The sequence below is a fragment of the Cnephaeus nilssonii genome (genome assembly GCF_951640355.1).
Source record: "Cnephaeus nilssonii genome assembly, chromosome: 4".
Lineage (NCBI taxonomy): Eukaryota > Metazoa > Chordata > Mammalia > Chiroptera > Vespertilionidae > Cnephaeus > Cnephaeus nilssonii.
In genome coordinates this window covers 56,146,028-56,290,206 of record NC_137075.1, presented here as the reverse complement: position 1 = coordinate 56,290,206, position 144,179 = coordinate 56,146,028, and the positions used below count along the sequence as shown (strand labels likewise).

Genomic DNA, 144,179 nt, shown 5'->3' with positions numbered 1-144,179 from the left:
AATAAAAATAGTTCACAAACGTTGCTATCCTTTGGGATTCAAATTTATTGTTTGGGTTTGTAAAAATAGAGTAGTTAGAGCACTCACCTTTTAATCTGACTTCACTTTTAGAATCTAAACCTGTTCTCCATTTTGCTGTTTCCCTGCCATAGGCCTTTATGGTATAAATTGAACAAAAGGTAGTCAGATTAGATACTGCTCTCTTTGGAGTATAGCAGCATTGGGACTTTAAATAATGGGTGCATCTACTTGTTTTCAAAACCAGCTTTGATGAGCTGATAGGCAAATAACTGATTTTCACTTTTCCCTAGGGGTCTGATATAGAGATGGTGACTTCTGAACATGGGACAGCCAGTGACAGCTCTGAGCTCATCCCAGAGTATTCATCTTTAGAGCAAGAGGAGCTACAAGTATTGCAGTTAGAACAAGGCGGTAAGATGTTTAATAAGTCTGATATATTTTTTAATTTTTGGGACATTACGAATTTTGCCTTCTTTCTAGGTGGACAGCTAAGTGATTAGGCCATTGAAGGACTAATGTGTTAGTATGGACTAGGTGGGCAACCCTGCAGAGTCTGGTGGTACCAACCTTCCCAGGGCCTTGTTTATTTGCAGCTGTAGTATGTGTTTGAGCCTCCAGATAACTCTTTGATATTGCGCATGGAACATGGAGTCCTTCAGTGACTTAATATTATCAATCTTGATTATGACTAGTGATGTACAAACTTATTAAATTATCACAAGAGATTTACCAGACTTTTCCAGTTATTGTCACACTTCAGGGTACTTTGGTTAGAAGTGGTAAATGGCATTTAACAACTGTCCACTTGTTATGGGATTTGATATTCACATTAATTATATGAAGAAATACGATGCCCAAATAATGAATGTATACTCTAATCTTTGTATTTAAATTACTTCTAAACTTCTTCAAAAAATTACTAAAAATGTAAACAGAACATTTTCCCCCTGGAGAATCAAGTGGAGGTATCCAGGCTAGAAATACAACAGATTGATTATACCTGTTAATCTTGTTTTTACTGTACTTGTTGATTACTAATCTCTTTTGAACAGTGATTGTCATCTTTCATGGGTCAGAGATCTCTTTGAGAAACTGAAAGCTAGGGACAGTCCCTCCCAAAAAATGCATATACTCAATGTATCTAAAAAAATTTCCGTACTTCCTTAGGAGTTCTTGGACACAAGTCCACCTTTGTTGAGGAGTCTTACCTTCAAATTAATATTCTGTTAGGGACTATAACATACAAAAGCAGTGGGTATTTTTTCCCTTTTTTTGGTATGGATTAAATTATAAGTGAAATACATGTTAAAGAAAAAATGATGAGCAAAAAAAAAAAAAATTTAAACTACCCATAATTTTTTGGTCTGGACATAATTGCTGTAAACATTTGGTATGGGGGGGCAGAAGTAGGTTTACAGTTTTGAGTATGTGAAACACAGAGTTTATTCTTGTATTATCATTTATTATTGTACTAGAGCAGTGGTCGGCAAACCGTGGCTCACGAGCCACATGCAGCTCTTTGGCCCCTTGAGTGTGGCTCTTCCACAAAATACCACGGCCTGGACGAGTCTATTTTGAAGAAGTGGTGTTAGAAGAAGTTTAAGTTTAAAAAATTTCGCTCTCAAAAGAAATTTCAATCGTTGTACTATTGATATTTGGCTCGTTGACTAATGAGTTTGCCAACCACTGTACTAGAGGCCCGATGCACGAAATTCATGCAAGAGGCTTGGCCCTCGCAGTCCCTTGCAGCCCTGGCTTCGTGCAGAAGGTTGTCCAGATGGTCGTTTGCTGTTCGGTCTAATTAGCAGATTAGCTCTTTATTACATAGGATTATTTCCCATACTAGTGGCTCCGTGTATGGATTCGTGCACATTGAAAGGAAATTAATTAAAAGAAACCTCTCTGTTTCTGGGGTGTGTCACCTGATAACTGCCGCTGCCAAGTCACCGCAGCTCGGCGGCTCCTGCATTGAGCGTCTGCCCCCTGGTGATCAATGTGTGTCATATGTACCAGCTGGTAGGATAGTCGGACGGTCGGACAGTCACTTAGCCTTTTATATATATAGATGAACAACTATAAACCTACTTTTGCCCCACCCTGTATGTTTTTTGCTATGCATAAATTTACATTTATTATTATACTAGAGGCCCAGTGCACGGATTCGTGCACATTGAAAGGAAATTAATTAGAAGGTGTCCGGCGGAGCGTGACTGGGCAAGACAGGCTGGACATGCCCTGGAGCCAACTTCCCACAGTCCCTCCCCAGCCGGCTGCACCTGAGGTGGCTCTGGGGCTCGAAGGGCATCTGTGGAGTGAGTGGGGTCCTTCCGGCAGATGGGGTCCCTTGGCCTGGCCTGCGGGGATCAGGCCGAAACCAGCAGACTGACATCCCCCGAGGGGTCCCAGAGTGCAAAATGTCACTGCAAAGTTGCTGTCGCTCGGCAGCTCCTGCATTGAGCGTCTGCCCCCTGGTGGTCAGTGCACATCATACCTACCAGCTGGTCAGCCAGTCACTTAGCCTTTTATATATATAGATTATTTTAATACTTTCAAATTTTGTTAATATTGTATAGCCTTTCTAATATGAACTCTTATACATTTTTTCCAAGTCTTTTTAAAAATATGTTTTTATTTATATTTCAGAGAGGGGGGGGGGAGAAAGAGAGAAACATCAACATGAGAGAGAAACAATCCATTGGTTGCCTCTAGTATAGCAACCTGACCATGGACTTCAACCAGCAACTTGGGCATGTGCCCTGATTGGGAATCAAACAGATGACCTTTTCGGTACAGGGATGACGCTCAACTAACTGAGCCACTCTGGCCAGGGCTCAAGTTCGTGTTTTTTTACAGTCTATTTTTTATTATATTTTATAATTCAGAGCCATAGTTTTGATTCTTGTGTTGCCAGACATTGATAGTCATTAGAGTAGTGGTACCTTTAATTTGAATAAACTTTAACAATGCAGGATATGTTCCATCAGATATCTGAGAATTGGTTTTCCATATTAACAGATTTTTATAAACACCTTGCTTTAAAGTAAGTACTTTGGTATTGTAAGGTAGAGACTGTTTACTTAGAGATTATATTGCTTTAGTTGCTCTTAACTGAATTCAGTTCAGTGTCTAAAATTATCCCCTGACAATTTCAAATATTGAAATAATTATATTTGAAATACAGATCTTTTTAGCAATACAAGAATGACTTATGTCATTTGATTAAATCCACTTTAAGAAATTGGGAATACATTTTTTTTTACCTAAATCAGTATATATGAAGACTGCCAAAGTGATAAAATGTAATTGAATTGATTTTTGCTTTATATCAGAGAGCAGCCAAACTGTCACAATGGTAGTGGAAGAAACTTCTTATCCAGCTTTGGAGGAAACGAAGTTAGCACTTGTGGTAAGCTTGTGTTCTACTCTGTGGAAATATGGTAAACATAGAGAATGCTAATTAAAGCTTCCATTTCTAGTTGTGCATTCTGTTCCTATTTGAATTAAAAACAAATTTCATTGAAGATTTTGAGATTCCCCAGATTGATCAATTAAGGTTAAAGTTGTTAGCTTTTATATAAACTCCTGATTTAGATGTGTTTTAATTTAGAAAAGTAATTTATTGGTAATGTGTTAAAGACTTATTCATTTAACCGCTAATATAATTTTCTTTCAAAAAAGGTTGTATTTTTTTTGGTAGATAATTTTTATAAGAGTTTGAGCCAAACCCCTGACATGCTGGGAGCAAGATCTCAAATGCTCCCCAGAATAAGTTTTGCATTTTCTTTTACACATTTGAAATTAAGGAAGATTATGTGGGGGCCAGAAAAAGTAAGGTAATGATTGGATTACATGATAGTTAACGAGATTATGTACTATCTTGGGTGGTTACAGTTTATTTCATAGGTGCGTTGACCTAGATGTACAGATATAATGGACAGGGCTTGTTTATATGCCATGACTACCTACCATGACCTGCCCAGTTAGGAATTTATGATCAGATCATTCTGTGAGGTTATTTTCTGTAGAACCCCTTTTTTTCATCCACATTTCCCCCATTTGATCATAAATCTGAAGGTCGAATAGTGTGGTCTCTCAGTTCTAGGAAGGCTCATTCCTAGGAAATCTCAGTATGGATGCCATCTTGACTGTTGGTGATGGGGAAACACTAACCAGAGGGTCTGAGTTGCGGCTGCATTTTCCCAAACCAGGAAAGGCAGGTAAATGGAAGGCAGTCAGGTTTTATGGCCTTCATTTTAAAAAAACACTCTGGACCATTTCTATCCTGAGAACTATAATGATTCGAGTCCTGCCTTCTGTCTCTCATCTTTCTGTATTTGGTATCTAGTATAACACTTACGTAAGCCATAAAAAGAGTATTAACAGTTACACATGTTCAGCCATCATAAACAGTTGAACTATGTAGAAAAACCCAAAGAACAAGTACAGGTATTATTATGACTAATACCATTAGGAGACAGGAAAAGACAGACAAAATGGATTCAGAGTTCAACATCAATCCATAGGTATACAGGCCTTGTCGATGTATTGGTGTATAGTTTGTCTAATTAGATTACATTCTTGAATTATATTGAGAAATTAAGCTAAAATCAAGGTCAGTTTTTAATTTGAGGACAAACTAAATCTTATCCTTTAGCATTTACCTGACTTCTAGATAAAACTAGATAGCTAAATGATCTTTACATGGCATAACTGTTAAAGTTTATTACATACATAACCAGGAAAATATCATCAGTCTTTTAATGGGCTCCCTGACTACAGGGTTACACATAAATAACCCCATGGAACCAGTAAGAAATTCTGTCCTTTCTATGTTCATTTGGGTCATAAAGGTGGGCTTCTTAGCTTTTGCAGCCTACAAGGAGTAGTCAGTAGTTAGAGTCCCCAGGGATTTGAAGGGGTTTTTATACTAAAAGATGAACCTACTATTGAGTAATCCTTTCCTATTAGACAGGATTCATATCTTTTATTTCAAGCCCAAATTATCATACTACTTAAGTACCATTTTACACTTTGAACTATGTTGAAAATATAAGGCCCTTAAATAATTGTTGAATTTACTATCTCTCAAATTATGATTCCTTAGGGAGAGGAAGAAAAGTCACTTGAAGACAATGTTTCTTTTGGAACTGTCAGTGACGATTCTGATATTGTGACCCTTGAGCCACCTAAGTTAGAAGAAATTGGAAGTCAAGAAGAAGCCATAAGTGTTAAAGAAGCACAGAGTCCAGAAGACTTTAACATGGGCTCTTCCTCTAGCAGCCAGTATACATTCTGTCCACCAGAAACTGGTAAGAACTATGCAAAGAATACACTGATAACAGACTTACAGACTCCCGTGACCATATTGTGTACAATGACTTGCTTTATAATCCTAAATCTCAAGTTTTGAAATATTTGAATTAAACTCAAGAAACGTTTTTATAAAATTTACTGTTATATTTAATTTTTTCTTAGACTCTAGGGCCTAGAGCATAGTCTTTTGCTATAACAATAAATGCCATCTCTTATTAAGTAAAAGACCAAAAAAAAAAAAAAAAAAGCTTCAAGGAGAAGGAGGTTTGTTAATGTCTCAAACACTCCCTTTGACATGTTTTAGATCTTAAGAGAGTGGAGATTGAGCCATTATGCCTAAAAGCAGGAGAATGTTAAGATTTCTACCTACAATGATAAAAATTTTATATTGTAAAAATAGTGAAACTTCTTTCTCTTCAGTTATTAGTCATTTAACAAACAGTTACTGAGTGCTACTATGTGCAAAACAGGGCTCAAGTAGCTGGCAGTACAGCAGCATCCCCAAACCCTGACCATTCATTTTAGATTGAGTTATGAAAATGTGCCTATTGTAAGTCACGTTGTTAATGCAGTTAATGTCTGCTGTTCAGACAGAATCATTTGGAGGTTAAAATGTGAGTTACTGAACTAATTCCCTTCTAGAATATTTTGGCTCAATTTTAGGGACATATAACATCTTTCAATGTGGTATAACTATTTAGACACAGTTACTAGAAAATATAAGAAACAAACCTGTAATTTACCAACAGTTATTAACCCACAATTATAACTTAAGAGTGAATTATGTGAGAGACACCTTGGAATACTGCCAGTGATTCCAGTAATTTCTTAATTTGATGCAGAAACAGGAACATGTAGTATCTATTTTAGATCATTTCTTTAGATTTTACCATTCTTTAATATTTACATTTGCCAAAATCAGACAATGGAATTTTTATTCAGTTTAAGTTAATAAAATGTCTGCAAGTAGAGATTTTTTAGTTAACTCATTTAATATTTGAGTTATTTTCAACTAGAGTTTCAGTAGTTTGACTATAAACAAGAGCTTGAAAACACTTTATTCAAAATGTTTAAATACTTATCAGGTGTTCTTAGTCATCAGAGAGAAACTTCGGTGTTGGCTAGAATAGGACAAACATAATTGATTTTAAAATCTATTTTTGTCATCAAATTTCATTTTATTTATTAAAATATAGGATTTAAACTATATACTAGTATTCAGTTACTTCTTTTAAAGGCTGTGAAGATTAGTAGGCCAGAAAAGGTAGTTGAATGAAGTAGGAGTAGTGGAGAAGGGTCCAAGCAGACATTTAGGAAATTGACGCTATACATGCTGTTATTTTTTTTCAGATACTTGGACACTTCAGAGCACATTATTCTAGTTTTAATCTACTTTCTAAATTTGGACTTGGGAATTTTATAGATTCAGTTAAGAGGTATATTTTATTAGGTATTTTTTTTTTATCAATTGCTATCCCTCCCAAAGGAATTACTTCAATAAAGAACATGTTAAAAATAATAAAAAGTTACATCGGACTGTGTTGAAATACTACATACACTAGTATATATCAGTTGCCCAGAGTTTTTGTTCTCTTTCTCTTATCCCATATTTTTCTCAGTTTAATTTCCTGCTACCCATTACTTATTTTGTTTTTTTCCTTTCTTCATCTGTGTTGGATTTCAACTTCAGTTTTTTTCTTCTTCTAAATTAAATTCTTGTGACAGTTATCTTTTGTTGATGTAAGAACACTCCCCTTCCTCTTCATATGAATCTTTCCTCCCCTAAGAGAGCAAAGTTGGTAGTTTTAGAAAAGTTTGTATTGTATATGTTTTTTAAAAAGGCATAATTGTTAGATTTTGATGGAGCACAAATAATAATGTTAAATGATAATTAAAATGAGTATTTTCAGTTCTCTTTTCCCGTTATTCTTTATAATAAAGCTTTATACATCTTTTTTCCTGTTTATTCACAAAAGAAAGGTGGTGGGAGAAGCTGTGGAAGATTCCTGAATGCATAAGGGGATGGGCTGATCAGCTGAAACACCATGTTCCTAGCCAACTCGCTTTCCAAGGTGGTGTGACTAAATCTGTCAGCTTTTCTAGAGCTGAGTGTGCCTAGTCACATTTACTACTTACTTAGTGCTTTAAAGATATCTATTGTCAGCTATGATACTCTAAGTAGGTGTTCAAATTTATTTTGTGATAAAGCTGGCTAAGCTTATTGCATGCTTTTGCATTGCTTGCATCTTGGACTGTGGGCCAAATTAAGCTTTAAAAGACTTATAAAAATAAAAATATTTCAGCTATCATATGTATGGGTTAAAAAGATGGAAGCATTAGATAAGGATGTAAATTTATTAATACCGGTTAGGCTGGTTTACTTGGAATATATAATGAAGTCAATATGTTAATGTAGAATTGAAAGTTTATTAAAGGAATTTTGACTAAAGGTTTGTTTTTACATTGACCCATCTTAATACTGTCAGAAAGTCTGACTTAAAATACTCCATCCCTGAATGCCTTTGTATTATGTAATGCTTTATTTAAGTCTTCCTTTCTTTCTTTTTGTCCAAGAAATGTAACCTCACACCTGAGGCGGCGGCATCTTGGAAAAACTAGTGGTCAAGAATAACCAGATAAACATGATGGGCATAAGGGTCATGAACAAAAGATCTCTCAGTAGCTTCTGTATCACTAAATATTAGGAATATTCATTCAGTAGTGCCTTCTCTCTTTGTGTATTTCGCTGTAAATGTGAAAGTTAACTGAACCCTCCATGATCCTTCTTTAAAAAGTATTGCCTAACTTAAGTCACCAGCTTTCCTGTGGCATGGATAACCTGCCTTCTGAAGAACTGTTTTGCTTTTTTAAAGCATGAATGTTTGTTGTTTTGGAGCTCTGTGTATCAAGTTCAAGCTCACATTTTATCCTTACTTTTAATGCTCTTTTTCTTTCTAACTGGCCAGGGGGAATTATTTCTAAGTCATGTAATTTTCTGTCAACATACAATTTTTTGATAATATGAAACTGTGTTAATAAATTATACATATGAAAAAACTGAAGATAATTTTTCTGGTGTATACTAGTATGTTTCCAGGACTTGAGATTTCTTGTGAATTTTAAACAGAAGTTACGGTTTACTATTTTTTTCATAAAGGAGCTGCACCAGATTATTCCTTAATATCGGAGATAGCTGTTGTGTCACTTCCTCATGCTGACATATTTACTAGAGGGTGAAATTAATAGCCTTCTAGTAAGAGTGGCAGTTGAAGGGAAGGGCTCATCTGACTTCTGGAAGTCTGTGTTTAACTAGAGTGCTCTGAACCTTGATTATGGACTCAGAATGGAAGTGAAACTAGAAAACCACCCAAGGAACTGCTTGTATATGTCCCTGTGTTCCTTAAACAGCTGAGCTTAAATTGAAATTGAAGAGATACAGGGTTTTTTTCTTTTATTCTAGAAATAGTATTTGTTTATAGCTCTACTATCAAATTTAATAGACTATGAGAATGATTGTTCTGATGGTATAAACTATAAGAGAGGTTTAACAATAAAACAGCTAGACCTTCAAAGGCACAGAATATGATTAACAGATTCTTGTATATCACAGTTGAAATATTTTATGTTTTGGCATTATGTTGATAAACTTGAAAACTTGAGTTCATGTTGTGTTGTTTTTGGCTGTCTTATGTAAAAAAAAAAGCATGTAGGGGTGGCATTGATTATTCTAAATCATGTATACTAGGGAACCTTTTATAAAATTTTTAATATTTATCTACTTTTTTTAAATAGTATTTTCATCTCAGCCAAGTGACGACAAATCAAGTAGTGATGAAACCAGCCATCAGCCCAGTCCAGCCTTTAGACGCCGCCGTGCTAGGAAGAAAACTATTTCTAGTTCAGAATCTGAAGAACGACTGCTCGCTGACCAAGAAACTGAACCCTCTAAGGAGCTGGGTAAACGCCATTTCAGTAGTGGCCTCAATAAGTGTGTTATACTTGCTCTGGTGATTGCAATCAGCATGGGATTTGGACATTTCTATGGTAAGCAATTGAAAATTTGTTAAACATAAACTGATGGCTTAGGGTAGAGGCACTTACTAAGAGTGAAGAATTTTAGGTGTTTTAGTGTCATTAAATATATGACCTTGGAAAGCTCATATATTTAATGACAAAGCTATTTTCACTTAAAGGAAGCAGTATTTATTTAAGAAATGTAAGGATATTTGCATGTATTTTTTTAATAAGGGAAAGATTAGAAGATTAAAAATCTGAAATGCTTACAATGAGGTAAATAGTTTATTTTAGAACCACAATTAAAGTAGTTTGAACTCTGACTTTATTAGGAGGATTATCTAAATCCCAGTTGAAATAGTTACAATTGAAATGTCACAATAATTGGTGCTCATTATTTCTGCCTTCAGGTTTTTTTTTGTTTTTTGCCTTCAGGTTTCACTCAAGCTTTATATATTGTTCTTTTTAAATTTTTTTTTCTTTATTGTTTAAGGTATTACATATGTGTCCTTATCCCCCCATTGCCCTTTACCCCCCCTCTACTCTTGTCCTCCCCCTCCCCCTGGTGTCTGTGTCCATTGGTTAGGCTTATATGCATGCTTACAAGTCCTTTGGTTGATCTCTCCCCGTTACTCCCACCCTCCCCTACCTTGTTAACATTTGTTGTTTTGTAGTTTAGCATTATACTCTGCTCACTGTTAATCTTGTTAGTGTTTGTGTACATTGATTATCTTAATGAAAAGCCTGTGAAAGTCTCTTGGGTAAAAAGAGGAAGGACTTCCATGTGGTGTTATTTTTCATTTGGGAGCCCAACCATTGAATCTTTTTTTTTCTCAATATTTTAATATGTAATTTATTGATTTCAGAGAGAGGAAGGGAGAGGGAGAGAGAGAAACATCAGTGATGAGAGAGAATCACTGATCAGCTGCCTCCTGCATGCCCCCTACTGGCGATCTAGCCCACAACCCAGGCATGTGCCCTACCTGGAATCCAATCATGACCTCTTGGTTCATGGGTCAGTGCTCAACCACTGAGTAACATTGGTCAGGCCAAACATGAAATCTTATTTAAGGTTCTACAGGCCCAGTGCAAGAATTCATGCATGGGTGGGGTCTGGACGGCCCGGCCCCAATTGGGGCAGTTCAGGCTGGGCCTGTTGGGAGGAGGAGAAGGCGGGAGGTTGGCTGGCTGGCCCACCCAGATCGGGGCCCTATCAGGGCTGGGCTGGCTGGGGGGAGGGGCCGTGGGCAATTGGCCAGTGGGCCCTGCCCCCGATTGGGGTGGTCGGGGGCCCATCTGGGGTGGGGCCGGCCGGGGGGAGGGACCACAGGCAGTTGGCCAGCTGGCCCTGCCCCTGATCAGGGTTTGGGGGGCTGATTTGGGATGGGGCCGGGCAGGGGGAGGGGCTGCAGGAGGTTGGCTGGCTGGCCCTGTCCCCTATCAGGCCGGTTTGCTGGCCACTGTGGGCATCATAGTGACAGGTCATTCCGGTCGTTAACAGTGTTCTGGTCAGTGGCTTTTTATATATGTAGATATACGTATATGCACAAAGTTGAGAGTGAGAACTGAACAGTCACACTGCTATATTAGAATCAAAACAAATGTCTTGGATCTTGTCAACAAATTTCAGTTTGCCTTCAATTAACTACTTTTAGGATTTTTTTTACTACATAATCCACACTTTAACTTTCTGAAGTATTTCTGTTTTGTTAGTTCCTTCTACCAATGTGTTCCTTATATAAAGTTTGAAGAAATACTCCATGTTGATTTGTGGGAAAAATACATTATTCAACATAGTAGAAAGTGAGGTAACTTACTGAAGATAGTCACTACTTGTTTTAAGTCAGAGTCAGTAAAATGTGTTTCTTCTTGTATTTAACTTTATATAATAAAAATAAGTAATTACACTCCTGCTTGAATTTATTACTGAAATACTATAATTTGTATCCTTCCTTGAAATTTGTTGTGATGGGATTTGACTTAACTTTTTTATTATCTAGCTGGAGCAAATGTGTGAATATATTTTATTTTTTGAGCATGATTTTTTCCCCCCACAGGTAAACCTGGAGGTAACGAAGGAGAAGGTCTTATCTTAATCTTTTTTCCTACTAAAAATAAAATTAGTAATTTAATATTAATCCAGATTCCATTAAAACCTCACCAATTGCATGAACTTTTAAGTATTTTGTAGAAAGACCAATTTAGAGAGGAGTGCTTTCAAAATTGAGAAATTATTGCCATTATTTAGGATTTTAGTCATTTGTAAAATTTACTTTGATAATTATATTTACTAAAACATTTTCCTGTACTTCTTGAAATTAACTTTTCAGAATATGAAAAGACTGAGTAACATAATATGAAGAAGGTTTATATAGTAATAAGACTGGTTCAATGAACATACAAAAACTTACCTGAATAATTATTACTTTTTTAAGATCACTATTTGAAGTACATCACATTTTTTAAAAATTCTGTCACTGATCTCAACACTTTGAGCTCTTTAGAGTTGACTTTAGAGCCAGTTTGAATTTCTCATGCACCATGAAGTCAGTCATTGTACACCATAATCATTTTCTTTATAATCATTTTTTAAAAATATATTTTTATTGATATCCCAGAGAGGAAGATAGATAGATAGATAGATAGATAGATAGATAGATAGATAGATAGAAACATCAATAATGAGAGAGAATTATTAATCGGCTGCCTCCTGCACGCCCCCTACTGGGTATCGAGCACATAACCTAGGCATGTGCCCTGCCTGGAAGGAACAATGACCTCCTGGTTCATAGATTGATGCTCAACCACTGAGCCACACCAGCTGGGGTTCTTTATAATCATTTAATAAAAACATACTACTAAGAGCCACTCAAAACATGTACCAACTTTGGCTCTATATAATTTTGGAGTTTCAGACCTATCCTGGAAGGAAGAGAAAAGTAGTTTGAGGATAGTAAAGTAATGTACTTACAGGTATTTGCAACTGCTAAAGGTTCTGAAACTGCTTACAGAAGTTTAAAGAAAAATCTTCATGTATGATGCACCTATCTTCCTTACTTTTCTTTGTTCATAAACTATCCATATTCTAAATCATTAGTGAAGGTCAGTTGATTCAGTTTTCTCATGAAGTTGCTTTAAGTATTGGTAGGCTGCCCAGCTCTTGGACAACAACGTAACAGAATATAAGTAGATGCCAGATTATGTAGAACAGATGTAATTTCTAGCTCAAAGGCTACACTTAACAGTCATCCTAGAGATGGTAGGATTTGAGGTGTGTTTGGTCTTATTATGCTTATGGAGGTGGAAGGAAAGTGGAACGAACATTCCTGCAATGGAGAGTCTGATAACTTGAAAGTAAACTTGCGGGTTTGGGAGCAGTGAGAAGACTGCCTGGACTAGAGCAGAATTGATATTTAGAAATAATGGAGTGTAAGGTTGGACTTTGTGGGATGCTGTTATATTGTAAAACATCTTGGAATTTGGTAGGAGAGTTTGATTTATATAGTGACCTGATGGCAATAATTTTAGAGAAAAAGAAAAATGGTATGGGGAAAATTAGAACAGTCATTCAGGAAGTTTTGTAATTTAGATATTCAGTGACCAGGGCCTTAATTGTAATGATAGTGCATATGGAGAAAAGGTTGGTGAAATAAGGGAGATTGAACTAATAATGGAAGAGAGAACTTTGAGCTGGGGTAAGGGAAATATTGGTGGTTTGTTTTTTAAATTCCAATAAGTATGCTAGCTGCTTTACTTTTGGAGGTGGGGGTGTTAATGGGGAACAGTTTTATTAGATGATAAATAAGTAGATGGTGAGCCACTTTGGTTTGTTTTTACCCAACTTTAGAATGGTTTAGGGCATCAGTTAAAGTTTTATTTTATTTTATTTTTATGAAGTTGTCCCCAAAATTGTGCCCAACAGGCAGCTGTGATATGTTGGCTGGAAGCTCTGTTGAGATTGGTAGAGAAGTCTTAACAGCAGTGACAGCAAAAACTGACATTGGGCTAATAAGATTAAGATAAATAGGCTTCTACCAGAAGGACAAGATTATACTTTGAGCAGTAACATTTCATAGTTAGGCAGCTGAAGATGTGTATATATGGTGGGGAGGACCAAAACTTCAGGGAGTGTCTGACACCTCACTTTTGGAAAAAAAACAAAAACCTAATAGGTTGAAAAAGGCCACATAAAGACAGTCATCAGACATATGCTATGTAATAGTACTGCCAAATCAGGTATCAGTACACAGTTTTAGGTTATTTTCCAGTGATCAAAGGAATTCTTCCTATTAGAAGTTTGAAAAGAAAGATTTTTCAGTCACTCTGGGAATTACAGATGTATTTATTTCAACAATTTAAAAAATCAGATTTTTTTGAGTAATACTTAAACAAATTTGCCATGCTTTTATAAATTAGAAAATTTAAAGGATGTGAATCTTAACAGAGTATCAGCTGTTAATTGGTAACAGTTGTCTAATTTGGCAAAAGTTTTTAGCGTTTTTCAAGATGTATTGAAGAAACTAAAAATTAATTTTTTTAGCAGTAGGAGAAGAAATACTAAACTGTCATTACATCCTTTCATTACGAGACTCTGTGATATCTTTACATAATGCTATGCCACTCAGTAGACGTAATATTGTCAAACACGTTTTGTCTTATTTTTCATTTCCTGGTGTTTCTTTCTCATGCATGAAGCATGTAGCAGCATGTGAAAAGGCATGTCTTGGCAAATAAACATTTTATATTTTAAGGTAAAAATAGATAGCATCCTAGTTGGTTTAAGATCCTCGTATGACTGCTGGAATAGGGACGGTGGTACTTCAGTACAGACCTAACCAATGCAGTCTGAAAAGATTTGGGCTTTGAGAATGGTGGATAATCAAAGCCAATTATTTTCCTTGTTATACCTTTTGGGTTTGTGTTATATTATTTAGGTAAAATATAGAATTTTTTGTTTTTCCTTACAACTTGTGAATAGACTTCATGCTTTCTTTCTCTTTATGGGGGAATGCAATAATTGATGTACTTCAGAGATCCCTCAAAACCAACAGGCCTGAGTGCTCACTTTGGCAGCATATATACTAAAATTGGAACAATACAGAGGAGATTAGCATGGCCCTGTGCAAGGATGACACTCAAATTCATGAAGCGTTCCATATTTTGTGCAGTACCCCAGTGGGCATCTTCACACACTTTCATTAGCTCGGAAGAAATATGAGTCAAAGCACAACATGTGACACTCAGTAGCAAAATTGTGACTTTTCATTATAAAAAAAAAAATCCCCAAAACCAGACCTGAGTGCCTCTATAGAGTAAGATAAAAACATTACATAAGTTGTTTTCTTTGTTAGGGTAATGTGGGCTGCTTGTTTTAATCAAAAGGATTGTGAACCACTTAAATGTCCCTGGTATAATAAAACAAAAAAATATATTAACCTATTTGTCTTGATCTGTTATATTAACATTAATCTACCACCATTCAATGAATGACAGCATGAGATTTTACTTATTCATTCTTTGTTTATTATATATTGAAAATGTTTATAGAAGTGAAATGCTGTTATTTTGAAGGAAATGATCCAATCTTGATTAGTTAAACATATGCAAATCAAATGTTCTATTATGTTTCAAAATATTGGCAATCATAACATGTTATAAATCTCTAATAAAAATGTTCATTTTTAGGCACATTTCAGATTCAGAAACGTCAACAGTTAGTCAGAAAGATACATGAAGATGAATTGATTGATATGAAGGACTATCTTTCCCAATGTGACCAGAAACAAGTCTCTGTTACAGATTATAAGGTGTGTACTACTAATCCTATATAATAAAAGGGTAATATGCAAGGACTGACCAGAATGCCTGCAGCCCCACCTCCCAGCGGGTACCCCCAGAGCCGCCCCTGATCGGTCCCCTGTCCCCCATGGCCTCCATCTGGAGCAGGCCGGCTGGACCCCACCAGTGCATGAATTTGTGCACCGGGCCTCTTAATACATTTTATAAAAATTGTTAGCCCATAATTAATATGCTATTCAGATATAGATATGATATAGATTGGAAAATCAACAATAATATTAATAATTGTCGATTGAATACTTTTTGTGTCCTTGTCACTTTTGTGAGTACCTCACATACAGTATTTCTCATTTCTCATCACTACCCTGTGAATTAAACAAGTGTTAGCTTCATTTCAAAGACTGGAAAGAGATTAAAAAAAGCTAAGTAATTTTCCCAAGGCTGGCAACTGGCAGAGCTTAATTTAATTCTGACTTCAAAGATGTTAGTCCTAATCACTTATAATTAACCTATTTTAAATTGATATTATATATAAAACATTATTATTAACTTTATTTTTACAGAGCTGAGCAAAACATTTTCATTTAATGAGAAAGAGGAGTGTTTGTATCTTAAGCCCTTCCCTTGATCAAGGAAAATAATCAGCCAGTTTTCTTTTCCTCTAAGATTTCTTGTTAGTTCTGATGGAAGAGATAGCATGTTATATTTTCCTAAAACTCACCTAACTCCAGCAGGACTGTGCTGTTCATTTTGTCCAGTTACCTAACACATTTGTGGGTTTATGAGGACCAGCAGAATAGCGGGTCTCCTGTTTAGTTCTTCCCTGGGAAGGGTGTAGGGATTATAGATAAAATCAGGTTAGGAAAATAAACTGTTCTTTTTTTTTTTTTTTTCTTTTCAGTTTCCCCAAATTTCCTTTATACTTAATTTATGTAGGAATCCCATAAAAGGTTCTGATTATATTTCTTTGGAATCCCACCTGACATCTGAATTATATATTTCAGGGAAGGACTACTAAAGTTAATTGTAAATAGTGTAGTTTTCCCTACCTTGGTCAGAGGATATTTTCACGAGGAGCCATTTTCTTCACTATCATGGTTTTTGGTTCCCTAGGCCACTGGCTTTTAGACCTGCCCTGCATAAATCTTTACTGAGTTAGTTCTTGTAGAGCTTTTGTCTCCAGCTGTTAAATGTGGTTTGAATTTTTGAAGATCTTCATGGAGGACCTGCTGAGGATCTGCTTCCCAGGCACTTAATTCAAGAATATAGTTTACTGGATAAGGAATGTTGTGCCCTCCAGTCATTCTGTGGCTGCCTCTGCCTGTGCATTTAAAGATATGACTGTAATGAAACTTTAAATTTTAATTTGTTCTCTGAAGATTCATAAGCCAGACAGTGAAATATCCATTTCAGGTAGTTATTTTTCAAGTAAAAAATACTGTCATTCTCTTAAAGGATATATATATATATTTTTATTTCAGAGAGGGAGAGGGAGAGAGATAGAAACATCAATGATGAGAGAGAACCATTGATTGGCTGCCTCCTGCATGCCCCACACTGGGGATCGAACCATGGCCTCCTGGTTCCCAGGTTGACACTGAACCACTGACCTACGCTGGCTGGGTGAACATGAATTTTTTTAAATCAAGGGTGCTGACCTTGGAATTATATAGTTAACCTGATCAGTTTTTGTGTTTTTTTTTTTCAGATTATTTGAATTTTGGAGAATTAGTTATAAATGTTAGCAAGATTCATTCTGTACTTTTAAGGGTAAGAGAAATTATCTGATTTATCAGAACTTAGAGATGTTAATTTGCATAGGACTAGGGTGTTTCAAATAGGATAAAGATTATTGAAATTTTTTTCCTTCTGAGAGTGCAGTATATATAAAGAGAATTTTTTGAAGCATGAAGTCATCTCTCGTTTTAACTTTTTTATAAAAAATAATCTCCCTCACACAAGGATCACAGAAGCCTTTAGTCCTGCCTACACTCTCCAGGAGTCTTCTCATGAAAGATTAGAATCCTGTAGTCAACAGATTCCTTTTCTCCAGTAAGGATTTCAGATGACTATGGGAAACACATGGACACAGACAATAGGGTGGTGAAGGTCTGGGGTGGGGTGGGATCTAGGTGGAGGGGGGCAAATGGGGGAACAGAGGGGGCATCTGTAATACTCTCAACAATAAAGATTTTAAAAATTATATGTCTTAAAGATTTAAATTCAGCTTTTAAAGCACTTGCCATTTTTCTTTCTTCTCTTTCACAAAAATTTAGTCATTGAAGGAGAACCTTGCAAAGTGTTGGACCCTTACTGAAGCAGAGAAGATGTCTTTTGAAACTCAAAAAAAGAGCCTTGATACAGAAAACCAGTATTTAAGAATATCTCTGGAGAAGGAAGAAAAAGCATTGTCTTCATTACAAGAAGAGTTAAGGAAACTAAGAGAACAGATTAGGATATTGGAAGATAAAGGGACAAGTACTGAATTAGGTACTGAAAACCAGAAACTTAAGCAGTCTTTGAAAGAAGAAAAGCAGAAAACACGCAGCATCCTTAATCAAAGGGAGACTCTATTGGCAGAAGCAAAGATGCTAAGGAGAGAACTGGAGAGAGAACGACTAAAAACCATGGCTTTAAGGGTGGAACTTCAGCAGTTAAGCTCTAGGCAGTCAGATGGCAACCCAGATTCTCCCAATGTATTGACAGAAAAAAAGGAAGTAGAAATCTTACGGGAAAGACTCACTGAGCTGGAACGGAAGCTAACCTTTGAACAGCAGCGTTCTGATTTGTGGGAAAGACTGTATGTTGAGGCAAAAGATCAAAATGGAAAACAAGAAACTGATGGAAAAAAGAAAGGGGGCAGAGGAAACTACAGGGCCAAAAATAAGTCAAAAGATACATTATTGGGTTCAGTTAAGGAAACATTTGATGCCATGAAGAATTCTACCAAAGAGTTTGTGAGGCACCATAAAGAAAAAATTAAGCAGGCTAAAGAAGCTGTAAAAGAAAATCTGAAAAAGTTCTCAGATTCAGTTAAATCCACTTTCCGACATTTCAAAGATACCACCAAGAATATCTTTGATGAAAAGGGCAATAAAAGATTTGGTGGTACAAAAGAAGGAGCAGCTAAAAAACCAACAGTTTTTAGTGAATACTTACATCCACAGTATAAGGCACGTACACAAAACCAGAATAGAGGCCCTGCCATGCAAAGAGAGGGAAGGAAAGAAAAGCCAATTCACTTTGAAGAATTTGGGAAAAATACAAATTCACAGAAATGCAGTGCTGAACATGGCTGTAGTGAAAATTACAATTCTTTCAGAAAGTCTTGTTCTGGTGTATTTGAATGTGCTCAACAGGAATCCATTAACCTTTTTAATATGAAAGTGTCCAATCCTGTAAGGATAGATGAATTTAGACAGTTAATTGAAAGGTACTTATTAGAAAAACTGGATAGTTTTCATCACTGGAAAGAACTTGATCAATTCATCGATAAGTTTTTCATGCATGGTATCTTTATACATGATCAGAAGCTCTTCACTGACTTTGTTAATGATGTTAAAGATTATCTTAAAGACATGAAGGAATATCAAGTAGATAATGATGGAGTGTTTGAGAAGTTGGATGGATATATATATAGACACTTCTTTGGTCACACTTTTTCCCCTCCATATGGACCCAGGTCGGTTTACATAGCACCATGTTATTATAATAGTTTTTAACATTTGTAGATTGGATAGCATTTTATTTGATAAGTTTCTTGGATGTTATTATTTATAAAGTACTTCAAAAAATAGTGCTATTTGTAAAAGTACTTTATTGTCAGAATTTAGAATAAATTAAATGGAAAGATATAATTTCAAGTTATAGCTATTATAGACTGAAAATTTCATATAATCAGTTTGACTTAAGCAAATAGTTTCATTAGCTTATTTTGTTTTCATTTTAGTCTATATGAAAAGGTAATCACCTTAAGTGAAATTTTCCTTTAATCTTTTATTTACTCACTTTTGGGGAGCTAGGAGTGAAGAATTCAAATTAAATTCTGAAGTCAGAAGAGCTCACATATAATGATTTGGATGTCCCACTTATTTGTCTATTCCATTCGTCAACTAAATTACAATATTTAATTCACTTATTACAGAATTATTGTAGTGATATGATTAAAGAGGCAAACTTGACAAGCCACAAGTTCTAATGTGTGTGCTTTGTACATAACTTCTAAAAATAACTATCTTTGCTTATCACCTTTATATTCAATAATAATGAGACTTGACTAATCTTCAAATGTTAGCTTTATTTTTTACATTTGAGATAGTTATACAGAGTGTCCCAAAAACATGTATACATACTTTAACAGCTGATAGCTCAGTTGATGTTTCTTTCATTTTAAGCAGACTAAGCTTTGAACAAAGAAAATTAATCCATACATAAAAGATGAAGTTTACGGCACAAGACAGATGAATTGAGGGCACACAAATAGTGAACAAAATGATTCTTGATGTTTGCTTTTCCATTGCTTCGAGTTACCAGCAGTGCCTGGACCTGAATGGTCATCAGTTTGAAAACAGGCACTGACAAAAACCATTATTCATTTAATTTTTAAAAATGAACTGTATATTAATAAGCACCGCCTTTATAATCATTCAAAGTGTGTATACATTTTTGGGGGACACCCTATATATCTGAATAAAAGTAATGTGTCTATAAAATAATGAGACTGACTCGTGTCATTAGTCATTCAATGAATATTTAGTGCTTATAATGAGTAAAGCACTGTGAGGCTGCATTGAGGAAACATGAAAAATTCTTGCTGTGAAGGAGCTCACAAGCTTTTGAGAGTTAGGAACTCAACTTTTTAAAACTGGCTTTGAAGGAGAAATGAATTTGCCAAGCAGATAGGTATTTGGAGATGTGAAGACATGCTACTTTAGGGAGGAAAGATAGTGCTGGGGTATGAACAGAAGACAATATTTAGCTTACATTGAGAGCCACATTTTATGCTCAAGTATGTGCTTTATGGCATTTTGGATCACTGACAGTAGCCTGTGGGATTTATTGGAAAGGATGAAGCTAAGGTGGTTTTTAAAACAATACAGGCATGAACAGAAAGGAGAGATATTTGAGTAATACATAGTAAAATTGGTGGTTTTTGTGAAAGAAGTAGAAAGCAACAATTTCCAGATTTCTGTGTTAAGGTTTTGGGTAAGGGGATTTGGAAATGAGTTGTGCTCGGAGGAAGCTATTGACATCCAAAGGAGAGGATTAGTTGGCCATTAGTTTAGCCCAGACTCTGTGTGTGTAGTCTAGGCTGGAAGTATTTATCAGACTCCTGGGGAACACCAACATATGAGGGGTTGTAGGAAAAGAAGGCTGAGAATGACAAGACAGAGAGTGGCATCATGAACATCCAAAGATGATCTCAAGTAAAAAGAATATGTGTGTGTGAAACGCTTTAAAAAAAGGATTAGATTTCTTGGGTGGGGAATTGGGTAGCCATGGATGGCATTATGGACTGTTTCCAGGGAAGGAGTGGCAGAAGCCTGGTGGCATTATGGACTGGTTGAGTGACACTGTGACAGAAGCCTGATGATAGAGATAAAGGAAACCAATAAATGTAGCCATGGGTTAACTTGAGCTGTAAGAGAGAAAAATAGGGACTTGGTTTTGTAAGTGGTATATAAACATATTTCTGCTGAGGGATGAAGCCAATGGGGAGGGATTGATTTTTTTCAGGAAAGGAAGAAAAATAGTGGAAACATCTCATTATTTTATTGTCACATTTCTGGGGTGTTTTGTGTGGTTTTTTGTTTTGTTTTTGTTTTTTGTCTTTTTTTCTATAGGATAAAAGTAGACTGAATCTTTCTGGCTTGGTTATACTATGATTATACTTCAGTTTAATTTAACATCCTTTCTCAGAGTGTTCAGATAATAGATTAATGGAGAAAAACATTTAAATTGTTTTTTGTTTAAATAAATTTAACTCTAACATAGATGAAAAAATGTGTTTACTGCTTTCAGTCGACCAGATAAAAAGAAACGTACGGTAAATATTGAAAACTCCAGGCATCGAAAACAAGAGCAGAAGCACCCTCAGCCACAACCTTATAAGAGGGAAGGTAAATGGCATAAATATGATCGCACTAATGGAAGACACATGGCAAATGTCGAAATAGAATTGGGGCAATTACCCTTTGATCCTAAATATTGATCATCAGGATTAAGTTAAATTAGAAAACCAGCAAATATGGATGCTTTCTACAATGTTTGTGTTGAAACTAGGATGAAAGGATCAAGATAATGTCTTTTTATCATTTCTAAGTATCTATTTAATGACTTTATATTATTACTCAGAAGCATCAAGCAAAAGCTTACTAACCTGCATTTTCCTGTTTAGCTTTGCTGCATATTTTTGGCACCGGAAATGTTCCACTATAGTTCTGTTAAGGAAGCCAGGCATGCAACAGGTTTTGTGCATGAAATGAGACTTCCTTTCAGTGTATGAGCTTAAAGCAAGCTCAAGTCATACATGACAAAGTGTAATTAACACTGATATTTGTGTGAAATTTGTAGTTGAGCTTGAAAAAAGTACATTGTGATGGAATTTCTTCTTTAACATTTTATAATCTTACTCTTCTTGTCTTTTTGTGGGTTCAAGAGCCCGTTGACTTGTGAAGAATTTGCTGCCTTCTTATGAGCTTGCTGACTTGTTCTCTTGTGAAATTTCTTGCACATCTGAATATTGTGGAAGAAACAATAAAACTACAACATGAGGAAAACTAAAGGTCTTTATTTAAAATCTGGGCATTGTATTAATATACAATTTTATACTTTGTGATAATTTTCATACATTTCCTCAGTAGTAATATTTGATAAAGCAGTTCAGAGGTGTGTTTTGCTAGTTCCATGAATCTTACCCAGTGTTTACTAGTGTATTTAAGCAGCATCTGAATATTTTTACCCAGGAGTGTCTTTTTCTTTGGGAAAGATCTAAAAACAGTTCAGAATTTCATCTTCTATAGAGTTTCCCTTTTAACTTCCGTTCATAGATGTATATGTGACTTCCAGTTCGACCCTCTGGCAAGTGAGTGTGGAAGAAAATAGCAGTTCTCTCATAGTTTCTTGAAATTAGGAAAGCACTGATTTCCTAGAAATAAATGTTTAAGTAAATAAAGGCTACATTTTGCTCAGTACTGTTTCAAGAATTTTAGAATGACTTATTCTGATTTGCGCCTCTACAACTTAATAAAATAATGCAGTTTCTTAAATCATGGTAAGTAATATATATGCCTTGATAGAACTGGAGCTGATTTTGTCTAGGGAAAAGACCAATTACAAAATTATAGGGGTTAAAAAGGACCATAAAAATTATGTTGTCTAATTCCCTGAGCGTTTACTTAACTTCAGGTGAAATAAAAGTACTGTTTTTCCCTTTTTTCATGTTTCCTTACCTCTTCCAAAACGTTGAAAATGATCAAGTAAGTAGGCAATGTTGAATTGTTGTGAAACTCTTTATACAACCAGCTTAAGGGATTTTGATAGAATACATCAGCTTCATCAAGATACTGATTTTTTCCAGTCAGGTCTGGAGGACACTGGAGAAATCTCATCGGAAGTGGGTGGTGGACATGGCTATGAAAAGAAAGTTATTGTGGAAGTTTTCAAATTGCTCTTAAGATATATCATGTTTACATAACAAAATGTGAAATCTGAATCTGTATTGGGTTCCAATTTAGGTGAAGAAGCAGGCCTTTAATGCAGTTTCTCAAAGTTGGAGAATATGGTTTTCACACCATGTACCTGTGCAATGGCACCTTTATAAGTAAGAGTTTGTATTAGAGAGCAATGTATGTTCACTGATTAACATACAAATAAGTAATGGTTTTACTGTGGCCTAGAAAGACTAGAGAATGTATAAAAAAGATGGATTGATGAATCATGACAAGTTAATGCCTAATGCCAATTACTTGAATCATGCAAAAAGCATGTTTATAACTTTGCCTTAGGAAAAATAAATATATGATTGAGGTTTATTTTATCTATGAAATGCATACAAAGTAAATTCACACAAGACCTAATACTTCATGACTCTTATAATTTTGGAGATAATGGGCAAAGCAGAAACAGCTGGTAGCCTTATATTCCAAAATAGACATCCGAGTTTTTTGGGTTTTTTTTACTGTATTGTATACTTTGAAAAAGCCTATGATGAGAACTTGATGACATCAAACACAGCAACCATGTATGGAAAGCAACTTGGTATCTTTAGAACATGTGTTCTCTGCAGTGTTGCCACTAATATGAGCAGGGAGGGGGTGAATGTTCCTCTTTCACCTTTAGTCTTCTTTATATAGTAGGGGAAGCTGAAGTTGAAGGGATATTTGGGTCTTAACATCTAAAATGTGGACTTTTGCTAGGTAATCCTAATTTTCCAAATTGTCTATAATTATTGACATAAGTAGAGTATTAAAAGATGCTAAACTACCTTAAGAAGAACATTGATAAGTTGACTGTGCACATGGAAAATTAACTTCAGATTGTTTAAAGCCAGATTAAGTTAAATAGGTATAGAATTTCCTGCAGAAAAGCTGTTTGCCCTTGTACTATTAGGCAATTAGTAACTAGTACACCTTCCTGAAATAACATGCATTGGGCTCATGGATGGCTTTAAATGTCCTGCAGAGTTAAGACAATTTTATTGTTATATTCCCAGAAACACTAATTCAAGTATTAGGATATCATCTAATCAAATTCTCTAACTTTTACAGGTGAGACAACGGATATCCAGAGTTTAAAAAAACTGGTTTAAGACTAGGACAGTCGTCCAGCAGTAAATCTGGACTAGAAGCCAGTGTTTTGAGATTAAAATTGTATACATACAAGATGTATCACAAAGATTTGTGATAAAGTCAGTGATAACTCTTAATTTCTTTACTAAGAATACCAGCAAATAACCTATATAAAATTTATATTATATTTTAATCTGATCACTTAAATCTAAATTGTTTAAATTTTTTAAAAAGGATATTGAAGTTAAAAATGGTATATGATTTTCAATGATATAACTTAAATGCTTTTTAAAATTTGGTGAATAAATATGGAGTTTCAAATTTTTTATATTCATTTGATCAGTGATCAATTAATTTAAACTCCTAATTCTGGAACCTGAAAGGAATTTTAAAGTAGTTTCATTTTCTTAATGATTGCATATAGTGGAACAACTTTTATTACCTATAAAAAGGAGTAGAGTGGCAAGGCATCATTACAAATACTGAAGCTGCAGATTTATTGAGATTGTTGTAACCGAGTTCTTGAATATGAGTCATGACATCAAGAGTACCTCGTTGATGAACTAAACCAGTATAGAGGGCAAGGAGCATATTTGATAAAAACAGGAAACTTAGAGCTGGTTTCTTCCACATTTTCAGGTGGTTTAGTGAATACCCTGTATGAAGATAGATATGACATGTTTTATAATCTTTTGTAGAAGTAGCACAGCTGTAAGACTGTCATGGACAAACAAGGTGTATACTAGTATAACCAGTAGGTCACCTTTATAATTGACAATTCACTATTATTGTCTGTTGTGATCTCGGTCTTAACCTTCTTGTAGAAAAAGGAATTGAAATATATTGGAAAGATTATGGCCAGAGAGTCCAACAGACCCAGATTTGAATTCTTACTCTGGCAAAAATTGCTTTACATTGCTGAGCATTAGTTTCTCCATCTGCAAATGGGAGAATGGTGCCTTATTCAAGTATTAGTAAAAAAGGTATGTCCAGTGCCTGTCCTGGTACATAGTAGTTGCTAAATAAATTAAATAATTGATCAGCTGCCTCCTGCATGCCCTTTACTGGGGATGTGCCCTGACCGGAAACCACAACCGTCTGGTTCATAGGTCTACCCCAAACCACTGAGCCACACTGGGTGGGCCAATTTCCCCCCCTTTTTTAAATGTGGCAAAAAAAAACAACAAAAAAAACAACCCATAAAAAAACCTGGTAGAACAAACAAGGATAAATTAAAAGTCCCTGTCTCCCTCCCACAGTCCTCTCTAGCAACAGCCACTGATAATGAGCATATTAGAATCTGTTGAAAATAGAATCAAAGAACAGGCCTTTACACTAGAAAAGAATAATTTTTTTTTTGTAATTATTTTTATTGATTTCAGAGAGGGAGGGAGGGATAGAAACATCAATGATTAGAGAGAATCATTGGTTGCCTCCTGCATGCCCCCTACTGGGTGTGCCCTTGACCTGAATCAAACCTGGGACCCTTCAGTCTGCAGGCCGATGCTCTATCCACTGAGCAAAACCAGCTAGAGCCAAAAGAATAATCTTAAGTTCCTTGACATTAGGTTTCATACTCTACATACATTGTCTTCACAGAATAGATATAGTTCTTTTGGACTTTGGGTATCCAGGACCCAATCTATGGCCTGCCTGAAATTTTAGCACGAATTCCCACTGGGGCCAAGGCACTGTTTTCAGTGACCATTACCTAGCTGACTGCTATCAGCTATCTTATCCTGAACGTGAATAATAATTTAGAGCTGTTTACATTTAACTACAACTAACAAAGTTGGCCCAGGAAGGACTGATGAAATAAAATTTGAGTAGGAAATCTTCAGTGCTCAATTTTGTTCTTCTGTGAATATTCTAGATAACATTACCTCTGGTTCATTCCATTCAGTAATTGGACTATCACATCCATTCACCTAGTACTGTTCGAAATAACTCCGATTATCCAAAGAACATTGTGAAGAATGGTGATAAAAAACATAGCCAGGCGAAGAACCCCAAACCTTCATTTAAAACTAACATTTGTAAGATGTTTGAAATGGTAAAATGAGGAACCTCCCAAAAAGGATGAGAATTAGAACTATCTTTATTACAATGTAAACAGGATTCCAAAAGTTCTGCCATCTGTAATTCCAGCCACAGATAGAGCAGACTAGTGAATACAACTTGAAAGTGAAGTGCTTTCTACCTACTGGGCTCAAATTTCAAAAAGGTACATTAGAGTGTACAGCCTAACTTGCTCTCAGGAATGTTCAAATAAGTATACCATGGGCTTCTAATGTGGTTCACTCAGTAACAATTTGTTCACTATGATCATTAAAAATGTTCTAAAAAATTATGGCCTTGGGATACAGTAGCTTGGGCAACTAGTACAAAGTAGAATACAAGGTGGTAAAAATGGCATTCTGCGCGAATGCAGGAAGATAATGTGCTTGCTTAAGTATTGAAGGGCGTCTTCTAAGTTAGGTAATGCTTACATGGTGGCGATTTTCACTTCCTGAGGCTAGCTCACTTTAGAATGATGGATTCTTTCAGTGAGAAATGTATTTCCATATTTGGAGAAATAATAAAGCATTGGGAAGAGAAGGAATAGTCTAATATGACTGAGGGTCTTCAAACCATCCCCATGTTGCTAAAGGAAGAGTAGGAAAGATACCAGCTTGAATGCTAGACTGAGTCACAAGAGCTCAGAATTCATGGTTTTCTTATAGGGACGCAGTATGGCTTCTTTAATATTTAAAAGAGGTAATTAACAAGATCCTAATAGCTACCATCAGTAAGTCTACTTAATTGTACATACATGTAAGGAGGAGATGCAGTTGTCACTAAAAGGATCCACCCTAAAATGAGCTAGCTTCACAAAGTTCAAGTCATCACTCTGTAATGTAAGCATTACCTAAAACTTGAAATATAAGTCCCTGCTCCCAATACCTGAAGATTCTGGGAACACACGTTTTCTTTCTGTCCTATAAAGCCAGTTACAGAAATCTTCCAGCTTCATGTAATTTCCAGGAGAACAAGGACATAGTATGAACGCTGTGAATTACCTGTCAAAATATAGGCCTCTTCATTTCACATAGTGGCTAACTCAGTGCTAAATAGCATCCCAGAATACTTAATTTTCTCCTGTTATCTGAGCCTACAAAAATATTTAAAAGTAGGTACTATGTAGAAAATTTCTGGAAGGGTTTATAAGAAATTGATAGTTATCTCTGGGGAATGGGGCCAGATAATGATGATGACCCTGATGGTTTATCATTTTTTATACCATGAGTATTTTTTGTAATTAAAAATACACAGGGTTCTTATCAAATCACTCTCATCAGACTACTGTTTAAAAAGTGTTCTAAATCTTTCATGTTCCAGTTGATTGTCCTCCAAGGAAAAAAATCTAAAATCAAGTCTATGAGAAGGTGCCTCATGAATTGGTTCCTTCTTAACTCAGCCATATTTCCTAATTGCCAATTATAATTTATCTTGATATTCACAATCACATTTTAAGTTTTGGATATTTAGTGTGTTAATCTGCATTCTTCAGTAATGACTGAGGAGGTTCATTGTAATGAAGAGGATGGGAAAGTTTGGGGCTGTATATTACTGATTTCATCAAACTGAAGGATAGCAAGGATGCATCCATGTTTTGGCAAGAATTACTATAAAACTCAATGTTTAGAAAAATATCTCTACCAAGTTCTACCAATTACAGATATTTCTGAGTTAATGCTTTCATTTTTAAATACTCCTTGGGAAAGCTGTAAGTCAACTTGATTTCAGTGTTCAGATGAGAAAAACAAAGGGTAGTTTAATTCTGAAAAGGAATCTATAAGAGAATGGGCTTCGAACCATCAAAAACATGAGAGTGCTGGGCACCGTCAGGGAGGCATAAAACATTTTAAGTTATACTTTGCTAAGGAAATACGCTATATTTTCATCCATAGTGAGAAGTCAAGAGGTAAAGTCAAAACCAAAGACTTTTAAGGGTGTTATGAGCATTTTATTTAGAGATAAATGACAAAATAACCACCTAAAAGTGATTGCCTCAGGTGAGGGGAAATGGGAGAGGGCAGTAGAAGCATTTTTAAAAACGCTTTGTTATGGCTTTGGAACAACGCACTGATGTAATTTAGACAGAAACAGTTAGCACGTGGGAAAAGGAAGAGGCCTAATAAGAGACAAGCAAGTCTGCACTGGCCACGCTGGTGAAAACGTGGAACAGGGACCCAACCCAGCGTGGACAGCAGGTGCTGGAAACACAGCACAGATGACATGTTCAGTCTAAGAATTTCAGTGCTGTTAGACTAGTGGCAACTTTATTTTAAGGAAAGGAAACTGAGGCACAAGGTTATACAGGTCAGTAAGGGTCAGAGGCAATCACAGAAGATATGTTTTCTAGACGAGTCATTTTTGGATAGGACTGAGGGAAACTCAAACGAGAGAAGAAAAGTTATTGCAGATTGGAAAAAAAAATGGCTCCAATTATTCCTCTTCCTGTGTCCAGTCCCTACACAAGCCTGAAGTTTATTTCTCATCTCGAGAATCTGCCCTGGCTTTGGGAATGTGGTGGAAGCAACAGCAGTTCCATGCTTGCACCTCAAGGGCCTTGTACACTTTTGTTCCTTTCCCTGGAGCCCTGCCTACCCCAAGTGAACAAGTCCTAGGTACCTGCTGGAGAGCGAGTGCACACAGAAGAGCTGAGGTGCCTTAGCTTACAGTCTGCTGAGCCCCAAACGTGAGAGCCCACCTAGGTCAATAGAGCTGTGTGTACCCCATTTGCAGCCGATTACATTTGTATATGTGAACTCAGTGGAGATGAGAACTGCCCAGCTGAACTATAGTAAGTAAAAATAAATGGAGCTTTAAGCCACTAATTTTCCCCCCCAGATTTTTTTAGAGAAAGGGAGGGAGAGAAACCATGATGTGAGAGTGAAACATTGATCAGCTGCCTCCTGCACGCCCTCTACTGGGGTCAAGCCTGCAACCCAGGCATGTGCCCTGACCAGGAATCAACTGACAACCTTTTGGTGATAGAATCATTGATCAGCTGCCTTTTGCACTCACCTTACTGGGGATCAAGCCCACAATGTGGACATGTGCCCTGACTGGGAATCGAACTGTGACCTCCTGGTTCATGGATTGACCCTAAACCACTGAGCCACACCAGTCGGGCTAAGCCACTAAATTTTAAGGTGGCTTGTTATACAGCAATTGCCAATAGAGGTGTCATGTTTATATATATCAGGTTAAAGTCGCACAGGCTCTAGCCAGTTTGGCTCAGTGGATAGAGCATCAGACTGAGGACTAAAGGGTCCTGGGTTCGAACTGGTCAAGGACATGTACCTTGTTACAGGCTCGATCCCTGGTCCTGGTCACATAGATGTTTCTCTCTCTGTCTCTTCCCCTCCCTTCCACTCTCTCTAAACAATCAGTGGAAAAATATCTTAAGGTAAGGATTAACGACATAAAAAAAAAAAAAAGTCACACGAGAATAGAATAAAACTGATATTTGAAGTACAGTAAAACTCTATAAAGATTTCAGGTAGTTTCAAAAGACTCAAACATTAAGAACTCCAAAGAACTGTTGTCTGACATCATTCCAAAAACCAAGCTGAGGTGAGTTCACTACTTCATTGGTCCTATTGTTGGGACCTGTTAGCATTAAAGAGTTTTAACTCTTAATGGAAGTATGAGTCTTCTAAGAATCAGAATCTTTTGGCTCACTCAGAAGCCTTAGGTACGTGTCTGCAGGAAAAGATCACATCCTGTGAGGAGGTCAGGGGTTTTGGTGGGTCTCAGTCCTTTAGGGATCCTTCTGAGTGGACACAGTATGGAAGAAAGTCTCATTCTTGTCCATTACAAGAAGAGCTCAGTACTCACCAGCATTTTATCTAAGTTTGGGCCTGGGAACAAGAGTTTACTGGGATCCTAACACTTTAAAGATGTTATCTTTAGGACTGGGGAAGGGGTTCAGAAAACTCCGTCCCTAAAGATACACAAGTGAAATGCTGGAAAGACTCAGGTTATAAAAAGAAAACCAAAACAACTTCCTTAAACAACACACACATTTGTCTTCCAACAGTCTGACAATACCCAGGCAGAAACCAAGCTTGATTTAACTATAACTCAAACTTAAAAAAAAGATAAGAATAGTGACTCATGAACAAATTTGCTCTGGTAAATGGGCCCATTATTCTTAAAAGACTTGGCATATAGTTAGATACCTATATTTTTTATGTGCCTACATTGTATATAAAGCAAGACCATAAAGTAATGATATAGCCTGGCTGGGTGGCTTGGTTGGAGTGTCATTCCGTACACTGAAAGGTCGGGGGTTCGACTCCCATTAAGGACACATACCTAGGTTGGGGGTACCATCACTGCCCCAGGTCAGGGTGTGTGCAGGAGGGAACAGATTGATGTTACTCTCTCACACCCATGCCCCTCCCCTCTCCTTCCCATCTTTCTCTAAAAATCAATGAACATGTCCTTGGGTTAGGATTTTTTAAAAAAAAGTAATGACAAAAATTAACTTTGGTTTCAGTACTCCAGATATAGTGTTTTGAAGAGAGTGCATCTGAGATCTGCAGGAGACGATTACTCCGTCAGAGAAGGCTAAGTCTATGGGTTCTTGGGAGTTCTTTAAGTAAAAAGATTGACAGTATCTTTAAGTAAAAAGATTGACAGACAGTATTAACTCCTTAGCTTTGCCCTGTCTCTAGTCCCTGTTGATTACTCATCTCATCCCTCCCCAGTCCAGTGATTTTTTTAGTAATTAATATTTGAAGGAAATCAACAGTCATTTATTCTGAATTAAATGTAAAGTTAGCAAAATTTCAATTCATAGTTTTTCCAAGCCAACCAATATGAAAATTCATGTTTTACAGAGCTGAATAATATAAAACTTTAGAAGTCACATGTAAAAAAATATTGCAAATAACCTACTGGAAAAAAATGGAGAAAGGGCCACAAAAATTAGGTGTGAATCACTTTTAAAATTACATATGCATTACAGTGAGTGTTAAAGCATCAAACACATTAAAAACTAGTTTCAACAGCTATAAATATATTTTCATTTATGAAACAAAGAACTTAATAGTTTAACTATAAACTTAAAGTAGCTATTCTAAAATAGATATATTATTCCATTACTTTTTTTAGTGAGAGATTTCTAACAGCCAGGAATATCACCACCAGAACGATATTGGATCCTTATGACTTGGATATTGGGTCCTTATGATTTTATCTCACTTCACAGGACACAGGAAAAGGGATATTTAGGCTGCAGAAAGAATACTGCAGTAATATAATTATTTTGCAATTAAGCAATTCTCTTAGCCTAGTTGAAAATACTTTATAGTGTAATGAGCTTTAATGAGAGCTTATCTTTTACCTACTTCAAGTATTTTTTTTTCCTATATTGAACAAAAATACTTACCACAGAACACCATACAGAATGGTAAAACTGGATAGATAAACCTGAATTCTTTGTGGCTCAACATGCTATAATAAAAAAAATAAAATATTTTCTCATATTACACGACACTTTGAGAAACTTATGTATTTAAAATGAAATATAATTAACATTACCTGTTCTTCTAAGTACTGAGACTAAATTTCATGCTTCAGGAATCTGTTGTTTTTTTTTTTTTTTTTTTAGTTATAAGGTGATGATGTGTTCAAAGAAATCCTAACATTTGATGTCAATGTCTAAAGTACAATTACATTCTAAAAAAGGGATTTCTATTACCAATCCAAGTCATTACTCAAATTTGGAAGAAAGATGCATACATTTTCATTTTAAAATATTTTTCTGGTCCTTTAATATTTAAAATTTTAGTCATTTCTAAGAGCAAATGAAATTTGTTCAGCTTCTTAAAAGTTGAACATAATTCTTAAGTAAACTATACATATCAGAAGTATTCATTCTATCTGAGTACCAACATAATTACTACCTTTTCTGCTAAATAATCCCAATTACCAAATCCTAATAGTTAATGCATCTCCAAAAGATAACAGTTTACTTCTTGAAGAATTTAATTCCTTGGTAATATCATTAAAATTAACTATTTGAATAAATAAGATCTTACCTATAAACCAGAAGTGTCCACAGCACAGTTACCAAAAGTATCCGGTACTTCTTTGGGGCTAGAAAGCAGCCATGGATAAAAAAGGGTAGGTGAGTACCCAAAACAACTGGAAATCCTTGACTGAAGTACCAATGCCATGGATGAGAACCATAAAATGTCCCCAAATTCTGCAGCACGTTAAATTTCAAAAAATTATATTGAACCAGAGTCCACTGGCATAGGTGAAGAAAACAGAAACAGAAATGTGTTAGTGCCAAGTTTGAGTCTTTGGCATTAGGGTATCTGGCAGAATCTTGACATTAAATCAGGAATGATCTAAAAACCAAACAATAGTTTACACTAATAATTTGATTAATGACCATATGAAAGCATTTTTTTATGTTCTAAGTATTCGTGTGTTCTTTGTTCATTTGTAAAACACTAGGTTTCTGAGATTCAGGGAAGTCTGAATAAACATTCAAATTTTGACAGTGTAAGTTTTACATAGAATTAGAGCTAAAGAGAACACATAAAAATAATTTTTATCACCCTAGCCAGTTTGGCCAGTGGGCAGAGCGTTGGCCCACGGACTGAAGGGCAGTGCCTGGGTTGCAGGTTCAGTCCCAGGCCCAGGGCAGGCGTGTGCAGAAGGCAACCAATCTATATGTCTCACATCAATGTTTCTCTCTCTGTGTCTCTCCCCCTCCCTTCCACTCCAATAATCAATGGAAAAATATCCTTGGGTGAGGATTAACAACAACAAAAAAACTTTATAAAATTTATTTTTTATCAGAGTGTATATGTGGGGTACCCACATTAAAAATTTTATTCTAGTACCTTACATCACATATTACCTAGTAAATAAAGCTTTGAGAAGATTGCAAGTGGAATTATGGCACAAAGCAGACAATAAACAGCAACAACAGCTAACATTAGGTGCTCACTTGTGCCAGGCCCCATTGTAAGCATCATACATGCAGTATCTCATTTAATCCTCCAATGTTATGAGACAGGTACCACAATTATTTCCAGATAAAGAAACTGGTAAGAAAGGTGGTTGGCTTCCAATCTCACTCACATAGCTTGTCCAAGTTCACAAGGCTAATGAGGGCACTAGGCTTCAAACTGTGGCAATCTGATTCCAGAGCCCATAAGTGACTTAAAAACAGGGAACTTAGAAATGACCTACAGTTGTGAGATTAAAATGTCAAACCAAATGCTTAAAGAATATTCTGGTTAATTTGAATTTTGAATGATTACCTTGAGGACAACTAAAATAATTTTAATAAATCAAACTTTTATTGCTATAAATCTGACAAAAATATCTTTAAAAAATGGACTCTCTTGAACTTCAATTGGGAATACACAATTCTGTTATATAGAAAGCATAACAAATTGAACCAAAGATATATGCTAGCAGTTTTTTAAAATTTAATTCATATCATTTAAATGTTCCCAAATATTCATGAATTAAAAAATCAGATTGAACTTTTAGTGTAATAAATGGTTAGACTAAAAATAGTTTAATATATTTGACTTACTTGACCAAAAAATATACGATCAATTATCAGAGACCAACTCAAAGTGACAAATCTGAAAAACAAAAAGGATGATTAATATTCTGAACTCACTGAAAATCAATATTGGCATATGGCCTTGCAAATGCCATATATCAAAGCCATTTCAAAAAAACCACTTTAAAAATACTTCAGTTTCACATATTGAATATGGATTTACACATTTTCAAAGATCTTTCATTACATAAGCTGCATTTAAACAAAGTTTTAAAAAATAATAAACACTGCATGATCTATTGCTGAATAACATGTTACCCCAAAACTTAGCAACTTAAAACTAAGAACATTGATTACCTCACAGTTTCTTTGAGTCAAGAATACAGCCAGGTAGAGCTTAGCTGGGTGCTTCTGGCTCAAGGCCTCTCAAGGTGTTGGCTAGGGCTATAATTTCATCTAAAGGCTCGATGCGCGCGGGGGGCGGGGGGCGGGGGGGCGGTAATGGAGAGGTTTGCTTCCAAGCTCCCTCACATGGTTGTTGGCAGAGCTCAGGCTCCCACATGTGACCGCCCTCCTTAAGACTGCCTCCAGTGGCTTCCCCCAGCATGACCCAGCTGAGTGAGACAGGCACCCAAGATGGAAGCCACAGTCAGTGTTTATAACCCAATCGTGGAAGGGACACCCTTCTGCCATTTCTGTTTGTTAGAATTAAAATGTCTACCCCCTGCTCAAGACAAGGGTACTGTACAAGAGCATTAATATCAGAGGATGGGATTAGTGGGGGCAATCTCAGAGGCTGCCTACCACAAACGTATATACAGAAAAGTACACTATGAGAATAAGGCTTTATGAGCCATCTCTATATGAACACACCTGTGTAACTGTCATAGACAGCAAAATACAGAACATCAGTAGCACATCAGAAGGCCCCCTCATCCTTCCAACCAGTCAATCTCCACTCCTTCCAAAGGTCAATTACTATCGTTTTTGTTGTTAATTCTCACCCAAGCATATTTTTTCCATTGAGTTTTACAAAGAGTGGAAGGGGAGGGAATGAGAGAGAAACATCGTTTGGTTACCTCCCTCACGTGGCCCAATCAGGGCTGGGGATTGAGCCTTGACTGGAATTGAACCCAGGACTCTTCAGTCCGAAGGCTGATGCTCTATCCACTAAGCCAAACCGGCTAGGGCTGACTAATGCATTTTTAATTTGCCAAGTCCGTGTTTCTTCTACAAAACAAAAACAACTACAATTGCCTAAATCTAAGAATTCTGAAAATCATGAGGTAATATGAGAATGCCCATTATAAATCACACAGCCCTATACAAATGTAAAAGAAGTATCTCTAAAATGTATTTGAGAAATATTTAGGAAATATAGAAAAGTTCTAAGAAAAATTGCCAAGATTCTTATTCATTTAAGCAAATTAAAATACTTATAGTTAATCAGAATCATAAGTATCCCATATAATAAAGAGGTAATATGCAAATTGACCGTCATGCCCTCGCACAAGATGGCCACCCCATGTGGTCACAAGATGGCCGGCAGGAGAGGGCTCTTAGGGGCAACCGGGCTTGCAGGGGAGGGAGGGCAGTTGGGGGAGACCAGGCCTACAGGGGAGGGCAGTTGGGGGCAACCAGGCCTGCAGGGGAGGGAGGGCAGTTGTGGGGGGAACAGGCCTGCAGGGGAGGGCAGTTGGGGGCAACCGGGCCAGCAGGGGAGGGTAGTTGGGGGGGAACAGGCCTGCAGGGGAGGGCAGTTGGGGGCAATTGGGCCGGCAGGGGAGGGCAATTGGGGGCAATCGGGCTGGCAGGCGAGCAGTTAGGCATTGATCAGGCTGGCAGGGGAGTGGTTAGGGGGTGATCAGGCTGGCAGTCAGGCGAGCAGTTGGGAGCCAGCAGTCCCAGATTGTGAGGGATGTCTGACTGCCGGTTTAGGCCCAATCCCACAGTGATCCCACAGTGATTGGGCCTTAACCGGCAGTTGGACATCCCCTGAGGGGTCCCAGATTGGAGAGGGTGCAGGCTGGGCTGAGGGACCGCCCCCCCCCAGTGCACGAATTTCATGCACCGGGCCTCTAGTTACAATATAAATTTGGAAATATTCTGTTTCCTTTGTCTGACAATTCTCATTGACATTAGAAGATACAATAATTGACTCAAAGATGTAAAATCTTATTTGAAATATATTTTGCAGGTTATTAAAATTAATAGATGGATTGTAGCAATACTTACCCAACAGGTAAAAACTGATGTAGAATAAGATCAAGCTTTCTCTGTGCTTGCCAGAAATGTCTGAAGAGCAAAGGTATCCATGGAATGACTGCTGTGGGGCGAATTATGAAGGCAAGTGCCACCAGGGATGAGTACTTGACACTGTAGACAAGGAAAATGTATTGTCAAGACAACTAGAAGTGAGCTTAGAAGTTATCTGCTATTTACACTGTGATATCACCTCTTTATTTATTTATTTTTTTAAATGAGAGCATTTTTCTTTTGGTATAAACAGCTATGTGAACTTAGGAAAGTTATGTATACTTATGGCTCTCAATTTTTCTCATCTATAAAAAGAAGTAATATCTAAGTCTTTTCCAGCTCTAATATCCCAATTCTAGTATTTTGAAATAAGCAATTATTTTATGTTTTAATTAGAGGCCCAGTGCACGAAATTTGTGCACGGGGGGGGGAGGGCGAGGGGGGGTCCCTCAGCCCGGCCTGCATCGATGCCAGCGTCCCTCACCCTGGCCTCTGGCCAGAGACCCCTCCCCTCCCTCCACACAGCCTCTGGGAAGATGCTTGTCCTGGGGCCTCCTCAGGGCCCCGGCCTGCGACGCCCAGCAGCTCAGGTACTCGGGGGCTTGGGCTCCCAGGTCCCGCTTCCCCACTACTGCGGTGCGCATCAGCTGCCATAGGAGCTGCGCCTCAGGAACTGCCCCCTTGGACCATACTACTTGCATGTGCGGGGGGAGGGGGGACGGCGGCCGTGGGGGCAGCACTTTGATGTCTGTAGCGCGCCCCCCCGGACCTCCCTCGCCATGGCGCCACGCTGGTTGCATCTGCACTGAGGGCAGGGGGCTTCCAGTCTGTGACTGGGGCTGCTGGGCTGCGACTGGGGGCTGTGGGCAGAGGACCCCGGCACCCATAGGACTCCGTCAGCGTCAGGAACTGGAAAGATCCATTTTTCTGGGTCCTCCCCTCCCTCCGCGTGGCCAGGGCCCCTCCCCTCCCTCCACAACTGAGGAGCGGATGCTGGGCTCGCATTGCCGGAGCAACGCCGCCAGCGTCTGCCTCGGCTGCCACCATCTTTGTTGCGGAGTGACGGTTAATTTGCATATCACTCTTTTATTCTATAGGATGTTGGTCATGTTTGCTTTTAGCCATACAACTCTGCCAGTTGCTTCCTGATGAAAAATGATCAAATCTCTCATAAGGATATAAAAGTCACACAAAACCATGCTCTAAGAAAGAAATCAAATGCATTTAAAGAAACATTAGGATTATTTAGACTATGATGGGCTTCTTTTTTTGTTAATCCTCACCCGAGGATATTTTCCCATAGATTTCTAGAGAGAGTGGAAGGGAAGGGAAGAGACACAGAGAAAGAAATATCGATGTGAGAGAGACACATTGATTGGTTGCCTCCCACACACACCCCAACCAGGTGGGGGACTGAGCCTGCAACCAAGGTACACGGCCTTGACTGGAATTGAACCTAGGACCCTTCAGTCCTCAGGCTGATGCTTTATCCACTGAGCCAAACCAGCCAAGGCATGAGGGATTTCTGAGTCCATATGGTTTTATTTTGAAAGCAAGCTGCTAATTTTATCCAACTGAAAAATATATATGTATAACTGATAAAAGCCTGCTATAAAACCTATATGATCATGGATAGAAATGTGGATTTTTACTATTAGGACTTCTTTCAATAAGTAGCTAAAGGAGATTATGGATAATTTATTCTAGTCCTAACCTTACTGCAAATTTTCAGATGTGGACTTCTTACTCCTTTCTGAATATTTCTACACAGAAAGCTTAGTGGCCTTCAAAATCAAAGTGTCTCAAATAAGCCTTATAACCTTCCCTAAAACAGGTTCAGTGTCTAGTATGTAAGTTAATAGTATCACTCAGTTTCTCAGTCACCTTAAATAGCAACTTCTCATCTATACATCCACTTTGTTTCTCTCCCATTCCCACTGCCATCATTTTACATCAAGTCCTGTCATTTGCCTGGAATCTTTTCATAGTCATCGTAGATTAATGCTTATTTAGCACTTACTTTGCAATAGGTCTTATGCTATATACTTTAATAGAAGTCAATGCTGAGATATTCTCATACCACCCTTAAATAATCTTTCATTTATAATACTTGCATTTTTAAAGGAGGTTGAAAATTTTTATTTATTGTCAAGCCAGGAATAGTACCTGTCATGGAACAAATGCTTATATAGTGGTCGTTTATACCCCATGACTCTCCTTTCCTGACTGAATCAGGCAGCCAATCTAAGTCTGGCCAGTGTGAAAGCTATGTCCAAATAAGGACAATGACATTTAACAAACCAAATCAGAGTTTCTCAAAGTGAATGTGAGATACACAGGAAATGGGGCAGTTGGTAATGAGAATAGAAGTAGACAAAGAGAATGGCTAAACCTCAAAATGATGGATCCCTAAAACAGGGATTCATAGGCTGGGCTATAAAGGCACAAGAAAACAGCCCATTCCTCAAAACTACCTTGCATTCTGCATAACCTTCTAATTCATTTGTGTGGCTAAGATATGCTGTAATTTTCTTCTAGGCCTGGCCACAAGCCTAAGATGCCTATTTTCCTTATTTTCACTTTTTGCCTTGTGATAAAGTTCTCATCATATAGATAATTTAACTGAATGCCTATTCTTTCAGTCAAGAGTCTAATGCAAAAATGATCTTGCTTAATGTCATCCTTGAAACCACCTTTTAATATGAGAATGGACACTAGCTTCTTAACCAGATTCAAATTCTGGCTTTCTCCCTTTCATTATATCCTAAATATAGCTACTACAAGAGAATTCTTTCTAAATCAGATATGATTATGCCATGCTTCTTAAGAGCCTCCAAGGGCTTTCTACAACCTATAAAATAAAGTTCCAATTCTGGAAAAGGGCAAAGTCCCTTTTCAGCTTCATCCCTTACTCTTCTCTTCTCCCATGTATCCTGCCACACATTAGCTACTCTGGACAAGCTGCCCAGAATACAATGAAGCCCCTTTACGGTTTTATGCCTTTGGTCACGTTGTTCCCTTGGCTGGCATTTGCTTCCCTAGTTTCTATGCATATGCCCAAATTAGGTCCATATATTTTCTAGTTGCCCTTCTAGACCTGTTTTCCTCCATCCTTCACCTACTCCATGTGCAGGGAGGCTGACCTGTATGGACTCTATCAATGGGCTCTTTTGCTTTTTAATTGGCTTTGGCTAATTGGAGGACAGAAGAGTTAAGTCGGTATTTTATTCTCCCAGCTCTCTCCTTTCTATGGCTAAAAGCTGGCTGTGCCTGTCTCCTGTTGGGGCCCTCTCAAAGTTTCAGCTCTGTAACATTTCCTCTCCTTGCTCCTTGGGGCCAAGGGGTAATAGAAACTTCCTATAAAGACTAGTCCTGGGGCACTTATTGACTTTTCTAAACACTGTCTACATCTTTGTAAACGGTCTTTTTATTAACCTCTTCTTAATTACCAGTTTAAGTACTAGTATATCTGTTTCTTGCTATAATAAATGTTACCAATTGAAAATTTGTGGGTCTAATAACCTTCATAAACATTAGGGGTCCACTGGACATTACAATGTGTTGATATTTAAGATCTTTTCAAAAGCAAGTTTTAGAATTTTGTATATTCACAGCAATATATCTCACCTGTTCATAGACTTTGAACCTTCCAAAGGGTAGTAGAAAAGAGCAATTACAGTGAGAACAGTTTCCATGGTGTTTGTAAGAGTTCTGGTACAGCAATACCATGTGAACCAAGAGCACAACTGGCAAAAAAACTAAGAACAATTATGAGCAAACATACATGCAGGGGGAAATAAAAAAGCTTAGTTAGTGTTATCTTCATGGAAAATAGCAAGCAAGTCTAAATGCTGCAAAAAAAATCACATCAAAAGGGAAGTAATGTTAAAAGCAGGCCTTCCCAAACATTGTTTCTAAGAATTTATATCAAATACATGTCTATGATATTGGATCTACATTTGTTAAAGTTAAGTTTACACTTTCAAATACATTTTTATGGCACTGCATTTTATTTAAATCTCACTTCCCACTAATAAAAGACACAAAATACAGATTCTTTGATGGTATAGTTTATAGAGAATTGAGATTCATAACTATATTGTCCTAATCAGTATTCCTCAAATTGTCTTATAATACTGACAAGTAAATTGACTGTTTTTATTGATCTTGGTTTGGAATGTTGCCCTATTTCTTGATGAAAAATTAAGAAAACATAGGTGAGAAAAAAACTTGTCAGGAGATACCATTAACTTTTAACTTGAAAGTTGATTAAATTAATAAACGAGTTTTTAAAAGAATATGCAAACAGAAGCAACATTAAGTCTACAAAACCATCTTAAAAGAAGCTTGTTAGTTGATGCAAGGGTGTTAAACAGGTGTACTAACTTCCTATCTTTTCAAATAAAGCCTTTAAAAATTGTTTCCAATTTTTGTGGAGTTAAAGGCCTTTCCTAAACTAGAAGAACCCAGTGCTGCTACTTTGGGGGAAGGATTTCAAAGGCCTGATGCCTTTGCCATTTTAGGTTGAGCCTTTGGTAGTGTATAAAGGCACAAAATAGAGACTGTCTTTATCCTGGAATCAGTTAGCAAGGGCTCATTTGCTAAACCAATCTGTCTTTTTAATGCAAATCAACATGCTACCTGAAGAAATATGTCCTGTTAATATTTAGTAAATTCTTAATATTTATTAATACTTATAATAAACTAGTGGCCTGGTGCACGGATTCGTGTACAATGAAAGGAAATTAATTAGAAGAAATATTTTAATATAGCCATTCGCCCTTTATAATAGAAATGTCAACCAAATTCATAATTGACAATGACAGATGGAAACACACACGTGTGATTGGCGCCAGTGAAAGCTTTATATATATCGCGCATGCACAAGACAACTTAGCCTTTTATAGATATAGAATAAACTTGCTTAATTAGACCTGCTTTCTGATTTAGCTAATCTTTTTCCAGCCCAGTGAAGCACCTCAACTTCTCTTTCAGGTAATTGTCAGCAACACAGCAGTAAATATCAACACGAAGCAGATTATTATTGTAGATCACGCAGGGATAACAAAGGGTAAAATATTTAACTGGAGCAGTGTTTGACTATATTCTGTGCAGTGAGAAAACCTGAAGTCATTTTCAAGGTCCACCATTTCTTACTTCTTTTCAGTTGGGTTAAGTTTCTAAACTTTCTAAATCTCTGTTTTCCGGCTAATGAAAAGAAAATAGGATTCCACAGAGTCTCCTATCTACCTACTCCAGGACTTCTGTGAGGATCAAATGAGATGAGGCACGGGAGAACGCTTCACAGACATTTGGTTAAAGTGTGAAATGTTTGCACCTGGCTATAAAACAAGTTGTGTTCCTGGGGTGAAGAAATTGCAAGGAGGCTAGTCGTCACTAGGGAGAGGAAGCTGGGCATTGCTACGTGACATCATTACCCAGCACCCACAGCCACCGTTTCTGGGCTGAGCTGGGCTGTGGGCCGCATTTTGCACCATGGGGTCTCGGCAGCATCAGCTGCGATTTGGTGGGCTGTCACTCTAGAGTGGTGGCAGGGCCTGTGTCCCACTTGGGGGAAGCCCAGTGTTGCTTTGTGGGCACCAGGTCCGCCGTGCCAGTGCACATCATGGAAGCTCCGGTGTTGAGCATATGCCCCCTGGTGGTTAGTGCGCATCATAGCGACCAGTTGGATGGTTGGACACTTAGCATATTAGCCTTTTATATATATAGATTATATTCCAGAAATGTGTTGGTAAATTGGTACCTTGGAATTTGGAACAAACTTTCCAATAAAAACAGTGCAAAAAAGGTAGTAAGATTTCTAGGCAGGTCAAATTTAGGAAAGAGCTATAGGCAAGTAACAACAATACTACAGTATCTAATTACTCTTCAGGATATGGCTTAAATGGGAAAATCCATTCAAGGTTTGATTGGGAGATCAAGAATCTATCTCCCCACTGTGAAATAAGCTAAATGACAAAAGACAGCCTTCTACACCACATCCTCTCCCTTATAGAGTCCAGCTGTTTTAAACACTAGCCAGGGGTGGATCAGTGCTTTAATGGAAAGGCAGTTCTCAGGCTGAGTCTCAGGTAGCTGGAGGAATAGTGGACAGGGTTGTAAAAGGCTGAGGCAACTTGTGAGGTAGGCAATGATTTAGCACTATTCCTACTGAATTTCATGGAAAGTGAGGCAAGGACTCTGACAGTTGGGAGGAGTGAAGGTGCTTCCAGAGGAGACATCCTAGGCTCACCCTCTCACAGGGTTTGAGGGCTTCAGTGACTTCCACCACCTAGAGCCTCATCAGAAGAGAGATGGAGTGCACCATTTGCATTTTACTGTTCTTAATTATGGAAGTACTCTATAAAATTATATGGATTATCTTCTGAAACTGGTTTGGGAATCGATATTGTTTATGCTCATAGGAATGACAATAACTGGCATATAGTTTCTAAAGTGTTGAGGACTTACCACCCATCTTGCTACTTGCTGATTTTCTAGTTGCTTCATTAATGAGTAAAGCCTCAAGTCAGCTATAGCAGACAGAAGTGCTTGGGCAAGTCTAGGAATCCAAATCTTCATTAGTTAAAAAAAAGAAAAAAAAGAAATTAAAAACATCTGTTGGTTCACACTGACTTATCATAGGAAATCAAGCTAATCCAATTATCATTATACACACACACACACACACACACACACACACACACACACACATTTTAATTTAAATAGCCAACAAACCATTTCATTGTGTTAAGGTTCTATTTTAGAAGCATATCTAGTTATTTTCATTAGCATAACAATAGGTAATTTTTAATAAAACTTATATAGTACTGTATGCTAGGTAGGTATCATATTAAATATATATTTAATTTTTTTTTTTAATTTCTGTTAATCCTCACCTGAGGATATTTTTCCTTTAATTTTTAAGGAGAGTGGAAGAAAGAGGGCAAGACAGAGGAAACATCGATGTGAGAGAGACATATCGATTGGTTGCCTCCTGCATAAGCCCCGACCAGGGCGCGGGCTGGGGAGGAGCCTATAACCAAGGTATGTACATGCCTTTGACCAGGATCAAATCAGGGACCCTTTGGTCCGCAGGCTGATGCTCTATCCACTGAGCCAAACTGGCTAGGGCTTAAGTATACGTATATTTTATATGTATCAGCTCATTCAGTCTTCCTAACAATCCTATGAAATTGATACTGTTTTATAAATGAGAAAACTGAGACACAGAGAGGTTAGGTAATTTTCTCAAGGCTGTATAGCTAGTTAGTGGGAAAGCCAGGATTCAAACCCAGTCTCCCTGACTCCAAAGCCTGTGCTCTTAACTATTAAGTTACATTGCTTCCCCATCTTGCAATCTATAATAATAAAAGCATAATATGCTAATTAGACCGGACAGCTGAACAACTTTCTGGACGTCCTTCCAGATGAAGCCACGGTGGCAAGGGCTGAGGCAGAGAAAGTTAGGGGTGATCAGGCAGGCAGGCGAGCAGTTAGAGGCGATCAAGAGGTGATAAGGCAGGCAAGCAAGTGGTTAGGAGCAATGAGGCAGGCAGGCAGGCAGGCATAGTGGTTAGGGGTGATCAGGCAGGCAGGCAGATGAGTGGTTAGGATCCAGTGGTCCTGGATTGCGGGATTGGGCCTAAACTGGCAGTTAGACATCCCCTAAGGTATCCCGGATGGCGAGAGGGTGCAGGCCAGACTGAGGGCCCCCCCCCCCCCGCCAATGCACGAATTTAGTGCACTGGACTTCTAGTATAGATAATAAAGTAATATTCAGATGACATTAAAGAGCAAATTTAAACGAAAAAGTAAATATATAGGGGTTGGCAAAAGTAGGTTTACAGTTGTGAGTATGTGAAACCCAGAGTTAATTCTATATTATTTTATTACTAGAGGCCCAATGCATGAAATTCATGCAGGGGGGATCCTCTCAGCCCGGCCTGTGCCCTCTAGCAGTTCAGGAGCCCTCACTCCTTACCCCCGCCTGCTCACTGCTCCTTACCTCTCGGCTGGCTGCTCTTTAGCACTGCCGTGGAGGCGGGAGAAGCTCCCGCCACTGCTGCTGCACTCACCAGCTGTGAGCCGGCTTCTGGCTGAGCCACGCTCCCCCTGTGGGAGTGCACTGACCCCCAGGGGCAGCTCCTGCATTGAACATCTGCCCCCTGGTGGTCAGTGCACTTCATAGCTACCGGTCGTTCCACTGTTCAGTCAATTTGCATATTAGGCTTTTATTATATAGGATTTTCCATACGAACAACTGTAAACCCACTTTTGCCACCCCTGTATTATAACTTAATTACAGTTAGTAATTCTAATGCTATACATTAGCATCTTAAGAGTTTTTTAAAAATGTGTCATAGTTATCATTATCAAAATAACACTGCTATAAAGCATAATTTAATTAGTTTGTTCAAAAATGTTTTTTAAAACATGTAGATTTGTATTTTTCTTGGCTCAAACTTCATTAACTTTACATTATAATTAGAGTTGCTTAACTTTCAGTTGTCAGTGGTGTCTAACACTTTAGCTTTGTATTCCTTTTCTTTGCTAATAACCTATAAATGAATGTGTTACAAGTGTGCTGTACTTCATAATTTCACTTAACCTGTGCCCTATAAAATACAGTAAAGGGCACCTATTACATACCTTCTGTTTACTCTGCATAGAGATCTATAAGCTTCATTCTCACCTCCTGGGCCTGAAAGTTCATTTAAAAACTCAATTTGGCTACAAACTTAATGAGCCAACAGTGTGAGGTAGCCACTAAAAAATAAAAGAATCTTTGTTCCCTGAGAGAAGAAGAATAGTTTTGAAGTAATGGCCTCACTATACTATTCTGAACTAGTTACCCTAGCTTTCAATATTGGGCTCAGTTTGGAGATCCACATTTTCAGATGGATATTAATTAGAAGATCTTTAGAGGACATTATTTGATTACGAGGTTTAGAACTAGAGTTGTTTATCCCTGATAAATAAAACTTTTTGAAGGGCTGTCATATAGAAATCTTAAATTTAAAAGAAGGTAGATTTTGCCCTGGCCAGTGTGGCTTAGTTGGTTGTCGGGGTACATGCCTGGGTTGTGGGCTTGATCCTTGGTGGGGATGTGCAGGAGGCAGCCGATCTCACACCCATGTTTCTCTCTCTCCCTCTCTCTCTAAGAATCAATCAAATCTTTAAAAATGAAAAATAAGGTAGATTTTAGCTCAATACAAAAATAAGTAGAGATGTAAATTTCCGTTATTAGCAGTCTTTCCAGACAGTTAAGATACCATCATTTTCCAGGTTATGCTAAGGACCAGAGAAGAATTAAGTAATACTTTCATATGGTTTCTTGAAAATACAAAGTAGCGGTGTGGGGCAAAGAGGAGAAAGAACATGTCAGGGTAAATCTTGAGGACGATGCCTGTGTTGGCAGCTTACCAGTCTATATTCCTGTTCTTCAAGCTCCTAATTCCTCCCTTAAGCTCCAGGAGCCAAATGCCCTTGCACCATCTTCTGACTACTCAAAGCCCCGTTGTGGTACCCATCAGGTCTCCCTTCTTATCCCTCTTTCTTCTCACATGTTCTAAGCCAGCACTGACTGTCCAGCAGAAATAGAATGTGAACCACATAAAGTAAAATATCACAAGCAAGTAAAATGAATTTTACTTTGTTTAACCCAATATATGTAAAATATTATCACTTCAACATTTTAATCAATATAAAATTATATAAGTATTTTATATTCTTATTTTATACTAGGTCTTGGACATCCAGTATGTACTTTATACTTATAGCACTCCTCAATTTGGACTAGTCACAAATCTATAATAATAAAAGCATAATATGCTAATTAGACTGGACAGCCGACCGTCCTTCCAGACAAAGCCGCCGCGGCTGTGAAGGCTGAGGGCAGGCAGCTGTGGCGGCCAGCAGTGGCAGCAGCAGCGCCTTCCCGTTTGGCCCAGTTGCCTCCTGCAGAAGAAGGCCAGACTGTGGCTTAGGCCTGCTCCCCGCAGAAGCAGGCCTAAGCCGTCAGTAGGACATCCCATGAGGGCTCCGGGACTGTGAGAGGGGCAGGCCAGGCTGAGGGACCTGCCCCCAGTGCACAAATTTTCGTGCACCTGGCCTCTAGTATTTAATAACTACATGTGATTAGTGGCTACCATATCAGACAGTACAGTGCTAAGTCATCCCTCATTTTGTGCATATACCTTATGCAGTTTAAAGAGAAGTGATCTGTAAAGAGCATTAGGCTGTGAATAAGTAGACCTTGGATCTAGTTTTAGCTCTTCTTTAAACATGCTGTGACCTGGTCTCTATGTGCTTCACTTCTCTGACCCCTTCTAGTTCAAAATTATATCACCTTTATTTAATCAATATGAGAGTATGAATGACTGATGATAGCATCCTAAGTTTCTCTACCTGGAATTTGACCAGGTGCTTTTTGGGGAGAGGTGGTAGCGTGGGGTGGGGATGGAGACCAGGGAAGGTTTCCTTTTACACAAAATGGCCAGGTGGGCCAGCTACAGTGAACAGGGCTGAGAGGAACAGGAAGTTTTCTTGAAGACCCCTTCATTGATAATGAAACCTATTCCTGAGATATAAGATTTCCTTGATGACATCATGTATTTCCTTGGTTCCAGACTTTATGGATACCCTGCATGATCAGTGGTTGGCCCTGAGAGAAGAAAGGAGAATTCATAGCTCCTAAGTTCTACCTGTGTCAGTGAAACTCTGCTACCGCTCAGGATAGTTCCATTAGAAGCATAGGTCTGATCCTTCTTTCTCAATAATGGAGAATCAAATAGCATTGCAAAGGGGAGAGTATAATCCTGCCTTAAAAAAATTTTTTTTAAATCCCAGAACCTCAATGTATTTCAGGCTTAAAAAAACCCTCAGGATTTGGACTGCCTTTGGAATTCTGGGGTACTTCCCTAACAGAAAATGGGAAGACCCAAAGTGCTGAGTCCAACTTGATGATAGCTTAAAGCCGTGGTCGGCAAACTGTGGCTCGCGAGCCACATGCGGCTCTTTGGCCCCTTGAGTGTGGCTCTTCCACAAAATACCATGGCCTGGGTGAGTCTATTTTGAAGAAGTGGCGTTAGAAGAAGTTTAAGTTTAAAAAATTTGGCTCTCAAAAGAAATTTCAATTGTTGTACTGTTGATATTTGGTTCTGTTGACTAATGAGTTTGCCGACCACTGGCTTAAAAGATCTTGACAGTGAGGTCAGAGAAACTTGTGTTCTATTAGTTCTTCCTTTGTATCCTCTCCTGGCAAATAACCCCAGAAATTCATGTTCCAGGAATTACAACCCTACTTACTATTGAGGCCTAATTAATTACAATGTAGCACAATGATTGTGCATATCATTAAATTTTTGTCAAATTGATTTTGTCTAAGTTTTCATTTCAATACTAAATTCTGAGTGTGTTTATATGTATTTAATCTTCATAAGCTCATATAACATGGTCTTCAGCGCACAAGTTAAAAAAACAAGATACAACCTGTTCTCAAGTGACTCTTTATGAAGGATCCAAATAATTAATATATAATGTAACCATTCTGAAAATCTTAACAGGATTGCTCCCAGCAGGACACTTTCATGCTCAGTCGTGTGTTTTAGTGCGTACTGAAGAGCTACATCAGACACAGCATGTCTTTGGAACCTTATGCTTCCCAGAAATGGTCAGAGTAGCCTTTTAAAAACAAACTTCATGATACCAATAATACCATTTAGTTAATGTAGCCTAACCTTTAAAAAAGGATGGAATGGGAGGGCAGGGGCAGGGTGGAGGGGGTCAATGGGAGAAAAAAGGGAACAACTATAATCCTTTCAACAAGATACATTAAAAAAACTAAAAGGATGGAATAATCTACATTTAAGAACTATTTTGATTACTTTTTAATTTAAACTTACCAGCAATTGAACACTATCATTCCCCAAAAGATGCAGAATCTTGTAAATGCTTGCAAAGATTAAGGGATAAGTGTAACCCCTCAACCTTTCTGTCCATTCCCAGGTCAAATAACCATAATTAGTAATATTAAGGACTAATTTTAAATAGCACTGAAACAAAACCAATTTTCATTTCCATATATAAAATTTTATTTTTTAACACAGCAGCTTAAAAACACAGCATTTTATACTAGATATTTAAATTAAAAATGCAATTGACCAACTAAACTCTTCAAAGGCAGGAATGTGCTTTTTATTTCATATATTTTCTCCACAGTACTGAGCACTGTGGAAATATATGCTAAAGATTAAGTCATGTACATTAACATCAAGTAAATATACAGATGAAATATTAGCATAAAATAATGGCATACTTTGATAAAATTATTTGGAGAAAATATAGAGGATTGATTGAAAAATGAATAATAGAAACTAACACAATTCCCAAGATGAACTGAATACACATTTCTAATCTGGACAAGAAAATACAAAGGATATTTGAAAACCATATGATGTGCAACTTCAAGAGACTGCCAGTACTCATCTGGAACAAAACTTGTCTGGACTAAAAAGCAGTTACATATTCGTAACGCTATGGTAAACAAGACCAGATAAATGTTCTCACCGAGAAGATCTGAAAAACAAAACAGGTAATTGTGGCGCAGAAGTCAGGCAAGTCCTGGCTGCAGAACTAAAACCTGCTGCTCTGGCTGGCCCCTCGCTCAGGCTCTGTTAAGGCACAGTGAACTCTGACCCCTCCCCACTCCTCTCCAAGCAGACCTGGGCTGAGAGTTACACAAGGGCCTCACCACTGGGTGATTTACCACTCCTTTCATTTAACCCATCTTTCTCACAGCTTACTGTATAAGGAGAATATACTGAAAAAGAGACGGGGTTAACTAAGGCCTTAGGTGGATTAGGTTATCCTATATATGTATGTAAAGAAAGAAACCAACTAACTAATTACTAACTTAGGAAACAACTCTGTAATATGTGCCAAACAATAGCTTATCCAATGATCTGTACATTTTAAAATATATATATTTTTTATTGATTTCAGAGAGGGAGGGAGAGAGAAACAGAAACATCAATAATGAGAGAGAATCATTGATCACGTCCTCCACTGGGGATGGAGCCCAGAACTCGGGCATAGGCCCTGACCTCATGGTTCATAGATCCAGGCCCAACCACTGAGCATGCCTGCTGGGCGATCTGTACATTTTTAAATAGCACCCGTGGTGCTTACAAATGCCAGGCACTGAGTTTATCTCTTTTCATGCATTATCTCATTTAATCCTCAAAAATAACTCTATGGGGTAGATATTAGCCCATTTTACCAATGAGGAAACGGAGGCTCAGAAATAAATTGCCTTGTCTAAAGTCAAAAAAGTTGCAAATGACTGAACAGGATTCAAAAGCTTTCTGTGTGCTGACTCCAACACCCTGCTCTTAACCATAGATGGGCAGCCCATAGGCTGAAAACAGAGGGTTTCTTTTTAAATGGTTTTTTAAAAGTCCTCACCAGAGGATATGTTCATTGATTTGAGAGAGTGAGGGAGGGAGAGGGAGGGAGGAGAGGTGTGTGTGTGGAAATATCAACGCGAGAGAAACCTCCATTGGTTGCTTCCCTTACACCGCCCGTGCCCCCTCACCCGCCCAGGGGGACGGAACCCGCAATCAGAGTACGTGCCCGGGCGGGGAATCCAACCCACAACCTTTCACTGCACGGGTGGACGCTCCAACCAACTGAGCCACACGGGCCAGGGACAGAGTTTGTTGTTTGTTTTTTTTTAATTTGAATTTAGTGCCCTGAATGAATGAGAAGTCCATCCTTATATTACCCCCCACTCCCCAACTTGCTGGGGCGGGGGGGGGATTTTTCCTGCCATCTCATCCGGACCCAAGAGAAGGCAAAGGCGGTAAATGAAATAAGGCGGTGGGACCTGGTCGCACTGCAGGACCCAGCCCCTCGTCGCTGCGGGGGCCGGGGCGCCCCTCTCTGCAACCGGCTGGCCTCCCCCTGCCTACGCACTCCCCACGGCGGGGGGGCGGCGTTCAATACCGCAGAATCCGGGCCCGGCGGGCAGCTGGCACCGAGAATCCCGCCGGGAGCGCACCAGGACTTCCCGCCCCCTCCCCCAGCAGGCGGAGCCCTCGCTCCGAGGCCTGACTCCCGCCCCCGCCGCCCGCCGGCCCGCCTCACCCCCACTCACCGCGGCGCCGGGAGCTCTCCGGGGGGCTGAGGTACAAGGCCGACTTTCTCTTTCGCAGCTTCACCTTCTCGCGGGAGCGGTTCTGGAGGCCGCGGAAGAAGAGGCTGCCGTCGCCGGGCTCCCGCTCCATCCCGCCGGCGCTCCGACGCCCGCTGCCGATCCCGGGCCCCCGTCCTCCGCGAGGTAGGCTCCGGGAGCGCGCGCCGCGTTGGGGCGCGCTAAGTTTGGCCTCTGCGAGCAGCCGTCCGGGCGGGCGCGGAGGGAGCCGGGAAAGGGCGACTTTGGCCAGCTCCGTGGGGCGGCGGTTTCGCCGCGGAGCGCTGCCGCTTCGGGCCCGGCTGCTAAACTTTGCCTGGGGCCGCCCACACTGTCCCCGAGGCGCTTCCTCCCGCCCGGGTGGCTGCCGCCCCTGGTGTCGTGATCTGTGCGCCCGGAGACCCAGAAACTGCCGGAATGGCCGGACCTCGCCTCGGCGCGGACAGGCGGGAGGCGGGGTCGGAGGCCGGGAGTGGGCCCTGAGCGGTGGGCGATGGCCGAAGGGTAAGGGTAGTCGCACAGGCAGACCTCGTTTCGTGGCGCGCTGCTTTATTGCGCTTCGCAGATATTGCGGGTTTTTTTGTTTTGTTTTGTTTGTTTTTGGTTTTTTACAACGTGAAGGTTTCTGGCAGCCCTGTGAAGAGCAAGTCTATCAGCGCCTCCCCTTTTTTTTTCTAACAGCATTTGCTCACTTTGTGTCTGTGTGTCACGTTTTGGTAACTCGCAATATTCTAAACTTTTCCATTATTGTTATATTTGTTATGGTGATCTGTGATCAGTGATCTTCAATGTTACGGTTGTAATTATTTTGGGGCGCTGAGAATTAAACTCACATAAGACCACGAACTTCGAGCTTAATAGATACATGCTTGTGTTCTGACTGCTCCACCACCAGCCTTTCCACCCGTTGGCTCCCGCTCCTGCCGACTTTCTGCTTCCTGACGCACAGCAGTATTGAAACGAGGCCAGTTGATAAGCCTGCAATGGCCTCTAAGTGTTCAGGTGAAAGGAAGAGTCGCACATCTCTCACTTTAAATCAAAAGCTAGAAATGATCAAGCTTAGTGAGGAAGGCTTGTCGAAAGCGGAGATAGGCCGAAAGCTAGGGCTCTTACGCCAAACAGTTAGCCAAGTTGTGAACGCAAAGGAAAAGTTCTTGAAGGAGATGGAAAGTGCCACTCCGCTGAACACACGCATGATCAGGAAGCGCAACAGCCTCATTGCTGATATGGAGAAAGTCTTAGTGGTCTGGATAGAAGATCAGACCAGCCACAACATTCCCTTAAGCCAAAGCCTGATACAGAGCAAGGCCCTCACCCTCTTCAATTCCATGAAGGCCGAGAGGGGGGCCGGAGCTGCCGAAGAAAAGTTTGAAGCCAGCAGAGGTTGGTTCAAGAGGTTTAAGGAGAGAAGCCGGTTCCCTAACATAAAAGCTCAAGGTGGAGCAACCGGTGTCTTAACAGATGAGGAGTTGCTTCTTATGGACGAACACAGAAAGTGGCTCCTTGAGGTGGAATCCGCTCCTGGGGAAGACACGGTGAAGATGGTTGAGATGCCGACAAAGGATTTAGAACATTACATAAACTTAGTTGACAAGGCAGCAGCAGGATTTGAGAGGATTGACTCCAATTTTGAAAGAAGTTCTGCTGTGGGTAAAATGCTATCAAACAGCATCGCGTGCTACAGAGAGATCCTTCGTGAAAGGAAGAGTCAATCCAAGCAGCAGACCTCACTGTTCACTCATTTTAAGAAATTGCTACGACCACCCCAGACTTTAGCAGCCACCACCCTGCTTAGTCAGCAGCCATCAACTTCGAGGCAGGACCCTCCGCCAGCAAAAAGATTACGACTCGCTGCAGGGTCCGATGATAGTTAGCATTTTTTAGCAATAAAGTATTTTTAAATTAAGGTATGTATCTTGTTTCTTTTTTTTTTAAACATAGTGCTGTTGCACACTTAGCGGACTTTAGTATAGTGTATGCAACTTTGACATGCACTGGGACACCAAAAGCTTTGTGTGACTTGCTTTATTGTGATAGTCTATGTATTGCGGTGGTCTGGAACCAAATCTGCAATATCTCCGAGGTATGCCTGTAATGATAATTATTAACGTGTTTATGCAGCATTTCACTGTTTGGGTGATCACACAGTAATTATTTGTTGAACGAAGTAGGCAAGGTAAAGATAATTTAGCCTGATGAGGTTCAAAAAGGTAAAATGACTTGGTCAGGGTCAGTTAGCCAGCTAGTGGCAGAAGGGTAATTAGCGATTTTCCAAAGAGCAAATGGCTCTTTTTTTTTTTAACACTTAGACATTGATCCAAAGTATGCTTGGTGACGTTGTCATTTGTCTAGTTAATGGTAGAGTCTAAGAGAAAACAGGTTTTTTTCCCCCCAGATTAGTTTATATTACATTTTAGTGATAATAAGGGCAAGCTAGTTTCTAGTATCATTTCTGCCATTAATGGTTTTTGTGACCTTCAGGTTTGGTCTAGAAGGCTATGAAATATTGTTATAATAATGGGAATATGTAAAACCTTTACTCTGCTTTCCTCATTCATAAACACCTACCTAGTTTCTCCAGAGACTAAGATGTCGGCAAGAAATACAACTTTCCAGGAAGTGCTAGAGTCTTAACTCCTCTGTTAGAAGTAAAACCATCCAAATCTCCGTTACATTTTTGTCAAAAGTGGATGGCAAATGATTTATATTTGATGTCTGCTTGTACTTAATAAAGCATCAAAGGAAATTCATACAATTTTAGCCTGTTTTAAAAGACTATTGTATTTAATAATACATATTGCCAAAAATATGATAGGAAAGATGGGCTAATAATGAAAAGTAACATTTCTCTGTCTCCTACTTCCAGATCGGACTGGTATGCCTTAAAGGCATAAAGAATATGGCTCAACCTTGTCTCACTTCTGCGCTTTTAAATTATCCATTGAGAACATTCTATAATAGGATTTAGCTTTTACACCATCCCCTAACGCTCATTTTCCATACTCCCTAAATATATGTATTCCTATTTTAGTTAAATCAGTTAAATAATATTTACATATTATGAGAAAACATTGTTCACTCTGGAACAAAGTAGAGACTTTGAATCTTTAAAAAGTATCTTGTACTAATTGCTTTGTTTTCCATTTTCTTTTGTATACAGATCTGAAGAGATTTCCTGAGTGGAGTGGAGTTATTCAAAACCATCTTGTACTGTGTGGGATTTGTTAAAAAAACATGTTTGGGAGAGTGACTCTACCACAACTGCTCTTTGCTGGCATCCTTGGAATTGCTGGAGGGATATATATTTTTCAGCCAATATTTGAACAGTATTCCAGAGATCAGAAGGAATTAAAAGTAAAGTTGAAACTGGCAGAGGAATCAGAAAAGAAGAAAAGTTAATACTACAGCGAGTTGAACTGTAATTGCTTAAAGTTCCATTGAAATTATATGTTGACTCTAAATAGTCTCATAAAAACTTCTGAAATACATTTTAAACATAAATAAATCATAGATGATGATTTTTAAAACTAGTACTGTCAATCAATGTTTACTGTCCTTTTATTTGCTATCTTATTTCTTTTCATCGGGACAGATTAATAATTTCCTTTTAAGTAAAAAATGAATATTGGAAGGGATATTTTATTTCCTAGGAATATTATCCTACCTAATAATAGACAAATATGCAAATTGACCGTACCTTCGCTATGCCCATGATTGGCCAGGAGGCGCAGGGGGCGGGACTCGGGGTGGCCGGGGTAGCTGATTGGGCCGGCGGACGCTGAGCTGCGTCGCCAACAGCAGCACGAGCTCAGCATCTGCGCCATGGCTATGCTGCGGCACAGAAGGGGCCTCTGGGGCAGCGAGCTGAGCTCCCCTGCAGTCAAAAGCAAAAGTGTGGGAGCTGGGTGCCTGTCCGCTCAGGCAGCAGGCCTTTCAGAAGCCTCTGCGGCGCCGGAGGCTTCTGAAAGGCCTGGTGCACCAGTGATCGAAAGCGAAAGCGTGGGAGCTGGGTGCCTGTCCACTCAGGCACCAGGCCTTTCAGAAGCCTCCGGCGCCTGGTGCACCAGCGGACAGGCACCCAGCTCCCCGTGATCGAAAGGGAAAGCGTGTAGGGGACCCTACACGTGCATGATTCAATCATGCACTGGGCCTCTATAAAATTGCTGAGAATGGTATTTACAGTATTGTTTGTAGATGAAATGAATCAAGTTATCCACAGCAGGCAGAATGTCTCTTTTTTAAAAAAAATGTTTTTATTGATTTCAGAGAAGAAGAGAGAGGGAGAGAGAGGCAGAGAGATAGAAACAATAATGAGAGAGAATCATTGATCCATCAGCTGTCTCCTGCTTGCTCCCTACTGGAGACCAAGCCCACAACCCAGGCATGTGCTCCGACCAGGAATTGAACCTGCGATCTCCTGGTTCATGGGTGGACACTCAACTACCACGCCGCACCAACCAAACAGAATGTTTCTCAATTAGCCTACAGTTAGCCTTCTTCAGTCTTTCAACTGCAGCCCTGTCTCATCCCAGGCAGAATGGTGGAATAAATTGAGAATTGGGTTGACTCAGATCAAATGAGGTTTTTAGAGGGGGAATATGGTGCTATATAGGGTGGAAAATATGACACAGATCTATTTAACCTGCTAAGCAAATTTGCATTAATATTGGTGGTTAGGGAAGAATTAATTTGTTATGAAGCTATTATTCATATAGCTAAAGGGTGTTTTGAGATTGCTAAGAACGGATACAATATTTTTTGTTTTTTCTTTTGTTTATGTTTCTTATATTTTTTGTGTTTGGTTTTTTTTTGGATAATACTTTTTCAGCTAATATTCTTAAACTTGTATTTTCAGTGAGAGCTACAAATGTAATCACACATGTACAAAGTGCTTTAAAACTGATTGTTGAAAGTATAACATATGTCCCCCTTTCTTCTCCCATTGGCCCCTGCTAGAGCCCCCCTACCCCACCCCAAGCCTTCACCACCCTATTGTCTATGTCCACGGGTTATATATATATATGCATACAAGTGCTTTGATTGATCTCTTCCCACCCACCCACTCTCCCCGCCTTCCCTCTGAGATTCGACAGTCTGTTCCATGCTTCTGTGTCTCTGGATCTATTTTGTTCATCAGTCTATTTTGTTAAGTTAGATTCCACATATGAGTGAGATCATGTGATACTTGATCTCTGACTGGCTTCACTTAACATAATACTCTCCAGGTCCCTCCATGCTATTTCAAAAGGTAAAAGATCCTTCTTTTTTATTGCTGCATAGTAATCCATGGTATAAATGTACCACAGCTTTTTTATCCACTCATTTACTGATGGGCATTTGGGCTGTTTCCAGATCTTAGCTATTATAAATTATGCTGCTATGAACATAGGGGTGCATATATTCTTTCTGATTGGTGTTTCGGGTTTCTTAGGATATATTCCTAAAAGTGAGATCACTGGGTCAAATGGCAAGTCCGTATTTAATTTTTTGAGGAAACGCTATACTGTTTTCCATAATGGCTGCACCAGTCTGCATTCCTACCAGCGGTGTACTAGGGTTCCCTTTTCTCCACATCCTCGCCAGCACTTGTCATTTGTTGATTTGTTCATGATAGCCATTCGGACAGGTGTGAGATGGTACCTCATTGTCATTTTAATTTGCATCTCTCTGATGATCAGTGACTTTGAGCATATCCTATCTATATATATAAAAAGCCAGCAACCATAACACTGTAATGACCATAACAACCGGTCGCTATGACACCCACTGTAGCCAGCGAACCGGCCCCATCAGGTACATATGTCTCCTTTTTTCTCCATTGACCCAAGAGCTCTCTATGTGGTTAGCTGAGGCTGATCCCTGGGCAGCATTACAGCTTTACTTATTCCTCTGCTCAAACCTGCTCTTTTCCCCTTCTTCCCAGTTCCTATTCTCAAAAGTATCCTTTAATAAGTACTGCCCACTACCGGACTCTCACACCTGGATCAAGAGCGGGGCTGGCTGGCCAAATGCCCCACCCCCTTCCCCTGGCCAGCCCCACTGCAATAGGCCTGCAGCCCCTCCCCCAGCTGGCCCCGCCCCTGATCGCCCCCCCACCCCAATCAGGGGCGGGGCCAGCCAGCCAACCACCTATGGCCCCTCCCCCAGGCTGCTGGCCCCCGATTGGCACCCCCACCCCATTTGAGGGCGGGGCCAGCCGGCCCACTACCCACAGCCCCTCCCCATGGCTGGGCCGGCCGGCCAACCTCCTGCCATCTCCTCCTCCCGACAGGCCCAGCCCCGATCTGCCCCGATTGGGGCCGGGCCGGCTGGACCCCACCCATGAACGAATTCGTGCACTGGGCCTCTACTCCTATATAATAAAGAGCTAATATGCTAATGGTTGTGATGCCCTCACGCTGTAATGACCGTTCAGCAGGAGGCTGCGTGTGTGGTGGTGTGGAGCCGCCGCATTGCTCCGGAGATGGGGCGGAAGCAGGGAGGTGCCCGGAGGAGGCGGGACCAGCCCGAGGCGACTCATGGGACCAAGGGTGGGGCTTGAAGCAGCCAGAGAAGGCCAGAGGGGTTGGGGGCGGGGCCAAGCACGCTTGAGCTCTGGGTGGAGAGGTTAGGGTGTCAAGACGGGGTGACGGCCAGGTGGGTGGGGCGTGCGTGGGTGGGCAGGGCTGCGCAATTTCGCATTCTGGGTCACTAGTATAATAATAAAAGCGTAATATGCTAATTAGACTGGACAGCCAAACGACCTTCCGGACGTCCTTCCAGACGAAGCTGCGGTGGCGGGGGCCAAGGCAGAGGTGGTTAGGGGCGATCAGGCAGGCAGGTAAGTGGTTAGGGGTGATCAGGCAGGCAGACAGGCGAGTGGTTAGGAGCCAGTGGTCCCAGATTGCAAGAGGGATGTCCGAGAGGGATCCCCTGAGGGGTCTAGGATTGCAAGAGGGTGCAGGCTGAGCTGAGGCCCCTCCTCACACCCCCCATGCACAAATTTCATGCACCGGGCCTCTAGTTTCTGCATATTTCTCTTGACTATATGTATGTTCCCGTTGGAGAAGTGTCTATTTACTAATAGGTCCTTTGCCCATTTTTTAATTGGATTGTTTGTCTTCCTTTTGTTAAGTTGTATGAGTTCCTTATATATTTTGGATATTAACCCTTTATCAGATATATCATTGCTAAATATGTTCTCCCATACAGTTGCCTCCCTTTTTGTTTTGTTGCTGGTTTCTTTTGCTGTGCAGAAGCTTTTTAGTTTGATGTAGTCCCATTTGTTTATTTTCTCCTTAGTTTCCTTTGCCCTAGGGATGTATCCGCAAACATATTGCTATGAGATATCTGAGATTTTGCTGCCTATAGTTTCTTCTAGGATTTTTATGGTTTCCCGACTTAAATTTAGGTCTTTTATCCATTTTGAGTTTATTCTTGTGTATGGTGTAAGTTGGTCATCTAGTTTCATTTTTTTGCATGTATCTGTCCAATTTTTCCAACACCATTTATTGAACAGACTATCTTGACTCCATAGTATGCTCTTGCCTTCTTTGTGAAATATTAATGGAGCATAATGGCTTGGGTCCCTTTCTGGGGTCTCCGTTCTGTCCCATTGAACAAGTACTAGCCTGTTCCAGGCTGTTTTGATTACGGTGGCTTTGTAGTATAAATTGATATCTGGTATTGTGATTCCTCCAACTTTGTTTTTTTCCTCAAGATTTCTGCAATTATTCATGGTCTTTTTTGTTTCCATTTAAGTTTTTGGAGTATTTGTTCTAGATCTATGAAATATGCTGTTGGTATTTTAATAGAGATTGCATTGAATCTATAGATTGCTTTGGGTAGTATGGATATTTTAATGATGTTAATTCTACCAATCCATGAACGCGGTATATTCTTCCACTTACTTATATCTTCTTCTGTCTCTTTTTCAACATCCTGTAGTTTTCTGAGTACAGGTCTTTTACCTCCTTGGTTAAGTTTATTCCTAAGTATCTTAATTTTTTTGTTGCAATGGTAAATGGGATTGGGTTTTTAGTTTCTCTTTCTGAGAATTCATTATTGGTGTATAAAAATGCCACCAATTTCTGGGTGTTAATTTTGTATACTGCTACATAGCTGAATTAATTTATTAAATTTAGTAGGGTTTTTTTGTGTGGACTCTTTAGGGTTTTACAAAGTGCTTTTTAAAAACTACACTCATTTTTAAAGAATAAACTCATTTTTATTACTGATTTTTTTCTTGAAAAGTAAATTCACTATAGCTTAATCTAAGTTGAATAGACAGTATGAGTAATTTAAAATAACAGTGAGTGAAGAAAGAATCATTGTTGTAAGTTGTAAGTTCATTAAAAATGTTGTAAGTTCATTAAAAATGCCAAACAATACAAAAATGTACAAAGTGAGAATTATCCATGCATACATTGATTTAATCAACACACTTAATAGTTTAGTGAGATTTTGAGACTTTTTCTTTAATACATATAAAAATATATTAAAATTTAAATTAATGTACTAATATCAATTATCTGACAGGCTTGGTTTTGCTTGGCTACAGGTAGACTGGGGCTCTGCTATATACACTGAGTGGCCAGATTATTATGATCTCTGAATGCATAATAATCTGGCCACTCAGTGTATATCCTATATAATAAAAGGCTAATATGCAAATTGTCCCCTCAACCAGGAGTTCGACCAGCAGGCAGGCCGGCCAACCGCCCGTGTTCCCTCCTCCTGGCCAGGCTGGCCGGACCCCACCCATGCTCGAATTCATGCACTGGGCCTCTAATACACACACACACACACACACACACACACACACACACACACACAAACACACTGAGTGGCCAGATTATTATGCATTCAGAGATCATAATCTGGCCACTCAGTGTATGTCTTCCTATTGTGGGATGTAGGCTCAATGAGCAGAACTCTGGGATATTACAGAATGTAGGATTGAGAGAAACTGAGAGGAAACATGGAATTGTAAACTTCTGCTCAATTGTGGCAAATAGCATGTCTTCTCACATTCTGTTGTTTTAGAGCATGCCATGTGGTCAAGCCCAAAGTCAACGGCAGGTACATAGACTTCCCACAGGATTCACAGTCAAGTCACATGACAATGTGTAGGAATACATAATCCTATGATAGCCAACTAATATAATCCTCTATCTAACATCAAGTTAAATTGAATTTGATCCTCCTTTTGAGAAGGATGCATTAATCAGTTTTTACATATCAAGTGCCAGAGGATGAACTGATTTTTTTTCTAGTAAAGATACTGCAGCCATTCAAATCAAACCCACAATGAGATATCACTTCACATACATTAGGATGACTATAATCAAAAGACAAAATGAGTGTTGGCGAGGATTTCAGGAAATGAAAACCCTCATTCATACACTACTGGTGGGAATGTAAAACTGTAGCTGCTAGGAAACAGTTTGGTGGTTCCTCAAAAAGTTTAACAAAATGTTCCCATGTGACCTAGCACTTCTACTTCCAGGTATGTACCTGAGATAAATAAAAACATGCCCACACAAAAATTGGTACATGAATGTGCATAGCATCATTATTATAGTAGGCAAAACGTGGACATAATCCAAATGTCTTATCAGCTGATGAATGATAAACAAATTGTGGTATTAACTCAGCTCTAACAAGGAATGAAATATGATGCATATTACAACATGGATAAACTTTGAAAACATGAAAGAAGATGGGCATAAGCGTGATTCTATATGTATGGCATGTCCAGAACAGGCAAATACATAGAGACAAAATAGATTAGTGGCTACCAAAGACTAGGGGAAAGAAGGGACAGGGGTTGACTGGTAATGGATATAGGGTTTCTTTTTAGGGTGCTAAAAATGTTCAAGAGCTAGATAGTGGTGAGCATACTTTTTGAATATATAATAAACCACGTAATTGTACACTTTAAAAGGGTACCATAAATCTATTAGCCATCACCACAGATCCCTATTGGTCAAGACACCCTGGTTGCACTCCACCTTTGCTTCCCAGTATAGTAGTTATGTCTGTCATCTGTCCTTTGCCTTTCAGAAATTCTTTTATTTCTAATTGATTCTAGGGAGCCCTGTTGCAGCAGCAGCTTCTGTCAATTTCAGTCCATAAAGGACAACTACCACTGAGCTTTTCAAAGATGTCAGTGGCCTCCTCAGCAATTCATGTATTTTCACCAGTGCCTCAGTGAAGGTATATCATCAGGGCCTTCCAGGTAACACAATCAGGTGGTGGTTTCTCCAGTCTCGTTACAAATCCATTCTAATCCCAAGATCAGGAGTGCAGGATAGCGGGAGAAAAAGAGTTAGAGGGGGAAGCCAAGACAATGATAGATTATCAAAGGGCCACTAGATTTGATCCTGGGGATTTTCTGAAGAGACTTTTTTTTTTTTTTTAATTTCTTTATTGATTAAGGTGTCACATATTTGTCCTCATCCCCCCATTCCCATCCCACACCCCTCCCCTTGGATGCCCCAACCCTCTGTTGAACTTAAGCATTGGTTAGGCTCATATGCATGCACACAAGACCTTTGGTTGATCTCTCCCCTCTCCCCCCACCCTCCCCTATCCTCCCTCTGAGGCCCGATAGTCCGATCGATGCCTCCTTGTTTCTGGTTCTGTTCTTGTTCATCAGTCTATGTTGTTCATCATTTCCCCTAGATGAGCGAAATCATGTGTCACTATAGATATACTTATAAGAATTGAATGTGCGACGAGCAATAATAGTTATGCTGACAGGCAAATGAATCAGTCTGTAGTGAGTTTCTTTCTGGACCAACAGTTCTTTTGAGACCCAATATCAATGTCCACCGGTTCCCTATGAGTACATGTCGGCACTGACCCCTCGGCTCTGGATGGTGGACAAATGGTGGTAATGCAGGTCCGACTCCCTCTGGTTTGGTCTCGGCTGGACCCAGGGGCACTGCTTCACCCGGATCCAGGGGCCCACGGCCTCACCTGGAACCGGGGCCAGGCTCACCCGGATCCAGGGGCCCGCGGCCTCGCCCGGACCCGGGGCCCAGGGCTCACCCGGATCCAGGGGCCCGCGGCCTCGCCCGGACCCGGGGCCCAGGGCTCACCCGGATCCAGGGGCCCGCGGCCTCGCCCGGACCCGGGGCCCAGGGCTCACCCGGATCCAGGGGCCCGCGGCCTCGCCCGGACCCGGGGCCCAGGGCTCACCCGGATCCAGGGGCCCGCGGCCTCGCCCGGACCCGGGGCCCAGGGCTCACCCGGATCCAGGGGCCCGCGGCCTCGCCCGGACCCGGGGCCCAAGGCTCACCCGGATCCAGGGGCCCACGGCCTCGCCCAGACCCAGGATTCAGCCTCACCCGGACCCAGGGGCGCACGGCCTCGCCCAGACCCAGGATTCAGCCTCACCCGGACCCAGGGGCGCATGGCCTCGCCCGGACCCAGGGGCACGTGGCCTCACCCGGACCCGGGGCCCAGCCTCACCCTGACCCAGTTCCCAGCCTCACCCAGACCCAGGGGCACGCGGCTTCACCCGGATCCGGGACCCAGCGGGGTTTCGTCTTCTTGATCCCAATTCCTGTTGGTCGATTCCCTCTCAGCAATTCCTTCGGCCATTTTCTCAGTGTTCCAGGGCAGCCACCGCAGAACTCGTTGGGCGGCGGGCTCGGCGAAGCTCCGGTGTGCCCGGTGCGCGGCGGCGGGCTGGTCCGGGGTGGCTGCGTCGGCCCTTGGGTCTGCAGCGGTGGCCGGTTGCCGAGCGTGCACACCTGGCCGCTTCCGGGGTGTTGAGATTCTTGAAGGACTCGGAGGTCAGCAAGCGCGTAGTCTCCCGCCCCATGTCTCCCAGGGGCTCGTCTGTCCGTGCTCGGCAGCGAGTGAAGCCTTCCCCTCAGCCGGAGACCGCTGGGGGAACTGCACCGAGCACGTTCCAGGCCGCCATTGTGTCGCCTGAGCCGTAGCTTTTAAAGTGTGGTCTTTGGGTCACCGGCATCAGCTTCATCCCGCGTACCCCTCTCTTTTATTCTAGTTGTATAGCATCCGCTCAGTTAGCCCTCCGGTGGTTCTGGATGGTGTCTGCTCTGCTCTCCCGTCGTAGTCTCAAAACCGTTGTGGTAGGCAGCAATCAGGCTTCTGCCCTATGCCTCCATCTTGGTCCTTGTTTGTATAGTTAAGTCTTGATTGTTGTTGGTGTCACTGGGAGGAATTGTCCTCCAGGCCTATTGGCCGTGCGGACCCTCTGTGTCTATAAAGGAAGAGTTGCTGTGCGGAAGACACACCTATGTGCCGGGTCTTGGTGCAGCAAGGCTTCGGCGCTCACTGCGTCTGCCTCTTGAATGTGTCCCTTATGGGAGTGGTCGAAGTCTGGTGTCATCTCACACCGACCACTAGATGCCCTCATTTCTGGGTCTCCAATGTAGTGTAGGTCAGCTACTGCCTGTGGCCCCTCAGCAGGAATTACAGCATCCCTTATATTCGTGACCTGTTTCGGTGCCTTCCCCTTTTGGCTGCCTCCCTATCGCTCAGCTTCCCCAGTCTCCCTAGGTGATCGCTCTTGATATCCCCCTTTGTGGGCTGAGTGCAAAGTCTTGGTGTTGTTAAGCCTTGATTGCTGTTGGTACACTGGGAGGATGTGACCTCCAGCCCAATTGGCTGTGAGGATCAGCTGTGTCTATGCCGGGAGACAGCCCCATTCAACTAGACTTGCAAAATTGTAAAAGCCTCTGTGTTCAGCTTGGATGGGGCGGAGTTACAGGGCGGAGCCTACCGCCTTGGCTTCCTGTCAGCCCCGCCCTATGAGGTTCCTGTGTCCCTCCGTACTCCCAGCAAACACCTCTGAGAGAAAAGTGCCCTGGAGTTTCGCGCGCTGCCAAACAGTCTAGTCTCTCCCCCAATGAATCTGGATTCCCAGATTCTCTCCCGGAACTGGGTCTCCGTGTAGTCAGAATTGGGGCTCACCTCAGTCTGGCGCTTTTGTCTCCTTCCCTCCAGGGCGACTCAGCGGCACAGTCAACAGCCCATCCTCCGCGCACAATCCCGTGCGCGCCTCCGGTGCTCTGCTCTTCGCCGCCTCTCTGCATCTCTGCCCCACAGCCCAGCTTTCCCCAGTATGAGCCTGGCTTCCCCGGGTCTTTCCCGGAACTGGGGTTCAGTGCAGTTGGAACTAGGGGTTCAGCACAGTCCGGAGCTTTTGTCTCCTTCCCGCTAGGGCAATCCAGCGGCACAGGCCACAGACCCTCCTCTGCGCGCATTCCCGTGCGCGGCTCCGGCGCAGCTCCTCTGTGTCTCCGTCCCACAGCTCAGACTCCCCCAGCATGAGCCCGGCTTCCCAGGGTTTCGCCGGGAAATGGGGTTCAGTGCAGTCGGAGCTGGGGTTCAGCACAATCTGGCGCTTTTATCTCCTTCCCGCCAGAGAACGCCAGCCAGGCCGTCAGCCGCCCCTTCCTCTCCGGGTCCGTCTTCCCCGCACGCGCGCAGGCTCATGTCTCCGCCTGTGTCTCCATACCTCAAGCTTTTACGGCTTCTCTGATTTTCCTTGTGGTTTTCTTTTTCCTTCTAATTGTGGGCATTTCAGTCAGCCAGCTTTCCTGTGGTTCTGGATGATGTCCGTTTTGACTTTTAGTTGTGTTTTTGATATTGTTGTGCCCGGCTGTAGGTTAGGTGTTTAACCTATGCCGCCATCTTGGTTTCTCCTGAAGAGACTTTTAAATGTTTTAAAACTAAATTTTGGACTTAGAGAAAAGGTGCAAAAATAATAAAAGGAATTTTTATATACCTGATATACAAATTCTACAAATATTAACATTTTATTAAATTTGATTTAATCTTTTCTCCATATTTATGTATATACAAACAAACACGTTATTGTTTTTCTAGACCTAAGAGAATAAATTGCCCACATGATGCCCTTTGCTCCTAAATATTTCAATGTGCAAGTCCTAAAAACAAGAATATTCTCTTTCCTAATCCTATATAATAAAAGCCTAATATGCTAAGTGTCCGACTGTTCATTCAACCGTTTGACCGGTCGCTATGATGCACACTGACCACCAGGGGGCAGACGCTCCAACAGGTAGGTTAGCTGGCCAATCCGGACTGGGCAAGATGGGCTGGACACGCCCTGGAGCCCTCCTGTGGTCCCTCCCTGGCCTCTAAAATATTTCTTCTAATTAATTTCCCTTCAATTTGCACGAATTCATGCACTAGGCCTCTAGTCCTATCTAATAAAAGAGTAATATAGAAATTGACCATCACTCCAACACACAAGATGGCTGCCCCTATGTGGTCAAAGATGGCTGCCCCCATGTGGACACAAGATGGCCGCCACAAGATGGCCAGCAGGGTAGGGCAGTTGGGAGGGACCAGGCCTGCAAGGGAGGGCAGTTGTGGGCAATCAGGCCAGCAGGGGAGGACAGCTGGGAGGGACCAGGCCTGCAAAGGAGGGCAGTTGGGGACAATCAAGCCTGCAGGGGAGGGCAGTTAGGGGTGACCAGGCCTGCAGGGAAGGGCAGTTGTGGGGGACCCAGGCCTGCAGGGGAGAGCAGTTGGGGGGGACCAGGCCTGCAGGGGAAGACAGTTGGGGGGGACCAGGCCTGCAGGGAAGGGCAGTTGGGGGTGACCAGGCTGGCAGGGGAGCAGTTAGGCATCAATCAGGCTCGCAGGGGAGTGGTTAGGGGGTGATCAGGCTGGCAGGCAGAAGCGGTTAGGGGCAATCAGGAAGGCAGGCAGGTGAGCAGTTGGGAGCCAGCAGTCCTGGATTGTGAGAGGGATGTCCGACTGCCCATTTAGGCCTGATCCTGGTAAGATCGGGCCTAAATGGGCAGTCGGACATTCTTCGAGGGGTCCCAGATTGGAGAGGGTGCAGGCTGAGCTGAGGGACACCCCCCCTCTTGCACGAATTTCGTGCACCGGGCCTCTAGTCCTATATAATAAAAGCCCTATATGCTAAGTGTTCAACCTTTCCACCAGTTGCTATGATGAGCACTGACCACCAGGGGGAGGATGCTCCGACTGGTAGGTTAGCTTGCTGCTGAGGTTTGGCCGATCTAGACTGGGCGAGACAGGTGGGACTTGCCCTGGAGCCCTCCTGCGGTCCCTCCCCAGCCCTGATTGTGCACTGGCAGGGTCCCTCAGCCTGGCCTGTGCCCTCTCACAATCTGGGACCCCTGGGGGATGTCGGAGAGCCAGTTTCAGCCCGATCCCTGCAGGCCAGGCCGAGGCCCGTGCACTGGTCCTCTAATTACAGTATAATGATCAAGATCAGGAAGTTAACATTGATATATTATCTAATCTCAGATTTTATACAAATTCTACCAAGCCCAGTTAATGTTCTTTAGAGCAAGAGGTATGTTTTTTTCTGCTCTGGGAACTAATCCAGGCTCACATTTGAATTTAGTTGTCATGTCCCTTTGGTTTCATTTATTCTGGCGCATTCCTCAGTCATTGCCTTTCGTGACATTGACATTTTTTAAGAATACTGGTCTACTGTTTTGTAAAGTGTTTCTTAATTTGGATTTGTTTAATGCTTCCTCATAATTAGATAGATTCAGGTTTTACATTTTTGGTAGAAATACTTTAGAAATGATGAGTCAGTTTGATTTGCAGATTCCTATTTTATTCCATGTTATAATCTATTACTATCACCAGGGCTGACCACATGATTTGTGGGGCCCAGTGCAAAACCAAAATGCAGAGCCCCGGGTGGGGATGAGGAAGTTAGTCTCCTCATGGGCCCAGCACTCCAAACACAAATGGGCAACCCCCAAAGGATTGCAACCTCCAGCTAGGGCGTTCTTGATTCCTGGGTGGTGGCGAAAGGCAGCCCCTGATGAGTGGCACAGAAATATGTCATGGTACTGCCTTCTTACCTACCCAGTGGAGCTATGGGGCATGTGCCCAACCCTGACTCCTCCTGCACTCATGCCCAGGCCCCCGCTGGGGTAGAAGGTGATGGTGGAATGTGGGCTTCCCTCAGCCAAGGTGACCCAGTCAGTACCCTGGAGCAAGGCAGTGAAGACAAAGCTGGGCAAGGCCCAGGGCACCAGGGGTGAGAAGTGGGCAGCAGCAGGGGTCAGAACCATGTGTGAGCAGATACTCCAAGCCCCCAGCTTGCTTTACTGTGCCATCAGATTTCACTTATAAAACACAAATTTAAAGGTAAAATTATCAAGAATTTTATGATGGTAACTCCAGAGCACCAAAATTCTGAGTGCAGGGCCCTGGGTGACATGCAAATTGCATGACCAGAAAACCAGCCCTGACTATCGCTATTTATTTTGATCTTCAAATTGTCCCAGATTTGGCCAGAGGGAGCCCCTTCAAACTGGCTACTGCATCCTTTTTTATTTTTTTAAAGTTTATTTTAGATATGAAAAGTAATTTTTAAACATTACCTGAAAATTGTGTTCAGTTTAACAAATACAAAACAAGACTTCTAAAAATTACAAGTAGGTATAAAATACTTAAAAGAAAATACTTTGACATTCACAGTGTTCACAGTGAGCATTTTTGAAAAATTTTGTGAATGTAGCTTAAAGACAAAAATATATTCACAGTCCTAATTAAAATAAATAAGTCCTTAGCTAAGGAACAGTCCTCTCCCTGGATGCAGGCCCGGTAGCCCCCAACTGCCCTCCCCTGCAGGCCTGGTCGCCCCCAACTGCCCTCCCTTGCCATCCTGGTCACCCCCAACTGCCCTCCCCTGCAGTCCTGGTCGCCCCCAACTGCCCTCCCCTGCTGGTCTGGTTGCCCCTAACTGCCCTCCCCTGATCGCCCACAACTGCCCTCCCCTGCTGGCCATCTTGTGGCAGCCATCTTGTGACCAAATGTCATGACCTTTGGGAGGGCATGACAGTCAATTTGCATATTACCTCTTTATTATATAGGATAATACTCCATTGTATGGCTATACCACCATTTGTTTACCAGTCATCCACTGATGGCCATTTAGGTTGTTTCCATCTTTGGTGATTGTAAATAGTACCTCAATGAATGTTCAGGTACAAATATTTATTTGAATACCTGTTTTTAATTCTTTGGGGCATATTTCTAGGAATGGACTTGCTGGGACATATGGCAATTCTCTGTTTAACTTTTGGAAGAATTTCCTAATGGTTTTCCAAAGTGACTGCATCATTTTGCATTCCCATTAGCAATGTACAAGGGTTCCAATTTCTCCACATTCTCGCTAACACTTTTCTTTTTTAAAAAAAGTTTTGTCAATCTAATAGGTGTGAAGTGGTATCTCATAATGGTTTTGATTTGCATTTCCCTAATGACTAATGACATGGAACATATTTTCATGTTGTGGTTGACCATTTTTATATTTTCTTTGGAAAAATGTCTACGCAAATCCTTTGCCTACTTTTAAATTGGGTTGTTCATCTTCTTTGTTGTTGAGTTGTAAGAGCTCTTTATATAGTCTGACACTATATTCTTATCAGGTATTGATTTTTAAATATTTTCTCCCATTCTGTGGATCATGTTTTCACGCTCTTGATAGTGTTCTTCTTTTTATATATATACTAGTGACCCGGTGCATGAAATTCATGCACATTAAACGGGGATTAATTCGAGGAAATAATTTAATATTGCTATTTGCCCTTCCTCTATAATAGAAGTGTCAGAGATGAAAGAAAATTAGTAAAATGTATATGAAAACCTTCCTCCTGTCAGAGTCTGGGGCTCACTACGGGACCCAGAGTCAAGTCCCCGCCCACCCACATGCACCTCAAAATCGTGTGAGACCCAGACCCGGCCGCCCCTCCCCCACATTGGGCTAGATCCAGACAAGGCCAGTCCCACCCTTGTCAAGCCCTGCCGGGCAGGGGGCGTAGCCTCAGGTCCCATGGCCTGGTGCCAGGACGTGGGGCATGGCCTGAGGCCCCCAGCCCAGACCGGAGTGGGGGGCATGCCTTGAGGTCCTCTGTCAAGCCCTGCCAGGTGGGGTGCATGGCCTGAAGTCTCCCGTCAAGCCTCGCCAGGTGGTGGGGCGCAACCTCAGGTCCCCCAGCCCAGCACCGGGAGGAGGGCGCAGCTTCAAGTCCCCCGTCAAGCCCTGCTGGACAGGGCCATGGCCTGAGTTCCCCCGACCGAGCACTGGGGGTGCACCTTGAGGTCCCCCGTCTAGCCCTGCTGGGTGAAGGGCACGGCTTGAGGTCTCCTGTCAAGCCCAGCCAGGCAGGGGGGTGCAGCCTCAGGTCCCCTGGCCTGGTGCTGGGGCGGAGGGCATGGCCTGAGGTCCCCTGTCAAGCCTTGCTGGGCAGGGAGTGCGGTCTGAGGTCCTCTGGCCTGGTGCTGGGGTGGGAGGTGCGGCCTGAATTCCCCTGTCAAGCCCCACCTGGTGGGGGGCGCAGCCTGAGGTCCCCCAGCCTGGCACCAGGACGGGGCGGGAGGAGCAGCCTGAGGTCCCCTAGCCCAGCACCAGGACGGGAAGCGCACCTTGAGGTCCCCTGTCAAGCCCCACGGGGGCAGGGGAGGGCGTAGCCTCAGGTCCCTGCTGATGGCTCGTTAAGACTCCTTATGGGAACTTGGCCTCAGCTATGGGTGCAGCCATCTTTGTGACAGAGTGATGGTCAATTTGCATATTCCCTCTTTATTAGATAGGATTTTTATTGATTTCAGAGAGGCAGGGAGAGGGAAAGAGAGATAGAAACATCAATGATGAGAGAGAATCATTGATTGGATGCCTCCCACATGTCCCTGAAAAGCCCACAGCCCTCGCACATGTCCTGGAATCTAACCATGACCTCCTGGATCATAGATCAGTGCACAACCACTGAGCCACATCGGCTGGGCTTGATAGTGTTCTTTGATGTACTTTAAAATGTATACATCACTTTCTCTGGGAAGTCTTGATTTGGTGTCATTTGTCTGTGTTCCAGTGGCAGTATTTAACTTCCTTATTAGGGATTTTATCTCACGGCACTGAAGTTAACTGCTTACTTGTTGGTCTTTCAAGCTCCCTGAGGGTACCTAATGGAGTGCTTGGCTGAATAAGGGCCATGGGCCACTGTCTATTTTCTGATCTACCTGGTAAACTCCTGATAACAGCAGGCACAAGTGGGGAGTACTGAAGTGGGGGCTCTCCCAGTCTCATGTCATCATATCAGCCACTAACAGTTGCTGCATTGCCCCTCCACCTCCCATCCCCAGATTTTAGCTGATCAGTGACTCCCAGGGCTGTTTCTATAAACATCAGCCGGGGGCTACTTTTCCTGTCTTACCCTCAACCAACAACAGTCTGATGGCCCTTCTCTCAGCTGGGGAACATCGCTTGAAACCATCACCTTGTGTGAAATCTTTTATCCCTAATTCTGAGGTCACTATGTTATATTTGCCTGGAAATATTAGGTTGAATATATCTTCAATACCTGGCCATTTCATATGGTTATTCTATATGTGATTTTGTAAATTGGACATATATCTGAGAAGCTAATTGTACTGTGATGTAAACTGTGAGTAGGTACAGACTGGTAGGATGATGGGGTTGGGCAGGTGGGTCTGGGACAGCTGGAATTTGTGGTGCAAGTAGAGGCAGATCAGTGAGATAGAACAGATGACAAGCGAAGCTGGACTAGGGCTTCCACTCATTTTGTTCTGTTTGGAAGTGAAATTACTTGGTTCGGAAGTGCTTTGCCTGGGAGCTCACGGGGGCAGGCCCAAGGCCACTGCTCAGACCCCCAGCCCATTGGAGGAGAAATTTGGCCGTCTCTCAGTGGGAACCTGGGAACCTGGGAACCTGGTAACCTGGGAACCTGGAAACCTGGAAACCTGAACAGATTTCCCAGCAGCAGGTTCAAGTAGGCCCACGCAAACCCTAGGGGGCAGCAAAGGCTCGCAGATTTCTCCTTACTGTATTTTTTTTAAAAATGAATTGCTCTATCACGCTTAGAAATTTAATGTTGAGTGATTTTATAATCCGAATTAGACTGTACGACCAGAGACCCTGTTTGTCATTTCCTTCCAGAAATATATTTACCATCCCCTCCGCTCTCCCAAGGTCATAAGATTTCCCTCGTGCCGGGAAGGCCGTGCCCAGGCCGACCTGAATGAGGAGCTGGCCGGGCGGGAGGGACAAGGCAGAGCCGGACTCCGGGTGCGGGGGACCCCAGGGATCCCGGGGGGCTTTAGGAACCCGGGTGGGCGGACTTTGCAGCTCTCAGCAATTCTTGCTACGAGTGGAGACACCGATCTGATGCCCTAGAAAACACCTTTAGAAAATGGCTTTTGGAGGAGGAGATTTGGCGAGTCATTAACCATATGTCGCAGCGCACAGATCCTGGAGCAGTTTGTAAATGTCACCCAAAGTTCAAAACGAACCCCGCCCCCCTCCTCCCACACACACACACACACACACACACACACGCGGTTTCTCGCCTTCCAGGAAAGGGCAGTGGAGACCTGGCTTGAGCCAAAGGAGGCGATCGGACCTTTCCGCGGCTGAGCAGGTGCGGCGGGGCTGCAAGCAGCGCCAGGCGGCGCCCGCCCAGCACCCGCACGGAGGCGGGCGGGGGGTGCTCCCCGAGGTGACAGGAGGAAGCGGGAGGTGGAGGGTGGAGAGGAGGTCCCGCCCCCACCTCGCTCTCCTTTACGGGAAGTGATGTGGGGCCAGACGGAAAAGACCCGCCAAGGACCCAAAAAAGGCCTGCACGGGAGGCTGCTGCGCGCACCGAGGCCGAGCAGCGTGGGGACAGTGGGCTGAGCCAGGTGAGGCGAGCGGTGCCCTAAGTCGGGCAGCGCGTCCTGGCCACCCGCGCGGCCGGGCTCCGCGTCTCCCAGCGGGCGGAGCGGGTCTGGTCCTGGGGCTGGGCTGGGCTGGGCAGGGCTGGAGGTTGCGGCTTCTTCTCCCCTGGGCTCTGGGGGACCGAGCCTGCCAGAAAAGTTGCTTTGCTGCACCCAGGCCCTGGATGGCCATCGCACAGACCCCACGATGACAACTGGCCCGGATGACGCTCTGCTTGGGCACAAGGTGCTGCTGCAGACTAGTCCTGGGTTGGGATGGGGGGGCTGAGGTCAACTCCGGGCGGCATCCAGGCGCGAGGGTCCCCGTTAGTGGGGGAGGAACTTCCCTGGGAGGAGAGAGGGAAGGTCCCAGGCCTCCTGCACTGACCTCAAGTTCTTTGCTCCCTTTTGCTGTTTTCGGTTGAATTACTGAACGTCTTTACAACACCTTTGTTGGTCAGGGTCTGGGCGGCAAACTGGCGGGTGGGAGAGGGTTCCCCTTTCTCCTGTCAGTCAGCCAGAAAGCTCTCGGGTATTGGCTGGCTGGCGGTAGTACTGATGTGATGACAGGTTCCCAAACTATTGCCAAAGGCTGGTCTCTGTCCCGGTAGATCACAGTTAAGCAAAGCCAGGCCCGAAGTGAAGGAAATCTTGTGAGCTCTTGCCTTTGCATTCCCAGCCTCTGGTTCCTACTGGCTACCTGGGCCACATGGCTCAGAATCTGCCACAGTCTCTCCTTCCCCCTGTGGGCTAACAGCTGTTTTCTCCCTCCTGGACGGCTTCTCCCGGTGTGGCTGGCTCGGCAATCAGATGCTGGGAGGGGCGAGTAGTGTTTGCCATGTACGTTTTCTATAATTATTGCTGATTTAATTTGTTGGTGCTTCACTGGTCCTGTTCCTTTCTTTTCCGTTTCTTTTCTTAAAAACTTGCTTGGTTGGTGTGGGGGGCGGGACACAGTCTGGAAAATAGGGTTTCTTTAGATGGTTGGAAATGAATAAAGGTTAATATTAATGCTGAAAGAACTTGACTGAGGATCATTCTTTTCTGTCTTATTATTATTTTTTAATCCTCACCCGAGGATATTTTTTCCATTGATTTTTAGAGAGAGTGGAAGGGAGAGGGAGAGACAGAGAGAAACACTGATGTGAGAGAGACACATGGATTGGTTGCCTCCCACATGCCCCCCACCAGGGCTGGGAGCCTACAACCGAGGCACATGCCCTTGATCAGAATCGAACCCGGGACCCTTCAGTCCACAGGCCAACCCTCTATCCACTGAGCCAAACAACCTATCTTATGTTGCTTTTCATTCCCACTTTCTTCCTTTCCTCCCTTTCATAATTTCCATGGCCTGCCTTGATTTTTGAATTTTAATAAAGTATAATTCATTTATTTTTTTCTTTTGTCGCTTGTGCTTTCGGTGTCAAATCTAAGAAAGCATTGCCAAATCTAAAGTCATGAACACTTATGCCTATATTTACTTCTAAGAGTTTTATAGTTTTAGCTCTTACATTTCAATCTTTAACTTATTTAAAATTAATTTTTGTATATGATATGAGGTTGGGGTCCAACTTCATCCTTTTGCATGTTGAAATCCAGTTTTCTAGCACCATTTGTTGAAAAGACTATTTTCCCCCTTTGAATGGTCTTAGTGACTCTGTTGAAAATCAATTGACTGTAAATGTGAGAGTATATTTCTGACCTTTAAATACTGTTCCATTGACCTATATGTCTTTCCTTATTCTAGTACCATACTGTCTTGTTACTGTAGCATTGTAGTAGTTTTGAAACTGAGAAGTGTGAGCCTTCCCACTTTGTATTTTTTTTTTTCAAGATGATTTTGGCTATTCTGCATCCCTTGAATTTCCTTATGAAATTTAGATTCTCAATTTCTACTGCTTTGGTTTTGTAACAGATGTAAGGGCTTTGGAGTGGGCAACAGTCTGTAGGAACCAGACTCTTGATTTTCCCATCCCAAACCTGCTTTTCCCTTAGTTTCCCCATCTCAGTTAATGGCAACTTCATTCTTCCAGATGCTGAGGCTAAACACCCAGGAGTCATCCCTGGTTCTCTTCTTTCTCTCATTTCCATATCTAATCCTTCAGCAAATCTCATTGGTTCTACGTTGAGAGTATATCTAGGATAATCACCATTTCTCACCACTTCCAATGCCACCATCAAGTTCCTGGATCACTACAAAAGCCTCCTACAGGGCCACCCTACTGCCACCCTCATCACTTTACAGTCTGTTCTCAACAGAGCAGCTAAAGTCCTCACTCCTCTGCTCAGACTCTCCAGTAGCCTTTTATCTCAGAAGAAAAACAAAGTCTCATCATGGCCAACATGCCCCTTATATGGTATGGGGCTTCATTTTCTTTAATATATTTTTATTGATTTCAGAGAGGAAGGGAGAGTGAGAGAGAGATAGAAACACCAATGATGAGAGAGAATCATTGATTGGCTGCTTCCTGCATGCCTCCGACTGGGGATCGAGCCCGCAACCTGGGCATGTGCCCTTGACTGGAATCAAAACCAGAACCCTTCAGTCTGCAGGCCAACCCTCTATCTACTGAGCCAAAGCAGCTAGGGCTTCATTTTCTAGTTCTCTCTCCTTTGCTTACTCTGCTTTAGCCAGGCACACCTCAGGAGCTTTGCACTTGAAGTTTCCTTTGCTTGGAATGCTCTTCCTTCAAATGTCTGCATGGTCTTCTCACTCATTTCATTCAGGTCAAAAGTCATTTCTGTATAGAGTCCTTCTTGAACCATCCCATTTAAAATAGCATTCCTCACCGCTCCCATCATTTTCTGCTCCCTTATCTTACCTTATTTTTCTTTAGAATCTCTAATACTGTTCTCTCTCTCTCTCTCTCTCTCTCTCTGTATTTGTCTCCCACTGGTAGATTACAAGCTCCATGAAGGTCAGGAATTTCTCTTCTTCACTATGGTATGCATAGCATTTAGAATGGTTTCTGGCACATAGTAAGCACTCAAAAATGTATTGAATGATGGAAAAAGGAATGAGAGAATAAGAAATGGTTATCACTTTCCTATTTCTTCCTATTTTATCTAAGAGAAGCAATGTCCATAGCTATGCTAACTTCTCTCTCCTCTTCTATCCTCCTGGTGTCCCCAAGAATGCTTTACCCTCCTCGGAAAGGGAAGGTCAAACAAGTAGAAAGGTGAGGGCTCTGTTCTTTCCACAGTGGCCGTGGAGAGCCCTCTTCTGTGGAGCCCAGAGAACTTGGGTCGGGCATTCAGTGCTGCCTCCAGTGATTCCATCTCTTAGGCTTGTCTAGGGGGAGAAAGAAATTCCTTGGTAATTCAAGAAAATGGAAATTCATTTCTTGATGAATGCTTTGTACTGCACTGACTCTTTCTCTGGCATCCACCTGAAATTGCCAGCTTGGAAACTCATGTTGACATTTAATTATGAGACTGATCCGCTAACGAGGCACCTGACACTTAATTAAAGACTACTTTAGACTGTCAACTGTTTATGTGTATATCCTTATTTCCGTGACACATTGTAATATCCTGGAGGCCGAGCATGACTTCAGCTCATTTTTGAGGCTTATACTGCAAGGTATCTTAGATAAAAGGAGTGTTCAATGAACTCTTGCCGAATGTAGACCACACATTTAATTTTTCTTAGTCCAGCTCATCCTGCTACTGCTGATGGAGCAGTACTGGCTGCAGTTGAGTGGGCTTTCCTGCTGCTTTTTCCCAGAAAGAATTGAGTTAATTGGCTTACAGTGTATGGTAATTAATCTTTACGTTATCTTTAAAATTGAATCTGCCTTCCATTGTTATTTAAACCTATCTTAGAATGTGCCCTATTTATATCTTCACTGCAGTGTGAAAAAGCATTATTTTTATATATGTGTGATATATATATTTTCCCTAATAAATTATGATAGGTTTGATATCTCCTGAAAAACAAAACAGGGCTTGCATGTTTAAAGTGTGAGCCCCTATTTAAGACGACGGAGGGAATCCTTTCACATTGTACATGTACATCAAATCCCCCACGATGTATGCTTTAAGTAACTTACAATTTTGTTTTTACTATTTAAAAATAAATTATAATTTCACATGTCAACTAGACCTCAATAAAGCTGAAATTTAAAAAAAAAGCGTAAGCTCCTAAGAAGCAAGATTGTCTTGCCGTTGTTAAAACAAGATTGCCTTCTGAAGAGGGTAATGTTTCCCTGTCACTGCCTTCCCTTTTTAAGCCTGGTGCTGTTTCTGCTTGGGTCATATTTGTTCCTCTGCCTCTTGGTCAGGAAGCTTGAGTTTATGATCTGGTTTCCCTTAAGCTGATTACCTTGGGAGCAGACGTGAGCTCTGAGTTGGAGGAAGAGATAAAGGGTGTGTAATTAACTTTACGCCCGTAGGGTGAGATGTGTGGAGCAGGGAGCATCCAGCTTGTTTTGGCCTCCTGTCTGCTCATGCGGTACAGGGGGGCACACCACATTCTTTGTCTTGTATCATTGAGGCCTAACACTCATTGTATTTAATGCCTCGTTTACTCAAGAGGAGTGTTGAAAGTTATTCCTCTTTTCCTGTTGTGTGTGTGTGTGTGTGTGTGTGTGTGTGTGTGTGTCTATACATGCTATTCTTGAGAAGGTCTCGCATTGAGTGCCTCAACCACTCTTAGAACCACCCACATGTATGGAATCAATTTTTAAAATTGAACTTTTCATGTGGGGTCAGAGGTTGGGTGCAAGATTTAGCAAAAAAAAAAAATTGCATTTTGGATAAACAATGAATACTTTATTACTGTAAGTATGTTCCATGCCATATTTGAGACATACTTGTATTTTAAAAGTATTTGCTTTTATGAAATGCAAATTTAACTGTGTCTTGTATTTAATCTGGTCACTCTAGTCAGGTCAACCCATGTTTATGCACATGAAGTCACTCTGTAGATCACACAGTTAGTGGCAGAGCCAGAACTGGGACTCTAGGTCCAGTGGCTGGCCTGCTGCACAGTGTCTTCCCTTACGAGATCCGGTATAAATTGCTTATGTTTTCCTGTTGACCCACCCCTGCGTGATTACTCCAATATCATGCTCTCCCCCCAGTCCCCAGATCCAATATGTTGCAATCAAAGCCATTGTCATGAGACACCCTTGACTTTTTCTTGAGGGCCGCCACTTGGTTGTATTTCCTTCTATGTGTTTTTATTCCTTTTAAGGGCCTGTTAATATTTTTGTCCCTTTTGAATTTTTATTGTAGGATGCTTTGATCAAGGTGGACTGAGAGTGATTGCACAATAGCCAAGTATGGTCTTATTGAAAGCCTGCTTGCTCTGTGTGGCCCACTCCCATGAAACTCCTCATCCCTCAGTATTTTGGTAGAAAAAATATGGCAGATATGTGGTAAGGACCAATGTAGGTAGATAGGTATATGTGACTTGCCCTTTAGAGATGGGTTATTTTATTGTTGTTATAAGGTCATTTGTATCTATTTAGGAAAGTTGCCCTGAAAATGAACATGCGTTCTCTGACCGCCGCTAGAATACCATATTCCAGGGCCACTAATTTTGTTTTTTCATAGCTTTGTTGATTAATTCATACAAAGCCTTACCAGCTGCCAGATCAAAGCATAATCATAAAACTGGTTGCCAAGAGACTAAAACATCTGTTTGTTCTTATTAACTGCAGTTGATCTATCTTGCCCTGATCTCACCACCTGGGCAGCTGATCCAGTCTTATCTAGCTTGGCTGGTTATGCATCTCCTGTGTATTTATATCATTAAAAGCATACACAGGGTCTCACTCAGCAAACGAAAGGTGACAGTGAGGTATTTTTATTGTTGTACTACCCCTAACATGGGGAAAATGACACATATAGAAATAGGTCATGATTTAAATGTTCCTTTGAGATACCTAAGAATTGTAAAATATAATCCATAGTCATGGTTGGGACTTCTTTGTTTCTCGCAATATGTGATTTTTTTCATAATGAATCTCACCACTGCAAGGGGTGACCCCTAGAATGAGTAAAAGGGTTCAGCAGCCCCTGGAAAGATAAGGTCAGATACTGGAGACCACGTGGCCCAGCAGGCTGCTGGCTGTGCCTGGCGGGGCTTCTGTCATCGGGGCCAGGCCAGCTCCCCACTGCCCCTGCTCTGCTTGGGCGCAGAGGGCTGGGATGTGGGCTGTGGTGTGTGCTCAGGGAGTGGCTCACGCTGAGTTCCCGAGCTCCTGCTTGACTGTAGAGGAGCCGACCTACCTGGTAGCTGGCAGTCTGGTTTGTAGTCTCCAATATTGCCGATAATGAACTATGTGATATTACACCAGTGCTTCTTAATCGGGGCTGATTTTGACCCTCTCATCCCTAGGGGGCATTTGGCAATGTCTGCAGACATTTTTGATTGTCAGAAATAAAACATGTTCCTACTGGCATCTAGTGGGTAGAGGCCAGGGATGCTGCTGAGCGTCCTACAGTGCACAGGCCGCCCCTCATGCCAAAGGGTTATCCTGCCCAAGGTGTCAGGGGTGCGGAGGCTGAGAAAGCCTCTCTGGCCTGCGGCTCCCCCCCACCCCCGTCATGTGAAGTCACTAAGCCTACCTGCACCACTGTTGTCTTTCTGATCTCTCCCTCACCCCAAGTCTAAGTCGTTGCATGTGGCGTAGGCCCAGGACTGGGAACCACTGCCCTCAGGGACCACGTGGAGTGAGGTGCTTGAGGAGGAGTCCGGTTGGCTGTTTGAGAGGAGTGGACCCCGTGGTCAGCCTGTCCATAGGAAGTAAGAGCCAGGCTGCACTGTGATTCCGCAAAGGCGGGGCCCTGCCAGAAGGCCACGGAGCGCGCTGTGACGGAGGGTTTGGTGCCTAAATGCCTCAGAGACCTGTACCCTCAGCACCTCAGGCGATGAGCTCTCAGATGACCAGGCGTGTCTACCTCCCAAAGTTCCCGCTGGCCAGAGGTGCCCCCGCCACCAGAGTTTCCCATGGAAATAGTAAGGCTGCACGGTTTCGTTATGAACACCCACTTCCTGCTTAACCAGAGCCACTCTGGGAAATTAAAAGTCAATCACCAAAACCTCTACCCTGAGTCATCAGCTCATTTTGCCACTTCGATTAGGAAACCTCACTTATTACTCTTACAGCATCACACAATTTAAGGGCCAGTAGGCACCTCAGGAACCTCACAGTGCAGACTCCCCTCCCCCTCAGAGGTTCAGAGCTGTGCCCAAGGTCACATGGCTAACTGATGGCAGAGAAGGTTTTAGAAGACACGTCTCCAGATCCCCCCTGTGCTATTTCTACTATTTCTATATCCTTATGCTAATATTTCTTGATTGTAACTAGTTGTAAAGTGGGCAAGTAGGTTTTAGAAGACACGTCTCCAGATTCCCCCTGTGCTATTTCTATATCCTTATGCTAATACTTCTTGATTGTAACCAGTTGTGAGGTGGGCAGTCCAAAATTGTGTTGCTTTGCTGTTCAAAGGAAGTGTCTTTCAGATGGAACATTACCAACAACCAGTGTGTTATCACAGGAAGGGAAACAAGTGGGTTATGTTATCACCAGGAATATCTTGGTGCCCACTGTGGTTATGTGCCCGATACCAGTTAAAGGCCAGCATTTCTTGCCTGTCTTGCTGCTTTTCTGGTGCCATTCTTGCCTCCCTCATGCACTCCTCCCCCAGCCCATTCCTCACACAAAGCCAGTGCTCTTTTAAAAATATAAATCAGACCATATCCTTCTTCTGCTTCAAATTCCTCAGTCGCTTCCCACTGCAGTTGGTCTAATATCCACATGTTCTAACCATGGTCTGTGAGGGTCTGTGATCTGAGCCCTGCTGGCCTCCGTGACGCCCCTCATCCTATGCAATTTCTCATTTGTCTTACACATTGGGCTTTTAAACATTTTTTTATACTGAAATCAGAATGCCAGTTTATTGGTACATGAGAAAAGGAACTGTTAAGCAGACTAGTTTCTTCGCTTTGAGAACTAATGTACTTACTTCCTGCAGTAAAAACTCCCTGGGAAGCAAATATAAAAGGAGGTTATTTGGTAAGCACAGACTCAGGGCACAGGGACTTAGAAATCAAAAGGATCAGAGAGCTTTAATGCTGGCAGAGGCCTGGAAGGTCACCGTGGTAATGGGTTCTCAAAACTGGCTGCCCAGGAAAATCACACAGGGGGATTTTATTTAAAACAGACCCACAAAAAGCAACACATTTTCAGTCTCTCTTTCGGAGGTTCTAATTTTTTAGATTTAGCGTTAGGTCTGGGGAACCCATGTTTTATTTTAAATGCCGCTGTAGTGATTGCTAGTGCACAACCAGGTTTAGGAGCCTGTGACCAAGCCCACCTCTGTTCCCAGTGAGTAAACTGAGGCTCGGAGATCATGGGCCTCACTCATGGCCACACAGCTAGTGGGCGGGCAGATGGCACTCACCTCTCCCGTCTTCTCTCTGTGCTTTTCCAGAAACAGTAAAAATGCTAAGTGAAATAAGTCAGACAGAGAAAGACAAACACCATATGATGTCACTTATTTGTGGAATCTAAAGAACAAAATAAACAAACAAAATAGAAACCGAGTCAGAGATACAGAGAACAGACTGATGGGGAGGTTGGTTGGGGACTGGGTAAAAAAGGTGAAGGGACCAAGAAGTACAAATTGGTAGTTACAGAATAGTCACAGAGATGTAAATTACAGCAGAGCGGATCTAGTCAGTAATATCATCATAACTATTTATAGAGCCAACTGGGTACTTGAAATATCAGGGAGTCCACTCTGTACGTACATGATTGTCTAAACACTATGCCTTACACCCGAAACTAGTACAGAATAATATTGAAAAATAAAATTTCAGCCCTAACTGGTTTGGCTCAGTGGATAGAGCGTCGGCCTGTGGACTGAAAGGTCCCAGGTTCGATTCCAGTCAAGGGCATGTACCTTGGTTGCGGGAACATCCCTGGTAGGAGGTGTGCAGGAGGCAGCTGATTGATGTTTCTCTCTCATCAATGTTTCTAATTCTCTATCCCTCTCCCTTCCTCTCTGTAAAAAATCAATAAAATATATTTTTTAAAAAAAGAAAAAGAAAATTTCAATTGAAAAATAAAAATTAAAAAGAAACACAGTAAGAAAGATTCTCTGGAACAGAGGCAGCACAGCCACAGAAACTGTTGGCTTATTACTTTTCTCTTTATTTACATGTAACTAACCCGTCTGGTGTCAAACAGGAAATGCATACAGCATGGTTTTCTTGTTTTGTTACCAAGTGTCAGATCAGTTAGATTTTAGATCCTGGGGCTGTAGAGCGATGATCAGAGTGTGATCTGGTGGCACGCTCTGGGAGCTTGTTAGAAATGCAGATCCGCAGCCCCACCCCAGACCCACCGAATCTGAAACTCTGGAGATGGGGCCCGGTCTGGTTTAAAGCCGTCCAGGCGATTCCGACGCACAGGAGGCCTGAGAACCACTGTCCACCAGACATTTTACAAGCCAACCATTGGTTAGAGCTGCTGGCCTCGGCCTTTTCGCTGGTGACTCATTAAAGTCGAGGCTTTAACTTAAGCCAGCCATCTGCTTTCCCTGGCGACATTTATTCCAAACAGGGACGATAGTTCTAAACCTTCCTTAGAATGCCGTGCACGCAAGAAGAGAGGGGATGGGTTAACACTATGGAACACCTGCTGTGTGTGAGGCACCATGTTGGAGGTTCTTACTTGTTATCTCCTTTCACTCTCATCGCCATCCTGCTATGGAGGTGTGATTATTCCTCTTTTACAGATTTGGAACCTGAGACTGGCAGTGGTTAAACGTGGACTTCCCTGCAGGTTACCTGCCCAGCTATTGCTGCATGTTTTCTCCCTAGAGCAGCTGCTCTCAAACCTTAGTATGCATCACCAGGAGTCCCCTCAGATGCTTGTTATCAATGCAAATGCCCGAAGGTCCCTCTCAATGCAGAGGCTTGGGTGGAACTCAGACTTTGGATTTCCATCAGGTGATCACCCCAGGTGACCCTGCTGCCAGAGGCATCAGACCAGACTTGGAGAAATTCTGTCCAGGATCCGTTCGTCCTTACCCAGTGGTTGGGTCAGATGCCCCTCCAGGCTTCTCTGAGGGCCTGTGGTTCTCCAGTGTTTCACGCTCCCAGGCCTTGGGCCCTGGGTGGGAACGTTGGCAGAGGGAGCATGAGCACGGGAGGAGGGAGCTTGGAGCTCACAGGGAGAAGTCTCTCTCGTGCCTGGCTGTTCGTGTTCTCTCTGCGGCCTCCTGGAGGGTTCCCAGCCCATGTCTTGGCTTTGAGTAACTTGTGATGCTTTCCGTATCTACCCCTAATTGTGCAACTTTCCTGATGGCAGCCTCACCCTTGTGTTGTGGGGTGCACGGATGTGGGTAATTTTCTCCCGGCTGTAATTCATATCTATTGAGAACTGAGTTACTTCAGCTTTTGGGGTCAGAAATGGTGTTTCATCTGTTTGATAAGAGCCTTTATTTTTTAGGGATAGAATTGACATATTTAGTGAGTTGTCAGTCCATTAGGAGACAGTGATTTGGTGCCATTATGAAGGGAAAAAGTATGATGCCACTTTAAAAAAAGAATTTCAGGTATGATGCCTGATGTCCTTCTTTGTGAGGTGGCATGCTGATTTCTGTCTGGAAGTTTAGAAGCAGCTACTGACATAAATACGCTTTAAGACTTACGTTGTGTGGAAGAGATAATGCGTATCAAAAGATGGTGGACACCTGGCCTTTGCCCAGTGCAGAAGTCAGAAATGTTGAAATATTAAAGCCCTTTAATATGTCTTGGTTCCTGAACAAATTGTGTAGGACAAGAGTGGAAGGAAATGCACAAGAGCAAACATTTCAGCTTGCCAGTAAGAAAATAACCAAGGTACAGGTTAGGTTTCTAATAATAATTTGTTTGCCACTGATGTTAGAGTTGATAATGACAGGATAGTAGCTAGAGCTACCATTTATTTAGAGCTTACTATGTATCAGGTATTATACAACATCCTCTCATTTAATCCTCAACAGACTTTCAAAGTAGATATTAGCCTTCATTTTATAGATGATGAAACAGGCTCAAAAGGATGAAGGGACTTGCCCAGTGCTGGGGTTTCCAGGGACTCAGGACTTCCAGGGCTGAAACTCCGTCAGCTCGTCCTGGGTAAACTGGGATGGTTGGTTACCCTGAGGGTCACCAGCTGCTGACCCACAGTTGATAGTTAGGAAGTAAACCCAATGGGTTCTACACAGTCAGACAGATGGTTCCTATATTGAAACTTGCCAATCAGCCTCACATTTCTTGGTGCCCATTATCCTCCATTTTATACACTTTATACACAGTTCTAGTAAGCTTGGTCATTTGTTTTCCAGATGTCTTGTCAATTAGAAACTGCACATTGGCCTGGCCAGTGTTGCTCAGTGGCAGAGTGTTAACCTATGAAGCAGTAGGTCACAGGCTCGATCCCTAGTAGGGACATGCAGAAAGCAGGAGAGATGGATGATTCTCTCTCATCATTGATGTTTCTGTCTCTCCCTTCCTCTCTGAAATCAATAAAAATATATTTTTAAAAAAAGAAACTGCACATTGGAAGGGGGAATGAGTGATTCTAGAAAGGTGTGGCCAGGGAAAATGAAATAAACCAATAAAAAAAACACAATCAGTACAGAGGTCAGGAGGCATTTATTACAGGGGAAAACATACCTTAACAAGAACAACTATTATTGAACATTTATTATGTGCCAAACACTAAGTACTTTATAGGTATTAGATTATTACATTTAATTAGATACTAAATTATTACAAAATAAGCCTGTTATTATCCGCTCCACAGATGAGGAAACTGAGGCATAGACAGGTTCAGTAACTTGCTGAAGGTCACACAGCCAGTGAGCGCCATAGCTGAGATTCAAAGCCAAACAGCCTATTTCCAGAGTCTGGTCCTCAACATCCTGCTTCAGTGTGAGTCCTTCCTAGACCCTGGGCACAGCAAGTTAGTGATGTTTATTGTGATGTCCCGAATCAGCTGAGAGAAAAAAAAATTAAAGTATGGGCATTCATTTTCTTTTGTATTAATTTAAATTTTTTTTTTATCAAGATCACACATGGTCATAGATCTGCAAAGCCTGTTGCAAAAAACCATGAGTCCCCTCCCCCGGCTCATTTCCTGGTCCCCAGAGTCACCCGCTTTCAATTCGTACAGTTAGTTGACTCTTGTTGGTAGTTGCAGCCTCTGTCTCTAAATGGCATACTTTGGCTGATTGTTTTCAGTTTTAGGCATTGCCTATTGACACTTTACTATGGAAGAAGAGAATTTTAGCTTGGTTCTCTACCTACCTCTATTACACTTGTGTACCATTTCCATCTCCTCCTTCATCCCACAGCACATCACAGCTTTAGTTAGATCAGTATGTTGTTGGCTCCTTTTATCTTTAGGCCTTTCCTCCTGGGTTGGGCAGATTGCCCAGAGAAGATCATTTGAACATGGTCGGTGGAGAATGCCTGCCTTCTGGAAGTCATTGCGTAGGTGGGTGGTGGTGGGGCGGGGTGGGGGCGTCTCAATATTTATTATGTAACTTCTCACTGCCTCCCTCTGTCTCCACTGAAGTTGGTATGCCTCTGAGAGCCTCCAAGAGTTTGACCCTCAGAGTTTTACTCTCTCCAGAGAATAAACCTTTGACTTCTGCCAGAGCTGGAGGCATCACAAGGCTGGGATCTAAGCAGACTTCCACCACTTTCAGCAGTAACTTTACCCTCCCTCCCTCCCCCCCACCTCTAAGGATGTTCAGGCTCCAAAGGCCTGAGCCTTTCTGGAAATTCAGTGATGAGTTGCTTCTTGGCCTTCCCTCCTGGCAGATGAGTCACCTTTCCTGGTCTGCTAATCGGTTACCTCGTGTCCATCTACTTTCTAGCTTCCAATATTTTAATGCTGTTATTTCCACTCACTTTGTCCTTGTGAGTTTATGTCTAAATACAATCCCTTTATTGTTATATTAGTGAGGTGTGGGAAGGTAGCAGAACTAAATGTGTGTGTTTTGGATGTCACCTTTATCCTGAAGTCTGAAAGACATTTTAGAAAGCTTTCCACACAGAGGGGTCAAAAAAGGTTTTGTTGCTCTGCTGGATAGACTGATAGTTCTATGGAAAATGGGGTTGTCTGTATTTGACCTGCTACTCAAAGTGTAGTTCTAGGACATGGGTGCATTAGTATTACCTGGGCATCACCTGAGTGCTTGTCAGACATGCAGATTCCTATTGAATCATAGTTAGGATTTTAACAAAATCCCTAGGAGAGTCCTATGCAAGATGAAAGCTGAGAAGTGCTAATATGAAACTTTATTCAACTTCTGTAATTAGACTAAGCTAACTCTGATGAATTTTAATCTGGGATTTAAAAATCTTGCTACAGCCACACCAGAGTGGCTCAGTGGTTGAGTGTCGACATATGAATTAGAAGGTCACAGTTTGATTCCTGGTCAGGGCACATGCCCGGGTTATGGGCTTGATCCGCATTGAGGGGCATGCAGGAGGCAGCCAATCAATGATTTTCTCTCTCATCACTGATGTTTTGATATCCCCTCTCCCTTCCTCTCTGAAATCCATCAAAATACATTTTAAAAATAAATAAAAATCTTGCTACATTCCTCTACTAAATTATTCTCCAAAGTCAAAGGTTGCTGTGAGATAATAAAGAATAGTACATAAGTTTTCATGAAAATGCACCTTCCCCCCTTTATACATCTGAGTTGGCATCAGATGTGAACCAAAAATTCTGTTACCATGAAAGATGTCAGACTGGTTACGTCCACTTCTTTAGTTTCCCACAGTTCTTCCAGTTGGTGATGGGATTTTGTAAACTGGATAGGTAGAGTCTTCAGTGACACTTTGAGCTGCTAAAGTCAGGGTGGCTTCTAGTGGCAAAGGATACAGTCACTAGTTTTATGTCCAGCATCTATCTCAGTGACAGGTAAGTGTTCAATAAATGATTGTGGAATGAGTGCATCAGTTAAGACACAATTCCTGATATTCACCAACCAACCAGGAATAAGTCTGATAATTATACACGGTTGACCAGTTTGAGGAAAAAGTATGGAGAAGAGGCATCTAACTCAGCATTGCTCCTTAGAAGGAGGAGCCGAAGGGTAAGTCTCCTGGGAACAGAGCTTGGTGGATCCAGGGCAGAGGCTCAGTTCAGTGTGTATCAGAATCACCTGGCTGGCTCGTTAAAACACAGGCTGCTGCCCCATCCTTAGGATTTCTGATTCAGCAGGCCTGAGGTGGGCCCCAACATGTGCATTTTACACAGTTTCCCAGGTGATGCGGATGATGCTGATTTCACATTTTGAAAACCACTGGTTTAGAGAACTACAAATAGTTCTGGTGGCTGGAGGCAGGAGGCAGGGAGTAGTAAGAAACACTGAAGGCAGGAGCCTAAGGAGTAGGGATTCCATTGTGGAGGTTGTGGGGGCCATTGGCAGATTTTACAGAGGACAGTGATGGGCCCCTGTTTGTCTTCTGGAAAGATCACTTTGAGTACATATGGAGGACGCGCCAGTGGTGGGGCCAGGATGAGGGCCAGAAAACCAAATAAATGGTTAATTGTAGCCAGCAGATGGGAAATAAAAGCTTGGAATAAGGCGAGAGAAGGAACAATCCCTTCAATGGGGTGGCCAATCGGAAGTGGGTGGGGAAGAACGGGAGGAGTCAATGAGGACCATCCGATTTCTGGCTGGGTGCTTGTTGGGATTGTGTTACTCAACACACACTGAGAAGTGGGTCTGAAGCAGGGCCGGGGGAGAAGAGCAAAGGAGGTAAGTTGCATTTGGGATGCCAGAAAGATATCTGGGTGGACCTCCCAGGAGATAGTTTTACTTATGGGTCTGGAGGCCAGAAGCGAGAGTTCTAGTAAGTCATCTTAGCCCCATTCCCTCCACCACTTCCATGGGTCTCCTTTATTCCTTGGAGGGGCTTGAGAACAAGATACTTTTAAAGATGTTTCCTCAAGAAAACAAATGTTCAACTCTTTTTGATTGGGGGAAGAGAACGAGTTGAAGTACAGACTAGTCTTTAACACAAGAAGCCGCCTTCTGTCGGAGAGGCCAGTCAAATCAGGTTTTAGTAAGCTTGAAAGGGTAAAATCACTTGACTGGTCTGCAGACCATATGACGAACAGCTGAGACTAATTAGCTGGATTGTGGTTTTTACAGAGATGTCTGATTTTGAAAGTTGATGGAGCAAACTGCTTTTCAAAAGACTCTTTTGAAAAAGTTTTGTAAGTAGGCGATTCTGACTTTAACATTTCTCTTTGTATTAGACAAAAAGTAAGCTTTTTGAAGAGGACATGTGATTGGAAGTTGCCTAATTGTTGAAGTGTTGGGAACTCCAGTCTCTAAAGTCTTAGAAAAACAACTGAGGATTTATACTTTGTCAAGGTATGGTTTTACATTTATCTTTTTTTTTTTTTTTAAGTCTTTGAGTTCTGCCATGTCATTTTCAGGCACTTAAAGTGTGTGCAATTTAACATAGACTACCACTGCACATATTAGTATTTTTTTTTAAAAAAAAATCAAAGACTTTAAGATGTCTGCTAAATTTCTTGAGTTTAGTTTGAGAACAGTGCATTTTCAATGACCAGAGAGGGGGTATGAATACTGACTGCATGTCTCCTTTCTTTTCTGTACTTTAATAAAGTAACGGGTTTTTATTCTCAGATAGTATGTTGATTAGGAGAGCTGACTAAGGAATTGAATTGTTTCAGAATCTTGTTCATCCTCTGAGGATTTTATTCACAAAAATTCAAACTTATTGGGATTTTGTTTTTTAATATTGTCAATAGCTTTTATGTTAAGTACGTGTTTTGGTATAAGTTGTATTTTATAAGGGGTATCTTTCCTATGAATTAAATTTGCCTTAATCTTGTTAGGTTTGGTAGTAGCATTGTGGTTATGTAAGGAAAAGCCCGTAGATTTTGGGGGGTAATTAGTATGCAGTAATGAAAGATCTGGGTGATGACTTGGAAGCACATGTCATTACTTTTGGATTTGTGCCACTTGTTTGCTAGGGCTGCCAAAACAAAGTTCTACAAATGGGGTGGCTTCAACAACAGACATTTATCGTCTCAGTTCTGGAGGCCAGGAGTCTGAGAGCCAGGTGTTGGCAGGGCTGGCGCCTTCTGAGGCCTTTCTCCTTGGCTTGTTGATGACCGTCTTCTCCCCGAGTCCCTTCCTGTCATCTTTCGATTATGCATGTCTGTGTCCAGCTTTCTTCTTCTAAGAACACTGGTCATATTGGATTAGGGCGCACCCGCTTGACTATCTCCCTAAAGGGCCTATGTTCAAGTAAGGTCACATTCTGAAGTACTAGGAGTTAGGACTTCAACCTACGAATTTTGGGGCAACACACTTCAACTCATAGTTGAACAGATTTCATAATATCATATTCTAAAGATGTGCCTGCAAGTGCATTCAATAACCATTTGTTAGCCAAGTGCCTAGACCAGTGGTCGGCAAACTCATTAGTCAACAGAGCCAAATATCAACAGTACAACGATTGAAATTTCTTTTGAGAGCCAAATTTTTTAAACTTAAACTTCTTCTAACGCCACTTCTTCAAAATAGACTCGCCCAGGCCGTGGTATTTTGTGGAAGAGCCGCATGTGGCTCGCGAGCCACAGTTTGCCGACCACGGGTCTAGACTGTGCTGGATGTTGAGTGTGTGAAGGTGAATGAGACATGGCCTCTGCCCACTAACGTTGGTTTAATCAAATAGATGGCTGTAACCTCCTGTGTCCTGTGTATGTGTTTACTTGTCTTTTCCATTGAGTTGTGGTCACTTTCACAGACAGGTGTCCCTGGGCACAATCAGAGTCCTGGCACAGGAGCAGCCTAATGCCCTTTGAGAGGTACCTGGAAGGGCTCTCTTACTCCTGAGTACCCTCAGCTTAGGCTAGGAGAGTGGAGGGTCCTTACATTCATCTAGTAAAACCTCCCCATTTCACAGATGAAGAAACCGAGATTTGGAAGTGCTAATGTCATTTGGCTGGTTAGTGTCAGAGCAAAGGCAGTGTCCCGACTTCCACTGTGGTGTGCTGACCAATACCTCGCTTTGTTTTCTTTGCCACACGTTCATGCTTTTCACCTATTCAGAAATCACTGTGGGAAATAACCTTGATAAAAAGCTGACATTCTCTGTCAAGATTCTTGGATTACAGGTACCCTCACCCCCCAAAAAAAAGCTTTAGGGAGGAATGTTTATTCACGAGGGAGGTTCATCCATAGAATGTCCAGATTGGACTTAAACCATTCCAAAGGGGTTTAATCTTATCTTGGTTGTTTTCTCTGTCTCTTACATTTTCTCCTTGTTCTTCCAAGACATAGCATTCAGTGACCCAGCAGCCATTAGAATACAAACATTTTTTCTTCTTTCCTGCTGCTGCCCACAAGACAGAAACTGTGGCTGAAGAGAATGCTGCCAGCTAGCCGATGGCACCATGGCAACCAGGACCTGTGGCAAGTGAGCAGGTCTCGGAGCCCAGGGCCGCCTCTGCTGCTGTTTCAGCCTCTGCCCTCCTTTGACCCTCAGTACCTGAGAGCTCAAAGAGGAAATGCTCACCACTTCCCTCGGTGTCTGTTTCCCCTTGTTAGGATTAAAGCTTCCTCAGAGATCTGCCCATCTTTTGCTATTATTATTTCCTTCTTCTTCCCTCTGCACTTGGTTGATTCAGAGCTAGAGCTCAGGCTATAGCATATGTGATAGCTGATGTAACGTGCCCATTCAAAGCAAAAGCTGATTTTTGCAGAAGCCATCATTCTTCTGTGCTGTCTTTGCAATAGGACAGCTTCCTGTTTCCTCTACGTTTCTGGTGTGGCTGTGTCCTGGCGAGGTCCCCGCCCTCTGGCTGTGTCCTGGCGAGGTCCCCGCCCTCTGGCGGTGCAGAGGCTGGGTTGGTGGGGGTTGGAGGGTAGGGAGGTAATGAATGAGATGAGGGTGCTGCTTGAGAGAGGAGTTTGCATTGTTGCTGCCTCTGGAGACAGGAGCCACTTTGCACAAACACAGATGCAAATCATCCAGGAGCTGAGAGCATCAATTTTTTGTTTGTTTTCCCCATTCCATGCTTTATTAGACGTTTCTTCTCCTTGATATAGTTTGTGCAGGGATCCTTTGGGTATGAATGCTAGATTCATCATTCAGCTATATTGAATGGATCCCCTGTTTCACAAGAAGGAGAAAGTCCAGACTGTTTTAAGCTCGTACCTCTGTGCTGTGGTGATTGACCAGCTTATGGACTATCATTTAAAAAAATCTCCTTCCTAGTGTCCTTTTCGGATCTCTCTTACTGATCCTGATAGTTTGGCTCTCTCTTCACTCTAAATATCTTTATTATCACTCCCTTGGCCTCAAGAAATCAACTATGTTGATGACTCTAAAATCCATATTGTTAACTCTTATTTTTCTTTTGTGCCCTAGTTCAGTTTTCCAAATGTCAATTAAACACAACCCTGGATGTCCCTCAGACATGAGGGACATTTAGTTGGACGTGTCCCAGAGAGTATAATGTAGTTGAGAGTGTATCTGGGTTCAAATTTTGGCTCTTCTTTTTACTGGCTGTGTGACCTTGGAGAACTTACTTAACCTTCCTGTGCATCCGTTTTTTCATCTGTAAATTAGAGAGCTCATTGGGTTGTTGTGAGGATTAAATTAGTATTTAAAAGGGCTTAGAAAAGTACTTAATACATGTTAGTTATGATCATCTCAAACCATCTTTCCTCTTACTTAATGATAATACTATTCATTCAGTTACCAAGCTAGAAGTTTTGGTTATCTTTAACACCTATTCCAGTCAGTTAAGAAGTTATACTGATTTTTCTTCCTCCTAAATATATCTTGAATTAATCCCTTCCTCTTTATCCTCACCATCACTGACACAAGTCACTCACCATCATTCCCCATAGCCTCCTGATCCTCTGTGTATTCCCAGTCTATGTGGCTTCCAGAGACATCATTCTAAGGCACAAACCTTGTGTTCCTCTCCTTCACAAAAGCCTGCAGTGGCTTTCCATTGCCCAGAGGAAATGGAAACATGTTTGTGCCAAATAGGAGTCCTTACAGGCCTAGGTCCCAAACTCCCATCTTTCAGCCTCTGTTTGGACACACCCTCTCCTGTCCCCGTGCACCCATTAGCCACATCCATCTGCCGATGTCCCCTAAAGGCATCAGAACCTTTTTCTGTCTTACTCCCTTGCAAGTACGAATGCTCTCCCATCCTCCCAGTCACGCCAGTACTCGCTCCCTTCTCATGGCTCTAAGCTTGGCCTATACTTTGATGTCTGGAAGCCCTTGCTTAATTCCATCAAAAATCAGTTATACTTTTTATCAGATTGGCATCAATGACCATTTTGTTGATAGTGTCTATTACCTTTAAAGGATAATACTTATTTGACATATGATGTGAAGTCCTTTACCACATCATCCTGTGAACTCTCTATTCAATACTTTTGTTGGTCATAACTAGCACAGTAAGACAGGAAACAAAAATAAAAGGTATAGAGAGTAGAAAGGATAAACAAAATGTAATATTTTTAGCTAACAAAGCATTAGCATTAGTATGGCTAAATAAATAGAAGATATGTATGATATTACTCACAATAGTGACACAAATATAAAGTATCAACAAGTCTAAAGATGTGTAAGATCTTTATGAAGAGAATTTATTTATTGACAACAGTTTTAAAGGCATATGGACACAGATTGGTAGGGTCAATATCATGAATATGTCATTGATCTCAATTTCATCTATAGATTAAATTTATGTGGAACTTAGATGGAAGTGTGAAAGGTCAAGAATGTCCATAGTACAGTGGAGGGGACTAGTCCTCCCAGACATAAAGTTGTATTGTAAAGTCCTGGTAATTAAGGCCTTGTGACATTGGCCCAGGTAGTGAAAATGACCAAAGGGACAGAAGAGAGAACCCTAAAACAGATCTGGCCATATATGTTGAATTTTTTTTCCAATTAATGGTACTATGACAGGTATCATTCAGGGAAAAACAATGAAAGTGAATCCCTCCATGTGCCTTAATAAATTACCAATGGACCAAAGACTTAAATGTAAAAGGCAGCACCTTTAGGAAATGATGTAGAAGAATATTTTTATCTCCTTGCCAGTAGGTAAGGAAGGATTTCTTCGACAGAATATTATCAGAAACAACTATCAAAGAAAAGATAGCTAGAGTAGACTACTTGAAGACTGAGCCATTAAAAAAGTGAGAAGGCAAACCACAAACAGGAAGAAGATATTTGCATCTATAACTGACAAAGGACTAGCATCAGGAATGTAGGAAGAACTCCCTCCTGCATGTCCCTGAGACAAGGCAACCCAATAGAAAAACAGGGAAAGAATATCAATGTGCTTTTCCATAAACAGAACCTGAATGGCCAACAAATTAAAAACAGATGCTTAACCACATTAACAATCAGAGAAATGCTAATTTAGATCACAATATGTTACCATTTTGAGAAGTCTGACAACAAACACCAAATGTTGTTGAAGATGTGAAGTTGGGAGCGTAAAGCAAGTATATTGGACAACAATTTGGCACTATCATGTATTGCTGAACATTCATATACCTGTACCCCAGGAATTTCACACTGTCTACCTAGAGCAGAGCCTCTGTGGTGTGCCTGTGCCCTGAAGTTGTGTTGAGACATTTATTGAACCCTTCTTCAACTTGGGATGTATGGACAGGGTCTGGCATTGCTAGAGCCCCAGATCTGTTGCCCTCAGTCATGAGCGTTTGCCCCACTTTGTCATACAAATAGCACGAAGAAGGTTGGGAAGCAATTTCCTGAAGAAACTCTTGCTGACATGCATCAGGACACACACACACACATAGCAGTGGTGTTTTAAATGAGAGTAAGAACATGGGGGGATGTGGCTTAGTTAAGCTAATTCTCCTCTGAAAACCCACAGGCATTAAGAAATCAGAGAAGGTTTTGGCATGTCATTTCTTAACATCAGTGGTAAAATGGTGGCTATTTCAAGGCAAGTGAGAGAGACTGAGATAGAGGCTGAAGGAAGATGATATCACTCCTGGGCAGTATGTGTTTTCATTAACATGTAGCCAGCTGGGTGGTGTATAATGATGGGCAAGGTCTAAGTTTTGAATGAGTAGATGCCTTAATAAAGGCTTCCCCGTGGAGAGAATGCTGTGGAGCCAAAGTGACATCCAATTGTCTTCGCTGACATTTCCCCCTTCCTTATTGCCAGATAAAATATCTTACCACAGAGGAATGATGTTTGCAAATGACATTTCATTGGAACGGCAGGGACTGCCCATCATGTCCTGTGTAATTTACTTTAGCCGAGAACATCCTGCTGTGACCCTGGGTCTTGCGTGTCCCCTCTTCTGTGGTTTGCACAGTGATAGTCTTCTTTTTGGACCTTTCACTCCCAAGGGCAGAGATAAATGTGGGACCATAGGGAATGGGGATGGTTTTCAGGCATTTCTTTCGGCTTCTTTCTCTTTTTTTTTTGCTTCATCTTCTCCCCAGTGCAGCAATGCATTATATTATTTGAAAATTAATGCCTCACAGGTTCCTTTGTTTCACTTTCACTGCTGTTGCCCTTATCTAGGCTTTAAGGAGTAAGAGGGGATACAAGGGACAGCTGCCACCATGACCCCATTTAAATTTCTCACGGCTAAAGCTTGGACTTTACCTAGAATCATACATCATAGCGCAGTGGTCGGCAAACTGCGGCTCGCGAGCCACATGCAGCTCTTTGGCCCCTTGAGTTTTTAGCAAAGGCCAGCTTAGTTAAGTTACATTGTTGTTAACTTAACCTAATTAAGTTAACAACAATGTACCTACCTATATAGTTTAAGTTTAAAAAATTTGGCTCTCAAAAGAAATTTCAATCGCTGTATTGTTGATATTTGGCTCTGTTGACTAATGAGTTTGCCGACCACTGGCATAGCGTGTTTGTATAGGGAAGAGACCATTGAGTTTAGACCTCTCATTTCCTATTTGAGAAGGAAAGGCCAGGAGGAGGTGGTGCGCCATGCTGGCTCACACACACGGTAGCAGAGCTGGGACCAGGACGCCGCACACTGATGGTTGTCTTCTAGCCCTCTTCCGCTTGCCACATCGCCTCAGAATCATTCCTCGAGGGGTGATTTATAGTTGTGCATTTCTCTTGTGTCTCTCTGAGGGGAAGAGTGACATCTTCCTGACATTTGTAGTACGTGAGGTAGTTAACAGGGCTCTCAATACTTGTCACATTGAAGTGAAAACATGCTCTGGCGCCAAACATGCTCTTTCCTCTCCCTCCCCATCCAGCTAAACCCTTCCTGACTTTGAAGGTGCTCAGCTCAGGCCCTGGTTCCTGCTTGAAGCCTTGGTCAGACAGTTCCGTCTTTCTGACTGCCGAGGGTCCTCTTGTCTTAAAAAACCACCATCTTACATGTACCCAGCAGCTTACAGTTTATAAAATGCATTCACCCAATGTATCCTTTAATTCCAATCATCTTCAATTGGAATATTGCCATTTGGAGGGAACAGGCTGGGAGAGGTGAGGAGACGGGCCCTAGGTCACACAGTAGGAAGTAAGAAGCAGAGTGAAGGTTTTCTGACCTCTAGCCCACTTCACTTAAAAAAAAAAAAATCAGGAAAGGGGGAGAGAGAGAGAGAAGGGGAGAGAGAGAGAGAGAGAGAAAGAGAGAGAGAGAGAGAGAGAGAGAGAGAGAGAGAGAGAGAGAGATTTGAGATTTGTTGTTCCACTTATTGATGCATTCATTGGTTGATTCTTCTATGTGCTCTGACCGGGATCAATCCCATAACCTTGGCGTATCAGGACGATGCTCTAACAAATTGAGCTCTCTGGCCAGGGCCCTCTATTTTACTTTTGATGTCCTGTGCTGGGTGGTCTATGTGATGTACCAGACGTTTTTCTCCCTTATTATCTTGACTTACTTGTCCTTTGTTGACAAGGAGCTCATTTTGTTTCCTCATCCCAATTACCAATTTGTGAGGGGAGTGGCTGCCATTCATAGTTGCTAGCACAGTGCTGGGCAGGTAAAAGTTGCTTATTAAATACTGCTGAATTGAATGCAAATATAATTTAATTTACCAAAAAAGAGCAGCTATCAGTGGAGCTCCAAGACACTTTTTGAGTCACTCCTGAATGAAATCAGCGGGGAACAGAGGGAACCAGAGGAAGGAAGAGGTTGTTAGAGAAAGCCAGATGGTAGACACAATTAGCAGTTGAGTGACAGCTGGCCTACTGTCAGCCACTGGGGAGTGTCGGTGGCGAAGCAATACAGAAGTAGACAGACTTCAGGAAACATGCAAGTTTACTGGGGAGATGAGACACACTCAGAAGATGGCAGAGGAGCACTTAGAATTAGCATAATACCCATCAAGTTAAGCAGGTCAAGCACTCAGACACATTGAGAAGAAACTGGTTAAAGGAATATCCAGAGTTGGATGTGGCTTATGAGGACGAGTTTCCAGGGTGCGAGTGGAGTGGGTAGAGAAGCATTTGGCTTAATCTGTGATCCTTCTGTTAATTACTGAGGCTGTGAGAAAGGAGCACAAGTAGGTGAGGGTGTTTCCATGAAAACAACTTCCCTGCACTTTTCTCTACGATGGAATCAGGAGGCCCTCAGCGCTGAGCCTGGTGGTCAGAAGTGAAGAGAACCCAAATAATCACATGTGTCCTCTGTGCACAGAGGGCGTTGTGAGGACCAGCTGCATGGGTTTTCTGGGACTGCCCCATTTCACCCGTTCTTGTGCATTTGCCCCGTAAACCAGTGAGATGCTGTAGAAATTCTAATGCTTTGACAACTAAACTGTATTTCCAACTCTGCCTTTTCCCGAAAGGGTCACAAAAAACCCACTGGCAGAACTCATGTCTCAGATTTTGGTTTGAAAAATCACACTATATCTCTTGAGTTCATAAATATTTTATATCTAAACAAAAGTGTAAAAGGTCTCTACTAGAACGCATGTGAAACTAATTTCCTAATAGTAGAAGTGTACCCATGTTCTTTTATGAGCTTCTGTCTTCTCCAGAGAACATAAGATCAAGACCTTTTAGATTAGAAGTAATAGAACTTTAATATCTATTCCTTCCTGTGTCAGAAATATTCATAGTTTAGAAATGTTTTAGAGGAGCTAAAGGAATGTGTATCCCAGCTGCTTAGAGGCACCAGCAATTAATGGAGATTATCTCAAATTACTACTTGTAATTTCTATGCAGAATGGTTTTCTCTATTATTTTCTTTGCAGTAGACACTAACATATAAATAGGTAAGAGCTTTTCTTGGATATTTATGTATGAATTTTTCAGGTGATTCCTCATTGTTGGGAAAACTGATTAACATTATTGGGGTTTATTGTTAGAAGTTTATTTTATTTTCATTGCTTGATAGCTATATGCCAATTGTGTTTTTATGTGATGTACAAATACATATGGGCAAGTTTAACTTAAAAAGGATACATTGATAATATCATTTTTTAAAATGGAAAGATAATTCCTGAGATCAAAACACTAAACTTATAAACCTTGGCAATTAAGTGTGTTGGTATGTGGAGATTAACTTTATACTTTAAAAAGTGAACTTCCTAAGCCATGATTGTAGAATTATGCGATAGATTTTTTGTGTCTGTCTTATAAAACCTTTCCCATTACTTTGCAGTCACCTCTCTCGTATATAGAATCTCATTTCATCCTCATTAAAAATTCTCTAATATCACGCTTCTTTAATTTCCTTCCAACACTAAAACAAAATTCCCAAAGTTGTTGCTTATCAATGTCTTATAAACTCACTAGAAGCCCGGTGCACGAAATTCGTGCACGGCAGGGGGTTGTCCCTCAGCCCAGCCTGTACCCTCTCCAATCTGGGACTGCTGGAGGGATGTCCGACTGCCCGTTTAGGCTCGATCCTGGTGGGATCGGGCCTAAACGGGCAGTCGGACATCCCTCTCACAATCCAGGACTGCTGGCTCCCAACTGCTTGCCTGCCTGCCTTCCTGATTGCCCCTAACCGCTTCTGCCTGCCAGCTTGATCACCCCCTAACCACTCTGCTGCCAGCCTGGTTGATGCTTAACTGCTCCCCTGCCAGCCTGTTTGCCCCCAACTTCCCTCCTCTGCCAGCCTGGTCACCCCTAACTGCCCTCTCCTGCAGGGTTGATCACCTCCAACTGCTCTCCATTGCAAGCCTGGTCCCTCTCAACTGCCCTCCCTTGCAGGCCTGGTCCCTCTCAACTGCCCTCCCTTGCAGGCCGGGTGCCTCCCAACTGCCCTCTCCTGCTGGCCATCTTGTGGTGGCCATCTTGTGTCCACATGGGGGCAGCTATATTGTGTGTTGCAGTGATGATCAATCTGTATATTACTCTTTTATGAGATAGGATAGAGGCCTGGTGCACAGGTGGGGGCCAGCTGGTTTGCCCTGAAGGGTGTCATAGATAAGGGTGGGGGTTCCCTTGGGGTGTGGGGCGGCCTGAGCGAGGGGCCTGTGGTGGTTTGCAGGCCGGCCACGCCCCCTGGCAACCCAAGGGGAGGCCCTGGTATTTGGAATTTATTTTCCTTCTACAATTGAAACTTTGTAGCCTGGAGCAGAGCCAAGCCTGGGGCTCCGGCAGCCATTTCTGTGGCAGTTAATTCACCTTCTACAATTGAAACTTTGTAGCCTTAAGCGGGTGGGCCCAGCCAGGGTGTGCAGAAAGCTTTGCTTCCCCTGTTGCCGCCAGCAACCGTGGCCTGCTCTCTCAAGCTCCATTCTGCCGCCATTTGTTTGAAATTGTTTACCTTCTATAATTGAAACTTTGTAGCTTGAGTGGAGGCTTAGGCCTGCAACGGCTATGGAAAGCTTGGCTTCCTCTGTTACCTGGGAAACCTTGCTCACTGTGGCTGTAGCCATCTTGGATTGGGGTTAATTTGCATACTCACCCTGATTGGCTGGTGGGCGTGGCTTGGCTGGTGGGCGTGGCTTATGTAGCGGAGTGATGGTTAATTTGCATATTACCATTTTATTAGAGAGGATGGATATTCACATCTCATGGTGTTCCTTTCCTGTGCTTTATGCTCCTCTTGTCTATTACTTCCTTTATCTCTTGACTCCTTCTCTTGCTGATTTATGCTTTTTCTGTGAACACATAATCTTTATTTGTGTTAGTAAATTTATAATGAAGTCTCTTTAGCCACTGTTTTTTTTTTTTTTTTTAAAAACAGGCCCCTCTAGATTCTTTCTGAGTGATCGTGTTGCCCACTCACTTTAGTCTCTGTATTCTTAGACTTCTACCTTCTTATATCTTTCTCAGAAGAGGGCTTGGTTCACAAAGTTGCCTTATCTCAGGCTTGGCTGATGACAAAGACAAGGTACGGCTTTGGAGGACCAAGTTCTAACTTGGATGCTTGACTTTCCAACTGTCCAAGGCAGAAGGAACCTGGCTGGAACAATTAGGGGAAGCCCGATATTGAATGAGCTAAGGATAGGGAAGAGCAAGTGAATGGAATAAATTGCCCTGACTTAGATGTCAGCTGAAAAATAATATCAACTAGGTGTTTCGTTACCTAAATGATTTATTCTGGAAAAAGGAAGGGTTGCAACCCAGTGCCTGCAGACATGGCAAGCCATGTGCACCCTCTGTGTGCCAAGATGAAGGAGTGTTTATATAAAGGAAAAGGAAGGTAAGGGAAGGCGAAATTAGAACCATAGAGCTTTATTGTAAACAGAGTTCTTCCTGTAGGGTTCTCACAATTACATAGAGTAGGAGAACTTCCATAAGCCCTGGCTCCTCCCATAGATACTCCCCACCGGTTATGTTTTCTTAAATTCCAGTTAGTTTTTATCAAAGGTAAGAGAATTTCTTTGACTTTTGATGAAGTGACCACTACTTGCGCCTTTTCTAGTTATTATTTCTGCTGAGCTAAGTAAGTAGTCTCTCCAGTCTATATGGCAAGCTGTCCTCCTGATTTCCTGGAACATTGTCCTCCAAATCCATAAGCCATCTCTCTCCTTCTTGAACTTCTCCTCAATTTGTTGTATTCGACTTTGATGTAACTTTGGCCACCTCTCTGGCACCTCCATTTATACTCAACCCCTGGAGTCCTGGAATTGGTTCTGTGCCACCTTTACATAAGGCTGTCTGCTCCGATAGGCAACACGAAGAGTTGTTCTGTTCCCATCTTCCCTATGCCCTTCCTTTTCTTCTTTCCTGTAACTTTCTAGGCGTTTTAAATAGCAAAGCTTTTATATACAAGCATACCTCATTTTATTGAGCTTCACTTCACAAATTTGCATTTTTTTCCCAAATTGAAGGTTTGTGGCAACTCTATGTCAAGCAAGTCTTTTGGCATCATTTTTCCAGCAGGCTCAGGTGATGATTAGCATTGTTAAATAATAAAGTATTTTTAATTAAGATATGTACATTTTTTATATACAATATATTTGCACACTTAGTAGATCATAATATAGTGTAAATATAACTTTTATAGGCACTGGGAAACAAAAAAAATTGTGTGACTCACTTTATTGCAATATTCATTTATAGTGATTCTAGAACCAAACTCACAATATCTCCAAAGTAAAACATTGCTCATGACATAGTCATAAGCTGGTACAAGAGGTTCTGTGGATAAAATACAATAGTAGCAATATCTTCTGAATTCATAGAAAAAGATTAAGTTAGTGGAGATAATTTTGGTTTTCTATCATTGGTATTAAAAAAATTGTGTGTCTCTCTATGATATTCTGTGCTTTAATTTAGTATAAAGTGGTTTCTGACATAGCAAAAAAATAATGTATTCTCAATTATTCTAAGTTTGCTATGTTCTTCAAAGAATATCTTGACTTTTGAGGGTTCCACCTAAGTATAGGTTCTTGAGTCCATCAAGACTAATCTGGATATCTTTTCTTTTTAAAAAAAAAATTTTTTTTTATTGATTTCAGAGAGGAAGGGAGAGGGAGGGAGAGAGAAACATCAATGATGAGAATCATTGATTGGCTGCCTCCTGCATGCCCCTTACTGGGGATCGAGCCCACAACCTGAGCATGAGCCCTGACTGGGAATCAAACCATGACCTCCTGGTTCATAGGTCCACACTCAACTACTGGGCCATGCCAGCTGAGCTGGGTATATTTTCTAATGGCCTCAGTGTGTCCATTTAGATACGGGAAAAGATAACCAATGTTGCTGGTTATAAATATCTTTCCGACAGTTCACTTTTTCAAGGATGCTAGTTTCCTGTCCTAAGGGGTGGTGCTGCCTCTTGGTTCACTTCCATCCAGTTTGGTCTACATCTTCCCAGGGCTATTCAGCCCTAGACCCCCAGCTCTTCCTTCCCCATGAGTGTCCAATGATCATTGTCCCCAAGATTCTTTCCTATAGACTTCTTCCAAACTCCAGGTTGCCCTTCTTGGAATTCTCACCAGGAACACCCAACACATTTCAGATTTCCCTCCCAGATGAGAAGAGTCCTAAGGTTGTGGTAAGTGTGGGAGATCTGAGAGGTGGCACCTTTAGGAATTGCTGAATAAAAAAGCCTGGGAGACCTTGTAAATGAGTTGTCAATCTAAGGTGTTTAGGTAGACAGGAAGTGTTTGGGTACAAAGTTGAAGGCAAATGACCTGATTCAGAGCCAGGTTGAACACAGAGCTTTCTGTATTGGTTTTCCAAATGTGTACAATGGAGCTCTTGTTAGGTCTTTGTTGGGCCCACAGACCTTGGAGGTGGCAGGTCTTACCTTCGTTCCTTTCATCAGGATGGTTTTACTTTCATTTATTTTGTATGTTGGAGTGCCATGTAAGATTTCACTTAAAGAAACTTGCTGTAGAATGTGTGCAATCAGCTGGGCCAGAGCAGTTTTGTGAGGCAGTAAGATTTGCTGCAATGGCATTATGTAGGTTTCTGAGACCCTACGCAGTAACATCCAGCTGGCTATGAAGACATTGATTTGCTGTGGACTTAGAGTAGCTCTCATAGTTATAGAAGCCGAACAAGAAGCTCCCCAAACATAAAATCATCTCTACAGTGTTCCATAATAAAATGTTATGATGCAGCATATTGTGTTCATTCCTTATTGCTCAGTTGACTATCCTAACAGTATGAAAACAAACATGGGCTGAACAGGTGTGTCGGAACCTTGCTGTCATTTAGTGAGTGTAAATGAAACAACACATTCTTAAATATTTTCACAAGAATGGACACGTGAATCCACTCTGAATTTTTTTTAAAAGGAAAGAAAAAGAGAAAAGGCTAGTGCAAATTAAGCCTTTTCAATTAATGATCCATTTATAAGAATTTCAAGTAACATATGCACTAAAGGCAGAATAACTTAGCAAAGCAGCATAATTTGGAGGTGTCTAAATTGCATACGTAACTACTTTGACTATAAGAGTTTTTATTCCAATAAAAACAATAACAATCATGGGACATTCACTAAACTTAACTCACAAAATGGGATATTCTGGAGATCACATTTACTGAACAAAAGGCAAGAAAATTAGTAATCAGCAACAATAACAAAAAAGGGAACTGTGATCTGACAGGCTGATTTAGAAATTGGCTGGATGGCTGCAAGTACATTACAGTCCTTTTGCATAAGTAAACCCAAGGCACACCCCATTCTATAACAGCTGCTGATAGAAATGCAAACAGTCTAACTTTCTGCATACTGAACAGTTGGAACAAGAGTTCTTGAGAATCAATAGGAAGTATATCGGATTAGACCTTGTACATTAGGTGAGCGAACCCACAACCCAGGTACATGCCCTTGACTAGAAATTGAACCTGCGACCCTTTGGTGCGTGGGCCGACATGCTGACTGCTGAGCCACATTAGGCAATGCTAATTACTCTTGCCTCTTTCTATCACTCTCTAGCCTGCTGTAATTTAATGTAGAACATCTCAGAATTTTTCTCTTGTCAACTCATATTCTCATATTTTAAAAAAAGGCAGTGATAAAGGAGTCCCTCTGTTCCCCAGTTACTGCAACTCAGGGATATTTCTTTAATTATTTTTATTATTTGGACAGTCATTGCTTCTTCTAATTCATAATTTTTTTTCTTTTTTTAAAATTTCTTTATTGATTAAAGTGTCACATATTTGTCCTCATCATAATTTTTTTTTCATCCTAATATTTTTCTTGGACTGAAAGAGGCCTCATTGCTCCTTCACAAAGTGAAGTGGTTTGCTTTTTGATTTGGTGTGTTTCCTGGACAGGCTGACACATTTCCAGAATTGCAGCACATGAAAGGCTTGAGGTAGCTGAGATGCAAGTTGGAGCCAGGCTGTGTTGGTCAAAGTTCTTCTCACGCATGTCCCGTGTTCTAGGAGGACAAGGCTTGGCAGACTCCATTTCTAGGTCAAAAATGGAAAGGTGTTCTGTGTTTTTCAACGTTGAAATGTTCTAACAGCAAGTCCTTTAGGTGCTGCTTGTCGTCACAGTCCTGGATGTGCGAGCAGCACTGCCACTCCCAATCGTCCCACCTTTGAGTCTCAGGCCCGGGAGTTAGCCACCACCTCATCACTTGACCTCTTCAGAGCTTGTTAATACCAGAATTCCCTTGCTAACCAGTCACTCCTCCTTTTCCACTTTTGGAAAATATTTTTAGTTTATTCTCTGAGTTTTTAAGCTATAGTGGAAAAAACACCAGGCTTAAGCCATATGATCAGTGTTGCAGCCTTAATCCATTGTAATTACTGAGTGGGAGTAGACTTTATTGACTTTATACTTCTGTTGAATTCTTACAGACATCGCTAGTTCATGGTGTCATTGGAGGCACATTTGGCCATGGGTTGGACATTCCATTGCAGGCACATGGTTGTGTTCATTGTGGGGTGCTTCCACATTATTTGAGGTATTACTCAGCAAAACAAACAGCCACGCCTTTTGCTACTGCATTGCCTGTATTTTGCAAATGGCATGTTCTATAGTGTGCCCTTTTTCCTGTTACCTATGTCTATAAAACAGGAGGTACTTGTCACAAACTGTGAGTAATATAACACTCAATGTTTTGTTAAGTTTACTTTCCATAAATTCTTATAAACAATCATATTCTGATTGTAGAAGAGGCTTGGGCAGCAAATAACATCTTTTGAGTAAATGAATCAATGGTCTCCATAAATTTTTTTAAAAGATCCAATATCTCATTTGAGTCATTGACAGTGGTCATCCAGAAGAATATTTTCAAGAATTATTCCAGTGCCTCTTATTTCCTAATGTATAGTTGCTTGTATTATTTGTTTCTTGGGTTATGTTGGTCACCTACTGAGGTGATGGCAACATTTCAGAAATAGTAGGTCAACTCAGGGTTGAGAATGCTGATTTTTTTCTTTATCCTGGTCTTTTCTCTTTAATACTTAGGAAGAATTTGCAAATGTCTGGAGGAAGCTTTTGCAAATGAGGGTACATTTGGAAATGTACATTTAATTCAACAGTATTTACAGATAATTTATTTGTTCTCTGAATAACTTGCTATGTTGGAATATCACCATCTACTAGAACTTAGTCTTTTCACTTTGTTTAAATGGGGAAGTGGAATATTCCTATGACACAGGCACATTTATAAATATTAGGCTAAAAGGTATGCAAACTTAGGTCCTGTCAGTTTTTATCCATGAACATCTCCTTTCTCTGTTAAGGATAGACCTATTCCTGTAAAACTTTGTATGATAGGAGTGCCTTTATAAGTCATAGGTTGTAAGTGACGGTCTAATGCAGTTACAATAGAATATTCTGAATTTAATAACTCAAACTCATCTTTCAATAAGGAGACAAAGAAGAGCTGGATTCCAGTTGCTGTCTCCTCTTATGGAAAGAACAGCCCCACTATGGGACAGCACACATCTTGTGTTTGTAGTGAAAGTAGATGTGTTTCACTTCAAGGTATAGGAATTGCAATGGTAAACACAGGTGCCTCTACTGATATGTTGGTATGTTATAAAATGCCTCTTTTGTCCTGCCCTACTCTGTATGACTTATCTCCACCCTTTCTACTATCTCTATTATATATGTCCTCCAGAATGCCAGGTATGGGTCAACAATGGTGCCATAAGAAACCAAGAAAGCCCTAACTGGTTTGGCTCAGTGGATAGAGCGTCGGCCTGTGGACCGAAGGGTCCCAGGTTCGATTCCGGTCAAGGGCATGTACTTTGGTTTCAGGCACATCCCTAGTAGGGTATGTGCAGGAGGCAGCTGATCAATGTTTTTCTCACATTGATGTTTCTAACTCTCTATCCCTCTCCCTTCCTCTCGGTATAAAATCAATAAAATGTATTTTTTAAAAAAAGAAACCAAGAAAAGCCTACTGCTTCTTAACATTAAAGTTAAAAAACACTGATAGACTTTATAGTTCTATGCAGGTCATTGGTATGTGAAACTTTTTCTCTAACTGCACCCCTGGATAAGGGGGCATTAAAATATTTGAAAGAATATATGGCAATATAGTTCTCAAAAATGCTGTTGTTTGAAAACTAATAGTTATATTCACATGTGCCTATTTCTACACAGACACATTGAAGTCCATGAACTGTGTAGAGACATTGTAATATTTTATAACCATTCTCACAAATTGAAAATATTTTCCAGTAAAATGTCTCTTCAGAAAAGTTTTGATTCCTGAATCAAAGCAACTATAATTGAGGCTCTTGGCTCTAAAGGAGGGGAAACAAATAAAATTAAAATCTTGGTGTGTTAGAAAATAATATAGGATTGGAATTTAGAAGACATAGGATCTAGCTCAGCCCCATTATCTAACCAGCTGGTTGACTTTAGACCATTCACTTGCCTTCTCTGGACCTCAGTTTCTTTTCTGAAAAGTAGACCATTCAATGGATAAATTCCAGATCTGAAATTGCCCAGAATCACAAAGATAAAATTCATTGTTAGATTGGAATGCTAAGGTAGCTTTTGTGATGGGTAGAGACCTCATAAGCTAAAGACAAGTTTCAATTATTGAATGCTTAACATAAACCAAGCAATGTCTAAAAACTTTCTGTGGTTTATGTCACTTAATTCTTAAAATAACCCAATGAGGTTAGTAATGCTATCTCCATTTTTACAGTTGAAAGACTGGAGGTTTAGTTTGAAGAACTTGGACCACATTACACAAAGAGTTAGGCCACCCTACTTGCCATCACATTAAGAAAACACCACTCTTACAGTGTAAGTCTTGTACAGACATTAAGTTCCCTTTAAGGATCATAAGCAGATAAAGTAAAATCATGAATGTTTAGTACTGTCTATGGCCTATGGTAGTTGCTCAGTTCAGTTAATATTATCCCATCCCATGGGCAATAGAGGGAATTTTTGGCTTTTAAGAAATGGCTGAGCTATCTGGAAGAGTTTTGAAATTATTTTGCCTTGATAGGAGATATAAAGGTTGGAGTCTATGATTGAGTTTAATAGGAAGCTTCATGGAGAATTTGGGCTATGGTGTGTGTGTGTAAAAGCGAGAGCAAGAAATAGATCTTTACCACTCTCTTCTATTTTATTCCCTGAAAAACCAATTAAGCATGTTTTATTTTTTAAATAAGGAAGAAGATCATTGACTTTCTCTCACGAGGCAATTATCACCACATAGTACATGTTGAGGAAGTGGGTGTTCCTTGCTTTCTATTGTTAATCTGATGAGAGTGAGGGTGGAGAGCACTTTGAAAAAATATTTGTAAAAGGAGGAGAGACAGAAGTGAGCTGAATAAGAAAGTCTTTTGCATCTCCCAAATTGGGGCATTCTCGACTTTTTAGGAGACATTTCCTTGAGGTATTTACGTGCTACTTCTTCAAGGTATTTACAGAGTTTAAAGAAATGACCTCAGGTTCAAGTTCTTCATAGATCCTTTTTATCTTATTAAATTTTAGTTTAAGGACTCGGTTCTTTCTTGACAGTTCTAGGAAAGGACTATTATCTGCATATTGCTCTTTGGAAGCTCGATTGCTATATTATGATGCTAATAGCAGTTAATACTAATAATAGCAGTTAATAGCAGCTAATACTATGTAATAGCAGTTACATAGGACTTACTAGGTGCCAGGTACTTTATATGTATACGCTAATTCAATCCTCACAACGGGCATCTGAGGTAGGTTTACTGCTGTGCTTCTTCATACCTAAAATGTGTTGATGGTATATTCTTGATCTCGTTAGAGGACATGAATCAAAGGTTTTCACACAGCTGTATCTCCAGTGCCCCCTGATTTAATAGCAGCTGCAGGGTATCATGAGTTGTAAGACTGTGAAATGTAAGATGCACCTCAATTTTAAAAAGTTAAAGTAAGAAAGTGGATGCACATTAGAATTAATAAACCTCCAATTTTCTCTGTCTTTCAACAATATGTTGGAGTTGAGCCCATGCTAACATGTGGATAGACTGCCCAAGACTCAGTTACTCATCGCCTCATGGTGCCATCTGTGACAGAATGGCACCGAGATCCTTCAGAAGGGAGAAGTGTGTGTGGTATTTACCATCTGCCTCTAGGGCTGTGATGAGCATTGTTGTACGAATGCAGGTGAAGTGGTTGGCCCATGGACATCTGACCTACGCTTCTGACCCATTTTCAGCAAGAGCAATGCAATTGGGAAGCCTTGATGATTGGCTTCCGAAGCATCCATAGGCTGGAGTACTTAATGAAAATGCTATGCCCAAAATAATGTTTGCATGCCCCAAATGTCAAATTCTGCCTGTGTTTTTACTGTTTTCCTCTCTGTTCTAAATTACTGACATAAAAAATAATTTATATTATTGAGTGGAGTTTTCTTTCTTTTTCTTTTCTTTCTTTCTTTTTTTTTTTTTGAAAACAGGCCCCAGTAACAGTACTCGAGACTTGAGCAACAAAATTAAGAAACAAAAATAATTTTTTAATATGAAGATGGTTCTATATGAAAACCTACCTGCAGTTGAACCTTCACATATAGTTATCTTCATTTAGTGGTCATCAGCAGTGGTGAGACAACCACATGTGGGAATGCAGGTTGGGTTTGGGGTTGTCGTTTGCTATGGATTAGGATTATTTTCTGCTGAAAGGTGGAATAGTTCCATTAATTCCAGGCTTTGACTCTCTGGACCACAAGTTCAAATAAGAAGCCTGTCACCATCAATACCCTGCCCAAACCCTGAAAAATCCTCGTTATCACTTCGAAGACTTGCCTTCCCCCTGACTCCTTTTATTTCCTTGCTGCTTCCTTACTCTTTAGACTTCTGGCCTCTGTTAATCCAGATCAACTTGATCTTGGTGGCCAGTTTAGGACAAATACTACATAGCCCCCTAATTTGCTAAGTTTTCCCAACTGAACTCTTTATTTTATTATTTACTTATATATTTGTAATATGTTTTAAAATTGATTTGAGAGAAAGGAAAGGAGAGGGAGAGAGAAACATTGATAAGACAGAAACAATGATGGGTTGCTTGTGCACGCCCCCTACTGGGTATCGAGCCTGAAACCCCGAGCAACCCAGGCATGTGCCTGGACTGAGAATCCAACTGGGCTGTCTCTAGGGCTCTGTGTTTTGGGACGAAGCTCAATCAACTGAGCCACACTGGCAAGGGCTGAACTCTTTATTTTATTGTCTGATCATGGGTTGATGTGTTTTTTGCCAGGTCCCTGAGATAAATGGGAGGTGGCTTCTCAACCAAGGAAGCCTTTGTCACTCATCACGCTTTTCCCCATTGTTTATTTATCTTCCCCAATTGTTTATTGAGTGTTCTTCTCTGCCAGTACTCCTTTCTCCCAAACTGTTTACTGTATAAGCTGTTCAAGTGTAGAAAGAAACTATACTGTGGTGGAGATAAATTTTGGGGTACAGACTAATTATAATTGGGGTAATTATCAGTAAAAATTTAAGTTTGTTGGTTCAGTGTAAGTTTAAAGCAACAAATCATTGCTTTTGGTGCTTCTGATTATTATGAAATATTTCTAGTCTTGAACCATTTGAACATGTGATCTGTCAATGTGGACTGTTTTAAACCAGTTTTTATCAGTCTAAGCCAGTAAAAACCATTTTATAGATGACTTGAACTATTTACAAGCAGTTTGATAAAATTAGAGCAAGTATGACCCAGCTAGAGATAGATTGAATTGGTCAGCACTAGCTTGATTCAGTAAAATATATTCTGAATCAATCAAACCTTCTGTGAGCCAGTCAGAACCTGCTTTTCCAGATGTGAACTTAGAGCTAGCTAAAAGCAGTCTGAAGCAATTTGAGTTATTAAAACAAGACCCAGGTTGGGACAGCCTGGATGGGCCTGGAGAATATTATGCTAAATGAAATAAGCCAAATTGAGAAAGACAAATATTACATGATTTCACTTATTTGTGGAATCTAATGAGCAAAATGAATTGACCAATAAAATAAGACCTGAAGCATGGAGACATGGAGCAGACTGACATACTTTGATGTGGGAATGGGTGGACGAGAAGAGATAAACCGAAGAACGTGTATACCTATATGTATAGCACATGGACATGAGCAATAGGGTGGTGAAGACCTGGGGAAGGTGGGTAGAGGCTGGGAGGAGGGAGGTAAAAGGGGTAGGGGGAAATGGGAGACATCTGTAATGCTATCAACAATAAGAAAATACATAAAAAAACCCCACACAGACCCAAATAGCCCTGGCTGATGTGACTCTGTGGTTAGAGCCTCGGCCTGTGCACCAAAGGGTTGCTAGTTTGATTCCTGGTAAAGGGCATGTACCTGGCTTGCAGGTTTGATCCTGGCCCTGGTCTGTGTATGTGCAAGAGGCAACCAATCGATGTGAGAGAGACACATCGATGTTTCTCTCCCTCCCTCTCTCTCTCTCTTCACCTTCTACTCTCTCTTCAAAAAAAAAAAAAAAAAATCGATGGAAAATATCCTTGAGTGACAATTAACCAAAAAACAAAACAAACAAACAAAACCCAGACCCAAATAGTTTTGATTAAATGTCTGGTTTTAGCCAGGGTGGTTTTAGATCAGTCAGAGATGGTTTTCTAGGTAGAACCTCTTTTACTCAACTCTTTCACTCTGAACTAGCAGAACCATTCAAATTCTTTTGAACAAGTATGAGTTTGTCAGAACAGATTGCTGTGTTTCATACAAATCGGAATCTGCTTTTAAGCTGGTCATAACTTTTGAAATTAACATATCTATTTAAAATGAATTGAAAATCATTTGAACCTACCAAAAAAGAAGTAGTTTGAAAGTGATCCTTGTCGACTCAGCAAACTATTGTGAGCCAATCAGCAATCATTGTGCTATACATATATATTTTGACCCCTGGCCAGTGTGGCTCAGTTGGTTGAGCATCATCCTATGTACTGAAAAGTTGCTGGTTCGATTCCAGGTTATGGTTTCTTGAATTCTTTCTTTCTATAACAATAAAATAAAAACAATTAAAAGTAGTACTAAATATATGTTTTGAGCTTCCCAGTGGCAATTTCAGAAATTGTTCTAGGTCTTCAGAGTCAATCTGCTCTGTCCATAATGGGGAGAAAGGAATAAACTAACGTTTACTGAATACCGAGGACATGCCAAGCATTGTGCTGGGCACTCCACAAAGAGTATCCCAGTCACTCTGACTGGCGTCGCTCAGTGGTTTAGTGTTGACCTATGAACCAGGAGGTCATGGTTCAATTCCTGTCAGGGCACATGCTCAGGTTGCAGGTTCGATCCCCAGTAAGGGGCATGCAGGAGGCAGCTGATCAATGATTCTCTCTCATCATTGATGTTTCTATCTCTCCCTCTCCCTTCCTCTCTGAAATCAATAAAAATATATATTTTAAAAAAGAGTATCCCATTCAATCCTTAGAACGATGTCTTGAGATAGTGCACATTATCTTCTTTTTCATAGAATGGAAACATGAAATACAAGGTTTAAAGCCCCTGGGTGTGGGTAGATGGTATGTGAGAAACATGGGTGCTCAATCCAGCTCTGCTTTTTCTTTTTTGTTAATCCTCACCCGAGAATATTTTTTCCATTGATTATTAGAGAGAGTGGAAGTGAGAGGGAGAGAGAGAGAGAGAGAAACGTTGACATGAGAGAGACACACGGATTGTGTGCACCCCAACCGAATCGAACCACAGACCCTTCAGTCTGCAAGCCAGCGCTCTAACAACTGAGCCAAACTGGCTGGGGCTGTATCTAGTTGCTTTTAAGCCCAACATGCATTTGTAAAAACGTGAGTGATGGACACAAAGTTTGGGCTAGAATGGACACTGGTTGTGCAAATGCATTAACCTTTCTGGGTTCTATTTATCCTTTAGAAAACCGAGCCCAGAGAAGGAAAGGTCTGAGCATTTATTTTCAGATAAGGCAGATCATTGTCTAAAGGTACAGTCTGAAGAATGCAAACTGTGATGAATATTGATGGTGGCATTTCTATACCTTCAGTTATAGCATTTGGTTTGTTAACACTTCCTTTATGGTGGGTTGGTTTAGGGACAAACATATGTATTGCTATCAGCATGAATAGAAAACAGAACCCATGAAGATCATCTGTAGACTTACATGTGTGATTCTTCTCCCATGATACCATGAACTTTTGGTGCAACAGAGATAGTTTCATCTGTCTTTACATTCCACTCAAGTGGGATTAGAGAATTCTAGAGTAGTGATACCATTGGTGACAGCATTTTCTTTTGTACCTTAAATGATATAAAAACATACTTTTAGAAATGACCAACTTTTTTTCTTCAAATTAAATGTAAAGAGGAAATAAGGCAGCCACAGTGTCTTCTTGCATCACTGTCATTGCAGAATTTGGAGTTGCCTTCTGCTTCCTCATTCATTGTAAGAGGGACCCCCCAAAATGATTAAACATTAACTGGACCTACTTTAAAATTCTTAGCTCTTATTTCTGAATAACTTGGAGCCAAGTAAGATGCTGCGATATGATACACTAGAATATTTATTTGTACACAAGTGATCATCTTTTGGAGAAGAAGTCTGTTATATACCATTAATACTAGCAGCCTACACCTGTGAATACAGAAGCTATGACGTAGGAAAGCCATCATCTGTAAAATGTCATTCTTTATAGTGTGCAAACAGAATTATGAATGTTTGTAGAGGCTCTGCCCTTATCGACCGACCAACCATATCTGAATGTGAAGTTAGTGTGCACTCAGACACTCTGAGGAAGTACATGGAGTGGTTCTTGGGTCTCAGCAATCAGGATTTTTGAGCATAAAGTGAGTCACCAAATTGAGGATGGGGTTGGGGTGGGGGTGGCAACCTTCAGAACCGATGGATGTCCTTGCCTGAGTTTTTATTAATTTTATGAACCTATGGAAATAATTCTATAGGACATACTGAGAATTGTGGTAAAGTTACTGGGTATGGGGCTGGGAAAAGGAGACGATGAGAGGAAAATCAGCAGCATCTAAGGTAGGGGATCTGATGTGTGTGTGGATGGGGGAATATGTATGTTTGAATGGGCAAGTAGAGTTGTCAGTGGTAATGGGATAGCCGATTATTTTTCTAATTTTCAGGAGGATTTCTTGGAATTAGAAATGGGAGGGAAAGAGAAGCCTTCCTGGGAGACAGACTACATTTTTAAACAGACCGAAATTTTGAATAGTTTGAGTCTATTTAGAGGATAATAAAAAAATCATGAAAAGTGCCGATTGCAAAGGATAAAAAAATAAGCATCATTAGGTCTTGTTGGTAAAAATAATTTTTCTTCTCTAAAGTGGACTTTTGTGTTAGTCAACATCAAAGAGCTGAATAGGTAGCATTTCTTGTTAGAATATCAAGGCAAGAAGAGGTAAATGAGCCCTTCATTGTGAATTATGGTCTCTGTGCAGTGACTGCTCAGATCTCGAACTCAGTTTCCAAGTTAGCAGTGAGATTCCAGAAAAGTCTGATTTAATATGTGTCAGGTAATAATAATAATAATAATAATAATAATAATAATAATAGTAATGAAGCTGCAAGCCAGATGTTACCTGCTAATTTAGCATTGTCTTTGAAGGGACTGCAATGGCCTTAGAAAATGAATAGGCTAAGTGAAATTGCCTAGATGTCCAAGTAAAAGGCGAGAAAAGCCAAGGATCCAGCACTCGAAGACTTTGAAAAAGAAGTAGAGTTGGGGGAGAAATTGGAACCACTTGTGCTCTAAGAATTGTTATTATTCCTGTAACATTCTCCTCTCTCTCTCTCTCTCTCTCTCTCTCTCTCTCTCTCTCTCTCTCTCTCTTGTTAATTTTTGTTCAAATGATCTGCATATAAGACTTAATGATCATTACCTTCTTGATTATCATTCTCACTTGGAATTTTTGTCTTATGAGTACTGTATTCAATTTAAACTGAACTGTTAGTTATTTACTATTTCAGTAGCAACTCTTCTAGCAAATTACTAGGTCTTTGGGTGCAGTGAACAATATCTAATCCTCTCCTCACAGAATTGTTAGGCATATAGGTGTTACATAGATGTACTTGTTGACCTGGATATGAAAGTAAGCCACTTTATTCATGGAGGAGTCTAATATTTTGTAATGTTTGTTTTTTGCAGGTGAACTAGAGTTCTTCATTATGTCTGATGGAGACTATGATTACCTCATCAAGTTTTTAGCTTTGGGAGACTCTGGAGTAGGGAAGACCAGTGTACTTTACCAGTACACAGATGGTAAATTCAACTCCAAATTTATCACAACAGTGGGCATTGATTTCAGGGAAAAGAGAGTGGTAAGTTCTATATCCTCCCATCTAAAAATGTAATCTCTAAAAAAAAAAAAAAGGGTAAAAATGTAATTTCTGAGTCCACATTTGCCTGTCTGTTTAGTTTACTTTGTAGGAATTAGAAGGACAAAGGTTGGAATCTAAAATTAAAGGATACAGCCCTGGCCACTGTGGTTCAGTTGGTTGGGCATCGTCCCATGCACCAAAAGGTTGCTGGTTTGATTTCCAGCCCAGGCGCATGCCCTGTTGCAGGCTAAATCCCCAGTAGAGGGCATTCAGAAGGCAGCCAATTGATGTATCGCTCACATTGATATATCTGTCTCTCCCTTTCCTTTCCCCTCTCTAAAAATCAATTAAAATCTTTAAAAATTAAATTAAGGCATACATATGAAAGTGTATTATATTTAATCCTGGCAATCTGATTTAAAAGGCTGTGCTGAGGGACACTTCATATATAACAAAGTAGACAAAGTGAAAGTGAAGCTTCTTTTTAATTTTTCCTCCATACCTTTTTGGCTTGTATCTTCCCTCTGAAGTCCACAAAGTTATTGCTCTGAAGCCTACAAAACATCCTGCCCCTTATACCCCTATTTTATCTGTTATATTTTCCACCTTTGATGTCATTCTTAATGACTTTTCTCTTAATTAAGGTCTCAGCAATCCCACATGGACACTAAGTGGCAGAACTCGCTGCTGACAGGAGGTGTGGTTGGAATAGGAATGCTGGTAGTGTGTGTTGATCTGGGAAGTAACAAGGGAAACAGAAGTTCTGCAGAATGATGAGGGAAGAGGCTCTTTTTTAAAAAAACACACACACATTTTTATTGATTCAGAGAGGAAGGGAGAGGGAAAAAGAGATAGAAACATCAATGGTGAGAGAGAATCAATTTGGCTGCCTCCTGCACACCTCCTACTGGGAATCAAGCCCACAACCCAGGCATGTGCCCTTGACCGGAATCGAACCTGGGGCCCTTCAGTCCACAGACTGACGCTCTATCCACTGAGCCAAATCAGCTAGGACAAGAGGCTCTTTTATTTTTAAAGGACCACACAATCAAAAAATATTCTGGTGGTGGAGGGGAAGACAGGAGGTCCCTGTGTCAGAGTTGCAAAGGAATGAAGATGGCTTTTTCCATGAACTATTTCTTGCTAAAAAATTGACTGTTACCATGAAGCCAGTCAGGAAGTGGTCAGGAGATCAATGACAAAGACCCTGCCATGGAACATGGTCTACCTGGGAAAGATGCAGAGCCCCTGTCTCCCGGACAGAATCATTCATTCCCTTCTACCCGCCATAGGTGTTTTCTTCCATTACCAGAGAGTCTTCTAGAGACTCAGATCCACTGAGTAATAATAAGATCTTTATGAAAGTTTCAATATTGACATATAATTGGTAGAATTAATATATACATGTGATTATATTTATTTATTAATTCCCATTTTATAACCTTGTTTTTTAAAAATAGCTTTCTTGTGATATAATTCACTTAACATAAGCTTCACCCATTTAAAGTGTATAATTCAGTGGTTTTTAGTATATTTACAGTTGTGCAACTATCACCCCTATTTAATTTTAGAGCACTTCATCACCCAGAAAGAAACCTCATACTCTTTTGCAGTCATTCCCCATTTCCCCTCCCCCCAGCCACTAGTCTATTCTAGAAGGATTTGCCTATTCTCTGAACATATCATATAAATGGAATCATACAATATGTGGCCTTTTGTGTCTAGCTTCTTTCACTTAGCATATTTTTGAGGATCATTCATGTTGTAGCATGTATCAGAACTTCATTCTGTTTTATGATCAAATCATATTTCATTGTATTGATCTACGTACCACATTTTGATTATCCATTCATCTATTGGTGGACATTTGGGTTGTTTCACTTTTATGCATAATGTTTCTATTAACATTCATATATTTTTTGTGTGCATGGACTTGTTATCATATCTCTTATGTGAGGACGTATGTTTTCAAATATCTTATGCATATGCCTAGGAACTTGCAAAATTTGCCAAAGATGCTGCACCATTTTACATTTCCAGAAATGTAAGAGGGTCCCAATTTCTCCATATTCTCACCAACTTTTGTTATTATCTATTTGATGATAGCCATTCTAGAGGGTGTGAAATGGTATCTCATTGTAGGTTTAACTTAAATTTCCCTAATGAATGTTGTTGAGCAATCATCTTTTCATGTGCTTTATTGTCCATTTGTATATTGTCTTTGGAGAAATGTCTAATCAGGTTCTTTGTCTATTTATTTAAATATATTTTTTATTGCCTTTATCTATTTTGAAGTTGGTTGTCTTTTTGTTAAATTTTAAGAGTTTTAAATATATTCTAGATAAGTGTTCTTATTAGATATATGATATGCAAATAGTTTTAGCTCTTACATTTAGGACTATGATCCATTTTGAGCTATTTTTTTGTGCATAGTGTGAATAGTGATCCAACTTCATTCTTTTGTTGCTCCAGCATAATTTGTTGAAAAGACTATTTTATCTCCATTGAGTGGTCTTGGCACTCTTATTGAAAATCAGTTGACAATAAATGTTAGGTTTATTTTTGAACTCTCAATTCGATTCTATTTATCTATATGTCTATCCTAATGCCAGTACTATACTATCTTGATTACTGTAGATTTCTAGTAACTTTTGAAATTGGAAAGTATGAGTTCTCACTTTTTCAAGATTGTTTTGAATTCCTTGCAATTCCATATGAATTTTAAGGTCAGTTTGTCACTTTCTACAAAGAAGCTAGTTGAGATTTTGATAGGGCTTGCATTGAATCTGCACATCAATTTGGGGAGTATTTTTATCTTAACAATATTAAGTCTTCTGACCAATGGACATAGAATGTCTTTTCATTTATTTAGGTCTTAAATTTCTTTTGACAGTGTTTTGTAGTTTTCAGAGTATGTGTTACATTTTTTTGGTTAATATTATCTTTAAATATCTTAATCTTTTTCATGCTATTGTAAATTCAATTGTTTTCTTAATTTTATTTTTGAATTGTTTGTTGCCAGTATATAGAAATACAATTTATTTTGTAAATTAATCTTTAATACTGGAACCTTGCTGAACTTGTTTATTCATTCTAAGTGTGTGTGTGTCTGCGTGTGTGTATTTATTCCTTAGGATTTTAATATGAGATCACATCATCTTCTATTTACTTCTTCCTTTCCAATTTGGATATGTTTTATTTCTTTTTCTGGCCTAATTGCCCTGGTGAGAACCTCCAGTAAAATGTTGAATAAAAGTGATGAGAGAGGACATCTTTGTCTTTGATCTTAGAGAGAAAGCATTCGAACAGTCACCAGTAAGCACCAGTAGAATATAAACTATGCATTTCTCAGAGCTGCTGTTTTTCAGGTTGAGGATGTTCACTTCTGTTCCTAATTTGTTCAGTGCTTTTATCATGAAAGTTGCTGGATTTGTTCAGATAGTTTGTCTGCATCTATTGATATGGTATTGTGGTTTTATTATTATGGTGTATTACAGTGATTGATTTTTGTATGTTACACCAACCTTGCTGTTCCTTTGCACTATTACTGTCATACAAATTACATCTTTATACACTGTGTACCCATCAACACAGATTTATAATTATTACTTTATGCTGTTGTGTTTTGATTAGATGAAAGAAAGGATTTACAAAAATACATTTATGCTGTCTTTTATAGCTCCTTTGCTGGTACGCTTGGTTGATAGTATTTTTTCTTTTAGCACTTTGATTGTGTCATCCTACTGCCTTTGGCCTTGATTGTTTTAGATGACAAATAATCTCTTAGTCTTATTGGGATCCCTTGTATGTAATGCATCACTTTTCACTTGCTGCTTTTAAGATTCTCTCTTTGTCTTTGGATTTTGACAGTTTGATGATTGTGTGTCTAGTTTTTATAATTTTATCTTTCTTGGAGTCCACTGAATTTTTGAATATACAGATGAATGTTTTTCATCAAATTTGGGGAATTTTTTGGCTATTATTCTTCAAATATGTTTTCTCTTTCTTTCACTCTCTCCTCTTACTATAGGATTTCCAGTATGCATATGTTGGTATATTCGATGGTGTTTCATAGATTTCTGAAACTTTTCATTTTTCTTCATTCTTTTTTCCTTCTGTGCCTTAGAGTAGATAATCTCAATTGACGTATCTTCAAATTCAGTGGTTATTTATTCTGCCAGTTTAGGTCTGCTCTTGAGCTCTTCTGATGAATACTGTATTGTACTTCTATATAGTAGAATATCTATAATATTCTATTTTTTATATCTATCTCTTTATTGACCTTCTTTATTCAGTAGGGCATTATTCTCATACTTTAATTTTTCAGACATGATTTTTAGTTCTTTGAACAGATTTATAATTGCTGATTTAAAATATTTGTCTAGCAAGTTCAACATCTGGGCTTCCTCAAGAATAGTTTCTATAGGTTGCTTTTTCCCCAGTATTTGGGCCATACTTTCTTGTTTCTTTGTACGTCTCATAACTTTTGTTGAAAACTAGACATTTGAAATAATAAAATGTGGCAACTCTGGAAATCAGATTCCTTCCCCCTCTGAGTGTTTCTTTTTTTTTGCTGTTTGTTTGTTTATTTATTAATGTTGCTATTTGCTTATTTAGTGACATTCCTGGGCTAATTCTATAAAGTGTATTCTTTGTGTAGCTCCCGAAGTCTTTGCTCAGTTAACTTAATGGTCAGCTAATGAGTGGACAGAGCATTTCTTAAATTCCTTAAACCAGAAAGTCCTCTTTTCTGAGGGATTGTGTGTGCGTGTGTGTGTATGTGTGTGTGCTGTGACATGTGCTTAATACTCTAGTAGATGGTTTATAAATCTGTCTTAGCTTTCACTTCATGCTTGAGAAGAGCCTTAAGGTCAGCCAGAGGTGTGAGCTTAGGGCTTTTTCAGGTCTTTCCTGGGCATATGTACAGCCCTAAACATGAGCATGGCTTAATAGATAACAAGGAATATTTTGGAGCTTTTCCAAATCTCTCTATAGACATCCCATTTCCTGTTTTTTTCTTTTTTAAAGTCTTTTTGGTTAGATTTTTTTGTTAGCCCCAACTGGTATTTTTTTGCCTTCAGTAGCTGTGATGTTAAATACTTGATGCTGATTATTTTCAACAATGCCCTAGGGATAGGGTTATTCTCACAGAGCAAGCTCTGAGGCAGGTAAAATAAAGACCAGGCCTGGGAATGGAGCTTTACACACAGCTTTCAGTTCTCTGGGGATGGGATTTTAGGGGCAGCTCCAAACCTGTTTTGCCTCCACTGCTTGCAGTGGCTGCTATACTGATGGTTTTCACAGCCATCATAGTTATGCATAAGTTGGTTTTTAGGACTACTGGGAGCCAGGAAGGGGGAGATGAGAATAGGATAAGTTAAAATAGCACAGAGCTTATTATTTTTACTGATATTTGGAGTCCTGAAAAAGTTGATTTTGACAGTTTGTGCCAATGTTTTCATTGCTTTTATGGAGAAAGAGAGTTTCAGAGCTACTTCCTATAAAATTGTTTTAAGAGTATTTTTAAAGATAGAATGGGAAAAGTCACAGAAAGGTAATATTTCTTGAAATGCATGACCCGAGGGTTCTTTGAGGAAAAGTGAGCTAATTATTATGTTATAGAAATTATGTATTATTTATAGGTTTCATAATATATTTATAAAAGTATATAATGTATATATACATGGTAATGCAAGTTATTGTATTATCTAAAGATAATTATTTGGAATAAAATACAAACAAGGTTGTATTCCAAATGGGATTTTCTTTAGAGGTTTATGCTATAGTTGTACTGAATAGGGAAGTAAGAGGAGTTCACTGGTCTCAGGAAGTTCTCTTCCTCTTTTGCTTTGCTGTTGTAGGTATACAGAGCCAATGGGCCGGATGGAGCCGTTGGCAGAGGCCAGAGAATCCACCTGCAGTTATGGGACACAGCAGGGCAGGAGAGGTATGTGGTCTGCAGTTGTGCACGTGCTTCTTACTGGAGGAAAGGGAAAAGCAGCTACACTCTTCATACAGTGACCCGAGCAGGAAAAAGCCAGCTGATTAGTCCATTTGCACCTGGATAAGCCATGCTGCCAAATTAGCAGGACATTTATCAGTCTGAGTTGAGAATGGTGGCTTTATTTCTTTATTTCATACAAAGTCAAAGGAAAAACGAATCTTTTTCAAAATGGATCAACCTTACTTATGATCTCTTTTTTGTTTTCTTCATTTTTAAAAGGCTTACACACTTTTCTCCATTGACCTTTGCTATTGACTCAACCACACAAAAGCCACAGAGTTATAAAGGGGAGAACAAAAGTAGGTTTACAGTTATTTGTATGGGAAAATATACAAGAATAAATAAATAATAATACAAGAATAAACTTTCATGTACTCACTACTATAAACCTACTTTTGCCCACCCCTGTCTGTATTATTCTTGAAAACCGAGTGGAAAATCTGGTTGGAATTAATCCATATGGTCAGAAGTTGCTTAACCAAAATCAGTCACATGGAATCTTGATGTAAAATTGCTTTTAGTTAGCTAAGATTTCAGGTTTTTCCTCTCAGATTCTTTGAAGGCTTTTAAAAACTTTTCACTATGGAAAACTTCAAATATGTAATGAACTCATGTATTCATTTCCCAGTTTCAACAGTCATCAAATTGTGGCTGATGTTATTTTATGTTTGCCCCTCATTCCTATTCACTCCCTCTCCCAAATTATTTTTAAGCAAATTCCAAATATCCTATTATTTATTCGTAACTATTTTGGTATGTATCTCTAAAGATAAGGACTGTTTTTGTAAAAACATTAATTAAAAATATTTGAGAAAGCTTGGAAGATTAGATGACAAATTCACACCAGTATTTTCTTCCTTGGAGCCTGTGTCTGTCCATTGTAGGCTTTGTATAAAGGCAAAATAAGAGGAAACTGACTGTTGGAGGGAGAGAGGGGAGACAGCAGGATAAAGCCTTGGAAGAGAGAGGACCAAAGAAGAACAGGTGCTGAGTCATTACTACTCCCACCTTAACGCCTGCGACTGAAATCAAAAGGTCATGAAACACATTGTAATGTCAAGTCAAGCCAACCTTCACAAGACAATGAAAACATACATAGCAAGCTCCATTGTTTGGGTCTAATTAACTCCTGGTTGGACAATAAATTCTTGGTTGATACTAAAGGATCCTGAACTAGTTCTGTCATCCCTGTCCAGCAGGCTGGGTTTTTGAATCACATGGTCTGTTAACACATAAACTTACAGAAGTGATAAATAACTGTCTTGCACACTTTTGGAATATCAGCACCTAATTTGTTTAAAAATTTTTTTCATTGATAGGGGTTATTTTTATTTTAAAAGAACATTCCAAGTATAACTTTTGATAATTGTTGGCATTTTTAAAAGTCTGGATATATTTCAAATATTCTTGCTCTAGATAGCTATTTATTATATTTTGTAAGATACCTAATATTGATTATACTCATAACTTTATACTATTAAATTGTCATTTATAATCACATTCTTCACTAAATCTATGTAACTAAGAGCAATAATATTCATGTATAATGTGAAGTTATTATAAACAATGGCACGTTATTAAGCATCTAATTTGTTATTGATGAACTATGGTGAGAGGCTGAGGGCAGGGTGGTAGCTTTATGTTTCGGGAGTGGGGCCATGGTTTAGGTGATCAGTCTGCTTTTATGTTCCTAGGTTTCGGAGCTTGACAACAGCATTCTTCAGAGATGCTATGGGGTTTCTTCTGCTTTTTGATCTGACAAATGAGCAAAGTTTCCTCAATGTCAGGAACTGGATAAGTAAGTGTTATTGTCTCCCTGCCTCCCACTCCCTACAATAAAATGCCCTCTTATATTCTTCTTCTGTTGTAAATTGATTTGGGAGAAATCCTAGTGCTGTTTAAAATGCTATATAAAGGAGCATGGCTATTAGTTTAGGGGCAAAGATAACAAAAATACTCTGCTTTTTCTAGTAATACTGACTTTGATTTGTTGAGTACTTCCCATGCTCCAGGTGTAAGGCCCTGCTTTCCATGCAATCTCTTAATCAGTCTTTTCCACAGAGGAGACTCATCCCCCTTTCATAGATGAGGATATACAGGCCTAGAGGGGTGAAATCACTAAGTATCACCTGGCCTGTTGCGTGCTATCAAGTCTTGTATCATCCCAGGGTTTAAAACATATATCACACAGATTACATACAGACGTTTTGAAGGCTTCATGGATTAGATTCCTGGCTGCAAGTCTCTAATATGCTTAGAGCCCCTTCTCTGTTTTGAGGGCCAGGCATTTGCCTGGTGGATTCTAGAACTCCATTGGCAAAAGTGGTCCCAGCATTAACTGTCTATCTATCTATCTATCTATCTATCTATCTATCTATCTATCTATCTATCTATCTATATCTATCATATATATACTAGAGGCCCGGTGCATGAAAAGTCATGCACTGGAGGGGGGGGGTCCCTCAGCCCAGCCTGCCCCCTCTCACAGTCCGGGAGCCCTCAGGGGTGGGAGGCGACCTGGTGATCAGGGGAAGGCAACATCCCCATCACACCTCTGCTGCTGCCACTGCCAGCAGCGCAAGCCTCGGCCGACCCTGGTTACCTGAGCCTCTGGCAGCCCTGGGTTGCTGGCCATCCAACATCTGAGGCTTGCCTGTGGCTGGGGGTCTGAGGGGACTGGGGGACTCTGGAGGCAGGTCCGCAGAGTGGTCGGACCCTCCTGGGGGTGGGCCCAGCTGTGCAGCATGCCTGCCACCCCAGTGGGGCTGAGGGGACTGGGCAAACAGATAGACTGGGCGCCGCCATCTTGTAGCTGTGGCCACTCCCATCTTTGAGGGCGTGGCAGTCAATTAGCATATTCCCTCCTTATTGGCTGTGGGTACTACCATATTTGTGAGGGCGTGATGGTCAATTAGCATATCCCCTCTTTATTAGATAGGACATATCTTCATTTTGACTGTTTGGAGAGATCCTAATCTAAAATCCTGCGACTGGACCAAATAACAGCTTGCGAATATACATTTACCTCCATTAGCTGTATTAGTATAAACCTAGAAAATCTATTGAGAAAGGCTCTGATGTTAAATTTTTAATATCCAAATCTTTATAATGAAAACACTTAAAAATTACCTTCTACTTCAAAATTACTTGGTAATTTGTTAGTATTGGCTATGGGTTTTTTTGTTTTATTTTGTTTTGTTTTCAAATCCTCACTCGAGAATATTTTTCCATTGATTTTTAGAGAGAGAGGAAGAGAGAGGGAAAGACAGAAATATCGATGTGAGAGAAACACACTGATTGGTTGCCTCCTGCACATGCCCTATCCAGGGCCTGGGCAGGGGAGGAGCCTGAAACCGAGGTACATACTCTTGACCAGAATCAAACCCGGGACTCTTCAGTCCACAGGTTGATGCTCTATCTACTGAGCCACACCGGCTAGGGCATTGACTGTGGTTTTGATAATAGAAAACCTTAGTTTTGTTTCTTAATTTTATTATTGTACTAGAGGCCCGATTCACAAAATTCGTGCAAGAGTAGGCCTTCCTTCCCCCAGCTGCCAGCACCAGCTTCCCTCTGACACCCGGGACCTGGGCTTCCCTCACAACCCCGGCTTCATCTGGAAGGTTGTCTGGAAGGACATCTGGTCTAATTAGCATATTACACTTTTATTATTATAGATTAGAGTTTATATTTAATATTATTTTGTATTAGTTTCAGGTATACAGCATAGTGGTTAAACAGTCATATACTTTACAAAGTGTTCCGCCTGGTATTTCCAGTACTGAATTGGCACCGTATATAGTTATTACAATACTAGAGGCCCGGTGCACAAAATTCGAGCACTCGAGGGCGTTCCTCAGACCGACCAGCTCCCTCTTGCAGTTTGAGAGCCCTTGGGGGATGTCTGACTGACGGCTTAGGCTCTTCCACCTGGAGAGCGGGCCTAAGCCGTCAGTCGGACATCCTTAGCACTGTTGCTGAGGTGGGAAAGGCTCCTGCCACTGCTGCTGCGCTCACCAGCTGTGAGACTGGCTCAGGGCTCTTGGCTGAGCGGGGCTCCCCCTGTGGGAGCGCACTGACCACCAGAGGGCAGCTCCTGCATTGAACGTCTGCCCCCTGGTGGTCAGTGCACATCATAGTGACTGGTCGTTCTGCTGTTTGGTTGATTTGCATATTAGCCTTTTATTATGTAGGATTATTAACTGCATCCCCTATGCTGTACTTTATATCCCCATGACTATTTTGTAACTACCAATTTGTACTCTCTAATCCATTCACCTTTTTTACCCAGCCCCCTCAAGCCCCTCCACTTTGGCAACCATTAGTCTGTTCTCTGTATCTATGGGTCTGTTTCTATTTTTATTTATTTTTCTCTTTAGATTTCACATGTATGTGAAATTATATGGTTATTGTCTTTCTCTGACTGACTTATTTTACTTAGTATAATACCCTCTAGCTCATCCATGCTGTTGCAAATGGTAAGATTTCATTCTTCTTTTTAATGGCCCAATACTGTGTGTGTGTGTGTGTGTGTGTGTGTGTGTGTGTGTGTGTGTGTAACATCTTCTTTGGCTATATAATAAAAGCCTAAGCAACCGTATGGTGGAACTACCAGAATGACCGGTCGCTATGATGCATACTGACCATCAAGGGGCAGAAGCTCAATAGAGGAGCTGCCCTCGAGTGGTCAGTGCGCTCCCTCAGGGGGAGAGCCGCTCAGCCAGAAGCTGGGCTCATGGCTGGCGAGCACAGCTGCCATGGTGGGAGCCTTTCCTGACTCCTCGGCAGCAGGCGCAGTGGGCTGGGATGAGCACAAGTGGCGTGGCACCCCACCCCAATTCAGACTCCTGGCTGCCTGCCACTTGGTACACTGCTACATCCCCTGAGGGGTCCCGGACTGTGAGAGGGATGTCCAGTTGATGCAGGATCAGGCGTAGGCCAGCAGTCGGACATCCCCCAAGGGGTCCCATACTGCGAGAGGGTGCAGGCCAGGGTGAGGGATCCTACCTCAGTGTAAGAATTTCATGCACCGGGCCGCTAGGTATAAATAATGCTGCAATGAGCATAAATGTGCATGCAGTAGGTCCTCGGGTTATGTTGGAGATCCGTTCCTACAGCACGACATAACACAATTTTCACCATAAGTTGGAACCCACCTATATAAGCACCCACGTCACTCACATGAAGCACATATACAGCAATAATGAAGTGAAACAGTAAAAAAATTTTAAAAGAAAGATAACAATTCCTGACCTTTACTTGTGGTAAATACAGTAAAAATAAAAAACATAAAGCACATATGTACATACATCGAAATGACGGAACTTTTTTTTTTAATAAATAAATGGGAGATGGCGATGTAACCATGAAACAACATACGTCGAGTCCGATGTAACCTGAGGACTGTCTGTATATTCCTTTGAATTAGTGTTTTGGGTGTCTTTGGATATATACCCAGAAGTGGAATCACTAGGTCATAAGGCAGTTCCCTTTTTAATTTTTTGAGGAGCTTCCATACTGCTTTCCACAGTGGCTGCACCAATCTGCATTCCCACCAACAGTGCATCTGGGTTCCTTTTCTCCACATCCTCGCCAGCACTTGTTCGTTGATTTATAGATGATAGCCTTTCTGGCAGGTGTGCAGTGATATTTCATTGTAGTTCTACTTTGTATCTCTCTGATGATTAGTGATGTTGAGCATCTTTACATATGTCTAATGGCCATCTGTATGTTCTCTTTGGAGAAGTGTCTATTCAGATCCTTTGCCCATTTTCTAATCAGATTGTTTGTCTTTTTGGTGTTACGTTGTTTATAAAATTTGAATATTAACCCTTACTGGATGCATCATTGGTGAATGTCTTTTTTCATTCAGTAGGTTGTGTTTTCATTTTGTTTATGGTTTCCTTTGTTATGCAAAACCTATTAAGTTTGTTGTAGCTCCATTTATTTTTTCTTTTGTTTCTCTTGCCAGAGGAGATTATCAGAAAAACTATTGCTACGAGAAATGTCTGAGATTTTACCCCCTATGTTTTCTTCTAGCTTTATGGCTTTGAGTCTTACATTTAAATCTTTAGTTCATTTTGAGCTTTTTCTTATATATAGTGTAAGAAGGTGGTCTAGTTTATTTTTTGCATGTACCTGTCCAATTTTTTAACACCATTTACTGAATAGACCTTCTTTATCCCATTGTATATTCTTGGCTTCAGTCAAATATTACTTGATCATATTGGCATGGATTTATTTTGGGGCTTTCTATTTTGTTCCATTGATCTTTTAAAAAATATATTTTTATTGATTTCAGAGAGGAAGGGAGAGGGAGAGAGAGAGAGGAACATTAATGACGAGAGAGAGTCATTGATTGGCTGCCTCCTGCACACTCCACACTGGGGATTGAGCTCACAACCTGGGCATGTTCCCTGACGGGGAATCAAACCGCGACCTCCTGGCTCATAGGTCGATGCTCAACTGCTGAGCCACGCCTGCCGGGCTCAAGCACTTTATAAGGACTCTTGTTAGATATGTGCTCATAGAATTTTGACACTGAAAAAGAATCAACCCACCTCTTTTTCCACCAGTAGAAAGGGAAACTCTGAGACATTAGATAAATCTTGCCCTTCTAGGTATTATATATTTTAGATAATGGACAAAATTATGTGAAATTATGGTATGTATGTATTTTTCCCCCTTATAGGATAAAACAGTCCTTACTGCCCAGTTAGGTAAATAAAACATACCTATTGAAGATTTCATATCTTCAATGGAAAGTATTCTCCTCTTCTCTAGTCCTGTTTTTTTAAAGGTATAATGATCAGTGTTAGAGTTGGTAATATCAAATCTTAATTAGAAGTAAATATTTGTTGATTTATACATTTTATTTTTCTTCTCACTGTTAGCATTTCTTCTTTTTTATCTAACTTATATAAACTTATTTTACTAATATAACTTATATAAAATATTTATTATTTTACTAAATAATAGTTTCAAATATATACCTATATATGTCTGTCTATCTATCTATCTATCTATCTATCTATCTATCTATCTATCTATCTATCACAACAAACAGATTCTGGACCCTCTACCGAGTGTTCCTGATTCAGTAGGTCTGGGTTGAGACCTTAGAATTATATTTCTAACTAGAGGCCCGATGCACGAAATTCATGCAAGGGGCTCAGCCCTCGCAGCCCCAGCTTCATCCAGAAGGTCATCCGGATGGTCGTCCGGATGGTCATTCTGCCGTTCGGTCTAATTAGCATATTAGCTCTTTATGATATAGGATAAGTTCTTAGGCTGCTGGTCCATGGACCTTACCTGAGGAATCACTGAATTAACTCATTCAATCCCACTTTAATCCTATGAAGTAAGTGTTAAGCTTGATCAAATAATCGAATCAATATCCCCTCTCCTGGGAAACTGACCTTTAGATCATTTCACAACCGACATTCCCTTTTGTTTAGACCACATTCCATTTGCTAAGACCAGTAACCTTCCCCTCTGGACTTACCCAGGATCCAGACCCACCCAGTAAATTCCCCACTGAAAAAGCCCGCCTTGCGTCCTTTAAAATCTCTGACTCCCTGTTCCTGGGTGCTGGCACCATTTTGGGGCTCAGCCCATCTGGTTCCAGATCATCTAATAAATTTATAATTGTTTACCACTTCCGACCTCGTGCATTCCTCCTTCAGTGACCCTAACAGTAAGTACCATTATTATCAGCATTTACATATGGAAACTGAGGCACAGATCAGTCAGATTAGTTTCCCAGAGTGGCACAGCTAGTAAATGGCAGAGCCAGGCTTCCACCCGAGACACACTGGACCCTGAGTTCATGCTTATAACCATGACACTGGACATATAAGGTGTTAACAGAGCACAGAGCCACTCTGGAGACCAGAAAGATTTCACAGCAGAGGTAACTAAGAAGCAAGTCTTACACAGGAAGGGTGTGGAGTCCCTGAAGGAAGGTTGCGATTGGGTATTCCAGGGTGTGGGGACAGCGTGTGTAACAGCCCAGAGGAAAGAAAGGGCATGGCTGTTGTTGGAAACTACACAGTTTGGTCTTGCCTGTGTAGTTCTTATTTTTCTGCTTGTCCCTTTAGGGCAAAGGTCATTGTTCTGAAATTCTACACCAAGTATCAAGCTGAAATTAATGCTTGCTGCCTTGACTTATCATGTTTGATAAGATAAAATGAACTTGACTTCGTAATGAGGAACTAAAATGTCAACACTTTCTGGTTAACCATGTAAAAAATAAATTAGGCCATAAATTTTGTGAAAGCTTGGGCTGTTTTAATTTCATTATGGGGTGTGACAAGTAAGAAGTAAGACTTCATTTTCCTTCTTTGGGAGATTAAACTACTCAGCTTAATGAAGTTTTTTTGTTTGATTTAAAATTATGCCTATTTACAGGTTTCCCAGTGAAAAGAACTAAAAGCTGTGGAATAAGAATTGTAGTCTCCTGCTTTTTCTTGGTTCTGGTGACTGAATCATTGACTGTTTCTTCTGGGTTTTCTCTCTGCATTTAATCCTGTATTGTGTGTTAAGTGAATTGATTCTGCCTTAGAATAATAGAGAGATATGAAAAACACTTCAGATAGAAATAGGTTAGCTAATAGGAAGACAACTCTTAAAATTGTGATTGCTGTGGAGAGGAAATAGGTAAAAAACAGTTTTAAAATGAACTATAAGTACACTGGCTGGGTAGCTCAGTTGGTTAGAGCATCGGCCTGATACACCAAAGTTGTGTGTTCTATTCCCAGTCGGGGCACAAAAAAGAGTCAACCAGTGAATACTTAAATAAGTAGAGCAACAAATCAATATTTCTTTTTCTCTAAAAAAAAAAAAAAAAAAAAAAGAGTAGCAATAAGCACTAGGAAATTCTCCAAGTTTTTTTCAAATGACCTTCATAAAAAGACTGCCACCTGTTTTGTGTGTGTGTGTGTGTATGTGTGTGTGCGCGTGCACGCGCGCATGTGGGTGCACTTGCGCACATGCACACTTTGGGGGGCTAAGTATTCCCTTTCCTCTCTGATATACATAAGCTGGGGTCTGTGTTTGAGGGCAGGAGTAGTTTCACATCTCTGCCTCATCCATTCAGTTTGACAGATGAGGGCGCTGATGCTTTGAAAGCACTGTATCAGGTGCTTTTGCATGTATTCTCCATTGATCATGCACTTACATTATTGTTCACCTATAATTTTTTTATCTTCTTACATTAACAGGCCAGCTACAAATGCATGCATATTGTGAAAACCCAGATATAGTGTTATGTGGGAATAAGAGTGACCTGGAAGACCAACGAGCAGTGAAAGAGGAAGAGGCCAGAGGACTTGCAGAGAAATATGGGTGAGTATTTTTGTGGAGAAATCTAGAGAAAACATGTCCAATTTAAACATTAGCACATGAATAAATAACAAAAAAAGATAAAAGCAAAAAAACAGAAACAAAACACTCAGCTGTAGGCCTTGGGAGGTATCAAATATCTACTTTGCATGTTAATCCTATATAATAAAACCCTAATATGCTAATAGACCGAACAGTGGAACAACCAGTCACTATGATGCACACTGACCACCAGGGGGCAGACACTTAATGCAGGAACTGCCCCCTGGTGGTCAGTGTGCTCCCACAGGGGAAGCGCCACTCAGCCAGAAGCCAGGCTCACGGCTGGTGAGTGGCAGGGAGTGGGCCTAAGCCCGCAGGAGGACATCCCCCAAGGGGTCCTGGACTGTGAGAGGGTGCAGGCCAGGCTGAGGGACCCTCTTCCAGTGCACGACTGTCATGCACTGGGCCTCTAGTATTATATAATAGTGTGGACCATAGAAAAAGCATTGGAGAAGGGCCTTTGTTCAGTTCTTCCGTCCCATTTTCTCAATCTCTTGGTGTTTGAAGAAAGACAGCGTTGAGAGTAGATGTCCTAATTTTTTTTTTTAATTTATTGATTTTTTACAGAGAGGAAGGGAGAGGGATAGAGAGTTAGAAACATGGATGAGAGAGAAACATGGATCAGCTGCCTCCTGCACACCTCCTACTGGGGATGTGCCGCAACCAAGGTACATGCCCTTGGCCGGAATCCAACCTGGGACCTTTCAGTCCGCAGGCCGACGCTCTATCCACTGAGCCAAACCGGTTTCGGCAGATGTCCTAATTTTGTAAGGCCTCCTTTACAAGATGCAAGTAGGTGACCCCTGGGATAAAGACATCCTTTATGTTTAACAAGGACATTTCAAAGCCAGTTCATCTGCTGCTGTAGAGAGCTCCAGCATACACCAGGGCCTTCTTGGCTTTGAACTTTCTGTGCTGGGAGAGGAGTGTGAAGATCCCCTGTGGTTTAGGCTGTGCTTTTGTGGCGGAGAATCAACTAAAACTGTCTTCGTTCTTGAGCTCTGGGAAGAGGATCATATAGCAGCAGCATTCATTGGACATAAAAGGAGGGGTCAGCCACTTTTTATTAAAGTGTCAAGGGCACCCCTACACAGGAATTTGTACTTTACTTCTTTTCTGCCTCAAAAAAATGAGCACTCAAATGTACGTGTATTAATTACCCTTAATATCGGGGGGAGGCAGCCAGCGGGGTTGAGAAGGAAGGCGTGGGGAGAGGAGGAGTGTGTGGTGTGGAGGGGGGTGGTCTACAGGGACATTACCTGGTGAGTGGCCTTGGTTGTTAGAAACCAAAGAGGCCAGAGGAGACCCTTTCCCTTGTCATTGTCTGAGCACAGCTGTGCTCTTCCTGGGGCTGACGGAGGCTCAGAAAGCAGTCAAGGATGCGATTCACACTGGGAAGAGAGTGCAAGGATAGGTCGGCCCCATGGGAAGAGGCCAGAGGCTGCAGAGCTTTGAATATCATGCAAGGAGAGTGAAATTGGTTTCCTGGGGGACAGGGAGTTGCTGAAAGCCTTTGAGCACCGAGGGATGTCATCAGCACTTTTCCAGATCAGTCGGGGGGAGGGGGTGGGATGGGGGGCTGCGGGCAGGAGGAGAGGGGGGATGAAACAGAAGGAGGAAAGACTGGAGACAGGGAAATTGCAGTGATCTGTGAAGTAGGGAGGGGCTGGATTTGTGGAAAAGGAAAAGGACTAAATCAGAGAAAATACACAGGGTCAGGGTCGGGCAGAACAGGATTTTAAATCTTAAATCCAGCACCAGGAAGCGGGTGGTTCCCGTCAACGAGGCTGGCTCACGCTGGGGAGGATTTGCAGTCAGATGTGGAGGCTTTCACTCAGGGTAGGTGGTGGGGAACCATGTTAGGAGCACCTGGGGAGCTTTTAACAAATACTCGCCTCTGAGCTTCTGACATAATGGGTCTGGAGTGGTTTATCAGGCAGGGTTCCGTGAACAAACATACTTAGGTACAGAGGGGTTTGACTTTATGCTCTTGTCGGAGCTGGGTAGGCAGTCTCTGTCAGGTGTAGTTTTGTGTCTGATGCTGAAGCTTGAGGTCCAGAGGACAGGCAGTCAGGAAGGGAAGCTGGATCTAAAGTGAGAGAGAGCAAGAAGCAGCTGGACCCATCCTTACGGACCCAAACCTTGTCAGTCAGTGTCGCCTCTGACCTGGATGGCGTGGGTGTCCTGCAGCAGCCAGGGCTCTGCTCGCAGAGCTAAACACTCACACCTGGCCCAGGAGTCGGTGAAGCTGGAGGAGGATCGAGGGGAAGATGGAGCAGGTGCAGGTCTGGCTGCTGGCTTGTGCCAACGAGTTGAGCCAGCAGGTAAGCAGCAACGTGTGACAGCTACCGAATAGCTTCTGCTTCACTTCCGTCCCCCAGATCTCTCTGCGGTCCAGCCTACCTGGGAAGGGAATTCTGAGAAATGTCATTGACATATTCAAAGCCACCACAGGTGGGGGCCTGGACATTGGTATCTTTCATGATTTGCATGCACAGGGGTTGAGATATGCTCTCTTCCTCCTTTAGAAGACACTCCTGTAATGTAGTGGGGGGGGGGGGGGATCAGATACCACGAGAACACAGCATTGAAGCTGGGAGCCATGTTGCAAGGGGGTGAGGAGGAAGTAAGTGATGAAGCAATGGAAACCACGGGCCCTAGACCATGCTTTTGAGAAGTGTGCTAGTCAAGGCCAAAAGAGCAAAACCTAGGGCAGCCAGTGCAGTTAGCTACATCAAACAAGTATATTCTCAAGTTTGGGGCAGAGTCGGGATTGACTTCCTCCTCCTCTGAGTTTCTTCAGCCCTTTGCTGCTTTCCTTGGTTCATTCCACATCCTGTCTGAGCCCAAGGTTGCTTTTGGACTATATGGGGAGTCTGGGGATACAGGGGTTGCTTTTCATCTGTGCTCAGATGACAGGTTTGGGGAGTATTTTAAAGAGAGAGGCTCAATCTAAAGTTTCTGGATTGAATAAAAACGAGGAGAGATGGGATTAGCAGATAAGGGAATTGAAACTATTGGGGAAGAATGGAAAGGAATGGAAACAAAATTCCTTTAACATTTAGGAAGTATAGAATATAGTTCTCTAGGTTGTGCCCTGTCCGGGAACTGAACTGTGACCTCCAGGCTCACGGGTCAGTGCTCAACCACTGAGTCACACCAGCTGGGCATGACATAACTACATATCATTTGCATGTAGTCTGATAATTTTGCATTTTTGTTACTATTGTGCTGCCTTCTATCCTCAATTCATAAAAATGGATCAGTGGTTCACAAGGGATTCTCTGAAATATACATACATTCAGAGAATGACAGACTGTGTTTCCGAAAAACTTTGCAAAGCTAACAAAGGACGTGTTACAGTGCAAATATGGAACATACATCGGTGTGTGCTGGGACAAGGAAATCAGATAATGAGAACTCCATGCAGCAGCCCAAAATGGAAAGAGCGAGCTGGATGCATGATGATGACTATCAGGAAATTTAGTTTTAGTAGAACTAAGAATCCATTTATCTCTAATTTCCTGCAAAATCTTTTTTTTTTTTTTTTTGCTATAGACTTGGTTAAATTGTAATATGATGTTCTTGAGTCACTTCCTAACACAACAAAGTGATTTATTGGTAAACCAATCAAGTTCTGCTAGAACAAGTGCAAAACAATGCTTTGCAGTAGGCTACATCGAATAATATTGTCATTGAAGTCAGAGGAGAGAACAAAACAGAGGTTTGTTCAAATTTTTAGTCCTGCCAGTAAAAACTATTACAAGTCATACTGTTGCTGAAACATAAGAATAGTTACAAAGCCCTGGCCTGTGTTTTTCAGTGGTTAGAGCATGACTGGTGAACCAAAGGGTTAGGGGTTCAATTTCCTGGTCAAGGACCTGTACCTGGGTTTAGGGTTTGATTCCCCACCCTGGGGATATGTGGGGGCAACTCATTGATGCCTCTCTCTCACATTGATGTTTTTCTCTCCCTCTCTCCTTCCTTCTCTCCCTCCCTCCCTTTCATTCTCTTAAAAGTCAATGGGAAATTACCCTCAGGTGAGGATTAACACACACAGCACACAAAGAATAGCCTCAAAGTCAGTGACAAAGATAGTAGGAGAGAGCAGCATTGCCAACATGCCTCTTGTCGGTGATGCTGTTGGAGCTCAAGCTTTAGTGTGCATCAGAATCACCTGAGAGCTGTGTCCCACCATTTCTGATTTGGTAGATCGGGGCCGAAGCCCCCAAATATACATTTGTAATTGATTTCCAGATGCTGCTGGTGGTGGTGGTTGAGGACGGCACGCTGAGAACCACTGGTGTAGATGCCAAGTTACTGTCAGGTGTGCATGCTGGCTTATATGTTCCTTGACAAATAGCTGGACAGAACACTTATGCACAGAATAGAAAGCACTTGTCTACTGATGCCATGCATGGGTGAGGGTAACGTGCTCAATGACTTCTCATTGGAAAAGCTATGCTAAAAAGAAAAAGCGTTTTTTCTTTTTCTCACACAGTTAATTGCACCAGCTGTGATATAGATTGGGGGGGACACTAGGGTTGGTACGGAGGGAGCACCGGCTGCAGTGGGCAGGCAAGGACTTTACTCTGGTTGCCCCTAAATTCCCTCCCACACTCTGCTTTACTTACAGAGGGTAGTCGGTGGTCGTTAGAAGACTCTGTCCTTGATTCAGAGTTGAGGAAAATAAAGAAAATTGTGAATGCGATGAGAGCATGATAATTGAATGTACGTATTTCATGTGCTGTGCCAAGAAATAGGCAGCAAATGTTTAAACATTGAGATAATTGACATATAATGCTGTATGAGTTTTAATGATTTGATGTGTGTATATATTGCAAAATGATTACCAAAATAAGTGTAGTTAACACTCATCACCACATATAGCTACAATTTTTTTTTAGTGTGTGACAGGAACTTTTAAGGTTTACACTTTCAGGGGCTGCAAAATTAAAACAACTTGTTTTCCCATTGAAGGCTGTTGGCTATTGATGAGGAAGGTGCTCAAGAATTTCTGGAATGAAGGATGACTTTAAAAACATTTATTTACCACATTAATAATATGAGTACAGACCATTTCTGGAATTTCAAGTGGTTTAGCTCAGCAGAACACTCCGTGTCTATCTAGCTTGAACTAGAGGAAATGGGGTATGAATAGCTTGATCTCTAGTAGTTTGATGCTTTGCTAATTGGATGACATCCTTCCTTTGTTTGAGAAATAAATTAATGATGTATCATTGGGCATGTTTTAAAACCACATACATCAGCTGCAACTAAACACACAAGACAATTTCCAGAGCCCCACACAAGTCAGTACAAGATCTAGAGCTCATTTGGCACAATCTCCCAGGCTGGACAGTCCACACCCCAGCCCTTTACTGCAGCGATTTTCACCTGGTGTGCCGCAAGGATTTAAAACGTGCAATACCTGTTTAGTTAGGAGCACTGACCTCTTTCCCCCTAGATTGTCAAATAAAAAAGGACAACAGTCAACACAACAATAGCCATTCTGTGCGAATATCCTGTCTTGCGCCATAAATATAGGTCATATAATAGAGTTGTATCTAATTGGTTACATTGCATAATAAAGTTTCATATGATTGGTTAATTCTTGGTACCAGAAATCTTTATATACAAGTATAGGCACCTGATTTTTTAAAAAAAATCGTTTTGGAGCCTGGCTGTTATGGTTCAGTGGTTGAACATTGACCTATGACCCAGGAGATCATGGTTTGATTCCCATTCAGGGCACATGCCTGGGTTGTTTTACTCAATCCCCAGTAGGAGGTGTGTGGGAGGCAGCTGATTGATGATCCTCTTTCATCATTGATGTTTATATCTCTCCCTCTTCCTTCCTCTCCGAAATCAATAAAGACATATTTAAAACAAATAAAAATAGTTTTAAAAATCCCTTTGGAGTAAAAAGGGTAGGTAATTACTATCTTTTGTTGGTAAATTAGTAAAAATTATACCTATTTTTGTCAGATCGGCAAAAAATACATTTTTTGGTGTGCCACAGAATTTTAGTAGATTACATGTGCCATGAGTTGAGAAAGGTTGAACATTGCTTATTGACTATACTAGCTTATTCATTTAGCATCCAAAAGATTATGAAAGTATGAGACTTTATTTCCTACTTTAGTGAAAAATTTCTCCTTAATTTCTGATCCACATGTGAGCCAAATATCTAGAACCATTTGGGAGAATTATCAAATGCACTTGCTTTTATTTCTGAAAAATTCTGACTGGAAACGAATCTTCTATTTTTTTGGAAATAAATAATAGAAAAGCAACCAGTTAGATGTGGGTCTTAATCTATGGCATGAGCTAGGGATATAGATATCTTACTGAAAACCGGCAAGTGATAATGCTCCCATTGATTTGAAGCTGTTTGCCATTTTGTGTATTTTATTTTACTTCATTTCATTTTGAAATTTGTGATTCATCTATTTTTTAAAAGCACACTGGATTGGTGTTCTGCATGTGTTCCAAATGGCCATTAAATGGTCATTTACAGATTGATATCACCATTAGCGGCACAGATTTTTTCCCCAAAGGTTTGGAGATACTGCTGCCTGGTAATGCTATATTAGCGCCACCATGTGGAGAGAAGGAACAATACTATCCTTTCTATGGTTAAAAAAAAAGAACAACTGATCCTCTTGAATTTAAGATTACTAAACTTTTGCCTACCATATTTTAGGAAAAACAGAACATTATTTTTAGAGAAAACCTCATTAGATGAACTTTTATTGAGCGTTTGATGGATGCTAGGCTTATGCTAAGCCCTTTACATTGTATTATCTCATTGCCTCCTTACCGTGACCCATGAGCCACGGTTACTCCTCTTTACAGATACAGGGAAGTGTTCAGATTAAGCACCTCAAATGCCTTCTAAAAGTCAACACCAAGAAGATATGCACATAAAGATATTATTAACTCCATCCACTAAACTTTCTATGCCCTTAAGACAAGCTGAGAAGTCCAGCTTTCAAATGTGAGCACAAGGCACATTTCTGTCTCTGAGGCATCATTTTATTATGGAAGGAAAGTCTTACTTCAGGGTCTTCTCTATGGATCTCATCTGGTTTGCTTCTTGTCTGGCAGTTCAAAGAGCTGAGAGTGGAGAGGAGTGAGCTCTAGTATTTTATTCCCATAGAAATAAAACCCGCGTTGCCCTAATTGCTCAGAAGACTTGAATGATCTGTCAAAAGATTTTCAGGTTGTTAACCTGACTCCTGATCACATGACCTGGAGATTACAAGGGCAGGGAAATGAACTTTTAATTGAAGGGTATAAGTTTGTTACTTGAATTTGGGGTTATAAATCTAAACTACATCTAGTTAATATTGTACATCTTTTAATATGAGAGACTTGAAATATACATCTTAACTCATATACCCTGAAATACTACCAATCAAATATTTGCTTAAGTTAGTAAACATTAGACAATAGCTCACAGCGCTGCTAGAGGCATCCGTCATTTATATTAATCAATAAAGCAAGGTCCATTTTCTGTCAGCATTTAGTGATGGCCACTTGGGGGAACGCGGTGTTTGAGGAGTGAAGGGAGGCAAGTGCTTCAGAGCACTTTGGCTGGGACAGGTAAGTCTGAGTGAGCCATCCCGATGCAGGAAGGCCTGGTCCCAGATATCAAATTTAGTCAAGGGCACTGACCTCTTTTCCTGTAGATCGCCAAATTTAAAAAATGACAACCGCCCAACACAGCAGTAGCCACAAGGATGAATGCCCTGCCTTGAACCATAAATATACAGGTCTTACAAAAAAGACCTTGGTCACATCGTATGATAAGGTTGCAGCTGATTGGCTAATTCTTGATACCAGATACCCTTATATTTTGGAGAAAAAAGGGTAGCTAATTACTACTACTATTATTATTATAGTAAGTGCTTTAAAGTCAACTCACTTAATCCTTATAAGAAGATCCTGATATTATCTAGTTTTACAGACGAAGCAGCTGAGGCACAGAGATGAATAGCTTGCCTGTGTTACACAGTTGGTAACAAGTGTTACTAGATTTGTCTCCAGGAAGCCTGACTCTAGATGTTATGGCTCCTGACCGTTGTCCAAATTGTCTGTAATTTCTACACCTAGGTTTTCTAGTTTTTAAAAGTACTTTCAACTATGTTTTTTCATATATGCCTTCGAAGTGACTGTGAGGTAATTTTCAGGAGCTGAAAGGGAAGAAACTATGGAAAGTAAAAAGAGTTTAAGGAGATTCAGTTGAGACATTCTGTGAATGTGAGAAGGCTAGAGTTGGAAAGATATTTATAATTGAACTAGAGGTCCAATGCACGAAATTCGTGCAAGGGACTCAGCCCTCACAGCCCTGGCTTTATCTGGAAGGTCGTCTGGAAGGTGTTCAGCTGCCCAGTCTAATTAGTATATTATGCTTTTATTATTATAGATTTGTGCAGATTTTAAAAATTAGATGTACATTATCATGACTAGTATTTACAAGAAGTTTACTATTCAACTACTTTTTTTTTGGTATTTTCAATTTCAGTCTATTATTCTTGGAGGGAGGGAATCATTTTTCAGTTGCCTTTCCATGAAACAGTATATTTCTAAATCGCAATAGAGTGAGCAGGTCTTCCCCTTAAGTATAAGAAATGTTCTGTAGACATTAAATTATTCTTCATGGGCATAATTGAGAAGAAGAAAATGTAAGTATTTAAGTTTTGAGACCTCTCAATCCCAAATTCAATTTCTGTAACAATGGCAACATCACAAACTCTCCCTCGGACTTAGTTCAATAACATCATAGGTACTTGATGAATAATTATTTATTGAGTCCACATAAAGGGTGTTCTCTTAACACTTGGTAATCAAATATTGCATGAGACCCGGGGGTTAGAAAATATGTATTATCTTCATTTTGTGGATAAGGTGACAGATAAAGAGGGAGAAAAAAAGACTGACAGTAACGAAAGTCATAGATAAGCAGTGGTTTAAAAAACCACTGAGACCATGTAATTTTCCTGGTAGACCCTTCTCTGATCAAGATATTTTAGAGTCAGCATATGAAGGGCTATCAATGTGGGCATGGGAGAATCATTGCAGCAACCATGTCTTGCAGAATTTAGAGATGGGTAGAGAAATACTCAAATGAAATCATAGTTTCTTACTCAGTTTTTAGAAGCTATACTAGAACAGGAGAGAATTGCCGAGGTCAAGTTATAGCTCCTATAGGAAGTGTGCAGTAAGATAGCGCTTTGGGGAATCACAATGGAGAAATAGCCTTCTATCCCTACACATGAACACCCTAACCTACTGTTGTGGAGCGGATGCAAGTGAATGACCACTGGAGCCCAGACCAAATTAAAATTTAGGGAGTCTTTATTAGCCGGGCGACCCGGCGACTGCTCTGCCATTCTCCACGCAGGGAGACCAGAGAGCAGCAGCGACCCTTTGTGTAGGACCGCTTTTAAGCACATTAACCACATCCGGTTTTTGCAGAACAAGTAACCCAAGACAAAACAGTTTTTCCCAAGCAACGTCAGGATCATGCCAATGACGACCATGTTATTCACAGGGTCATCCTGTTCTCCAGAAAGCTGACAGTGTTCTGTGAAAGAAGGCCTACGTGCTGGGAAGGGGCCATGAGTCCCTATCTCAAGGCCTGGCCTGGTGTCAGCACTGACAATTCTATCTGAGGCATAGTCCACGGCCTCTCTGGAAGCATGCTCAAAAATTCCCACTCTCCAACACTACTTGTAGTGACATAAGAAGTAGAACAGTTCTGCAAACATCTGTAAAAGCACAAAGAAGGTTTTAAAAGGAAACTGTAAAAGTTCTCATGTGGAAGCTGCTTCTAGCCAGGAAATAATACAAGAGTAACTGAAATTGTAATCAGAGTCATTAATGTAGCCTTAAGATGCTAGGAGAACACAGGAAAACAAAGACATTCTTTAAGAAAAGTAATAGTGGACGATTTTAAAGTCCCTATAAATGTAAGAAATATTTTACTGAATTCAGTTGCAGGACTCTCTCTGAGGTGCTAAAACAATTTTCTTTTCGGAGTTTTTTACATCAGAGATCATTTTGATCAGATTCCTTATTAAGTGGTAGAAATGAAATCAACAGTTTGAGGAAATACAATTAGATTATTATTTTCATGGCTTTATTAAGAAGCAGGAAGAATTTGGCAGTTGATTAATTCTGTGGTAAAGATTAATTCAAATGTATAAAGGGTGGCCAACAAGAGATTATGTGAAAAGAAGCCTTATAGCTTTGAAATAATGCTTTGTGAGTTACTTAAAAATTATACATATACCACAGGCCTTTGGATAACAAAATAAGCACACTTAAGATAGATACCCTTGAGGAACTCTGAGATGCAGAATTCAGAATGTCTGCAAGTGGCTGGTGCAGGAATACCACCTGGAGTTGACAGGCAGCAAAGCGTTTGGCAGACACAGCCAGTGACCTCTCATTTCTCTCTAATGCAGTCCCCCCCCCCCCCCCCCGACCCCCCGCTCCCCAATGTGCAGCAAGTAGAAGAGATTTACCTGTTTTGGAAATCCCCATATAATGTATATAAGTTTGGAACAAGTAGAGCCTATGACTAAGTTGGTTACTGGAACCAAACAGCTGTGGATCCCACTACCAGCTCTCTTCCTTTCTGGCATTGTGAAATGGGGCAAGTTACTTCGTCTTTCTGGGCCACAGTTTAATATTTGTAAAATGGTAATAAAAACTTTCAGAAGTTTTACATCTCTATTAGGAATGCAGTGTTATTTGATTTTTTTTTAAACTTAAAATATTTTTATTGATTTTTAGGAAGGAAGAGGGAGAGAGAGAGAGAGAGAGAGAGAGAGAGAGAGAGAGAGAGAGAGAGAAAGAGAAAGAGAAAGAAAGAGAGAACGAGAGAGAGAATCCATGGCTGAGAGAGAGAGAGAGAGAGAGAGAGAGAGAGAGAGAGAGAGAGAATATCCATGGCTGCCTCCTGCATGCCCCCTATGAGGGGTGAGGGGTTGAGCCTGCAACCCAGCATGTGCTCTGATCTGAAATTGAATGGGCAACCGTTTGGTGTATGGGACGATGTCCAAGCAATGAGCCACACTATCCAGGACAGTCTTTTTCACTTTTTAATGTATCCTATAGTAGTAAAATGCTTTTGTTTTGTTAATTCTCACCTGAGGATATTTTCCCATTGATTTTTAGAGTGGAAGGGAGGGAGGATGGGGAGAGACAGAGAGAGAGAAACATCAATGTGAGAGAGACACATCAATTGGTTACCTCACGCTTGTGCCCCAACCAAGGCCGGGGATTGAGCCTGCAACCCAGGTCTGTGCCCTTGACGGGAATTGAACCCAGCACCCTCAGTCTGCAAGCCCATTGTCTATCCACCGAGCCAAACTGGCCAGGGCAGTAAAATGCTTTTGTTGCCTTGCACATTTGTACTCTGTTTTATAAGTTGCATTATCAAGGGCAAAGCCTTTCCTTTGATAAGTCCTTTCCCTCTACAAGTCATTCTCTGAGTTGTCTCTCTGTCTTCCAGAATCCCCTACTTTGAAACGAGCGCTGCCAACGGGACAAACATAAGCGAAGCGATCGAGACGCTCCTGGACCTGATAATGAAGCGGATGGAGCGGTGTGTGGACAAGTCCTGGATCCCTGAAGGAGTGGTGCGGCCCAATGGCCACCCCTCTGCGGACCAGATAAGTGAAGGGAAGCCGAAGGGGGCATGTGGCTGTTGAAAAGTCCAGTGCGCTCCACAATGATTTGAGTGGCCCGCGTCTGCAGTCTCCTCTATGGGTGACACACGGCACAGAGAGAGGTGAACGGGCATTGTGTACAGGTCCCTCTCACTATCCCGATGAGACCAATCAATAAAGCATCCAGTTTTAAAATCAATTTGCCGCAGCTTTTTAAACATTTCTTTAAGATTCAGCCTGAGAGTTAGGAGGAATATTGCACATAGCCAAAAGTGCCTTATAAAACCTTACTTAGCCTATGGCAGTAAATCATTCAAGGATTTGGGATTTTGTAGCTACAGAAGAGTGTGTTTATTATGAAGAATGAGTGAAGATATCGTCACCTGCCTTAACACAGATCGGCCCAGTGTCTCACATTCGAGATCTTAGATGCAATTATAAAACCACCAGTCTTTAACCCAAATGAAAATATCCTACTTGTACTGTAGGTGACCTTCTAAAACGCCATCTATCTAAACCCCTTGAATATTAAACAAGAATATGCACAAACATTGGGTTCAGTGTCCTCAAATATTAATTCATGTAAGCATTCTCTTTAAAATGAATATTGGACAAATTATGACCATATCTATAGACCCTGGATACACTGGATCAATCAGTTACGTACTAACTGTGATTCTTGTTTGTGGGAACGGGATTGGGGCTGAGGGTAGGGGTGGCTTCATATAGCAGGAACAACTGAGGTGGGGCTTAATGCCCAGTCAGGCTGCTGTATTCCCATTGCTCTTAAGGTTTGATAGAAGGGACAGAGAACTAGATTGTCATGGCTTTAGTTCACTGTGATCTTAGCATTTATACTTGGCCTACACGCTGGCCACATCTGAACATAGCTGGTGCTTATGCTAAGTTGTTTGTAATAAATAAATATTTAGTTTCTTTTTCTTCATATTTATAATGTTGGTCTGGTGTCCTCAGACCACACTTTCAATTGGCATGTGAACTACCAGTCTTCTGTCTTCACCATCAGGCTCTGGATTGTTGATCTTTGCAACTTGTTTTATTTTTACATTGGCAGAATTGAAGGAATTCGTTTTTAATGATGTAAAATGTCCTTTTGCTATTTACTGGATGATAGATGTTTATATTTAAGTGGTTACATTTGTATTCTAGCTCAATATAAGAAAAATAAAGTGTTCTACAGCCTGTATTTTTCACTGAGATCAGGGGCATCTGTATTTGCTGGGTCTTGCCAAGGTCACATATTCTTCTACATTGCCAGTGTCTTTATACCCAATTAAAGATTATTTTAAAATGTGCTTTGTGGCAGTTTATAAAGGTCAAAGGGGACAATTCTTATTTATTAAAGTGGTTTAAATAGATTAAAATGTCCAAAAAGTTTAATAACTATTTAGAGAACAATACATTATAATTTAAATAAATGGATTTACATAAAATAAAATATAAATGTATGTTGTGGTAGCAAATGTTTGGCAAAGTGTAATTAGAAAAATACAACTTTTTTGGAAAGTAATTGCTTTTACATGATTATTTTCAAATGGCTTTTTGTTGAGTACCTATCCTGTTTTGTTTTGTTTGTTTATTTTTGCCACAACTCCCTTAAAAAACTTAGCTGTGGTTACTAAGATGTTATGTATTTCTGTCCTTAAAATGAGAACTTCTTTTAAACCCTAAAGAAGCCATTGTGTCCTATGCATTTGAATTGTATATTCTGGTGAGGAAAGATTCAGACACTTCAAGGGCAGAGTCATGTTCACAGTGGTACCTTCTCAAGTTGCCATAAGATGTCAATGGAGTAAATCATATTTTTACATTTACATATCAGGGAACATTTTATATGGTCTGTTTGTATAGTTAAAAAGAAGACAATTTTGTATGTTTCTGTTTTGTTTTTTTTTAAGAACCAAATGAGCAATTAGCCACAGATCCTATTGGCCTTAAACATAATATACAATTAAAATGTGTATACCTGATACAGTGCACATACATGAACTGTCTTTAATTATTGAAATAAATAATCTGTATTCTCTTTGGAAATCCTTTGTTTAAATTTGTTATTGAAGTGCCATATTTTTGTGAGTCAATGTATTTTTTCTATTTGTAAGTCTGTGTAAAAGTGAATTGTATCTTCAGTGAGCATTGTGCCAATTGAGCTTATAATAAATCTAGAGGCCCGGTGCATGAAATTCATGCACAGGGGGGTAGTCCCTCAGCCTGGCCAGCACCCTTTCACAATCCTGGACCTCTTGGGGGATGTCCGACTGCTGGTTTAGGCCCAATCCCACAGGGATCCCAAAGCTTCATCAGTAAGGATGTCTGGAATGATATCCAGAAGGTTGTTCAGCTAGCTGGTCTAATTTTATCATTATAGACTAGAGGCCTGGTGCACGAAATTCGTGCACCGGCAGGGGGTGTCCCTCAGCCCAGCCTGCACCCTCTCCAATCTCGGACATCCCTCTCACAATCCAGGACTGCTGGCTCCCAACCACTTGCATGCCTGCCTGCCTGCCTGCCTGATTGCCCCTAACCGCTTTTGCCTGCCAGCCTGATCACCCCCTAACCACTCCCCTGCCAGAGTGATCGACACCTAACTGCTCCCCTGCCGGCCCAATCGCACCCAACTGCCCTCCCCTGCTGGCCTGGTCCCCCCCAACTGCCCTCCCTCCCCTGCAGGCCTGGTCACCCCCAACTGCCCTCCCCTGCCGGCCATCTTGTGGTGGCCATCTTGTGACCACATGGGGGTGGCCATCTTGTGCGAGGGTGTGATAGTCAGTTTGTATATTACCTCTTTATTATATAGGATAGTGGTCTAGTCTCTCAAGTTTGTATGTGAGTGTAACTTCATTTCCCATCACATTGTTTCAAACCAGAGGTCATAATACTAAAGGAAACCAAATCCAGGGGCACAATTTCCATCAGGTCCTTGATGAGTGGCCAACCAAGACAACATGTTCTGGAGAAAGTAAGCCAAATATGTTACATCAAACATTTGTAGAGCACATATCATGTGGGAAGTGTTGTACTAGCCAGTCTTAGATGAACTAAACAAGGATGGTAAGGGCCTAAACAAAGACCAAGTCTGAGAGATGGATTCAAGAGGCATTGGGAAGATTATAGCAATTGATTGGATGAGGAGGGAATATGTGGGGAGATGGACTCTCTGACCTTATTTCACTCACTCACTCCTCTGCAGGTACACTGGCTTTGGAGCAGACAAGTGTGCTCCTGCCTCAGGAATATTGGCAGTTCTCTCTGTCTGGGTAGCTAGTCTTCCATATATCTGCATGGCTCTCTCTCTCCCATCCTTTAAAGGTGTTCCGATGTCACCTTGTCCAAAAGGACTTCACTGCCCACCTTCTATAAAATAGTAGTTGCTTCAATAAAATGCTAAGGGGGAAAAATAGTAGTTGCTCCTGTCGCTCCGGCCCCAACCAGATTGTTACTTCCTGACCTGTTATCCAGCTTTGCTTTTGTACATGTTCTTCATCACCACCTGGTATATCTTTGTCTCCATCTACTAAGATATAAGCTCCAAAATTGTTTTGCCACTACCCAGAAAAGTGCCTGGTGCACATTAGATACTCAAATGGTTATTGGTTGATTGAATGAAGTACTTCAGAGGCAGCAAGGTCAAGTAAAAGAGTTTTCAAAATAGGAGTCACTGTGAATGTTCAACGAGGGTAGAATTTGAAAATAAAAACAGCTTCAATAATGTTTAGAAATGCTCACAAATAATAAATCCATATTGGTTTATTATGAGACATTAGGAAAACTAAGAAGTACATTCTGATCTTTTGAAGTTCATGTTAAGATAGTTAATCTATTTAAGAAATGTTCAATAAGGAATGGTTTTTTGGGGGCATTTTTGTAAATGGAAAATCTCTATATGGTATCTCCAGGTCTTCTATTTTGAGCAAGCTGGCTATATAATAGAGACTATATAACTGAAAAACTCCCACTATACAACACTTAAGTAGCTGGATAAAATATAACGAACACGTCTCTCTCTCTCCCCCTTCCTTCCCTCTCTCTCATCTTCTTTCCCTCTCTCCAATCCTCTTTCTCTCTTTCCCTTTCTTCCTTTCCCCCTTTCTCCCTCCTCCCCTTTCTCTCTCCCCCTCTCTTCATCTCTATATCCACCTCTATCTCTCTCTCTCCACAGATACTCAGAAGAACGTCATGTGAGGACAAAGCAGCCATCTAAAATCCAGGAAGAGAGCCTTCATAAAAAATAGTTTTGGCCTCCAGAACTCTGAGAAAATAAATTTATGTTGTTTAAGGCATTGGCCTATGATATTTTGTTATGGCAGCCCTAGCAAATTGATGTAGTCTCAATATATATCTGCTGTTGTTATCTGCTATGACACACCTCTTTCCTTAGTTCATGATAAAGAGGGACCAGAACCTGGATCATCTGGTGGTCAGACCTAGGCTTCTTCTGTTGGCCCTATTTCCTGTCAGTGACACCACTAACTGAGGGGGTGATAGCAGGGTCAGTGGCTGAGCACTCTAACCCCGCCCCCCCCCCCCCCACACACAAATATATATATATGAACACATTATTTAAATGTACTGTTGATCTCTCAAGAAAGTAAGGGAAATACCCTAAGATTGCCTTTCTTCCCCCAAAACTCGGAAACAGCAACAATAGCAGCAACAGAGGGAACTTACAACAACGTGATTCTGAGTGTGGTTTGGTTTTGACAGTATTAGTAATCGAGGTGCTTGATTTTAATGCCTATATGCCATCAGGAGAAAGAGCTTTGGATCTGTTAGATGTAGCGTGCTGGGATGGAGAGCCACCTACCCCCAAACACCCAAAGTCTGCGCCCAGTCTGTTTTAGTCTCCCCTTAGAATTTATAATCCCAAGTTTCTTATTACACAGGTTTGAGGTTTGAGCTTACAAGTGTATACTACCTTTTTTTTTTTTCAAGGAATATCTTAAGCCAAGAAATTGATAAAAGAATTAACAATGTGATTTGTGGTTGATGATACCTCTGTTTTACTTGGTATAAGCAGAGCAAAATCTTTTCAGAGGGAACATCTCCACAGACCTTACAGGATTCTTTTTAAAAAATATATATTTTTTTATTGATTTCAGAGAAGAAGGGAGAGGAGAGAGAGATAGAAACATCAATGATGAGAGGGAATCACTGATCGGCTGCCTCCTGCACACTGGGGACAGGCCCACAACCCAGGCTTATGCCCTGACCAGGAACCGTGACCTCCTAGTTCATAGATTAATGTTCAACCACTGAGCCACGCCGGCCAGGCCTTACACAATTCTTATAGAAAACACCCTACTAAGCATGGACTCATAGTTTAAAGTGACAACTCATTACTTCCCCAACCCTTAGCCTCAGTAAACCAAAACCAGCAGTATTTGGTCATTAAGAACTTCAAGTAATATACTTATCAGATGGAGACCATAAAATAAAAATGTTAAGAGAATCTATATATATAAAAGCCCAGCAAATAGAATGGTGGAACGACTGGTCACTATGACATGCACTGCAGTGGCCAACCAGCCTAATCCAGGCCCCAAGATCAGCCCCCTCCAACCGCCCACGGCCCCTCCCACCAGCTGGCCCCCCTGATAGGCCTCGATCACTGGCCAGGCTGAGGGACCCCACCATGCACGAATTCATGCACTGGACTTCTAGTTATAAACATAAAAGAAATTGAAACATCTGAGAAAAGAAGAAGACATTATTAAAGATACAAGACTGGTTTGAATTAAAATAAGTGATTTCACCAATGAAAAATATAGCCACTGATATT

General features: G+C 41.1%; 4 protein-coding genes across 10 annotated transcripts in view; 3 read left to right on the top strand and 1 right to left on the bottom strand.

The window, feature by feature from the left end:
• The window catches only part of CCPG1 (cell cycle progression 1), a 42,227-nt gene extending 20,106 nt beyond the window's left edge, over nucleotides 1-22,121 (top strand). Inside the window, exons 3-10 of one of the 2 annotated variants that reach the window (XM_079767821.1) lie at nucleotides 312-432; nucleotides 3,351-3,427; nucleotides 5,126-5,330; nucleotides 9,127-9,378; nucleotides 15,034-15,155; nucleotides 17,424-18,829; nucleotides 21,169-21,266; nucleotides 21,806-22,121. In XM_079767821.1, coding sequence (XP_079623947.1) covers nucleotides 312-432; nucleotides 3,351-3,427; nucleotides 5,126-5,330; nucleotides 9,127-9,378; nucleotides 15,034-15,155; nucleotides 17,424-18,829; nucleotides 21,169-21,266; nucleotides 21,806-21,822 — 2,298 coding nt within the window. In that variant the 3' untranslated portion in view covers nucleotides 21,823-22,121. Of the gene's footprint in view, nucleotides 1-311; nucleotides 433-3,350; nucleotides 3,428-5,125; nucleotides 5,331-9,126; nucleotides 9,379-15,033; nucleotides 15,156-17,423; nucleotides 18,830-21,168 lie in introns of both variants that reach the window. The other variant, XM_079767820.1, reaches the window with a different exon arrangement.
• Nucleotides 22,122-22,147: 26 nt separating this feature from the next.
• On the bottom strand, nucleotides 22,148-50,118 carry PIGB (phosphatidylinositol glycan anchor biosynthesis class B). Of its 3 annotated transcripts, none has more exons than XM_079767824.1 (12): nucleotides 49,940-50,118; nucleotides 48,227-48,360; nucleotides 47,688-47,807; nucleotides 42,249-42,357; nucleotides 39,409-39,427; nucleotides 35,761-35,901; nucleotides 33,553-33,604; nucleotides 32,033-32,244; nucleotides 31,381-31,445; nucleotides 24,379-24,592; nucleotides 22,599-22,779; nucleotides 22,148-22,294 (listed from the first exon to the last, which is right to left on the bottom strand). In XM_079767824.1, the coding sequence occupies exons 1-12, from the start codon at nucleotides 50,067-50,069 to the stop codon at nucleotides 22,157-22,159; spliced, it is 1,515 nt and encodes a 504-aa protein (XP_079623950.1). In that variant the 5' UTR covers nucleotides 50,070-50,118; the 3' UTR covers nucleotides 22,148-22,156. The 3 variants fall into 3 exon arrangements, with proteins under 3 accessions (XP_079623950.1, XP_079623948.1, XP_079623949.1); XM_079767822.1 differs by having other exon boundaries at nucleotides 39,409-39,539; nucleotides 42,253-42,357; XM_079767823.1 differs by having other exon boundaries at nucleotides 39,409-39,527; nucleotides 42,253-42,357.
• On the top strand, nucleotides 49,983-53,501 carry PIGBOS1 (PIGB opposite strand 1). 3 transcript variants are annotated; one of them, XM_079767826.1, is made up of 2 exons: nucleotides 49,983-50,122; nucleotides 53,136-53,501. In XM_079767826.1, the coding sequence occupies exon 2, from the start codon at nucleotides 53,210-53,212 to the stop codon at nucleotides 53,372-53,374; it is 165 nt and encodes a 54-aa protein (XP_079623952.1). In that variant the 5' UTR covers nucleotides 49,983-50,122; nucleotides 53,136-53,209; the 3' UTR covers nucleotides 53,375-53,501. The 3 variants fall into 3 exon arrangements, with proteins under 3 accessions (XP_079623952.1, XP_079623953.1, XP_079623951.1); XM_079767827.1 differs by lacking the exon at nucleotides 49,983-50,122 and adding an exon at nucleotides 50,147-50,479; XM_079767825.1 differs by lacking the exon at nucleotides 49,983-50,122 and adding an exon at nucleotides 51,742-51,882.
• Nucleotides 53,502-70,529: 17,028 nt separating this feature from the next.
• RAB27A (RAB27A, member RAS oncogene family) lies at nucleotides 70,530-140,948 on the top strand. Of its 2 annotated transcripts, XM_079767990.1 has the most exons (7): nucleotides 70,530-70,654; nucleotides 85,957-86,074; nucleotides 111,135-111,307; nucleotides 117,169-117,254; nucleotides 119,006-119,109; nucleotides 126,533-126,656; nucleotides 138,223-140,948. In XM_079767990.1, exons 3-7 carry the CDS (start codon nucleotides 111,155-111,157, stop codon nucleotides 138,419-138,421), a joined length of 666 nt encoding a protein of 221 aa, XP_079624116.1. In that variant the 5' UTR covers nucleotides 70,530-70,654; nucleotides 85,957-86,074; nucleotides 111,135-111,154; the 3' UTR covers nucleotides 138,422-140,948. The 2 variants fall into 2 exon arrangements, with proteins under 2 accessions (XP_079624116.1, XP_079624117.1); XM_079767991.1 differs by lacking the exon at nucleotides 85,957-86,074.
• The last annotated feature ends 3,231 nt before the right edge of the window (nucleotides 140,949-144,179 follow it).

Excerpts from the sequence above, each read along its gene's own strand:
- PIGB (XM_079767822.1), bottom strand. The coding sequence starts at position 50,069 with ATGGAGCGGGAGCCCGGCGACGGCAGCCTCTTCTTCCGCGGCCTCCAG. Across the intron at positions 42,358-47,687 it reads ATGATAGTGTTCAATTGCTG|ATTTGGATTCCTAGACTTGC; the intron begins GTAAGTTTAAAT and ends TAACTAATGAAG. Across the intron at positions 39,540-42,252 it reads AGCAAGTAGCAAGATGGGTG|TTTTTTTGCCAGTTGTGCTC; the intron begins GTAAGTCCTCAA and ends AATTGTTCTTAG.
- PIGBOS1 (XM_079767826.1), top strand. The coding sequence starts at position 53,210 with ATGTTTGGGAGAGTGACTCTACCACAACTGCTCTTTGCTGGCATCCTT.
- RAB27A (XM_079767991.1), top strand. The coding sequence starts at position 111,155 with ATGTCTGATGGAGACTATGATTACCTCATCAAGTTTTTAGCTTTGGGA. Across the intron at positions 111,308-117,168 it reads ATTTCAGGGAAAAGAGAGTG|GTATACAGAGCCAATGGGCC; the intron begins GTAAGTTCTATA and ends TTGCTGTTGTAG. Across the intron at positions 126,657-138,222 it reads GGACTTGCAGAGAAATATGG|AATCCCCTACTTTGAAACGA; the intron begins GTGAGTATTTTT and ends TCTGTCTTCCAG.